The sequence below is a fragment of the Cervus canadensis genome, chromosome 10 (assembly GCF_019320065.1).
Source record: "Cervus canadensis isolate Bull #8, Minnesota chromosome 10, ASM1932006v1, whole genome shotgun sequence".
Classification (NCBI taxonomy): domain Eukaryota; kingdom Metazoa; phylum Chordata; class Mammalia; order Artiodactyla; family Cervidae; genus Cervus; species Cervus canadensis.
Genome location: NC_057395.1, coordinates 8,546,035 through 8,689,111, shown reverse-complemented (window position 1 = coordinate 8,689,111; position 143,077 = coordinate 8,546,035). Strand labels below are relative to the sequence as shown.

The following is a 143,077-nucleotide window of genomic DNA, read 5'->3' as shown; positions in this document are numbered from 1 at the left end:
ACGCAAGGCACTCACTAAGAGCATCCCTGATAACAGAGGGAAGAAAGTTTCTGTCTTGCAAGCCCTCAGCCCGTCTCTCCAGCAGTCCGTGTGCGGAAGTGGGAAGTAGAGGGATGTCCTCCTGCCCCTGCAGTGTGCCGGCTGCTCTCTCACCTGGGGCACTTCTGTGACTGTGTTGTGAGCTCCACCGGCTGCTGCTTCCATTTGTACTTGAATGAACAGTCGACAGACCAACTCTGGTTGTTCAGACTTGGGGATTTGGCATTTTCTCAAGAATGAATGCGACAAGCCGCATCTTCAAGGGGAACAGCTAACACATGTGCATTGCCAAAAAAAAGTCTTGCTTTCAAGTGAAATCCAGACTTTGAAACACTAGTTTCCAGCAGGAGCACGGCAACCCCCGGAGCCTGGATTGCCCAGAAAGGCTTTTAAATACTCCAGTGTTTTCAGCACACGTCTGTGTGAGGCCGTCACACCAGGCTGGACACCCACAGAGCCCCGAGAATCAGCTCTTCTCTCTTAAGCTGGAAACTAAAGGCATTTGCTAAAATGTAAAAGCAGTGCCACTCTTGTCTCTAAATTTTTTTGGGTGGGGGGAGACTACAGTTTTTGAAAAATATGTACTTTGTGTTATCATGTAATGAGATTATTGTTGTTAATGTTTAAATAAACTAAAATTACTAATGTGGTAATTGTAGATAGATAAAACTCACCTAAATACAAGCTTCCTTGGGTCCTCGCTAGTTTTCTGAAGTATGAGGAAGTCCTGAGGCGGAAATCTGTGGGAACCACTGCTTTTAGGAAGCTCCCAGTTAGAGAACATGAGTGGTGGCGACACACACGGACATCGTCCACACCGTGAGTTCTGCTCACAGTGGGGAGCCCAGGAGCCCAGTCTGTGACCCTGTTCCCCAGGCTTTCTCTTATTGTTTGCTCTAGGGATCTAGGACGACGTCAGCACAGAGAAATTTTTTTTTAGCGGACGTTTTTAGTTTCAGATTTAGAAAAAAGTCGAGAAGACAGTTCTTCTCGACAGACAGTTCTTAAACACGCTGCACTCAGCGTCCTCCAGTACTCGGATGATGAGTTTGCCACAGTTAACGTGTCAGTGTGGGCACATTATTATCAACTAAAGTCCACAGTTTATTCAGACTCCCTGGTTCTTACAAATGTCCTTTCCCTGTTCCAGAATCTTACTCAGGTGACGCCACTGCCTTTATTTGTCAGGTCTTCCAGTCTCCTGCTGCCCGTGCTCTGTGGTTTCTCAGGCTTGCCTTGGGCCTGGTGACCTTGAAGGGCACCAGCTAGGCGTCTTGTCACATGCGCCTCTGCTGGCATTTGTCTGGTGGTTACACTGATACTTGGGTCCATACCATCAACCTGATTTACAACTGATGACGTTGTCTTGGCACCCTGGCTGAGCTGGGGTGTGGCAGGTGACTCTACCGTGAAGTGACCCCCCACCCCCACCTCCGGCTCCCCTTTCTACACTGTGTGCCCCAAAAGGAAGTCACGACTTGCAGCCCTCAGTTAAGAACAAGAGTTGGAATAGCCACATAGATTGTTTGGAATTCTTCTGTGAAGGAGATACTGTGTCTTCTCTTCAGTTTATTTATTCATTCATGTATTTGTTTGTATCAGTATGGGCTTGTGGATCTTGATAATTTGGGGATGGCTCACTTAGAACAGGAAACATCAAGATGGTGGAGTGGAGAACCCCATGAGCAGTATGAAAAGGTGAAAAGATAGGACCCTGAAAGATGAGCTCCCCAGGTCGGTAGGTGCCCAGTGTGCTGCCGGAGAAGAGCGGAGAAGTAGCTCCGGGAGGACTGCGGACACTGAACCCAAGTGGAAACAGTGCCAAGTTTTGGGTGTGTCTGGTGGTGGAAGTAAACTCCGACGCCATAAAGAACAACATGCACAGGAACCTGGAGCGTTAGGTCCCTGAATCAAGGTAAATTGGAAGTGGTAAAACAGGAGATGGCAAGAGAAAACATTGACATTTTAGGAATCAGTGAACTAAAATGGACCGGAATGGGCAAATTTAAATTTAGATGACCATTATATCTACTTCCATGGGCAAGAATCCCTTAGAAGAAAGAGAGTAGCCCTCTTGGTCAACAAGAGAGTGTAAAATGCAGTACTTGGGTACAGTCTGAAAAACGACAAAATGATCTCTGTTCGTTTCCAAGGCAAACCATTCAGTATCACAGTAATCCAAGTCTCTGCTCCAACCACTAATGCCAAAGAAGCTAAAGTTGACCGGTTCTATGAAGACCTACAAGACCTTCTAGAACACACCTTTTTATCATAGGGGTGAGTAAAAGTCACTCACTCATGTCCGACTCTTTGTGACCCCATGGAATATACAGTCCATGGAATTCTCCAGGCCAGAATACTAGAGTGGGTAGCCTTTCCCTTCTCCAGGGGATCTCCCCAATCCAGGGATCTAATCCAGGTCTCCTGCATTGCAGGCAGATTCTTTGCCAGCTGAGCCACTAGGGAAGCACAGAAATACTGGCATGGGCTATCCCTTCTCTAGCGGATCTTCCTGACTCAGGAATCAAACCCGGTCACCTGCATTGCAGGCAGATTCTTTACCAACTGAACTTTCAGGGAAGCCTCATCATTGGGGACTGTAATGCAAAGGTAAGAAGTCAAAAGATAACTGGAGTAACCGGAAAGTTTGCCTTGAGTACAAAATGTAGCAGGGCGAAGGCGAACAGAGTTTTGCCAAGAGAATGCACCAGTCATAGCAAACACCCTCTTCCAACAGCACAAGAGACAACTCTACACATGGACATGACCAGATGGTCAATACCAAAATCAGATTGATTGTATTCTTTGCAGGCGAAGATGGAGAAGCTCTATAGATGCTCCATATAGAAAAACCCTATATAGATGGAGAAGCTCTCAGCAAAAATAAGACTGGGAGCTGACTGTGGCTCAGATCATGAGCTCCTATTGCAAAATTCAGACTTAACAGAGTAGGGAAAACCACTAGGCCATTCAGGTATGACCTAAATAAAATCCTTTACGATTATACAGTGGACGTGACAAACAGATTCAAGGGATTGAATCTGATAGAGTACCTGAAGAACTATGGATGGAGGTTCATTGCATTGTACAGGAGGCGGTGCTCAAAACCATCCCTAAGAATAAGAAATGCAAAAAGGCAAAATGGTTGTCTGAGGAGACCTTACACATAGCTGAGAAAAGAAGAGAAGCAAAAGGCAAAGGAAAAAAGGAAACATAAATCCATCTGAATGCAGAGTTCTGAAGAATAGCAAGGAGGAACAAGAAAGCCTAAGTGAACAATGCAAAGAAATAGAGGAAAACAATGGAATGGGAAAGACTAGAGATCTCTTCAAGAAAATTGGCGATAAAGAGGGAACATTTCTTACAAAGATGAGTACAATAAAGAACAGAAATGGTATGGACCTAACAGAAGCAGAAGAGATTAAGAAGAGCAAAAGTACACAGAACTATACAAGAAAGATCTTAATGACCCAGGTAACCATGATGGTGTGATCACTCACCTAGAGCCAGACCTCATGGAGTGCGAAGTCAAGTGGGCCTTAGGAAGCATCACTGCAAACAAAACTAGTGGAGGTGATGGAATTCCAGCTAGGCTGTTTCAAATCCTAAAAGATAATGCTGTGAAAGTGCTGCACTCAGTATGCCAGCAAATTTGGAAAATTCTGCACAGTTGCACTCATTCCTCATGCTAGCAAGGGAATGTTCAAAATCCTGCAAGCAGTATGTGAGCCAAGAACTTCCAGATGTTTAAGCTGGATTTAGAAAAGGCAGAGGAACCAGCGATCAAATTGCCAACATCCTATGATTGTTGGATCATAGAAAAAGCAAGAGAATTACAGAAAAATGTCTGCTTCTGCTTCACTGACTATGCTAAAGCCTTTGACTGTGTGAATCACAATAAATTTGTGGGGAAAATTCTTAAAGAGATGGGAATACCAGACCACCTGACCTGCCTCCTGTGAAATGTTTATGCAGGTCAAGAAGCAAAAGTTAGAACCAGACCTGGAACAACAGACTGGTTCCAAATCGGGAAAGGAGTACATCAAGGCTGTATATTGTCACCCTACTTATTTAACTTACATGCTGAGTACATTGTGAAAAATGCTGGGCTGGCTGAAACACAAGCTAAGATTGCAGGGAGAAATATCAATAACCTCAGATATGCAGATGATATCACCCTTATGGTAGAAAGCGAAGAAGAACTAAAGAGTCCCTTGATGAAAATGAAAGAGGAGAGTGAAAAAGCTGGCTTAAAATTCAACATTCAAAAAACAAAGATTATCGCATCCGATCCCATCACTTCATGGCAACTAGATGGGGAAACAATGGAAACAATGACAGGCTTTATTTTGGGGGGCTCCAGAATCACTGCAAATGGCGACTGCAACCATGAAATTAAAAGACACTTGCTCCTTGGAAGAAAAGCTATGACCAACCTAGGCAGCATGTTGAAAGCAGAAACATTACTTTTCCGGCAAAGGTCCATCTAGTCAAAGCTGTGGTTTTTCCAGTAGTCATGTATGGATGTGAGAGTTCAACCATAAAGAAGCTGAGTGCCGAAGAATTGATGCTTTTGAACTCAGGGGGTGTTCGAGATGACTCTTGAGAGTCTCTTGGACTGCGAGGAGATCAAACCAGTTCATCCTAAAGGAAATCAGCCCTGAATATTCATTGGAAGGACTGATGCTGAAGCTGAAACTCCAATACTTTGGCTACCTGGTGGGAAGAGGTGACTCACTGGAAAAGACCCTGATGCTGGGAAAGATTGAAGGTGGTAGGAGAAGGGGACGACAGAGGACGAGATGGTTAGAAGGTATCACCAACTCAATGGACATGAGTTTGAGCAAACTCCGGGAGACGGTGAAGGACAGGGAAGCCTGGTGTATGCATTCCATGGGGTCGCAAAGAGTCAGACACGAGTGATCAACTCTGAACAAGCACCGCTTAGAATAGTTCTGTAGCAGCAGAGTACTGCTTGTTGAAAATCTCACTCTCCTTCAACTGTGTTCTTGCTGGTCACCCAAATATGTAGTACTTCTTTACCTCAAGTTATAAATGGGTGAGAAAAGGCAGTAAACACCATGAGTTTGGGCAAAAGCACTGACTTTCCAGCTGCAGAGGTCAAGGAATTAGTGCACTGGGTGCTTCTTCGAAGGGTAGGAAATTACTTTGCCACATGCAGTGGGCAGGGAGGGGGCAGGAAATGCTCAGGACTTGGTGATCTTTCTCACGGCTTGTAAAGTAGAGCAATGGTTTTATTTATTTATTTTTCCCCGAGAAACACTGTGCTCGGTGCAGTAAGGAATAGCTGTGGGTAATGCTGTGTGTTGTGACATCCACTTTCATGTCATCTGTGGCCAAGCATTGCAGAAGCCGTGCCTTCCTCAGTGGGGCAGTGGCTTCACATTGGTGTTGAAGGAGCCTCATGGGGCGGGGCCTTGATCTTCTGTGTGTGATTTATGTGATTTATGCTGCTTCTTTAAGTGGTGTTTGGAAAGAATGAGGGATTTGCTTAAAAGGAAAGTCTGCTGCTGGTCTCAGGGAACAAAGGGGCTGAGAGGGTCCTGAGAGTCCACACCCCACGTCCTTCTTCATGGGTTGCTCTTCCTGTTTGTGGCGAGGCACGGGGCTTTATGAAAGTGTGTGGCGGAGGATTCATCCGGCAGAGAGAAGGGGCAAGGGAGGGGGTTGGAGGCCAGGCAGGTGAGATAGGAGGCAGGGGTTTCTGAGTTAATGCTGGGAGCAGCGATAAGAGTGTAGAAAATGTGGTGAAAAGATTGTCAGAGTTTGGATTCAGGGGCAAGAGGTAAAGACAGATAGGTCAGTCTCAGGTTTCAAGATAAGAAAATGCTGTTTTGAAAACTTAGAATAGTGATGTCTGCCTGTGAGGCTCCTGTTCCATGTAAGTGGCTGTGCAGTAGGGAATTTCCAAGGATCCTCTCAAGGTTGGGCGAATCAGGGATGCGCAGTGAGGTTTGGAGAGGCCAGACCTCGGTGGTGACAGCAGTGTGTTCTCATTCTTTGGTGGGTGCTAACACCATCTGTTCTGTTCTTCTCCCAGAGTTTCCGGTTCGGTGTGGAGATAGCCTACGTGGGAGCTACCATCTTGGATGTCTGCAAGCGAGTGAGAAAGAAGACATTGGTTGGAGGCAACCATCAGAGTAAGGCTGCAGTTCCTTGTGTTTGTTACACAGATTAGCTTACCTCGTGGCCTGGATCTGCCCCAGAGTTTGTGCTCTCTCCCTCAAGGTGGCATCCGGGGTGACACGAAGGGGCAGGTGGCTCTTCTGTCCCGCACCAACGCCAACGTGTTTGACGAGGCCGTCCGGGTCACAGAGGGAGAGGTGCCTGCCCGGATTCACTTGATCGGGGTAGGAGTGTGTGTCTGTCCTCAGCTCTCACATGGAAACTTCACCCACACACAGAGCTGATGAAAGTGCCCCACGCACTCAGACTTATCCTGCACGTAGGAGTTGGGGTGACTGTCCCACATCTGCGCTGGGAGATGCTCCCCCCGGCTGTTCAGCTCCAGCGAGTCCTGTAAAGTAAGGCCCAGCAAGGACCACGGACCTTTTCCCCTGCTCTCTAAAAAAAGTGCATGCCCTTCTTGCCTGTATGCACACACAAAAGCTCATTGCATTTATGCTCTGGGTGCAGTTTGAGAGTCGGTTCCAAGAAGCCAGCTCATTTCACAATCCCACCTGTACATCCTCTTTACTTTGTCTTGTTAACAACAGTAACAAAGACAAAAAATGCAAAGATGCCCAAAATTTCACCAGCAAACTTTTTTCAGGGGATTAAATCGTTTGGATTGGACAGAATCATTGATATTTGGACACTTCTGCAGCCAGAGGAAGAACGGAAGAAACGTGAGTACTGCCTGGCCACGTGGTAAGCACAGGCACCCTGGTGTCGAGCGGGATGTGGACAGGAGCACTGCGTTGCTTGTCATCTGCCCTGGAGGAGCCGATGTGCTGCTTCTGGCAGTGGCGCGGTGCCTGAGGCCACCTGTTCTCAGAGGCAGTGACAGCTCTTCCCAGGCTCTGTTCTTGGGAGTCTCGATCTCTCTCTCACCTGCAGCCATCATCCTCACCCTCTTTCTGTTCCGTCTGCCTGACGACCTCGCACATGGTGATTTCCACCTGGGCCCTGTGTGATCGTCTCTAACACTTCCATAGCACGCTTGCTTTTTCATTACTGCATTATTTCAAATCCCCAACAAGCGGGGGTCTCAAGGGCAGGCCTCTTGACCCTGAACTTGATGCACAGGTCACTGTGCTGACTCACCCCGGCGCCCACGGCAGGTCATTGGTGCCGTCAGGCCTGGACCCAGGTCTCCAGCTCTGAGACCACTCATTTGTCTCGTGGTCCGTTAGGAATGTGGAACTGCCACCCCCGAGCATGGCTGTAGCTGTATCTCCCTGACGCACATGCACGTTCCCTCTAGGAAACCTCGTCATTAAAGACAAGTTCATCAGGAGGTGGGCACACAAAGAGGGCTTCAGCGGCTTCAAGCGGTACGTGACCGCGGCTGAGGACAAGGAGCTGGAAGCCAAGATCGCAGTCGTGGAGAAGTACAACATCCGCATTCCAGAGCTGGTGGCAAGGATAGAGCGGTGCCACATAGAGGACTTGGACTTCGCAGGTGAGGACGTGGGACGGAGGCAGCCTCTGGGCCTCTTGCCAGTGTGGACGTCACTGACCGGGGCGACCGCACCAGCCGAGGGGAGCTGGGCTGCCTTCCTCCCGCTCCCCTCTATTTCTGCTCTTCTTCCAGCTGGAAGAAGGGGCTCCTGAGCCCCAGCTCTGCCACCATGTGACCCTGGGCAAGCCCCTGCCCTCCCCTGGGCCTCTGTCCCCTCGTGTGCAGAAAGCAGGTGGCAGGTAGTAGCCATGAGCTCCGGACCGGACTCTGCTGTGTACCCAACCCCTGCAGTGGGTTTCTCATTCCCCTCATCTGTTTACTGTCTCCCTCCTCTTTCTTTTCAAACTGCGGTTCCCTCTCCTGCAGTGCTGCACCCAGGCGAGAAGATGCAGTCAGGGCAGCATACACTTTTCTCCCCTCTCCTGTCTCCCCCTGCCTGCCCCGGGCTGATGGTCGGCTGTGTTTCTGTGCAGAGTACATCTTGGGTACCGTGCACAAGGCCAAGGGCCTGGAGTTCGACACCGTGCACGTCCTGGATGATTTTGTGAAAGTGCCCTGTGCCAAGCACAACCTCGCACAGCTGCCCCACTTCAGAGTCGGTGAGCAGACGGAGTCCTCGCTGTGGGGCTGCCTTGCTTTTTCCGGGATGGTGTGGCCTCTTGGAAGGATCCTCCTAGAACAGAAAGGTCCTCCTGGTCCTAAATTTGTTATTCTTAGACTGGTTTTTAGAAGAACTGAGCTTCCAGGGCCTACCTCCGTCAGGCTTCTCCAAGGGCAGGTGTGCTTATCGCGTCTTGGTTTTTCCCCATCAGACAGAAGCTCTAAATCATAGTTTACCTACCCACCAGGGTGTTTTTTCTGTAATTTTTTTTTTATTAAAGAAGCCTGAGAATCTTAAAAGGCGTCAATATACACTATCATTTGTCTTCTTTTGTATCAGTTTATACTTGAGGCTACCTGTTAAACTCTAAGCATCAGTGCTGTTGATTTGAGGTTTAAGTCTTAGAATGAAACCATTTGATGTCTTCCTATAAACAGATAAAATCTCTCTCTTAGTCATGGAATCAAAATTTGGGTCATAGCCTGCATGGGCGAGCCCCAAATAGAAATACTAAAAATTCCTTATCTCTATCAAATATATTCCTAAAACAAGAGGAAGACATAGTGTTGAACATATATTGCTGTGGAGCGGGGAGACACAGTGGCCATAGAGAGATACCAGCTGCTCTGTCTTGAGGAAGTGAAGTTTATTTAATAATGTAATAGAGTGTGGCCACACGCAGCCCTGAGCACGAGACGATCGCTGTGCCTTACGATTACTGCCGGACTGTTAGTAGTCCTGCTCTCTCATTGGTTGGCGCCGCAGTGGCCCCTCCCACAGGCAGCCAGCTGTCAGGGAGCGACTTTTAGCGGTCCATTCAGCCAGCTGTCAGCAGAGTGGTGGTCATCAGGAGGAGAGTGAGGTAAGAGGCCGAGCCTGGCTTTCTCCCTGGGGCCCTTCAGCTCACCCGGCCCAGGGAACAGGCTGGGGGCCTTGTCCTGCAGGGCTCCAGAGCCTTCACCAGGACTGCACCCTGACTGGGCCCACACCTTGAGGTGGTGACCCGGTCCCTGATCCCCGCCTCTGAGACCTCACGGCCGCGGCTGTCTGCGTGTGTCACGGTCTGTGGGGCCTGCCCCCACCGTACTGGCAGCCTGCGGAGGCAGAGGGCCGTTAGGACCTGGGTGCCCAGCTCCCTCAGCGATGGCAGCTGGTCGGGGTCTGGAGGCCTGGCCCTGAGGGAGCTGCCAGCCGAGATTTGCCTCCTGTCAGCCAGGACCAGACCTTAGAGGGTGACGGTTTTGCCTGGGGACTGTGTCCTTTCTTGTCAGAACAGAGCATATTATTCAGTTGGTGGAGGTTTACAGGACCATCGTTCCCTGACCATGACCTGACCTCAGGAACACAGGCTCTGCCACCAAGATGTTTGCAACAACTCACTCCCCCCTCCCTTCCCTTCCCTAGAAAAGGGCTTTGCTGAGAGTTCTCGGGGAGTTTGGGCTGTTTAGGGCACAAGCCATCCAACTCCTTGCGGGGCCCTGCATTAAACCCTTCTCTGCTCCAAAGTTCAGTGCCGTGGTGTTTGGCCTCATCCTGTGCCCACCCTTCTAAGGCAGATGGCACAGCTCTTCATGTGTTCCCAGACCCCCACCCCTTGAGAAGGGCTTCTATGTGCAGGCAACTGACAGGGCGGAAACCACACGAGCCCATCCAGACTGGCTGAGGGAGAGGGACGGCGTGTGGGGGGAAGAGCATAGCCCCGAGACAGGAGGCTCAGCTGCCCCAAGACCCTTGTGCGGCTGTGGCTGAGGCCTGTCGGTCCAGGGACTTCACCTCCATCAGCCTGATTTCTGCCAGCCTCCTGGTTGCCTTGACGATGCACCAGGCACGTCACTGGTGACCATGCACCAGGTGCTGGGTGACCAGTGAATAAGCCCCCAGGACTTGCCAGAGGCAGCACAAACAGGAACTCAAGGTCCTGTGCCCCTTGTCTTGTAGGGTTTTGTTTGTTTCTGGAGTTGGTGTTTGTAGGAAAGCTTTGTTTATGAAGCCAACAGATCTTTAGGGGTTTTTGCTGGGTGGGTGGGGAGTAGTAAACGTTTAGATGAGAACGTAAACTTTCATAAGCAGGCTGTGTGTTGATATATTTTTTTCCCTTTTCTTTCTTTAGAGTCGTTTTCTGAGGATGAGTGGAATTTACTGTATGTAGCTGTAACTCGTGCCAAAAAGCAGCTCATCATGACCAAATCTCTGGAGAACATTTTGACTTTGGCTGGGGTAAGCACAGACGGTTGTTTGCTGACTCCTGCTTTATAGATAAGCCTGGCATTTCTTAGTCTCTAAACCAGTACCCCAGAGAGTGAAGTAGGAGAGTAAATTTTATGTACAAATAATCTCTATCTGTTGTGTGAGGTTCTGTATGAACTTTGATCTTATGTTTTCTTAGAACCTGCAGCGTGGTTTTCTTGTAGAACCTGTGTTATGGTAGTGGTTAGATCTGTAACAGAAGCATATTATCACTGGCAACTGATAACAGATGGCTTGTAGAGTACTGATACTATTTCACAACATGGGTTACTTGAAGAAATCTGAAACATTTTAATGTTGAGACAATGATATATTGCAGTCCTACATCTGCCTGTGTTTGGAGTCCATGTCTCTGAAACAACGGGGACTTTCTTTCATATCCACAGCCCCCGTTATTGTATCTTATAACATTTATGGTGATTCCATATGACCTCTACCACTCAATCTATAATCATAATTTTATGATTATCTCAGAAATGTCTTTTTACAGCTGATTCATTCAGATCAGGACCCAAACAGACATTTGGTTATTAGGTCTCTTGAAAGTGAAAGTGAAAATTAAGTCGCTCAGTCATGTCTGACTCTTCGCGACCCTGTGGACTATAGCCCACCAGGCTCCTCCATCCATGGGATTCTCCAGGCAAGAATACTGGAGTGGGTTGCCATTTCCTTCTCTAGAGGATCTTCCCGACCCAGGGATCGAACCCAGGTCTCCCGCACTGCAGGCAGACGCTTTAACCTCTGAGCCACCAGGGAAGATCTCTTAAGCTGCTTTATTTAGAGCAGCCCAGGACCCCTCCCTCATCCCTGACGCTTCTGACTTTTTGTGGAAACTGCGTCAGTTGTTCCCCAGAGCGTCCTCTGTTCTGCGTTTGTTCTGCTGTCGCCTGCCATCACGGAAAGTCACCTGAGGGGCATGACTGAGTTGGGGTCTAACTGTGCTGGCAGGAACCCTCCACGGTGCGGGGGCAGCAGGCTTCCCTCTGTGCTGTATCCCGTCAGGAGGCATTGGTTTCCGATTCTCTCCCTCTTACTGATGCTCAAACTGTTCACCTTTTTAGCAGACAGAGCTAGGAAATCCATATTTTTGATACTGATCCTTTCAATTCCAGTTTCTAATTTAAACTTCTTGTTAAATGCAACACAGATACATAAAATAGACATGCAGGTGCAACTAGCAGGAGGTGGGCTGCCCTCTGGCTGTGCTGTTGGGAACTGGTGGCCAATTGCATTTATAATCCTTGTCATTTGTGGTTCTCCAGCCCAGTCCTTTAAGGATTTTTACTTTTTTATACAGTACACACTCTACTTTCTTTTACATTTGAATCTTTTCTCTTACACTGAAAATCTTGGTTCTGAACCGTATTTATTAATTACTTACTTACATTATTCTCTGTGTAAAAGTTTTCAAGTAGTGCCAATATTACTGTTGACAGAATACTGTGTGGAATTAAAGATTTCCTAACAGCTCTCTCTCTCAATATTCCACTGAAGATGTGTAGTCAGAGTACAGTGTTTTGAAGTACCATGCTTGAAATGAGTCTTTTCCCCTCTGTGTGACTGTGTCACCAGTTTAAGCGCAGGTAGACATATTTGTTTATCTGCAGCCCCTACAGGGATTGCTGTCCTTCTTCATTATCTTTTTTGAATGTGTAAAGTTTATGTATTCTGAAATCAGAACTTTGTAACAGGGAAGAACTGTTACAAGAACTCTGAGAAGTCTTGTTCCCTCCCTAGCTCCTGTAGACATTTATCTTCTTCCATCATTGATAGCTAGTTTTTAAAAATTAGTTTTTGATATTTCCTTTTGCAGATATCAACTAATATGTATAGATGTATTTTTTAATTCTTCTTTTCCATGAAATGTAGCATTCTATAATATTCTTACCTCATTTTTTATCAGTTTCTAAAGCTTTTTCTCCTCCTTTTTACAGCTGAGTATTATTCACTGCATCCATCTGACATGATTTATATAGTGCCTCACCCATGGATGTTGGATGTTTTCCAGTCTTTTACTTTTAATACTTTTGCCACCATTCATGATCTTAGGCACAAATCATTTTCTGTTTTAGCTAATACATCTTGGGGATACAATTCTACAGTCAGAATTTGTGGGTAAAGGATAATGAATGTATCACTTTTCTAGGTATTGCCATATTCATCACAGGAATTGTATGTCTTGGAGTCCCACAAGTTTTATGTTAAGAGTCTAGCAGACTTTTTAAAGCTAACTGGAAGCATGTCAGTTGCTCATGCACATATTTTATAGGGAAAATGAGCTTTCTCCAAGGAAAAAAGAACATGGACTCTGGAGAAGTACTTCCTTCTCACTAAGGCTGGTTAGGAGACATCTGTTGGTCCAGGGGCTCCAAGGAGGCCCCGAAAGTATAGCCGTTTGTGTGACCAGATGACTCTTAGTCTGAAGGACCTTGCGTGAGGAAAGGACTTCTGCTTTTTCTCTGTTGTGGCTTATGAATCCATGTGGGAGCATCCTGTTTCAGACATGGTGAAGTCCACCCTGGTCAGCAGTTAGTTGTTCACACACACTGGCGGGAACACAAGCGTCTGTATATTTTCTGTTCTTTCCTGTAGCAGGTAGGCAGACCCTGAAAGACAGAAAAACCATATAAATCAGAACCTTAGACCTGGATTTTGCAAAAAAAAAAAAAAAAAAGTTGGATAAATAGCTAGTTGTAATTTAAAAAAACCCATGAAATCATAATTGTTTTGTCAGCAAGCAGTTTGAGGTCTTTCTGGTGTGCCAGACCCTGGTTACCCTCCTCTGTGGCAGCAGCAGACCAGACCCTGGTCCCTGTTCTCGTGGCATCTCCCATCTGGGAGAGTGCTGGCATTTCTCGGGTGTCCACTATGTGCAGACGACGCACACCTGGCACATGCTATTGTGCATCTTCCTCACAACCGCCAGCTGACCTGGGTGCTGGGTCTGTGCCTTTGGCAGGTAGAGCAGCAGAAGCTCAGAGCCTGCTCACGAGAACAGCCAAGGGCTCGGGGAAATGGGCATGGGCAGGGTTTTGAAGCTCATGGGCTATGAAGAGAACATGCAGATCATTTTTAATGACTCAGAGACAGGTCAGCCTCAGATAAAATCCAAAAGTAGTCCTAAAATATTGTAGCCAATAGTTTCACATGTTTGTCCATTAAACCTTTTTTTTTCAACCAGTCATTTTAGTCAGAATGCAGCTGGACTGGGTCCCGCTGTGTGTGTTCTTTTGGAGCTGGCGTTACGTGCAGGGAAAAGGCAGAGAAACAAGGGAAGCTGCTGTGGTCCCTGCTTTTCTCATCTTGGGACTCATATGATGTCCTAGAGTGTTGGACGTCCAGGTAGAAAATTGCAGAGGCACTGCAGTGACACCCTTGCTTTCTCCTTCCCAGGAATACTTCTTGCAGGCGGAGCTGACGAGTAACGTGCTGAAGACAGGCGTGGTGCGCTGCTGCGTGGGCCAATGCAGCAACGCCATCCCTGTGGACGCCGTGCTCACCATGCGCAAGCTGCCTATCACTTACGTACGTGTCTCGGCCACTGCCTCTGCCCTTGCCAGGGTTTAGCTCAGTCGTCTGAGCTTTGTCACTGGGCAGCCTATCCAGGCCATGGGTGAGGGAGCTGAAGGGGAAGCTTGTCTGATCCTTCCACGAGGAGGTCTAGAGGTGCCCTGTGGACCTCAGTGTCACAGACACTGGACCCCATGGGGCCAAGCCAGGTGGCAGTCTGGGAGGCGGGCTGGTGCAGACGCTCAGGTGAGGACTATTTCCTAGGGGCCCAGCTAGCTTTTTCCTGGCCTTTTCATCTCGTGCCTTAATACGCCCTGGGAACTTGATATAGCAGAGTCTACCTTGGATGCTTTGCTGGGGGAGGTGTGACCTCAGGGCCACACAGCAGGTCTGAAAGCATCAGCGTCTGATGGAGGGGGGGGTCACACTTCTTGGTGGAAAACACTTGTCCTCCAACTGTCCCCCTCCCCTCCTTTCCTTACCCCACCCTGCAGAGCAACAGGAAGGAGAACAAGGGTGGGTACCTGTGCCACTCGTGTGTGGAGCAGCGCATTGGGCCGCTGGCCTTCCTGACCGCCTCCCCCGAGCAGGTGCGCGCCATGGACCGCACAGTGGAGAATGTTGTGCTGCCCCGGCACGAGGCCCTGCTCTTCCTCGTCTTCTGAGCGTGGGCCCTGCTCTCCTCCCACCGGGATGCCCGGGGGGCTCCTGCCCCTGCAGACGCCAGCATGGGGGGCCCCCTCCCTGAGGCCAGCCTTGCTCACAGAGCATTTTCCAAGGATGATGATGGCTGCCAGAGTTGGACCTGCTTTGTCTTCACCCCTGGAGGTAGCCAGACCCTGCCGCCCCTCCTCCACGTCAGCGGGCCAGGAACGTGGGGGATGGTCTTTTGATAAAAAAAAAAAAAAAATTTTATGTATTTAAACTTTTATTACAAGGTCTCAATTAAACAGGCATTGTAGCACTGGCATTCCACCGTGTGAGGCCCCTGCCTTCACCCCCGCTGTTCCTGGACTTTTCTCCGTTTCTCCGCTTACTGTTGTCACAGCTCTGTGACTGTTCACATCACGCGCTGAGCAGAGCAGGAGGCTTTGTGTCCAGGGTGACAACTGGCACATCAGAAGCAAGGTTTTTCATGCTCTGGGGAGTCACGCACATGTGAGACCCAGGGTGCGCCTTGTCATCGTGGGGCTCACAGCCTGAGCAGGGAGGCAGCACGACACATGACAAGGGCAGTGACCCTAGCCAGACGTCTCGCATCCCTGCAGGTAGAACAGAAGACCAGAGCCCGAGAGAGGGGCGAGGCCGGCCAGCCACCACGCGGACACACGCACTGGTTCCTGGTCGGGTGCTGGGGGTGTCAGCGGTAAAGCCGTTCTCACAGGAATGTGGCTGAGCCACACGTGGATCCGGTGTTTTCACACTTTCGCCATGCAGCACATCAGGGATGCAGGCGGCAGGTGGGGCGCTCCCGGAGCTCCCCGGCTCTGGTGTCTGAGCCCAGGCCGCTGAGTGGGGAGCGGATTTCTCGCCCTGTGCGGCGCCCCCCGTCTCTCCCCCATCGGGCCTCTAGTGGAGCTTAGCGAGCCAGCAGGCCGGTGAGGAAAGCAAGGGTGCTGGCGGACGGGGTGGCCGTGTGGAGAGGGTGAGGGCTGCGTTAACATCTGCACGGGGAGGAGGATTCACACGGTGGGCCCTGAGCACAGCTGGGGCGGACGTCCTCACCCCCCTGCCGTGTTCCTGGCCCAGCCTCGCTTGGTGCTCCTGGATCACTCGGAACAAAGCAGCGAGTGGGAGGGGGTGGTTTGGATTTGCCGGGCACAGTGTTCAGAGTCGTTCAGTAGAAGGATTTGGGGAGGGGATGGCTAGGGAGGGGCCCACGAACACATTTTCTGGAAGTCTGGTTTTGCTCACTGGAGAGGAAGGCACTTGGGATTGTTGGAGGAGTAGATACTAGGCCTCCACTGAGCACATGTTGGACAGGCCTGACCATGGGTGTCTGGAATCACATGCAGTCCTGACTCGGAGAGGGCAGTGAGGGGAGTGTGATGCTGTGTGGGGGGTTTGGGGGGGCATCCAGAGCTGGAACCGCACTGCTGCTCTGGGGCCTGAGAGGCGTCCATCAGAGAGGACGGCGGGGGACCACCAGAATGGGTGGGTTTAGTATCGGAGTGAGTGGCTAGCTACCTACTAAAGAAGGAGAGAAACTTTTAGAAAGAAGGAGCAAATTTGTTTGTGGTCATGGTGCCACAGTAAAACATCAGCGTTAGTATTTTGGTACTTATTTAAAAATAATAGGATCCAGGAATTGATACTGGTACTTTATTTTTTAAGTGTTATATAAGAATTTCTAAAATGTCAGTGAAATCAAATAGTTGATGTGTTTGAAATAGAAAACTAATTTTTAAATACACAGTAAAAATAGAAATGTTATTTATTTTAGTTTCTTAAGGAAATCAGTAATCAGTTTATTAAGATAGAAATTCCTATATAAAATTTATAGTTTTGTTAAATATACTTATAAAGTTAATTATATTCTATTTATTTTTATTACAGATTTTTTATTGAAGTATAGTTGATTTGCAATATTATATTAGTTTCAGGCGTACAACATAATAATTTAATATTTTTATAGATTACACTCCATTTAAAGTTATTAAAAATGGTTATATTTCCCTGTGCTGTACAATATATCTTTGTTGCTTATTTACTTTATACATAATAGTTTGCATCTTCTAATCCCACACCCATGTGTATAAGTGTTAAATATCCATTATCATTTTAATATGAGTGGTTAGATGAAAACAATAAAAGTGTTATTCAAAAATATAAACTAAGCACTACATGGAAATGAAAATCTTTTAGATCCTTTATAAAGGTTAGTCTTTAAATCATGGGGCTTCCCTGATTTCATTTAGTTGTGAATGTATTTTTGTGCACATTTTCTGTAGAGATTTGTTTTATTTTTACACCACATAAATTGGGAGAATAAGGAAAATAATTATAAGCTAGTTCCAGATATTTTTCTTTGGTTCATTCATTTTTAAGTAACCCCTTTTCATTGGTAACTTAGATGAGATCTTTTTTCAATTGTTTAAGAATGTGCAGTCTGCTAATACCAAGTTCTAGTTTTTTATTTCAAAGTTAGGATTTCTGATTTGTCTCCATCTTCTTTGATTTTATCATGTGTATAGAGGTTCTGATGCAGAATTACCCATATAAAAACAAATTCTGTTATGTCATATTCCATTTGTTTAGAAGTTATTGGAAATAAAAATTATTCTTGAAATAGAAGTGTTAAAATATCATAGTGCATGTAGATTATGCATTACTTTGTCCTTTCATATAATTATGCTCAAGGTATATTTCAGATTTTGGATTTTTTTAAAAACTAGGTGATAGCATTTGACCAACCTAAAGTATTGGTACAGAGAAATTTTAAAATATCACAGAATATCAGCACCTGAAATTGCAGTCACTAAAGGTATGACCTGTAGGAAATGTTTGGAGAGATGAGACATGTTTGGCTGGGGAGTGTGCAGTAGGAACACACCAGTGAGGGGCCAGGTCACCAAGGGCCCTGCACGTGAAGGAGTTTGGGTGGTGTCCTCAAAAGTTATGAGAAGTCAGTGAGAAGCTGTGAGACATTAGGTTTTCTTTTCAGGAAGAGCATTCCAGTTGTAGATTGGGGGATGTTTTGAGAAGGTCAGCTCAGTTAAGAGGCTCAGAGTTATGATCTCAGCTAGAAATGCCATCTGCTGGGCTGGACCAGCACAGGCGAAGGGGTCCAGTGAGGTGGGGCTGTCCTCTAGTGAGTGGTCCTCAGAGTGTGGCCCCCAGCTGAGCAGTGTCACATCCCCTGGGACCTTGATATAAATGCACATTCTGTTCTTCACCCACATCTGCTGGGTCAGAACTTGTGAGACTGAGGCCAGCAGTTAGTACTCTTTTATTATTATTACTTTTTATTAGGATGTCTTTGCTTTACAGTGCTGTTCGTTTCTGCTCTACAGTAGTGTAAATCAGTTATAATATATATACATGCATCCCCTCTCTTTTGGGTTTCCTTCCCATTTACATCATCATAGAGTATTGAGTACAGTTCCCTGTGCTTAGTTATCAGTTTTATACATAGTACTGTATATACATCCATCCCTATCTCCCAGTTCATCCTATTCCCCTCTTCCCCACTAGGTACCCATATGTTTGTTCTCTGCGTCTGTCTCTTCATTTCTACTTTGCAAATAAATTCATCTGTACCATTTTTCTAGATTCCACATATGAGTGATATTTGTTTTACTCTTTCTGACTTTCTTCATTCTTTATGACAACCTCTAGGTCCATCCCCATCTCTGCAAATGGCACAGTTTTGTTCCTTTTTGCAGCTGAATAATCCATTGTATATATGTACCACATCTTATTTATCCATTCATCTGTTGAGGGACATTTGGTTGATGTTGATGCTTAACAAGCCCTACAAGTGATTCTGACGTGCACTGAGTTCTGAGAACTTCTGCTCTCGGGATTAAAGAGGTCGAATCAGCAGGACTTAGGGCTTCATCGGGGGTAGTAAGTCGCTGGTAGGAATCCCGACAGGACCCCTGGGTTTCTGGCTTGTTTGCAGTGTGGGTGAGGGTACCCTTCATTGGGGCAGAGAACACGGGGTGTAGTAGGTTTGTGTAAAAACAATGATGGACTTGGTTTTGACTTGTCAAGTTTGGGTGCTTATAAGAAACCCAAGTAGGTTTGCTGGTGGGGACATGGGTCTGTAGGTCAGCAGACTGGCATGGACCGGAAGCAGTTTAGAGTTGTCGTGTGTAAGTGGCGGGTGAGGAAGACCAGCATGAGGGTTTCGACGAGCCCACTCCACCATAGTGTCCAGAAAGGAAAGAGCAGAGGAACACCCCAGGCTTGAGCTGAGAAAGGAAGAGCATTCTCTGAAGGAGGCAACAGCCAGTTCCCAAAGATGGAGTTGCTGCTGAATTGAGGAGAGGAAGGGGTTTAAGTGGAAGTGGCTTCAGCGTCCAGCATTGCCCGAACCAGCAGGGGTGGGGAATAAAGTTGCAAAGACAGAGGCGATGTTAGCATGGTCAGTTCAGTGAGGCCAGGAGCTGAATCGTGGGGGCTAACATCAGTGGGGCCTTTAGGTAAATGGACATGATCATGGACCAATCATATGTGTACTTTGGTTGCTTCCTGAAGCTATACTTCAGGGACAGCAAATAGGATGCTTTTTAAAAGGCGTAAACCTGTTCAGACAAAGACAACAGGGAGAAAGTGAGGTTGGGAAGCCGATAAGTGAGTGATGACTGACAGCTCCCCAGGCCCTAGAACTCTGACAGGGGGCGGGACTCGATGGTGCTGGGACCACGGGAATTAGGAGTAAAGGTGGAGCAGGAACAGTGGAAGAGAGTTTGAATAAAAGCCAGTTACATCCTCATGTTCTTGCTGTCCTGTGAAAGTGGGCAACGTCTCCTCCTCAACCCTGGCGGAATCCAGAGCTTTGGTCTCTGGGGAGGATGAAACAGGAGGATCTCCTGAGAGAGACCAGGCATAGCTGAGGACCAGGGCCACGGTGGACACAGGCCATCATCTTCACAAGCTCAGGCAGCTGCAGCAGACAACTTGTAACCTACAGGCTCCAACTCCTCCCAGCTCTGGCAGCCGGGAGTGTGAGGGGAAGGCACCGGCAGTTGTGTTGCCTGTTGAGCACCTGCTTCCTAGTTCACAGCATCTTCTCACTGTGTCCTCACCTGAGGAAGGAGCAGGGAGCTCTCGGGTCTGTTCCCAGCACACTGATCCCATCCTGAGGGCTCCACCCCATGACCTCATCACCCGCAAAGGGCCCATCTCCTGACACCATCCCCTTGGCGGGGATGGGGGCTGGTTAGGAATCAACGTCCTAGTTTTATACACACATGCATGCACATGCTAGATGGGAGAGCAACAACTTCTGTAGGGAGTAGAACCAACTTCAGCCAAAACACCCACAGTGATGCAGATTCCTTGGGTGATGCCACCTGGAGCACCCATCGGCATCAGACTACACAAATGCTCAGGGTTTCAAACAAGTTTTTAGTGCTTGACCCTTAAATAGGAGCAGCAGACCAACCAAATGTGGATCTCCAGCCATCTGAAAAGAGCCTCCAAGACAAAGGTGGGATATCAAAACAAAAGAATCAACTTGAAAGAAATGGTCTGTACAAGGAAAAGAAAAATCTAAATCTCTTAAATATATTCAAAGAATAGGAGAAGATAGTGCATGCATGAGATAACAGGATCGGTTGTGTGTGTGTGTGGGTGTGTGTATTTGGAGACAAAAGGAAATGAAAAACCAATAGAATAGTTGAACGAAATAAGTTGAAAAAATAATACAGGAAGTTGAACAAAAATTAAGATTGAAAGGGGACGCGTGGTCAGAACCACCTTACGAGGTTGAGCATCTCAATGCCAAAGGAGTTTCAGAAAAAACAAGCCGGCAACTTTCATTTTTTAATTATGAAAAATCACCCAGAACTGAATTATGAGTTTCCAGGTTGAAATGCTCAGCAGAAAGCATATGAAGATAGACCTCCAGCGAGCCCTCTGTGGTACAGTTTCAGGAGCACCAGAGAGAGATCCTACAGGCCCTCAGAAGGAAGAGCATCACCTGAGTGCAAAGGTCCAGGGCCAGAAACATCTTCAGGTTATAAATCCGTGCTGAGGAGCTGCACCTCAAAACCCAGTGGAAGGGATTTCCAGCTTAGCATCCCATTCCCAACCAAAGGACCAGTAAAATAAAGGCACTTTTACATGTAAAAATGTCATCCACCATGCTGCCTTCCTCAGGAAGCTGCAGAAAGGCTGAATCCCAGCAAAGCAAAGGGCCAGTCGGGATGAGGAGGACCTTGCCCAGCAAACAGCAAGCCTGATCCGAGACGGGGGGTCCTGGGCAGAATATTTCCGTAGAGGGCAGAGTGTGGGCTGGAGTTGGTGATGCATACAGAGTAATCCAGATTTGCTTTCCTGGAGTCTGGGTGAGGTCTGCTTCCTTTGATGCACACATCAGTATGGAAGAGAATACCCCAGAGTGGGAACTCATTTGAGAAGGAGGGAGGGAGCAGGCAGCCACTGGGGCCTGGTTGTCCAGTATTTACATTGACCTTATCCAGGAAGCAACTTCAATGTTTATGAGCCTGGTAGACACACTTGGGACACTGTACACCTTGTTCAGCTCTCCCGACAAACCTGGGGGAGCAGATGGTGAGGCAGCCTCCAGGGTGATTGATCAGTAGCACACAGCATAGCGCTCAGGTTGAAACAAGTGTGATCTCCAAACCCATGGTGTTTCCACCACCAGCACGTCAACGGTTGGAACTAGAGCTCTTCTGAAAACCCTGATCTGTCAGAAACAAAGCATTGAAGACTTTCAGATGTTCTCAGCCATGGCATTCTTCAAACCAAATTTTACTCCCGATAAATATAGCTGCCATAATCAGAATTCAGGGTAGCAACTAGAATTCCTTCTAAGCTCTCCTCTGGGAAGCCCCCAAGCTGAGCCTCTAAGGGTTCTGGGAACAGGCCAGAGACACTGCAGCCACATGCAGTCCAGGGGGCGCTGGACCTCTTGGAGTTAGAGCAACTCAGGCGCCCTCTGGATCTCAGGTTTCTCAGAGGGGATTCTGAAGATTCCATGTATGGTTTGTAATTAGTGCCTTTGGCTCTCTGCCCGGATACATGAAGAAACAGCCCTGTACAGATAACCAAGTTCATGGTGATGGAGTCCATGAGAAAGGGCCCCCTGGGTAGTGCCTGGGACTTGAGCAGGACCCAAAGATTCTGCTGACTGCAACCAGTCCCTGCACAACCTTCACTCTTCGAGGCTGCTTTTGTTTCAGTTTGTTTGTCTAATAGTCACTGAGCGATCCTCCTGGAGCCAGCTAGGGTCACAGCGACCCCTGGAGCGGGGGAGGGGGTTGTCAGAGAACACGAAGCTGCACAGTTGGTGGGTGTGCCATTCCAGGCCACTCCTGCTCCGTCTCAGGCTGTTAGCAGAGCTCATGCTGTTTTTCTGTCATCTGTAAGGCAGATCACCATTCTAAGTTTTTCCTCCTTCCCTGCTTCTCTGTGATTAGCAATACCTGCTTCTACTACCAAATCATACTGGTGGGATGGCTTCGATTACAAGTAATGGAAACTGCGTCTGTAATAAGGAAAGAAGATGTACTGGAAGAATGTTGGGGGCTCGGAGGGTCACAGGAAGTTGGAGGATTAGGTTAGGAAAGCTGGGAAGAACCGAGGCAGCCTGGCGAGCTAAGACAACGGCAGCGTGACAACCACTTGGTACTTCCAAAGCATTGCTGGTTGCTGCTCCATCAGTTCTGTTGTGTTTGCTCATTCCACACTCGGTGCTTCTCACCAGGTGAGGGCATCTGATGGGCTTCACGTGGGTCTAGGTCTGCACCCTGGTCGGAGCCGAGGAAGGGGATATCAGTGTCTCTGTGTGTGGGCGGGAGGTCTCCAACATGATTCCAGATCACTTTGCCAACAACAGTGCGTTTAATCAAAGCTTTTTCCAGTAGTCACGTGCAGATGTGAGAGTGGGACTATAAAGAAGGCTGAGCCATGAAGAATTGATGCTTTCAAACTGTGGTGCTGGAGAAGACTCTTCAGAGTCCTTTGGTCTGCAAGGAGATCCAGTCAGTCAATCCTAAAGGAAATCAGTCCTGATTATTCATTGAAAGGACTGTTGCTGAAGCTCCAATACTTTGACCACCTGATGAGAAGAGCTGACTCATTAGAAAAGACCCTGATGCTGGGAAAGATTGAGGGCAGTAGGAGGGGACGACAGAGGATGAGGTGGTTGGATGGCATCACCGACTCAATGGACATGAATTTGAGCAAACTCTGGGAGATAGTGAAGGACAGGGAAGCCTGGTATGCTGCAGTCCAAGGGTTTGCAAAGAGTTGGACACGACAGCCACTGAACAACAAGGACAAATTGGAGATGACAGAGCGTCACATCCCAGGTTACTCGGGACCAGAGAAATAGAATGGGTGGGTTCATAGGCCCCTAGGGGAGAAAAGTGTGAACCGCAACTCTTTCATACTTGTAACGCCGTACATCTATAAATTCTGTGAAAATGTCATATGTTGAGTTCCTGATTTGTTCCTGACAGTGTGAGGTGTTGGGGATGCTTTGATTTCAATTGAGCTGGTTTCTTTGCCTTCAAGTCTTATGGGAAAACCAACAAGCGAACCTAAGATTCTCAGCTACGTCCTTGAAATTCTGAGGCCAGAATTGAAGTGGATTGGTCAGTTGGAAACACGTAACCACCCTTAAATGTGCCTTTTTGGTCCCTGTTCTCTTACTTCCTAACATCTAGAAGAGAGTTTATAAAGAGGAAAGTCTTATTTACTGAGATAGTCAAGGTAAAAAAGATGATGGGCAGTTTTCTTTGTGACAAATGTTGTGTAGGACAGGAAATGAGAGCAGGGAAAGATATGAATTATGTAGGTTCATAGCCAGCTGACATCATCTGGGCTCAAGACCTCTAACATCTGTAGAGCTCACAGACCCTTTTGGGTCCTGTGTGCTTTCGCCACTAAAAAAAAAAAAGATAGACTCTTCTCAGTGCCTGGCAGGTGCTGACCCTTATCATTCTCCTCACTCATCCACCCAACACTCCTTTGCATTTATGGAGTACCAAGGATGGAAAGTTGGACCTCAAAGAAAGCTGAGTGCCAAAGAATTGATGCTTTTGAACTGTGGTGTTGAAGAAGACTCTTGAGAGTCCCTTGGACTGCAAGGAGATCCAACCAGTCCATCCTAAAGGAGGTTCCCTTGATTCCTTCCCTCCTCTTTTATCAGCCTACCACATCTCCAAGAGGCTGGGTGGCCCAGAGACTTGCTTTGACCAATGAAATGAAACAGATGTGCCCATAAGATGTGGCAGTCCCCACCCGTAAGGGGCCTGGCTATTTCTTCTTTCACCTGGAAGTGGTCTGGCTGTCCCAAGGCCACCATCTGTGAAGAAGTCCCGGCTAGCCACGTGGAGCATTCATGCAAGGGAGCGCTAGGGCCCCAGACAAGGGAGGTCTTCCCAGACCTTCTAGCTCTGCCCAGCCACTAATGGAACGCAGACAAGTGGACGACGTGCAGAGCAGACCTGTCTGGCTGAGCCCAGTCAGCCCCCAAAGGCAGCAAGCAGTAGTGGTCTGGAGCTGCTGCTGGGGAGGCCCAACACGTGGTGACAGGTTGAAGGAAGCGGCATCACATCAGGTCCACCTGCAGGACACTCCCCACTTGGCTGAGTCGAGGCTTCCGGGTGGGATGGGAGGTGGTGGTTTTGGAGACCTCACAGTTGGCCTGCAGGTGGACCCAGGTGTGAGGGAGTGGGAAGGAGTCCTGATGCAACAGAAAAAGTGCACCAGAGACCCCACATGCCACTCATTTGCCCTTCCAGATAGGTTGTTACGGTCTCCAGGATGACTCCTCATTTCTAGGCACCTTGTGTCCTCCCAGGCCAGCCCCCTGGGATCAGTCACTATCTGCACATAGAAATGGGGGACATGTAGAACTTGAGGTGCATGGAGGTGTTGGACATGGATGGGGAAGTGCCCCCAGGTTACCTCCTTTGGAACTCTGCCTGAGAACCGGCTCTCAGAACATTTTACCTTATTTTGCTTAGGAGTATTTTAAATTAATTTTTTCTTTTTATAACATATGGATTGTGAAGAACTATGGGCTTTGAGAATTTATTAAAGGCATGATTTAAAATGAGCTACGAGAAATCATAGGCATCCATAGGGTCTTAGCCTGAGATACATTGTGTGATCATTCATTCAGTCGTGTCCGACTCTTTGTGACCCCATGGACTGTAGCCCCCCAGGCTCCTCTGTCCATGGGATTTCCGAGGCAAGAACACTGGAGTAGGTTGCCCTTTCCTTCTCCAATGGAATCTTTTAGTTTTTTGATCTAGTATCTGTTAATGACCTTCAGGGCAATGCGTCAGTCTCTGAGAGAATTCAAAGAAGAACACACAGTTCTTTCCAAGATGTTCTCTGCTTGATGGATGCATTCTGGGGCCTTGGTATGTTTTGGCATCATAGAGGTTGTTTAAACCTTTCCCTAGAAGGACTGCACCACCTGGTAAAAGAATTCATTTTATCCCTTGGATAAAAAAAAAAAAAAAAGCCCTGATTGAGTGATTGATTGATCTGTCCCCACCCAAGCCCTCTTGGTCCTTTTTTTTTTTTTTTTCCATTTGTTTTTATTAGTTGGAAGCTAATTACTTTACAATATTGTAGTGGTTTTTGCCATACATTGCCATGAATCAGCCATGGATTTACATGTGTTCCTCTTGGTCCTTTTAGACCTCAACTCCACCCAGCCCTGCGTGCTGCTATGTCTAGATCTAACTTTTGACATATAATTCACCCAGCTTGAACCTGGTTGGTGCTTGGTGGACGGCAGACTTTGTGCTGGACCTGAGCCAGGTGATTCCACAGCATCATATCACTCACTCTCCCCAAGATGATGTGAACTTGAACCATAAATCCATGAGCTAACCCAATGACCCAGCCCTCTTCCATCGCACAGAAACCTTTCAAATCCCTGGCTCCACTGAACATGTGCCTTTTTGTTGATGTTGTTCCTGTTAAATAAGTTTTAAAAATAACAAGGGTCATACACTTAAAAATTCTTGTAAAGAACAAACTGGATCCAGTTAATAAACTCTAGAAACTTAGGGACAAACAGCTGTAGAGAGAAGCAAAAAAGTGTAGATAACCAGGGTATGTAAGGATAACCGGATAACTAAGTGTACGTAAGGCTCAGCTCGAGTGTTAGCAGTGTTTCCTGCTCATTGAAAGAGACAGTGAAAATGGTACATCTCTGAAATCTCCAACACCAGCTATTTAGAATTCCTACCCTTTCTTCCTTCACTCTTTTTTTTTTAAATTAATTAATTTATTTTAATTGGAGGCTAATTACTTTACAATATTGTGGTGGTTTTTTGCCATATATTGACCTGAATCAGCCTTGGGTGTACATGTGTTCCCCATCCTGAAACCCCCCTCCCACCTCCCTCCCCATCCCATCTCTCAGGGTCATCCCAATGCACCGGCCCTGATGAAGGCGTCTAAATTCATGACCTGAAGAAATTCACAAGAAGGAGCACTCTGAGAGCCCCCGCCGCAGGTGAACTGGTTGCTCTGCCCACATTCCACCTCCCCTCCCAGCTACGCTGGCCGTGCGATGGGGCGGCTGACACCTGGTTTACAGTCCCGCCCCTGTACTTGCCCCCATCCCGACTCTGTGCAGACTGCATGAGCAAATGGGCAAGTCACTTCTCTAGGTCTCAGTTTTCCCATCTGTAAAATGAAGAGCTGGGACAAGGCCCATGATTTCATAAACAAACATAAACATCAAAGAAGGAAAGAAAACAACAGAGGGACAGCATGTGCAGCAGACACACACGTGCTTCTCACGTGGAAACGCTACCAGAAATTCTCCAAAGCCACCGTCTGACTCGGCAGCAGGCAAGGCTTTTTTCCTCCTTTCAGAGAGAAAAGCTGACCTCAGTCATGTGGGACTCTGCATTCCTGATCTCCTTTTCTTCTTTGTGGTACATTTCTTATCAGTGATTCTTACAGTGCAATCGTTTTTTTTTATATATATATTGAAAATAGACATTTTATATTGTTTGTACAAGGAACAATTTCAAAATACAAATCTTGTAATATGCAGATATAAAAGACAAGGATATAAATATAAATGCACATCTATAGAAAAACGTCAGCAAGTTAAGTTTTCTTCTTTCTGAATCCTTAAATCTAGAGGATCCACGAGGCACAGTCTCTCCCTGCTCCTTTTCCATGCACGCAGAGCACCTGGCCGAGAGAAGGTTTTACAAGCTGAAACGCTGGTGTCATCCTTGTTAACACCTCCCAATCCGGGAGGAGTCTTGTAGTTCACGTGGAGCCTCGGGTGTGTTTCTTTTCTTTGTGACCTGCAGATTAGGATGAGGAATGGGATTGAATCCCGTGGACAAGCTGTCCTGAATAAATGTCACGATGAAATAAAAGCCCTGATAGGAAACCCTGAGGGCTTCACTCCCTCCCAGGTAACCATTGTCGGCTGGGACTTTGAGAACTGGGCCTTACGCCCAGAGCGGACAGGCAAGGCAGGCAGACAGCGGGCATCTGTCCTGAGCCCAGAGAACCCACTGGTAAGGGTGGTGCTTGAGCTGGGCAGTCGGTAAAATGATGCATGGATGTTTCCTCACCCTCGGGGGCTATCCCCTGGGGCCAACGCCCCAAGTCTTCCCTAGGTCCTCTCTGGCTGGAGAAGAGCTGGGCCTTCACTGAGGCCTCTGCTGGCCTCGGCGTCCCCAGAGCCTCCTAGGCCATGCAGGTGGATTTCCGTGTCCTCCCCTCTGGCATCTGCCCCCGTGGTCATCGGCACACTCTCCATGCTCTCCATCTCAACACCGGGTGGCTGGTGGGCTTGCCTAGAAAGCAGAATAATTGCCAAAGGAGAGATTGTGTCAACAAAGAGTTCCTTTCGGACACTCTGATGGAGAGCACCTAGACTACTTCCACTCACAGGTGGTCTTTAGATCTTATTTTGGCTTTCACCCCTTTGTCCACCAAGTTTTACCAGCACTGTGGGGGCAGCTCCCCCCACCTTGCCAACCCCCTGCCGAAAGGCAGTGGTTCCAGTGTCAGGTGCCATGGGAGGAGTGAGTGATGAGGAGCCTGGCCAAGCCAGCACTGACTGTCCTGATAAAACTAATGTAATGGTTATAAAACTCACTCAGTCATGTCCGACTCTCTGCGACCCCATGGGCTATAGCCTACAGGGCTCCGCTGTCCATTGGATTTTCCAGGCAAGGGTACTGGAGTGGGTTGCCATTTCCTTCTCCAGGGGGTCTTCCTGACCCAGGGATTGAACTGAGGTCTCCCGCGTTGTACGCAGAGACTTTACCATCTGAGCCACCAGGGAAGCCCTGACATTTATTTAGTAAGTGTTAAATACATAATCAGTTTAATTAGTTCTTGAGAAGCCAGGAGTAGGGGATGCAGAGAATCTTAATCCCACGCCTCCCCACCTGTCACTGGGTGAGTGTTTAGGTGCTGAGAATTCGGACCTGTGGATTACACAGTCTGCCTCCTGAGAAGAAGCAATTTTCAGGACACTGTAGAGTCAACACCTGAGCTCCTTGGAGTGAGGCCTAAACTATAAATCAGAACTCTAGGCCAGTTTATAAAAACAATTTTCTAAAACCCAATTTGTTGAATCACTAATCTACCTAATAACCCATTTGCAAATTAATCAGCTTACGGAAAGAATCAGCTCACCACACGGCCAAGTAGCAATGTTTATATCATGTTTACCAGTTCTTAAAGATACATTCATGAGTACTACCATAAATACAGTCAGTATTTTGATATATTCCTTTTAGGAGCATATTTATTGGCCATACTTATCAAATTTACAAATTCTTTTTAAGAACATATTTTTAATGTCTTCTTTAAAAAGATTGTGTATTTATTCTTTTTTAATATCGTCAATGAATATATTCTAATTACATCTCCTAAGAATAATTCTAAATGCATTTTATGTAGAAATTATTTAACTGTAATGGTATTCTTAAAATCCTTTTAAAAGTAATTTTCTATTTCGCAAATATTTTAGCATTTAGGGGGATTTTTTGATGAATTTTTAAGTAAAATATCAGCCTTCTTTTCTTGATTTCTAGACTATGAAGTTTACGGCATTTCTTTTTGGTTAGGGTGATATTAATAACTTTTGAAGATGTGTGTGAATATTTTGATGGCTGTTTTCCATTTTGGCTTTGCAGTGCCATTTCATGGAATATTCATTTTGTCAAAGTTAGGCTCGAAGAATGGTATAATCTTTATATTGATATAATATTTAGGAAGAAATTTTTGTGACTAGTGATTAAAAGTTTAGTTTCAACACACCTGATATGTCTGGAACAGCCATATCACTATGGAATGGTAAAATACTGGCTACCAGCTGATGGAAGTACAGAGTCAAGGCTAATATGCTATTTGAGGCTTTTATGAAGGAATGGTAAAAATGCCTAAAGATTAGAAAAATAAAAGCTGAAATTTCAGCAAGTGGCAGAAACAGTCTTGCCAGCAATGCTGAAATATAGAATTTCTAGTATTAGAAATGCCAAGGCCAACACATATGAGCCTATTTATGGGGACGTGTGTCCGTATTTAACAAGTACATTCAAGAAGAACAATCAGTAAATATATCATACAAGTTGCACGTCCATCAGATCGGTTACTTGGCACATTCTTTCCTTCTGAATTGGCTTTTGGTGAATTGGCCCCATGCCGTCCACTGATTTCTGGCTGCCCGGATTCTGACCAGTGACCTGCAGGCTGCCTTTGGACAGTGAAGGGAAAAGGCCTGACTCAGTGACCACTTGGCCTGGACACTCCTTTTGCCCAGTACAGAGTGGGTGGGAGCACCCACACCTCCAGCCAGGACAGGGTCTTCCTTGGCAAGGGCAGACCTGGGTCATCAGATGCAGCCCTGCTCTTGGGGGAGGAAGCATCCTGTCCAGCGTGGGTCTCCTGTGCTACTCACCTTGACCTCAGGCGGCAACGTACCAGAAGAAACAGCAGGCACGCTACAAAGAGCACGGTGACAGGTATGGTGACGGCTGCTGGAAAGAAAGCAGAATGAGCTGGCATCCTGCTCAAAGTCCCAGTGTTTCCGAGCCTGAAAATCCTGTACAGTTTACGCTTCTGCAGAGAGATCCAGATGTCTTCCCAACCAGCTCACAGTTACTAACAGATCCTGAGATCCACGCTGTTCTGTCTGTTCTACATCAGGGCAGAGAGGACCCTCCTTTCCCACCAACACAGCCACAGTGGTGGTTTGGGAGTTGTTAGGGAGGGTGGGACCTTCATGTGGAAGCAAGAGGGCTGGGCCCAGGGGCAGGTGAAACAGTACTATTTTTAAAACACTTGTATCAATCAGAAGCTCCCAGCAGATTTGGCCAGTTTGCCTTAATATTGTGAAATCTCCCTGCAAAAATCACCAACGTGCCCTGCGTCTAAGATGACAACCTGGGGCTTCCCTGGTGACTCAGAGGTAAAGAATTCACTTGCTAATGCAGGAGACATGGGTTTGATCCTTGGTCTGGGAACATCCCACTTGCTGCAGAGCACCTGAGCCCAAGTACCACAACTACTGAGTCTGTGCTCTAGAGGCCGTCACGACTACTGAAGCCCTCAGGCCCTAGAGCCCATGCTCCATGAGGGGGAAAGCCACTGCAACGAGAAGCCAGAGCACTGCAACTAGAGAAAGGTCCACACAGTAATGAAGATACATCACAGCCAAAAATAAACTAAATTTAAAAAATTTTAAGATGACAACCTGAACAACTGCGGACCCAGGAGTCTCACTGTGGCCCAGGAGGCATATTGAGGCATGTTGAGCTTTTCAGACCTGCGCCTAGACACAGTCACACTCGTGTGTGCAAGGACTTGGCCTTAAACTAGAACTGTCCTCAAAAACAGCTAGAGATAAGATGAGGAAACATACCCAGATTTCTGCAGGATAGGAGAGGAAACGGGCAACATGTAACGGAAACTGGAGAGAAGACCATTCCTTTTGACTCTAATTTCACTTCTAGAAATGTATTCTAAGAAAATGGAAATGCATACACAGGAGTAGTCACTAAAGCACTGTTTAAAATAAATTTTAAAAGGTTAATCTAAATCTCTTATCAGTAGACAGTTAAATGAAATGTGGCATACCCGTACAATGGACTATTATTCAGCTTTTCAAAACTTTGAAATCTACATTTGTTAACACAGAAAGATGTCTACAAAGTCTTAAGTGAAAAATCTGGTTGAGATAAAAATGAATAAAACAATTTCCAGTAAGCCATGTGTGTGTCCATATACACAAAATAGTCTTGACGAATATATGCCAAGTATTAAGTAATTCTCTGGGCTTGTAGATAACTTTATTTTCTTTTTTAAAAAGTTTGCTTTTCCCCCCCACCCCGATCTTTTTGCAATGACGCTCTAATCAGAAGAGACACTAAATTTACAAAAACAAGACTACTTTTATTTACCTAAGTAAATAAAACTTAGAAAAACTTAGAAAAGCTATTCCAAAAGAGGTAAGAGAAAACATGAGAAATTAGTGAACGTTGCTCTTGAGTTTCTAGATTTAACATTAATCATCATTATGACTAAAAGACAAATTTCTTAGCAGAGATGTTGTACCCTCCAGGAAACTATTCCTTCACATTGACTAATCAGGTTGGCATGCATTTACTGTTCACGGAGAGATTTATTGGAAAAGGCGAGCTGATGTTAACTCTAGTTCCACTTTCACAACGCTGCTTCCTGTTTCTTACTGAGAATAGAAGCTGCGACTCAGACTCAAGTGCAAAGAGCGGTCCTGAGCCAATGATATAACAAAGCAATCTAAATTCAGCCCCTGGAACTCAGACACTTGGTACCTTCCCCAGTTACTTCCAGGCAAATGTAGGAAAGAAATTGAAACAAGAATCACCAAATTTAGTGAAGAAATTGAAACCAGAATCGCCAAAAGAATGGATTAATGCATTGACTGCCATGGTTTCCACCCTTTTGTGTTTCCTAGCAGGGTGCATGGGTTGGAGAAAAAGGAAGAGAGATTTGATGAGACAGAGAAGGGAGGAGGATTAGCTTGAGAGAGGAAGGAGAAGAAAGATTGTTGCACAGGAGACCAGAAGGGCCAGGAGCCCCTGCCTTGCCTTCAGCCTATGGTGATGTTGGGTCTACAGTGGAGAAGACAGCCGAGGTGGCTGGTGGACTGTGTTCCATGTGGGTGAAGGAGTCCTCTGTAACCACAGTGAGGTACCTCATGCCAGTCAGAATGGCCACCATCAACAAGTCTACAGGTAATACTAATTTGAAAAGATATGTGCACCCCAGTGTTCATAGCAGCACCATCTTCCAAGTCAAGACATGGAAACGACCCATTGTCCATGAAGAGATGAATGGATAAAGAGGTGGTGTTTACGTACAATGTAATATTGCTCAGCCATTAAAAAGAATGAAATTCTATCATTTGCAGCAGTGTGGATGGGCCTACAGTATATTATGCTCAGTGAAATAGGTCAGAGAAAGAGAAATACTGTATGATATCACTTATATGTGGAATCTAACAAACAATACAAATGAATGTATATGTAAAACAGGAACAGACACAGAGAAAACAAACTTGTGGTTACTTAAGACGGAAGGGAGAGGGGCAAATTAGAGACAGGGGATTAGCAGATATAAACCACCATACATAAAATAGATGAGCAATAAGGGTATACTGTACAGCAGAAGGACTTACAATTATCTTGTAATAGCATGAATGGAGTATAATCTGCAAAAATACTGCACATCTGAAACTAACGTGATGTTGTAAATCAACTATACTTCAGTTTTTTAAAAGTGTTATCTGTGCAGATCCAGGAAATCATCATTTCTTGACAGTCCCTGCAAATTAGCTGTCAGAGGGTAGGGTATCTGACATGCTGTGTGCCTGCATTCGCTGAAGGCAGTTCTGAAATGAGAACGTCAACTCCTTATTCCCTGGCAATGGTTTCTCTTTTGTGTCTTCCTGTACTGAGCACATAGGAAATGCTGGGTTCAGAGTGGGTAATCAATAAATACTTAATTGATGGAATTAAACCATTAATCTTCTGCAAGCTAAAGAACTGGAAAAGGTCAGTTTTCATTCCAATCCCAAAGAAGGGCAATGCCAAAGAATGTTCAAACTACTGCACAATTGCATTCATTTCACATGCTAGCAAGGTAATGCTCAAAATCTTGCAAGCTGGGTTTCAGCAGTACATGAACTGAGAACTTCTAGATGTACAAGTTGGATTTAGAAAAGGCAGAGGAACCAGAGATCTGATTGCCAGCATCCATTGGATCATAGAAAAAGCAAGAGAATTTCAGAACAACATCTACTTCTGCTTTATTGACTACGCCAAAGCCTTTGACCATGTGGATCACAACAAACTGTGAAAAATTCTTAAAGAGATGGAAATACTGGACCACCTTACCTGTCTCCTGAGAAACCTATATGCAGGTCCAGAAGCAACAGTTAGAACCAGACATGGAACAGACTGGTTCCAAATAGGAAAAGGAGCACATCAAGGCTGTATACTGTCACCCTGCTTATTTAACTTATACGCTAAGTACATCATGCAAAATGCTAGGCTGGATGAAGCACAAGCTGGAATCAAGATTGCCAGGAGAAATATCAATAACCTCAGATATGCAGATAGCACCACCCTTATGGCAGAAAGTAAAGAGGAACTAAAGAACCTCTTGATGACGGTGAAAGAGGAAAGTGAAAAAGCTTGCTTAAAACTCACCATTCCAAAAACTAAGATCATGGCATCTGGTCCCATAACTTCGTGGCAAATAGATGGGGAAAAAATGGAAACAGTGACAGGCATTATTTTCTTGGGCCTGACAATTACTGTGGATGGTGACTGCAGCTATGAAATTAAAAAGTGTTGCTCCTTGGAAGAAAAGCTATGACCAACCTAGACAGCATATTGAAAAGCAGAGATATCACTTTGCTGACAAAGTCTTTCTAGTCAAAGCTATGGTTTTTCCAGTAGTCATGTGTGGATGTGAGAACTGGACCATAAAAAAAGCTGAGTGCTGAAGAACTGATGCTTTTGAACTGTGGTGTTGGAGAAGACTCTTCAGAGTCCTTTGGATTGCAAGGAGATCAAACCAGTCAATCCTAAAGGAAATCAACCCTGAATATTCATTGGAAGAATTGATGTTGAAGCTGAAGCTCCAGTACTTTGGCCACCTAATGAGAAGAGTCAACTCATTGGAAAAGACACTGATATTGGGAAAGGTTGAAGGTTGGAGGAGAAGGGGATGACAGAGGATGAGATGGTTGGATAGTGTCACCGATTCAATGGACATGAATTTGAGCAATCTCTAAGAGATAGTGAAGGACAAGGAAGCTTGGCATGCTGCAGTCCATGGGGTCACAAGGAGTTGGACACAACTGAGCGACTGAACTGAACTGCAGCTGAAGGACATGTAAAGTGCCATTTGCTTTTTAATGAGAAATCTGCATGTTGTTGCAGCTTAGGACCACGTCTGGCACAAGATAGGAGCTCAATTTGTATCGTTTGAACAGACAAATGATATGATATAGATAGCTCCCTTTAAAGGCTGAGCATGTAAACTACGGCAGATGTACTTCTGTTCTGAAAGATGAAGGTATAATACAGTCTGAAAGATGAACCCTTCCCCTCGGGTGTACTAAATGGACATGGCAGTGTAAATGCTGTCATAGCTGACATTCTATCCTTTTATTTCACAACCAGGAATCTTCAAAAATAGCCTAGGTAAGGAGCAGAGACAGACATTGGAATAACTGAATAAGGTTATTGATTAAAAAAAAAAAAAAAGGCTGCCAAGTGAGTGCATAGATATAGAAGACAGTGAAATGAGGACCATTTCCCTCAATATATATCATAATGTTAGAGCCCTCAAACTCCAATGAGTATCTTCTCACTCACTTATGCAACATCTACTATTTACCATTTTGCTGCACTAAAAGAGCTACTTTTTAAAAGTTGTGAAAGAGACTTCCCTGGCAGTCCAGGGGTTAAGACTTCCCCTTCCAGTACAAGGGGTGCAGGTTCAATCACTGGTTGGGGGGCTAAGACCCCACATACCTGGGGGCCAAAAACCCAAAACATAAAACAGAAGCAATATTGTAACAAATTCAATAAAGACTTTAAAAATGGTCCACATCAAAAAAAAAATCTTTAAATACATAAAAGTCATGATAATCACTTACATAATTTATTTTAGAACTGATATTGGTAATACCAGTGAACTGATTAAAACATTACATTAATATCTGCTGAGCAACTGCTATGGTAAAGCATTATTTATATCATCTTCCAAAGACGATCAATCAGTGGCTTATCCCTGCAGAAATTGGAGCCCCTACCAATGCCCGAGGTGTCATGAGTGCCTCTGCTTCTTGTACCCAACGGGACACACTCCTAGCTCCCAGATGGCTGGAATTGTGTGTAACAGACATACTTTAGAGAAACTATCCATCACTAAGTGTTTCTAGACCACCCTAGCAGGGTTTTAGTTTTAACTCCTATCTCCTTAGCTGATAAAACTTAAATGGATCTTATTTTCATGTCTTTGCTGATTTGGCCTGTCTTATAGTTAGTGTTAACATGTTTACACTAAGCAGTCTGGAAGAAAAAAATCTTATTCATGCCACATAAAAGATTTAAAGTTTTTTAAATCTCTGTATTTCCACAGTTCCTTGCACAGAACTATCTTTATCTATTGTAGGTGTTCAGTTCATGTTTATTATCTGGCATTTTAGAATAAAGGAGAGAATTTTTGATATTTTAATCCAGTTCAGTTCAGTCGCTCAGTCATGTTTGACTCTTTGCAACCCCAGGAACCACAGCACGCCAGGCCTCCCTGTCCATCACCAACTGCCGGAGTCTACCCAAACCCATGACCATCGAGTCGGTGATGCCATCCAACCATCTCATCCTCTGTTGTCCCTTTCTCCTCCTGCCCTCAATCTTTCCCAGCATCAGGGTCTTTTCAAATGAGTCAGCTTTTCGCATCAGGTGGCCAAAATATTGGAGTTTCAGCTTCAGCATCAGTCCTTCCAATGAACACCCAGGACTGAGCTTTAGAATGGACTGGTTGGATCTCCTTGCAGTCCAAGGGACTCTCAAGAGTCTTCTCCAACACAACAGTTCAAAAGCATCAATTCTTCGGCACTCAGCTTTCTTTATAGTCCAACTCTCACATCCATACATGACCACTAGAAAAACCATAGCCTTGACTAGACGGACCTTTGTTGACAAAGCAATGTTTCTGCTTTTTAATATGCTGTCTAGGTTGGTCATAACTTTCCTTCCAAGGAGTGTCTTTTAATCTAGTGAAAAGTCATAAACTGGAAAAAAGTACAGATTAGCTCTCATAATAAAATAGTTTGCAAATCCACATTGGAAAAAAATGGCCCTGAAATTTTATAGGATTTTTTCTTTCAGATATACTTGTACATGGGCTTCCCAGGTGGCTCAGTGGTAAAGAATCCACCTGCCAATGCAGGAGATACAAGAGACTGGGGGTTCAGTCTCTGGGTTGGGAAGATCCTGTGGAGGAGGAAATGGCAACCCAGTCCAGTATTCTTGCCTGGGAAATCTCATGGACAGAGGAGCCTGGTGGGCTACTGTCCATGGGGTCACAAAAGTCAGACATGGCCTAGTGACTAAACCAGCACCACCACCATACTTGCACATATGCAAAGTGATACAAGGTTTTCCAATTAGTCCTCCTTTGTTATGTAGCCCAAGAATCTAAGGAACCCCAAGGCCCAGTAGGGGTTTTGGCTAGATAAATTGTGTCAAACCCATATAATAGAATATCCTGAGCTGTTGGAAAGAATGAGGTGGTTTTTTTATCTATTGATATGAAAAAATTTCCAAGATATACCATTAGGTGAAGACAAGGTGCAGAATAGTGAAAATAGTATGCTTAACTATATCATGTATCTTCTACATGCTATTTATAGATTGACTCTCTCTGAAGGATACCCTGAAATCTGGTAGCAGGAGTTCCTGCCTGCCTGCAAGGGGACTTTCAGTCAGAGATGGGCTTTTTACCTACAGCCTTTTGTAACTTTTAATTGTTAAGCCCTGGGAGAATATTAACAGTTCAAGAAAATGACTTAAAAAATGTAAAAGTCTGTAGAAAAATTAATGTAATACATGACACAAGGAGAAAAATTTGGTCAGCTCTCTTATTTATTGGCCACCTCTTAAATGATAAACATACTTTTGTTTCAACATCATTGTCATTAAATGCCACAGTTTTTCCATGAAAACACTCTCCAGAGAGCCTTTTAAAAATATCTTGCATTGGCATATGTTTCCATCGTTCCTAAAACCATTCTAATCAATTAAATGCAGAAACGACCAAAGCCACTTGGTTTTTTCCCAGAATACACTTGATGCAGATAAAATATGACTACAAAAACTTGAATCATTCTCTAGCTGGGAAATGTGTGAATAGAAATTAGAAATTAATTTTTGCCTGCATTGAAATTATAGTGTTTTTTTTTCCTCATTGAAAACTTGCATTTCTCCTTGCTTCTGTTTCCTTGCATTTCTCCCTGCTTCTGTTTCCTCCCCTCTCCTTTTTCCTATCTCTCTTCCCTTACTCTTTTTCTTTCATTCTTGCAAGCACTTTTCCATTTTCCTCCTTATACTCTCTAGGACTTTCTCTCTCTCCCAGCCTTAAAGTCATGTGTCTTCTGTAAAGATGCCTTTTATACCAAGAACACGAACTTCTTGCTGTTGAGTATATAGTGCTAACTCCCTGTGAAAGATAAATGCGTCTCATGGCAGAAAATCATTTAATGATGTTATTTGGTTTTCCAGTGGGTCCTGAGTGACAGTCTAGCCCCCACTTAGTAGGCCTGAACAGCTGCACGAGGGGGCCCTGGGATGCACCAACCCTGGCTTCTGTACCAATCGCCTGACAGTGAGAACCCACCAACATTAAGATAAATAGCCAACCTAGAATTCTGCACACACTGTAAACAGCGCAGTCATGTAACCCATCTACACGGAGACCCTTCTGAGAGTGAAAGGGGCAGCTGTTGGTGACCACGCTGGACGAGCAGGCATAGTCAGGACCGACCAGCACCTCGGCACTGAGATCCCCTGAACACAGACACCACCACTTGATGCAGATAAAATATAATTACAAAGGACCAAGGAGAATACTCACCGGTCACAACTCTGGGATTGTACTGATATGCACCTGCAGGGAAGAGAGTACAGCTCAGTTATTGCCATGGTCCTGAAGGCACTAATTTCTCTAAGCAGGAGAACTCCTGGACGGTTTGGCGCTCATCTTAAAGCCCTGAGAGATTCACAACCGGCAAAATCAGACTCACTTTAGCACCGAACCAGGATCATTTGTTTCCATGCTGAGCCATGCTTAGGAATCAGAGGCGCATTTACAGAACATGCAGATTACCCAGCGAGCGTGCCCCCATCCCTCGCACCGTGATTCCAGACGGCAGAAAGCTTCCTCCTCCCGTGTCAGGAGGAGGCAGATCTTAGTCAGATTCGCAGCAAAGGCTTTGCCATGCAGCTTAATATGGGGGGAGACAGTTCTCTTCCGGCTGAAGCAGGGTGGAGCATAGAACACAGGCTGGAGGGAGAAGGCTGTGGCAGAGAGCAGGAGGCAGAGGGTCACACAGTCGTCCCGATTTTGGATTGAATGGTGTGATGGGATCGGCCTACTCTGGATCTGCGTCCGCGTCTCAGAAGCAGCCCCCGGGAGCTGCACTCTCCTCCAGCAGGCAAAGCCAGCACTAACCGGGCGTGTCCTGCAAGGCCGGGTGTGTGTGTTCCGGAGCCTTGGCTGCTGTCTGAGCTGGGACGTAGGTGGTCTCCTTACTGACTACCCCTGTGGTTCCCACAGGAGAAGCTGTGGATGGCAACCTGGAGCCTGGTCCAGTAGCTGGCCTTGTGGCCACTTTGGTGTCTGACTTGGAAGTAAGATCTGGCTCTGCAGGGGAGTGCAAGACATGGACAATGAAAACATTGAGAACAGTGTCTTTTCTCAGCTGCAGAAGAGAATGGACCAACACCTTCTCCCGTGAGCCCACCCCGGCCAGTCCTCTCCCAGAAAACTCCTCCACAGCTCTGGGGGAAGAGCCCTTGAGTGGGTGACATCTTCGTCCGTTCTGAATGGCCAAGAGGCTTTTATGGGCACTAGCGGATTTATGACTATTTATCATGGGCCACATAAGCTAACGATCTCAAAGATCTGAGTAGAATCAGGCACTGGAGAAGTGGTTACCAGGAGATCCAGCTCAGACAAACAAGTGGAACTGAGGATTTCCCTGGTTGTCCATAGGACAAGTATCCACCTGCCAATGCAGCGAAGAGGTGGTTCGACCCCTAGTCTGGGAAGATCCCTCATGCTGTGGAGCAACGAAGCCAGTGTACCACAACTGCTGAGGCTGTGCTCCAGAGCCCACCAGCCTCAACTACTGAACCCACGCTCTGCAATAAGAGAAGCCACGGCAGTGAGAAGCCTGAGCACTGCAACTAGAGAGAGCCCTCGCACAGCGACAAAAAACCAGTGCAACCAAAAAATAAATGAACAAAAATAATTAAGAAGAGTGGAACGGTACTTGCCAAAGACATCAGGATGCTAATTTTGGTTTACTTTTTTCATACTGGCACAAAACTTTTGAAATAAGGGGAACCTGGGATTCAGCCCATCTGACCTTTAGAAAGTGGACCTGAGAGATGTGTCTTGGCTCAGCGCCCATCTCTGGGAGGAGGCTGAGCCACCTGCCATGCGTTGAGGTCCTTGACCTCCCATCCCTCACTGGCCAGCAGCTGCCACAACCCGTAGGGTGCAGTAGCACAACCCTGCTGTTCTGTTTCCGTGGTGAGTGGGTCTTCCAGTGTGATAATACAGTCCTGATGAGCCCAGCCCTGGAGCAGAAGCTGTGATCACACATCCTGGGCTATCCGGCCCCCTGTTAGAGCCTCTGCCCCACGCTCTCCCAGGCCCGTGCGCCAGAGGAGTCATCATGCCCTTTCACCCTCTGTCAGCACCTCGTAGGGCCCAGGCGCTCTGCAGACCATGCTCCCCCTGACCCGGGGCAGGCCCATGAGATGCCCCTGGCCCCAGCACCCACCCTGGAGGTTACGCTCACACTGGAGATTTCCCTGCGCGGCTGAAATCTGCCAAATGCTTGGGGCACGAAAGCCAGGCTGAGGGAGGTCCCTCGAGCCAGCTGTGACTTGGGTCAAAGAGGTTGTGGGAACCCCAGCCTCTTCCTTCCATTTGTCATCAGCTCAGTAACTGGGAGGAAACCCTTACTCCACCCCGCCACCTTCCCTTCAGCGATGGTTCTCAGCCGTGTCCCCCTGAGGGTCCCAGGAGAGCTTCTGGAACTCCAGTAACTAGGCGCTCCCCAGACCACCCAGAGTTCCAGAAGATACAGTGAGCATCCTCACTTAAGAACTGGATCTCGAGGGAGGCGGCCCGAGAAACGCTGTCAACCACCGTGGGATGGCTGCGCCTAGAGGGAAAGGAGGAGACGGGGCCAGGAGAAGCCTGGCCCTGAGGCTTCCCTGATGGCTCAGTGGTAAAGAAGCCACCTGCCGACGCAGGAGACGCAGGTTTGATCCCCAGCCCAGGAAGCTCCCACATGCTGCAGGGCAACTAAACCGAGATGCCACAACTAGTGAGTCAGCGCGCTAGAGCCCTGGAGCCACAACTCCTGATCCACGAGCTGCAACTTCTGAAGCCTGGGTGCCTGGAGCCTGTGCTGCCGCAGCAAGAGAAGCCACAGCAATGAGAAACCCATGCACCACAACTCGAGCATAGCCCTTGCTCGCCGCAGCTAGAGAAAAGCCTAAGCATCAACAAAGACCCAGCACAGCCAAAATAAATGAAAAATAAATAAAAACCTCACACTGGGTAACGGGCCACAGAGAATCAGGGGTCAAGAGAGGGTGTCAGAAGACACAGGGCAAGTCTTCCCAGGATATTTTGCATCCAAGAGCTCAGATTTTCTTAACAGAGCAGAGGAAACCAAGGTAGAGTTTGCCTAAGACTCGGTCAAAATGCAGAACCCTGGCAGCTTTGTGCAAGTGTCTGTACCAAAACAACCATGGGTAGGGTTGTTGGGAGATGGTATGCCTCGGTCTCTCCCAGTTCTGCACATCTTGCCAGCGGAGGCGCCATCTTTTCCAGGATGCTTAGATGGCCTTGGCAGGTGGAGACAGTACCTCCCCCTGGAGCACAGGGCAGATGTGTTCACACCAACAGTAAAACAACAGGCTTCTGCTCAGGCTCCCTCCTCTCCAGGGATGTCCGCCACCCACACAGGCACCCGCTTAGGCCTGTTTAAGGCACGTGGGGACGAGGGACTTGATGAAATCTGCCAGTGGCCCTGCTGCCTGCAGTACCAAGTAAGAGAGTCCTCCGTCTCCGATCCAGGAGGGTCGGGTTTTCTGCCAGTGCCCATGAGGCCCAGGAAGGCTGATATGCAAGGTGGGCAGGACCTCAGCCCCCTGTTCCCCACCCCCCTCATTCTTGAAGCTATGCATCTGAAACGAGGTGTGATCCGGCCTAGTAAGAGTGGATTTTAAACCATTGTGAATTGTGCACCCGTGAAGCCTGGCTGTCAGGCAACTTTGGTTGAAAAGAGACAATGAAGCTAATGTCAACTCTTATCCTTGACGTGAATAAGGGGTGTTTGCGGTGGAACCCCGGCAGTGGCCCACGGATCTGCAGGCTCTCTGTGGACCCAGGGCAGCCGGGAATGGGGGTCCTGAGAGGGTCTGCGGCATTCCTACCTTTTCCGGAGGGGGTGGGGCTCTCTGGCTCTGGGGTCAACCCTGTCGGCGCTGCTGTGGAGGGTGGCCTTTGGTGACTCAGGGAGGGGTCTCCTAGAGAGAGGATAACCACACGGCATTTATGATCCCGAGGGCGGAAGCTGGGGTGGCTTCAGGACTGGATGTAGATAAAAGAATAATAATAAGTGTATAATTTAAATAAACAATATGTTTATAATTTAAAGTGGACACATTTGGCCACCCAGGCCTAGCCAGACACACAGGAGATAAACAGCTGTTGGTCCGCAGTTCGCAGAGCAAACAGACTGCACAAGTTCAGTGGCAAGTGTCTTGTCTTTGGCTACAATGATGGCAATGATATCAACTCAGCTTTTTAATGCTGGCTTTTCCATGAGAAAACAAACGATTACTCAATGGATTGTTTTTGGCACAGGTTGCTGGGGATCATGGAAGGAGTGGTTAGTAGTAAAAGGTGGGGCTTTGGGGGCTAAGACTTAAAGGTTCCCCCAGTCTTCGGTTCTAAACCTCTATGATTCTAGGCTCACCCCCATCTTTCATTCCCCCTACCCCACCCTGCAACCCACCCTGTTCAGTTCAACATCCTTGATTCATTCACCCAGAGGAACTGGAACATTGAGGAAATGCCCGCTTTCTCTACAGTAGGAAGCCCTGAATTTTGCCCCTGGACTACAGTTCCAGTGGGTCCCCGGGCTAGACTGAGGAAGACAGCTGTGCTCTCCCCAAAGTTACTGCTCAGACCTGGCCTCACCCAGCCCGTTCCCATGGTCCCAACGGTCCATGCGGTGGGCACCCTGTTCCCAGCCCAGCGATGCCTCTGCTACAAGCAGAAGGCTTGTCTGGCCTCTGAGCCCTTGCACGGTGGCCACGCGGTGGCGGGACAGGGGCACAGGGTGATCTCAACACTACAGATTCAATAGGAAGACTGGCTTTTCAAGGAGTCCTCCCGCCATGAATCTGCTCTTGAACAACCCTGTTTGTCTGCTTTCCCCGGAGAGAAGCTGAGACTGTCCACAAATGTTACGTGAGATCGTATCCCACCTGGACACACACCATGTGTTCAGTAACTATTTAACTCATCCTTCTCTTGGAAGGCTATGCTCCTTCCTTCTCTAGAGTACAGGGCTTAGTCTTCCTGAAAATAACACTGCTGGCTTCCACTCTAAGATTCTTTGACTTCTCCCGGCATGGTTTTCCAGCTGTGGATTTTTTTTCTCTTTAAAGGTGGGGCAGTTCCATAGATGTCTCCTCATTCTTGGTCTGGAGCTCCGGCTGGATCCCAGATGATGTCTGGACCAGGAGGTCTCTGCTCCATGGGTCTCTCCACTTCTCTCAGGGCAGGTGCCAACAGGAGGAAGGGCAGTGATTTCCCTGTGGGCTGTCCCCTGGGGAGGAATCGGGCAGCCCGCCAGGGAGCAAGGTGCTGTGAGCAAACATCTCTGTCTGTAGCCCAGTTCTTGCTTCTGTGATCTAAAGCACTGATGGTAATAATAGTTAATATTTACCAGAGTTTGTTTACTCCTCTTACAACCCCCCATGTTGAAAGGCCCTGATGAATCAGGCCCATTTTCTTGATGAGGAACCAAGAGATCCAAGACATTGAGGCCCTTGCCCAAGGTCTCATGGATGGTTATGTGGCAGAGTCAGGATTTGAACCCAGAACTGTGTGACCCCCAGAGCCCACATAGTTCCCCCTCTTTGAGGTGTGTTTAGAGGCGCATTGGTTTATTTAGCCTCAGTCCTCAACCCAGACGTCTAGGCTCCCTCATCAGCTGCCCGTACTGCGGTCTGCTCTCTGCGTGGCCGTGGCAAAAGGGGTGGAGGGACAGTGCTGGGACGGCCACTTACTGATGCACTTGAGGTTGGGAGTGGTCCAGTGGGCGACTTTCGCGGTCTCGTTAAACACACACTGGGTCAGGCTGGAGGTCCCAGCTTTACGCTTGAAGCCAGAATTACAAACATACCGCTCCCTGGAGTTGATGCTGTAATTCTTGACCCGGATGTCTGCATGCTCCACAGATGTGGGAGTCGGGCAGGTGATGCCTACAAAAGTGTAGACGAGAGGGAACATGTGAGCAGATTGCAGCTTGCTCTGCGGGAGGCTCGGGTGGAAGTCAGTCACTTTAAACCTGAGGGACCCTAGGGATCCACCCCCAGATTCAAGCATGTGGAAGATGCCGAGTAAGGGCGCCCACCGTCTGGAAGTGGTCCAGGATCTTGCTTTAAGAGCCAGCCATTGAGCATCATTCGAGCCTCGGGGGCCATCAGTGGAGACCCCTCTCCCTGCCCTCCACCCCCGTTAGTCTCCAGCCTCCATATCTCTCAAACATATCCACCTCTGTCTCTCTCTACCCTGCCTCTCTTGCCTGAACAGCAAAAGGCTCCAGGTTGCTACCTTTAACAAACCTTTAATCCATTTGCACAAGGCAGATGGCATCATCTTCATTTTTTAAATAGTTTATGTATTTATTTCTTTGGCTGCACCGGGTCTTAGTTGTGGCATTCAGGATCTTTAGTTGTGGCATGTGAGATCTTTAGTTGCTGTATGTGGGATCTACTTCCCCAACCAGGGATGAAACCCGCCCCCCCCCCCACCCCCCGCATTGGGAATGTGGAGTCTTAACCACTGGACCACCAGGAAGTCCCCAGCAGCATCTTTATAAATGCATATTTGATGACTTCACTCTTTCCTGGTTGCCCACTGCCATCTTTCCTAAGCTGAGTTTAATGTCACTTCCTTAGGAAAGCCCTCCCTCACCCCTACAGTCCCCTGAGTCCCAGAGTTCTGTGCCCTTTTCCTCTATAGTGGGGTCCATCCACAGCTGTATTTAAGACACAGAGCCTTGAGGAAGGCTCTGCTGTTCCCGTCTGCCGCTCCAGCTATTCTTGCCCCTGGCCACACTAGCCTTTGACCCCTCACCACCCCCCATGCCTTCACCATGCCCCTCTGCCTCCCCCCACCCCACCCTTCCTAGCTTAGTTCAATGCCACTTCCTCGGGAAAGCCCTCCCTCACAAGGGTCCTCAGTTCTTACAAGGTGAGGACCCAGCCAGGTTACCACCTTTCCTCCAAAGTGGCCTCCTCTAAGACTGAGTCCCACTCAAAGCCAGGAAGAGTCTATTGCAGCTCAAGTTTCAAAGCAAGATTTTCCTGTAGCCACTTGAAACAACTGTATGATTTCTTAATGCTCTTTTCCTTATCAATTCAGTACATGATTAGGTTTTCTTGTGCATGGAAGAGACGGGAGAACTCATTTCTGAGGGCAAGCCTTGCATGTGTGAGGCAGTCGAGGCAGCTGAGGGTGGGCTATGCTGGAGGCAAAGTCCCACGGAGAGAAATTCCTCAATAGCATTTGCCATTGTCCTGGAGGCTCCCTTCTCAGTTACTGAAGGGTGTGTCTATGTGGAGTGGCTCGTTGGTTGGGTGCCTGGCTGCCCACAGCTGCCTGGGGAGCTGACTTCTGGGTTCCGGGTTAGGAAATGAGAAATGAGTAAGTCTCCACTGAGCCCCTGGAGCATCAGGAGGCAAGAGAAGGGAGTGAAGTAATCTTTCTGCCAGGGAGGGACTCTGAGGGGAAGACTGAATGTAGCGCCAGTTGGATTCACAGACTGGAGGAGGAAGGCACCTTAACTGCCCCTGTGCCAGGGGTCAGCAAACTAGGGCCCAAGGGCCAAATCCAGCCTGCCATATACTTTTGCCAATAAAGTTTTATTAGCACACAGCCTTGCTCATTCATTTATGAAGATAGAGGCTTTCACTCTGCAACAGCAGGACCGAATTGTTGCAACAGAGATCTAAATTATTTACTTCCTGGCCCCTTTCAGGAACAGCCTGCCCCAGGCTGTGTAGCCTTGAAACAAACCACTGCCCTTGTTACTTCAGTGCATAAATAACTTTCTTTTTTTTTTCCCAGCTGAGTGAGTCAACACAGAACTAATGCAGTCCTCTGAGTAACTGAAGTTGACAAAAGTAATATTGCCTTGCCAAAAAAGAAAAACCTCCCCACATGGCAAAACTCCATGTAAGTCAGAAGACAAATGACCAAACTGGAAAAAAAAACAAACTGCATTTTCTATCACATAGGGTTAACTTCTCTCATGTCAAGAGCTCCTGAAAGTCAATCAAAACACTTCCAATCCCAAGGAAAAATAGGAAAAGAGTATAAACAGGAACTTGACAGAAAAGGAAATACAAATGTTTTTAACTATATTTAAAAAATACTCAACCTCAGTCATAATGAAGGAAATGTAAAATAAAACTACCTAAGACAGTGATTTCAGTTCCCAAGTTGGAACAGAGCCAGGAGTTGGTTACTACACCATTACTTGCATGTTGCTTATACCAGCCCCAAGGGAGACATACTTGCAATCTAAATACCCATGCATTTTGATCCTGCAATTCTGTTCTCAGGGATTTTATTTTACAGCTATATCTGCATTCCTGTGAAACGTTATTACAACACTTATGCACATACCCTTGAACTCAGCAGTTCCACCTCTAGGATTTGCCTTCCTGGTGTATTTATGAAGTGAGTGTGTACAACGTTATCCATTATAATAGCCAGTAAATTGCCCTGTATGTCGTCAGTAGGAGAATAAATAAATTACAACAGAGATTATAGCACCACTGTACCATGAAGTCCTACCCAGCTCTTTACAATAGAAATTAGAAAAAAAAAAAAAGAAAGTTGTTTATGCACTGAAGTGGAGAGATTTCCAGGATAAACTGTTAGGTTTGGAAGAAAAGGAACAGAGCACTGTATATTATACACTACCCTCAGTGAGAAATGAAGCAACACATTGATCCAGTTTTTTGTTTATACATAAAATCTGCAGAAGTATACACAAGAAACGATTCGCACTGGAGGTGAGGTAGCTGAGAGGTAAGATTGCTGCCTTTTCACGCTTTCTGGATTTTTTTTTTTCATTTGTTTTTTTGCTTTCTGGATTTTTAATGGTGCAAATGCTTTACCCATTAAAAATGCTTCTGAAATGTTTTGTAATTCTGTTTCCTCTGCTGATGTTTACACAGGGTTGTTTTTTTTTTTTTTCACGATATATGCTGGAGTAACAATCAAAATAGCTAGCAACCAGACAGTGGCCTGATTCAGACAGCAAACAATCAGAATAGCTGCTGGCATTAACCTGGACCTGGTGGGGTGACCACAGGCCACAAATCAAAAGCCATACCAATGATGAGGACTGGCAGAATATCAGTCATGTAGATATACTATATACTGTTTTAAATATATGAAATACTTCATAATAAAAAAGTAGGGGATGGGATTTAAAAATATCCCACCACAGGAAGTCAGAAACCACAGGACAAAACGTGTTCATTGCTTTTACTGTAACACCATGCCGCCTCTGCGTGGAGCCCTAGCTTTCTGCTTTCCTGCCTGACCCTCTGCCCAGGGCTTGCCCATCTTCTCCTTCAGAAAGCGCTCTCTGGGTTTCCACACTCCCCGGCTGCTAGCCTAGGTGCAGATGTCAGAGAATCACTGCCAGAATCAGTGGGACACGTACTCAACCTCTCAGGGTCACCACTTCCTGAACCCCTTCTGCCACATCCTGCTGGCTAGGAGGGCCTCTTTAGATATCAAATCAGAGGGAGCCAGTTCCAAATTCAGAGTGTGGTTGGAACAGTCTACGGTCAAGTGCTCAGCAGTCTGCAGACAGGCCAGCCCACCCCTGGGTCAGCTGTCAGACCCTCCCCTCCTGCTTCAGGGTGTATTGCCAAGGTGTCAGCATCCTCATACCTGAACACACCTGAGCACACCTGAGTCCAGTGGGTCAGTCACTCCAGGCTTTACTTTGGTCTTCCTAGTCTCAGAAGGGAAAATAGCTTGTTTGATTTTCATTCTTAATCCAACCCTGACTCTTCTTTTAAAACCCCATCAACATCTAATATTAGATTTTTAAAATATTTATGTACTTATTTAGGGTGCACTGGGTCTCAGTTACCACATATAGCATCTAGTTCCCCAATCAAGGAGCATGAAGCCTTAGCCATTGGACCACAAGAGAGGTCCCTAATATTACATTTTAAAAACTCTAATATCCAGCTTGCTGTCCTTTGTCACTCCATCCTGATGCTGACAATGCTGTCTTTACTTACAGTGATTCTATAGTGGACACAGCATTTTCATCCCCTTTTCAATGAGATCATAAGATAATCATTATTTTAATGTATCAGTTTTCTAAAAAGAATTTTTTTTTTCCTATTAACTTGTGTGAAAAGAGTTCATGGGAGAAGCGATCTGGCTGTTTAGGCATACTTCCTTCCTCCTCCTCTCTCTCCATCTGAAGTCTGGGTTGCATCTTGCTCATCTGAATCCCTTCCCAAACATTTTTATTTGCCTTGTAGTCCTCAAGTTCAGCTCCATCCTCTGATTCCAATTTCAAATCATGTTTTGAATCTCTTGATCTTTCCTTGGTCACCTTTTTTTTTTTTGGTCTTCACTGTTTCTATGTTGTTTTCAGATTTGAGATTGTGTGTCAGCAAATTGTCCTACATCTTCTAAATCTGGAAATCCTTTCCTCCATTTAGGCAGTGGATTTCAGCTTTGAGTGTTTGTGGCACTCTGAAATAAAACATTTGCCCTGTCACTCGAGGGGATTTAAAAAGTTGAGGCCATGGCAACCGTGTCAGTAAGAGCCACAAAGAATCACTGCTACAGTGTAAGGACACCGAGCTAGTATGTCATTCTGCAGAGCTGCCTGCTATGTGGGTGGGACAGTTCATTGCATGTATAAGTACCTAAATTTATGGCATATGTAATAATTCTAAGTTTTGGGCAGGCCTCAGTAAATAGGCAGTCTTCTCCATGGTGGTCTGACTTCACCTTAGATGCGTAGTTAATCTGTGACACAGTAAAGATGTGTGTGAGCGCCCTGGCAGGACGGAAGGAGCGTTCCTGCTCCTTGGCACTTGGGGGATGGCTGCCCTTGCAGCTCCCGCTGTCACTCATCTGCGGCCCCCACGGGTGGCAGAGCAGCTCCTCCAGCCCTGTGACCCTTTGCTGCAGCTTCTCCCGCCTTTGGGCCAGGTGTGCCCAGCTCCAGGATGAGGAGCGCCCCTTGTGGAAGCTGGAGTCTCACAGGGAAGATGAAGGACCCACATGGGTTCCAGCTCTGCCTCTCAGCTCCCACGTGGCTCTTGCTTCCCCCTGTTTTATGTCCATCTTCCCACCGGACCATGACCTGGAGGCTCCAGCTTCAGACGCAGAAAGGACAGCTTATCTAGATGGTAACCGGCTCCCACAGCAGCAGGAGGTGGTTCTGTTCCTCTTAGATTCTTTGGACCACAGTCCTGACCAACACAGTCTCAAAGTATCTTCCCACAGTTGGTTACTAGTTACAATGGGGAAAATGGTAACTACATTGCTTCCCACAATTGGTTACTAGTTACAACAGGGAAAATGGTAACTACCTCAAAAAAAGCTGACAACTGCCACCTGAACCAAGTGATCAGACATCACAGGGACTTCCCCCTGGTGGTCTAGTGGCTATGACACTGCGTCCCCAGTGCAGGGGGCCTAGGTTCGATCCCTGGTCAGGGAACTACATCCTGCATGCTGCAACTAACGATCCCACATGCTGCATGTGGGAACTACATCCTGCATGCTGCAGCTAAAGATCCCACATGCTGCATGTGGGAACTACACCCTGCATGCCGCAACTAAAGATCCCACATGCTGCATGTGGGAACTACATCCTGCATGCTGCAACTAAGACCTGGTGTGGTCAAATAAATAAATTAAATATTAGATAAAAAGAAGTAATATCACCAACATGGGGTTATAATAGCTGTCATATGCCTCCTGACCTGATTCACTGCTAAGGACACAGGATCACATCTGTGGTCTCCCTCCCCCAAATCCATAAGCTGAATCTAACCATGAGGAAACATTCAGAATGTTCCAGACTGAAAGAGGCCAAAGAGATATGATAACTAAATGTTACACGTGGTCCTAGATTAGATCCAGAATTAGGAAGAAAACAGCTAAAAGGACATTAATGGGACAACTGATAAAATTTGAAAAAATGGACCTCGTATTAGATAATATTATTATGCCAAGATTAAATGTCCTAATTTTGATAGTTGTACTGTGATCTGGTAAGAGTGTTGTGTTTTAGGAAGGTATGTAAGAAAATGTGTTCTTAGGAAATATACATTGAAATATCTAGGCATAAATATTTCAAGCATAATGTGGCAAACAGTTTAGATGCTTCAGAAGAAGATGTACATGTAATATAAATATGCAAATGTACATATATTTAGAGAGAGGGGGAAACAGTAACTAAAATGGTGGTCCAGTGGTCAGGAATCTGCTTTGCAGTGCAGGGGACATGGGTTTGATCCCTGGTTGGGGAACTAAGATCCCACATGCCACAGAGCATCTAAGTCCATGTGCCACAAGTTGAGAGTCTGCACCACAATCTCGCATGACGCAACTAAGACCCGACAAACCATAGAAATAAATTAAAAAAAAAGAAAATTGGGCAAAATGTAAACAGTTGGCAAAGCTGGGTACAAGGTATTCAGAAGGTCTTTGTACTGTCTTTACAACTTCCTGGTGAGTTTGAGGTGGTATTGGAATAAATAAAGGTTAAAAAATAAGTACGCATCCAAATAAAAATTAGCTGAGTGGTGCCTGGGGCCCTTTCCTTGAGATTTCCTCTTGAAGGAAACTCTACGGGCCCTCTACAGCTCAGACCACGATTACCTTTTGGTCAGGAAAATCTTTGATTATTTCCCTCACTGTGATTTTCATGGTGCTGACTGCCCCTCGTTACCTGTCCTCTCTTCACACCTTTTAACGCTTCTTCCTCATTTCCCCGGGGCCAGTAGTGGTGCTTCCACTCTTTCTACACTTGGTCTTTTTTTTTTTTTTTTTAAATATTTATTTATTTTGCTGCTCTGGGTCTTTTTAAAAATTTGATTATGTTATTTTTTTATTCTTGGCTGTGCTGGGTCTTTGCTGCTGCATGGGCTTTTCTCTAGTTGTGGTGAGCCGGGGCTCCTCTAGGTGCGGTGCTGGGCTTCTGATTGCCGTGGCCTTTCTTGTTGCTCTAGGGCCCGAGAGCTTCAGTAGTTGCGGCTCTAGAGCACAAACTCAGTCGTTGTGGCACACAGGCTTAGCTGCTCTGCAGCATATGGGATCTCCCCGGAACAGGGATCGAAACCAAGTCTCTGGCATGGGCAGGCAGATTCTTTACCACTGAGCTACCAGGGAAGCCCTGCTCCGGGTCTTACCTGCAGCATGTGGGATCTTTTAGTTGCAGCTCGCAGGCTATAGCCAAGAGTTCTACATTGTCCCCGATGGGAGTGTTCGCCTCCATCAGGGCCGCACTGGAGGTCTTTCTCTGCCTCACCAACTGCTCTTTACTGCCTTTACCCTCCTCTTCTACCATCCTTGTCAGCACGTCTCAGATGTGCACCAGAACCGTCTGGAGGGCCTGTGACAACACAGGGTACTGCACCCTCTTCTTGGAACTCCTGAGTTAGCAGGTCCTGGGCAGGAGCCACGCATCTCACTTCCTAACCCTAACCCTAACAAGCTCCAGGTGATGACGATGCTGCCGGCCCAGGGACCATGCCCTCTGCTATTTAAAGGTGCAGAAGAGCCTCGGCACCACAGCAAGTTACCTTTCAGCATGGAAACTGCTTGTTCATACTTTTTCAGGTCCTGGTCTTGGTTCTATCAGGGAGGATTTCTTTTACAGGTTCTTCCGGCTGTGCTTTTCTGAATTTCTGTTCTAATCCTTTTTCATTGGATCTAATTCTCCCCCACCTCCAGCTCAAAAATGTTCTGTTGGTGTGTTTGTGTGTGTCAAGCTTGACAGTACCACACCACAAAATCTTAAATTAAATCTCAGATTTTTGCTACCAAAATCCTAAATCTGTACCTGTGGGGCTTTGCTATTTATGAACAGAGCTGGGGAAGTATTTAGAGGTGGAGGGGTGGGTTGAGTGGAGAGGGACGACCATAAAACTCAACCCTGGAAACATTTGACCATGACCAGCACAGATAGTCCCATAAAAACGCTAGACTCTGTTCTATGATAAAGTGTTCCTTCCTACTGTGGGAGCCTGAATGGACCTTGGACCTTTGGACCTCTCAGGGTACATTACTGATGGCTGGACGGTCTCTCCAGTCCCAGAGGAGTAATTCCAGAGAATACAGCAGACGGGAGAGGGCTTAGCAAAGACGGGATTTAGTCGGCAAGAGAGTGTTTAGCTGGTTTCCTTCTTTATGCCAGGTCTGGTCTCTGGAGCTGACACCATTGTGGTCTTGGCCTTGGGAGAGTCTGTAATGTCAGAGTCAAGTGCTGAGCCTCTCTGCCAGAGGTTGTTCTGAAACCTTAGCAGGGGGGAGACTCAGAACCCCTGCCTCACCCCAAACACCATACATACAGTGACTCTCAGGACCAGTCCATTTCCTCGGAATTGCAAAGGCAAAGTGCTCAAAGCTGTACCTGTCTTTTTGTGACCAGCATATTTCAGTTAAAGGGCTTCCCTGGTGGCTCAGATGGTAAAGAATCTGCCTGCAGTGCAGGAGACCTGGGTTTGATCCCTAGATGGGGAAGATCCCTTGGAGGAGGGCATGGCAACCCATTCCAGTATTCTTGCCTGGAGAATTCCATGGACAGAGGAGCCTGGTGGGCTACAGTCCATGGTATCACAAAGAGTCAGACATGACTGAGTGACTAACACACTATTTCATTTAGCATAATCAATATTGTAGCATATTTCAAAACCTCCTTCCTGTTTAATGCTAAATATTGCACTGTATGTATAGACCACATTTTGATTGTTATTCATCTGCTGATGGACACTTGTGTTGCTTCCACGATTTACTTACTGTGAGTAATGCTGCTATGATCATAGGTGCACAAATATCTCTTTAAGACCCTACTTTCTTATCTTCGTTCCTCTGTATATAACGTATCTTTATTCTTTGATCATGATTTTCTCTTTCTCCGTATTTTTCAGCAGTCTGAATATGATGTGTCTAGCATGAGATTGGGGCTTCCCTGGTAGCTCAGACAGTAAAGCGTCTGCCTGCAATTCAGGAGACCTGGGTTCAATCCCCGGGTCGGGAAGATCCCCTGGAGAAGGAAATGGCAATCCACTCCAGTACTCTTGTCTGGGAAATTCCACAGATGGAGGAGCCTGGTAGGCTACAGTTCACGGGATCGCAAAGAGTCGGATGTGACTGAGCAACTTCACTGAGCATGAGATTATTTCAAGGGGGTGGCATTCATCCTGCTTGGTGTTCTCTCAGCTTCCTGGATCTGTAATTGAATATCTTTTATAAATTTGGAGAAATTCTCAACTATTATCTCTTCAAATATTTCTTCTGCTCTATTCTCTTTTGTTTCTGGAGTTCTGATTACACATATATTAAACCACTTCCTACTGTACCACAGCTCTTGGATATTCTGTTCTGTGTCTTTGTTTTCCCGCTCATTTTTGCTCTTTGTGTTGCTGTTAGAGTAATTTGTACTGACCTATCTTCAAGTTTTGGAGAAGGCAATGGCACCCCACTCCAGTACTCTTGCCTGGAAAAATCCCATGGATGGAGGAGCCTGGTAGGCTACAGTCCATGGGGTTGCAAAGAGTCGGACACGACTGAGCGACTTCACTTTCACTTTTCTTTATATTCAAGTTTACTGATTCTATTCTTGGCTGTGTCAAGTGCTCTGATAAGCTTGTCAAAGGTTTGCTTCATTTCTATTGTTTTTAAATTTTTTCTAACATTACCATTTGAGACTTTCTCATGATTTCCATTTCTCAGCTGAAATTCCCCCTTTACTCATGAATGCTATCTTTTCCATCTGAGCCTTTAACAAATTAATGATATTGAGCTAGCGAAAAGTTTCCTTTGTTTTTTTTTTCCAAAAGATGGCTCTCATAGAGCTTAGCTGTCTTTAACTTCATTGGAAACAATTTTGTTAGATTGTATTGTGACAACTCATATCAGCATACATTTTTAAAAACTTATCAAAATTGGTGAATTTGTATGTAGCCATTTTAATATTGAAGACGGAAGAAAAAAGCAACATTTTTGGCATATCGTGCATTATTATTTCAGGAAAGGTAAAAGCACAACTGCAATGCAGAAAAATATTTGTGCAGTATGGAGACCATGCTGTGACTAATCGAACATGTCAAAAGTGGTTTGCAAAGTTTCATGCTGGAGATTTCTTACTGGATGATGCTCCATGATTGAGCAGACCAGTTGAAGTTGATAGTAATCAAATTGAGACATTAATTGAGAACAATCAATTAATTGTTATATCATGTAGGCGACTGCCAACATACTGAAAATATCCAAACCAAGGGTTGAATATCCCGTGCACCAGGTTGTTTATATTCATCGCTTTGATGTTTGGGTTCCACAAAGTTAAGCAAAAAAAAAACCAAAACCTTCTTGACTGTATTTCCACATGCGACTCTCCACTTAAATGTAATCCCTTCCATTTTTAAAACACATTGTGACAAGTGATGAAAAGTGGACACTGTAGAATAATGCAGAATGGAAAAGATAGTGGGCCAGGTGAAATGAACCACCACCAACCACACCAAAGGCCAGTCTTCATCCAAAGAAAGTGAAGCTGTGTATATGGTGGGATTGGAAGGGAGTCCTATATTATGAACTCCTTCTGGAAAACCAAACGATTAATTCCAACAAACACTGCTCCCAATTAGACCAACAGAAAGCAACACTCAGCAAAAAGCGTCCAGAATTAGTCAACAGAAAATGTATACACATCAGGATAACGCAAGATCACTGTTTCTTTAACACCCAGGCCAAAAACTGTTGCAGCTTGACTGGAAAGTTCTGATTCATCTGCCATATACACCAGACACTGCACCTTTAGATGTCCATTTATTTCAGTCTTTACAAATTAATGGGAAAACTTTCAATTCCCTGGAAGACTGACTGTATAAGGCACTTGGAACAGTTGTTTGCTCAAAAGATACAAAGTTTTGGGAAGATGGAATTATGAAATTGCCTGAAAAAAAATGGCAGAAGGTAGTGGAACAAAACAGTGAATACGTTGCTGAACAAAGTTCTTGGTAAAAAAAAAAAAAAAGAAAGAAAGAAAAAAAAAAAGAAAGTTCTTGGTGACAATGAAAAATGTGTCTTTTATTTTTACTTAAAAAACTGAAGGAACTTTTTGGCCAACCCAACAGTTTCTTTAATTTCCAGTCTGATAGTTTCAATTTCTGGGTCATTGGTGAGTCTTGCTTATTGCTTTCGATCCCTGGGTCGGGAAGATCCCCTGGAGGAGGAAATGGCAACCCAGTCCAGTATTCTTGCCTGGAAAATCCCATGGATGGAGGAGCCTGGTAGGCTATAGTCCACGGGGTCCCAAAGAGTCGGACACGACTGAGCAACTTCACTTTCACTTCATAGTGGGACTTTTCTGTTGTTGCGACATACAGACATACAGTATGTTGAGACATATTTTTTTGTATGTCTCAATTTTTGATTGAATGCTTAATCATAGTTGTAGAACTGAGATAAACAGTATTTACGCCTGAAAGTGTGAACACTTCTAATGCTTAACTGATGACGTGGGGAAGGTTGAGTCAGTCAAGGCAGTTGTTGAATTGGATTTAGATTTTGTTGTTGCTACGGTTACCTTCAGAATATCATTGGCTTCAAATTCCCCCAGTTTTTTTTTAGCGGGGGGTGGGGAAGGGCGGCGCAGGGCGGGGACCGTGCTGGGTCTTGGCTGCACTGAGCAGGGTCTCCTCTCTCATTGCTGTGTGCAGGCTTCTCACTGCAGTGGCGTCTCTTGTTGCAGAGCATGGCTCCAGGGCACACACAGGTTTCAGTAGTTGCTGCTCCAGGCTCAAGAGCCAGGCTCAGTAGTTGTGGCACACACTCTTAGTTGCTCTGTGGCACGTGGGACATTCCTGCGCAGGGATCGAACCTCTGTCTCCTGCATTGGCAGGTGAATTCTTTACCACTGTGCCACCAGGGAAGCCCTCTTTTAGTCTTTTCTTGTGCTTAGGGTGGATTTGAGTAAACTCTGGGAGAAAACGGAGGGCAGGGATCCTGGCGTGCTGCAATCCATGGGGCTGCAAACAGTCAGACACGACATAGTGACTGAGCAGCAACAAGTGCTTCGAGTGGGGGATGGAGTGGGGAGGTTTTTCTCAGTGTTCCTGCTCCACCTTCATCTTGTGTCCTTTTCAGTTTATCTAAACCGCAGGGGTTATCTCTCCACACTCCTGCCCACCCCGCCCTGGGCAGTTGACGGCTGCGCTTGTGACTTGGCGTTTGCTTGCTTGGATGGGGTGGGGTCCGGGGAAGCTGACTCTTGTCCGGGTCCAGCCTCAGTCTTAGGCAGGCCCGTTGTGCCTGGCGCTCAGGCTTGCAGCTTTCAGTCGCATTGCTTTTTCCTTTCATGGCAGCCAACCACACCCTTGTTATCTTTAACAGGTTTTGTTCTTGAAAAAGCTTCCACCCCCTCCTCCAGCAGCAGCAGTAGTGGGCCTCCAGTGGTGTTGGTATAGGATCTGTACCCAGGACCAAGTATATGTGGGGTTATTTAGGGACTTGACATTCTGTTCCATTGATGTATTTGTCTATTTGTTCATCTAGACACCCAATACCTTGCTGTCTTGATTATTGTAGCTTTATTGTTGAAGTCAGGTAGTGTAAATCCTCTGACTTTGTTAATCATTTTCAAAGTTGACTTTGGTCCTTTACTGGGTTATCGAATCAGTATATCAATTTCTAACTGGAAAAAAAAAAGCCTGCTGAAAGTTTGATTGGAATTGCATTAAATTTATAGATCAAGTTGGTGAAGAACTGACATCTTAATAGCACTGAGTCTTCTCAATACCCCCAAACACAGTCTTTCTTGATTTATTTAAGTCTTCAGTAATTTATCTCAGAAATGTTTTCTAGTTTTCAGTGTGTCAATTTTGTACACCTTTTGTCAATGTGTCCCTAAGTACTTCACATTTTTACTACAACACAAATGACATTGTGTTTATTTCAGTTTCTAATTGTTGCTCATATTTTGTATATTGACCTTTGTAAATTGATTGTGTACTCTGCAACTTTGCTCAACTTATTCCATTAGCATTTTTGTAGATTCCATGGGATTTTCTACACAGATGGTCCCATAGAAATTTCATGATTCCCTTTCATTTACCGTGTTGTCTTACTAACTGTAACGCTTTGCTGTATTATTGTAGTGTTTGCTTTCAGATCTGTAGTATATGTCTTTACCTCATCACAGCTCACCCACAGGTGAAATCATACTACTTCACATGTATAGAATAAGAACCTTGAACAATACACTCTCTTTCTCTCCATCCAGCCTTTTGCTATTCTGTCAAATGTTTTGCTTCTACTTATAAACACCACAATATATTATTATTATTTTTACTTTAAACAGCTGATTACATATTTTATTGGCTACAGATTTTAATAGATGTTTTCTATGTCTTATTCATCATTTCTGGGTGTTTTGTTTCAGGCAAAATTTTTCGGAATGTCTACTTTGTCATTTTACTGAAAAAGGAAGTCTACTTTCCATTGTGAACAGTGTGCATGTGTCTGTGCATGCTTAGTCTCTCAATTGCGTCAAACTCTTTGCAACGCCATGGACTGTAGCCCGCCAGGCTCCGGTGTCCATGGGATTTCCCAGGCAAGGATACTGGAGTAGGTTGCCATTCCCGTCTCCAGGGGATCTTCCCAACCCAGGGATCGAACCTGTGTCTCCTACATTGCAGGCGGATTCTTTACCACTGAGCCACCTGGGCAGCCAATCAACCACATATTGGCAAGTAACTCACTTTACAAAGCTAGACTCACACAATTGCAGTGGAGGTAACACATTTGATTGTGTCAATAATCTTCATCTCAGAAGCCTTAGTCACACCTTTTGATACTTCAATTATAATTTCTCTTCTCATAACATTGTTCTCTAGATGGTCAGTGAAGCAAATCTCACCTTGTTTCCAACACTGTAAGCTCCTGAATACAGTTCTCTGGTACTTATTACAGGAGCTAAGCCCAGTGTGTGATGGGTGTTTTCTGAAGTTAGTTTTTAGCTCATGAATCTACAGAATGGAATGGATGAAGTAATGGAAATGGGAGAAAATGTAAGATTCTTGGATTTTCAAAACTCTTGAGTAGGCAAAAAATATACATAACAAGTCCTAACGATTGTTTAAATGAAGTCACCAAAATATTTGTGTAGGGCCACACCTCTTTCTACTTCCCATAACCTGTGAATCAGACTTTTTTCTAACATGAGTAAGTGACCCTGGCCTACTCTCGAAACCAGAGTTCAAGGGTAGCAGGCTCCTCCCATTCTGTAAGAAAAGTCAGAATCCATTTCAGTATTTTCTGTCTCTTATTCTGCTGTTCAAACACCTACAGCAAGCTGACTGTGGTGGGAGACCAAGATGTATAGGATATGATCTCTGCCCTCGGGCTCACTGTGACACTGATGTAGCCAATGCATAAAAGCCTTTCTGTGTTTTCAGTAATCCATTTTCCCTCATTATTCTGGAAGCGCCAGCCAAGCCAACACACATTTTCCTCTTGGCACTCAGTGTGAGTACCCACTATACCCAGGTCATGCCTTTAACTCATCAACTCTCTTCTCTCAAGCTCGTTAACTGAGCCTCCCCGTCTACCTTTTGTGTGGTAGGTGGACTCATCACCATTCAAGTCCTTAAATTATGACTTCTGAAAGCTTGGGAGACTTGAGTAGCTGTAGGTTGAAGGACAAACAAAAGGGAAAGAATGAAATACATTCTATACTCAAAGGACTCAGGAGGAAATCTGCACCCCTCAGCCTTACCAACACTGCCTTGGTTCAGGGTTTCATCACCACTTACCGGAACTATTGCAAAAGCCTCCAGCTTAGCTTCCTGCCTCCAGACCCTCTTGCCTGCAATCTTTTGAAATGTATTCTCCACACTCTTGACAAGAGTAACCCTTTCACCACGTGCGTGAATGCTAAATCGCTTTAGTTATGTCCAACTCTTTGTGACCCCATGGACTGTAGCCCGCCAGGCTCCTCTCTCCATGGGATTTCCCAGGCAAGAATGCTGGATTGGGTTGCCATACTCTCTTCTAGGGGATATTCCTGACCCAAGGATCAAACCTGGGTCTCCCACATTGCAGGCGGAATCTTTACCGTCTGAGCCACTAGAGAAGTCCAACTTTTCCACCATACAGCTCCAGTTAACATCCCCCTGGACCCAGCCCTTAATTACCTCCCCACTATGCAGAAGAAAATCATCTTTCCAAGTAGAAACATTCAAATAACATTGATCATGTTTAATAAGTAACATGGATATGACTCCAAGAGTATGTACTAGGGGACTTTGTACATGTATTTACTTAGCTACGTGCTATTTGGTAAAATCAGTTTGGTAGAAGTGATCTAGCCCAATACAAGTTAGCTGGAGTGATGATTCTATTGAAAAAGAATATCCTCAAATGTTTCTGCCATTTAAAAAGACTTTGAGGGCTTTCCCCTTGCCTTATTTGTTCTATATAGCTAATTTTCATCCAACTTTTTTTACTCTATGATGTTTAGAATATCAGAGATTTTGAAACAACCTGAATATCCATCCTTTGGCAGGTAACAGAAGCCTACCAACAACTCTAACAATAAGGAACTATTTAAATAAGTCATAGAGGATTATAAAATATATGTATATAATGCACAGTTATATGCAGTGACTTTATAGAGCCCAATTTTGAGCAATCTACAAAATTTAGAAAGCCACAAAAACATTGCCAAACAAGATTGGTTGTAATTAAAGATGAATTAGAAAAAACTCAAAAATTCTAGCTCCTTTTTGTGTTACTTCTTTTGTAGTTTTACTTTTTTCCTTTCACTACAAAAGCAATGCAAATTACATCAGAAAGACAAGAAAAGGCAGACAACTACACAGACACAGATGCACACACACACGACGTATCATCTCTCGACTCTAGATCTTTAGTAAAGGCTGAATCATACAATGCATACTATTTGAAAGCAACCCCATTATTTATGCAATCCTCCACTGTTGGAAATTCAGGTTATTTCAACAAATCCCATATTTTGTACATTTAAGTTTGTATCACTTTTTTGCTATCAGTAACTGCACAAAGCAAAAATGAGATAAAAATGATATAAGTTTTTAGCAAAACTCCCCAGATGTCTGAAAAATGGCTTAATAATTTAAAAAATGTTTAAAGACATAAGTTGTACAACCACCCTTAAGCACACCAGCACCCTGCGTAACAAAACCCAGGCTGGTGAGCAGGGATATTCATCTTCAAACAAATCATCGTCGTCTCCAGCTGCTTTGGGCAAATCACCTGAAGCCTCACAGGTTACGAGCGTCTTTAAGAAGCTGCCTGGCCAAGATGATGCGTTCCCCCTCCAGATCAGGCCTCCTGAACCAGGACAGATGACAGCAACACGCTTTGTCTATTAGCACTGAAAACTAGCGGGAACAGATCTGAAACTATCATGTACCCACCTAGTCGTAAGGAAGGAGCTGCTCAGTATAATTCCTGACCAGAATCACACTGCCAAGTAGCAAATCTAATCATCTGTGTCCACTTCCCTTCTCAGTTCACTTAAAAACACCAGGGACCCTCTGTTCTCTTAGCTATTCATCCATTTTTACACCAGGAGAACGGCTACCCAGGTGGCATTAGAGGTAAAGAACCCGCCTGCCAATGCAGACCTGGGTTTGATCCCTGGAGGAGGGCATGGCAGTCCACTCCAATATTCTTGCCTGGAAAACCCCACAGACAGAGGAGCCTGATGTGCTACAATCCAAGGGGTCGCAGAGAGTAGAACACAAGGGAAGCACTTAGCATGCACACTGTCCTGATTACTGCAACTTTAAAAGTCTTAAAATCAGAAGTGCTGATCCTCCAGCTCAGCTGTCTTTCAAAGCTGTTTGATTGTACTAGGTCTTTTGAATTTCCCATCTCGATTTTGCAACCAGTATGTCAATTTCTATAAGAAAGCCTGCTGGAATTTTTATTTGGGGAGAACTGATACCTTAGCAGTATTGATTTGTCCAGTCCATGAACATGATACACCTCCATTTGTTTAGATCTTCTTTAATTTCTCTCAGCAGTGCTTTGTGGTTTTTAGTGTACAGTCTTTCTCACTTTTTTTTTTGTCAGAGTTATCCCTAACTTTCTGATGATATTGCAAATGATATTGCTTATTTAAAAAATTCAGTTTCCAATTACTCATTGGTAATGTATAGAAATATAATTGATTTTCATGTAGTGATGTTTTGTCTACAGCAACCAATATATACAAACAGCTGATGCTCAAGACAGGTGTAAGAGCAATTCAGCAGAGATCATCTTTTCAACAAATGGTGCTGGAAAAATTGGATAGCCATATTTGCATGGAAAATCAAACAAATACAGAATTTTCAATCCATATTTCACATTATATGAAAAATTAATTCAAAATGAATCACAGACATCAATAAAACCTAAACTATAAAACTTCTAGAAGTAAACATAGAAGAAACCTTTGTAACCTTGACTTAAGCAAATATTTCTTAGATATGACACTAAAAGCACAATACAAAAGAACAAATTAATAAGCTGAACTTCATCAAAATTAAAAATGTCTTCTCTTCATCAAAGACTGTTATAAAAATGAAGAAAGAAGTCACAGACTCTGAAAGCTGTTTTTGCAAATCACATATCAGATAAAGGACTTATACCCATAAAATATAAAGAAGTCTCAAAACTCAATAATAATTCAATAACTCAATTTTTTAAAAGGCAGGATGCTTAACTAGACACTTTACCAAAAGAAGACAGATTGATGGCAAAGAAGCACAAGAAGAGATGCTCAATATCATTAATTATTAGGAAAATGCAAGTTAAAACTATGAAAGACAACTACACATCTACTAGAATGGGAACGATTAAAGAGAAAGACTGATCACACACACACAATTGTTTTCTTTTGGTAACTATGTGAGCTGATGATGAATGTGTGAATCTTATTGCGGTAATCATTTCACAATATACACACATATCAGATCATCACTTTGTACACCTTGTGTGTGTGGTCAGTTGCTTAGTTGTTCCAACTCTGTGACCTCACGCACTGTACCCACCAGGCTCCTCTGTCCATGGGATTCTCCAGGCAAGAATGCTGGAGTGGGTAGCCATGCCCTCCTCCAAGGGATCTTTCTGACCCAGGGGTCAAACCTGTGTCTCCCGCGTCTCCTGCATTGGCAGGTGGGTTGTTTATCACTGTGCCAACTGGGAAGCCCTTTGTACCGTTTAAACTTGCACAATATTATATATCAATTACATATACCTCAATAAAACTGGAAAATAATCTAAAAGTTAACAAAAAAAAGACTGGCCAACAAGGATGGAGAGGAAGTAGAATTCTTACCCACTGCTGGCGAGAATGTAAACAAGTACAATTACTTTAGAAAACAGATTGGCTGTTACTTTAAACAGTAAGCATACACATGTCATGTGATACAGCCATTCGCTCCTAGCCATTTTCTCCAACCCAAGTGAAATGAAAACATCTGTCCACACAAAAACCTATATGTAAATGTTCATAACAGTTTTATATTTAATAGTCAAAACCAGAAACAACCCCCAAAACATCCAGCAACAAAGAGGATGGATAAAAAACTACAATATCCGTGCATTAGAACAGTTAGTAATAAAGAAGAATGGACTGCTTGATACAAGTTACAAGGCTGGAGAATTCTCAGGATAATTATTATGAGTGAAAGGAATACAGGACATGAGGAAGCTTCTGAGAGTGATGATTATATTTACTCTTCTTATGGTGGTGAAGGTTTTGTGACGTCACGTTTACCTCTAAACTTATCAAATTGTGCACTTTATATGTGCACTGTTTATTATCTGTCAACCTACCCCCAAGACAGCTGTTTAGGAAAAATTAAGAATCATCAGGAGCTAAGAGATGGAAGCCGTGCCTCTGTGAGGTCAAAGAGCTGCTGGAGCTGAGGAGCTTCAGGGAACTTGCCTGCAGCCTGCTCAGCCCTGGGAGGTACACAGCTCTCCGTTTAGCTGGGTTCTGACTTAAGGCTGCATTTCACTTTCACATTGTCCAGTAGACTTGACCCCCAGGGCTCTCCCCGGGGTCATGCAGGACACTGGTTAGGCAGGTGGGAGGAACTGACCACATCACTCACATAACTGGGATTCTCAGATATGGGGGGAAATCCAAACATAGTCTCAGGAAAAGAAAATGTCAGGAAAGCCAGAAGAGCCAGGGGATTCTCAGCAGGCCAGCCGGCCACCACTGTGGATGGATCCTCAAATGGAGGACAGGCAGACTGACCCGGCTGGACCTAAGTGATGAGAAGTGTTGCCTTAAACACACAAGTGCACAGACAGATCACAGCATTACTATCCTTTGGAGAGTCCATGGATGGCCCCCAAAACTATATGCAGGTTTTGATAAGTTTGTGCATTCGTGTGTTTTTCAGAGGAGAAGGTTTGTAGCTTTCATCAGACCCTCGCAGCTCTGTGACTGGAAAATGGTTAAGGGGCGCCAATGCGGATAAACGCGGACACATCCCTGCTTTCTCCTCCCTCTTGTCCAGCTCCTGGGACGAAAGCCCACCACTGGCAGGACACTCATTCGAGTCTGCCCAGTGAGTTGACAGCTGTGTGTCTAAAGTTCCTCCTGAACACGCTCACACCCAGCCATCCTTCGACTTCATTTTTCCCGGTTTGCCTGGGAGCGCGGGGTCCGGGCTGCGGCCCCCACCCCCGCGCGCCCTCGGGGTTTCCTAACGCTGAGACTTCCCGGCGGTTGTCAGGCCCCCAGGTGTGGAACCTGCCCGACACGTTTTCTCTCCTCTGGGACGCACGCGGCCCGTACCCGTCCTACCGCCGCTCACCGGTACAACCTGCTTTGGTCGGGGGGAGGGACCCCGCGGGGACTGCCGGCTGTTGAACGCTCTGCCTGCTTTCCTCCCGGGGTTCACGCATTTCTCGAAATCGCTGTAAAGCTCCCAACTGGAGCCCGTGCGGCACACCCCGGCTTTTTCCCTTTGCCTCGGAAATTGGGGAAAACGTAGAATGAAAAGCCCGGAGACTCGCTGCCTGCCTTGAGTGGCCAGGCGAGCGGGGCCCGTGGCCCGTGGTCCCCGCGTCCCTCCACGTGTCCCCGGCGCGCGGGGCGCACCCTCGTGCTGGGGGCCGCCTGGCGCCCGGCCGCCCGCCTCCCTGCCCGCCCGCCAGCCGCGCGCGCCCTACCCGGCGTGGCCGGCGATCCGAGCAGCAGCAGCAGCAGCAGCAGCCCCAGCGCGGGGAGGGCGCCGGCCCCGCGGCCCCGGAGCCGCCCGGACATGGCCGGACTTCGGCCGCGCCCCCGCCGGCCGCCTCCCGCGCTCGCCCCGGCCGGGACGCCCGGCGGCCGGCGCGCTAAGATGCCCACGGCCTGGGGGAGGCGGCGGGCGCAGCTCCGGGACCGGCCGCCCAGCGAGCGGCATTCGCTTTCGCTTTTGCTTTAGCCCCCGAGGGCTGGAGAGAGGTGAGAAGCGATGACAGTTCCGTGACTCAGCATCCCCGCCCCCTCCCCTGGAAAAAACCCCGGCGGCGCCGTGACCCCCGCGGCGCCGCCCGATCCCCGCAGCGCCGCCGGCCGCGCCGGAACGGGGACCCGGACTGTGCCCCGCGGAGGCCCGGAGTCCTCGCCGGCTGTGCCCTCCAGCCCCTGGAGACCCCAGCGGTTCATTCCGTCCCATGTCCCCGCGCAGAGGGAGTGGGAGAAGCCGCCTCATTCCCGTAAACACGGCCGGTGGGCCTCACACCTGGCTTCAGCTCCACTCGGTCACCTCCCTGGCTTGTCTGCGTCTGTCGCTCTGACTTAGACGGCCTGGACCGCGGGCTGCCGGCGAACGAGTGGCTCCGCGCCCCGCCGGTCCGGGCCTGTGACGCTGGGTGGCAGCTGGGGTGTCGCCCGGCGCGGCTGACTCGGTCACCTGCCCTGTGCCCTCAGGCCCAGACCTGGCGCGCAGCCCGGGCGCCTGACCGACCGTTCCCCTACTCCCGGCACTGCCACTGGCGCTTCTTACTCTTGCTGCATCTTTCCTCCCAAGAACATTTCAGCTATTTAAAGAGGGCTCGGGAGAGAGGACCGACCGTGGTTCCCCTCTGTGCCTTATTCCTGCGTTAGAGGAATTCGCCTAGCCCTCCATCCTGCGGCTGGGCAAGCAGCTTGCTTTCTTGATTAAGCTGGACAGTACTGAGAAGCAGGTGCTATGAGAAAGTTCCCGATGCACGATCGAAAATCCCATTTGGGAAGTGAAATGAGGCCGAGGCGGGGTCTCTGGCCTGGGCCTCCCTCCATTCTCCAAGCACTAACATCCTGAATAACTCGGCACAGTAAACTGTCACTAATGCCAACGGCCAGTCCTTACTCAGGTTTGGCCCGTTTTCCATGCCGCAGGGGAGGGTGTGTACTCAGTTCTAGGCAGTCTTGTCCTGTGTGAAGATGTCTGTGCCCCCCACTGTCAAGATGGGGAGCACTTGTCACCAGCACCCTCTCCCTGAGCTCTGGCCACTGTCGAGATTTTCTCCAATCTCTGTGACCTTGTCATTCGAAGGATGGTGTGTAAGTGGAATCATACAGTTCGTAACCACTAGGGGTCCGGTCTTCTCCCCTGAGATCCATTCACATTGCTGTGTGTCAGTACTTTGTTACTTTCAGTGAGCAATGCTGATGGTTTCCTTTTTAAAACGTGTGAGGCTCCGCCATCCACACCCAGGCAACCCTGTGCTTTTGGGTCTGTGTTAGTTGGCTAGGGCTGCCTTAACAGAGTTTCAAGAACTAGGTGCTTGATTACAGCAGAAAGTGATTCTCTGATGTTCTGGAGGCCAGGAGTCCCAGATCCAGGTGTCCCTGGGGCCTAGCTCTCTGGGAAGATGCTGGGGGGGGACCGTCCTACCCACCTCTTCTAGCTTCTGGAGTTCCTGAGTTTGTCAGCGCATCACTGCAGTTACTCCATTTGTGCCTTCACCTTGCCTTCCCTCTGTGCCCATCTCTGCCCAAATTTCTCCTTCTTCTACTGACACCAGTCGTAATGGATTAGGAAGTACCCTAATCCTAAGGACCTCGTTTTCTCTTGATGACCTCTTTTCAAAGTGGTGACATGCTGAGTCACTGGGAGTTAGGACTTCAGCATATGTTTCCAGGATGACACATTTCCACCTAAACAAGAGGGTGTCTTTTTATTTTTAAAATTTGTTTTACTTATTTTTTTAATTTTTGGCTGCACCGAGTCTTCGTTGCTGAATGGGCTTTCTCTAGGGATGGCGAGCGGGGGCATCTCTTTAGTTCCAGTGTGCAGGCTTCTCATTGTGGGGGTTTTGTAGTTTCTGCCCCCGGGCTCCAGATTGCGGGCTCAGTAGTTGTGGCTCCCATGGGACGTGTGATTGAACCGGTGTTCCCTGCATTGGCAGGTGGCTTCTTACCCACTGAATCAGTAGGGAAGCCCCCATGGTATCTTTACGTCTGAGAACAAAGTCCAAGACCTGTTTTTCAGGCCAAAGGGAGTGAACAGCTGGGTCCCTGAGTTATCCACACCTCGAGGGTGACTCATGTAGGAGTTTGTCCCGGGGCCTTCAAATCAGAGGCCCTTAGAGAACTGGGGAACTCGGTCGTCAGCCACCACTCAGAGCACAGCTGGGGCTGAGGACAAAGCTGTGGTGTTGGGAAAGGTGATTCCTGGTAGCAGGGTCTTCAGCCATAGCCTTTCCTCTGGAGGGGTAGACAGTGGACCCTCAGGACAGAAGGGTAACAGATCACATAAGGTCACCCAGAAGAGGAGGCCGTGGATCAAGGCTAATGGATTATTCTCCACCCTCCTCCTCCTCCTCTGCCTCATTCTTGCTTTAAAATCTTAATTTAAAAAAAAATATTTGGCTGCATCAGGTCCTAGTTGCAGTATGTAGGATCTTCGATCTTTATTGTGACATGTGGGATCTGTTAATAGTTCCCTAACCAAGGATTGAACCTGGGGCCCCTGCATTGGGAGCTCAGAGTTTTAGCCACTGGACCACCAGGAAAGTCCCAAGAATCTTAAAATTTTAAAGTAAACAGTAATTCATATAACAGTAAATTCACCACTTTATTTATTTATCCAGATGTGTCTGACTCTGTGTGACCCTGTGGATTGCAGCCCACAGGCTCCTCTGTCCGTGGGATTCTCCAGGCAAGAATGGGTTGGGGTGGAGTGGGTTGCCATGCCTTCCTCCAGGGGATCTTCCAGACCCAGGGATCAAACCCACGTCTCTTATATCTCCTGCATTGGCAGGCATGTTCTTTACCACTAGCGCCACCTGGGAAGCCCATGACACTGTATAATCATCACCAATAGTGAATTCCAGAACACTTCCATCATCCCAGAAAGAAACCCAGGGCATGTCGGAGTTACTCCCAGTTCTTCCTCTCTTTAGTCACTGCTAACCTCGCATCTTTCTTTTCCTACAGATATGCCTATTCTGAATCTTTCACATAAATGGAATCATACAGTATGTCCTTCTGTGTCTGGTAACTTTCACTCAGCATAACTTTTTCAAGGTTCATCCATGTTGTAAGGCGCATCAGTACTTTATTCATTTTTTTGGCTACATATTATTCCATTAACTAGATATTCCACATTTTGTTTATTCATAAGCCAGCACACGGATATTTGAGCTGTTTCTACCTTTTGGCTGTTAGGAATAATGGTGCTGTGAACATTCATGTACAAGCCTTTGGGTGAATCTATGTCTTCAGTTCCCTTGGATGTGCGGCTAGGAGCAGAATTGTTGGGTCGCATGGACACACTCAGATTCTTGAAGGATAGCACAAAGACGTGGGAGCCACTTAAGAACCAGGCATGACTGGTCCCCAGACTGGGGGTGGTCATTCCACTGCTCACCAAAGGATAGCATCCTTGACTTGGGAGATGCTGACTTAGCAGCTAAGGCGAGGGAAATCTGTCGGGATCGGTGTACGGGCATGTAGCAGGAGAGAGCCCAGGGAAACCAAGGTGGCAAACTGTGATACAGGGACCGAAAGAAAACAAGTCCATGCACAGAAGAGCCTTTCTGAAGAGCAGAAAGACAAACGCTGGCTGTGACAGGAAGGACTTGCTTCTCAATCTTCAGAATATAAAAAATACCACATTTTCTATTTTTGTAAATCTTCATATCAGGCCCCAAGCTTCCGTTTGCCAGGATCAACAAAAATTCGATACGACTCCCTCCCATCACCCCTGTACCCCTCCAAAAGCAATGGCTCTCTTCCCTTCCCATGGGTTTTTTCAGGAAAACTGGAGGGGAGGCCTGCCACCTCTGACTTCTTGGTTATTTCTGGATAGTCGTTGTCCAGACCCAGGCTCCAGCCTCTGGTTTCAGCAAGCCTCTCTGACCCCTTCTGGCGATTCCACCTCCTTTCCCCTTAATACACCATTTTGTGCAGCCTCACGGGCAGTCTCAGCAGATTCTCTCAATTAGCTGAGGTCCTTGCCCAGAAGAGTCATATGTGGGTCCACCTCCCTGGTACCCAGCCATCAATCAGACAAGTAAACATCAAACAGTCTGTAAACTGCATCCCTGGGAGAGCCCAGATTCTGGAACACAAAAGCCTATCCACTCTCAGGGAAAATCACCCCTTAGTTTCTTCCCTGTCTTCAGTAGCAGAAATCTCCAAGCGACCAATCCATTCCTTTCATTTACTTGTTTCATTTTCTTTTTGGCTGCATCAGGTCACTGCTGCAGCACACAGAATCTTCATTGCGGCACATAGGCTCCTCTCTAGTGGCAATGCTCGGGCTTAGTTGCCCCTGGAGTGTGGGATTTTAGTTCCTTGACCAAGGATCGAACCTAGGCCTCCTGCATTGGAGGTCAGATTCTTAACCACTGGACTGCTAGAGAAGTCCCCCAATCCATTTCTTGATATCACAATTATATTCATTTGTAGCCTCATAGCCATACTTGAATCACTTTGGTAGTTGAAAAATGGAGTGATGAAATGGACTTTGAATTTTAAAGATTTAAACATGTCAGAGGAGAGTGTGCTTAACAATTCTTAACAGCTTCTTCTTTTTTTTTTTTTTTGACTCAACATTGTTTTGGATCTTTTAATTGAGGTGACAAGACTTACAGCAAGTTTCATTTGTAAAATGTTTTATTTTTACTTCTGTCTACCCTGCAGAGTGCTCACCACCAAAAATTTATTTTCCCTCCATCACCATACAGCTGATCCCATTTATCCATTTTACCCTCCACTACCCCTTCCCCTCTGGTAACCCCTATTCTGTTCTCTGTATCTGCATGTTCATTTTTGTTTGATTTGTCTTGGAGCTTTTACTTTTTAATTGACTTTGAACCACATTCTCTCCAGTTCTGCACGCGTGGTAATAATAAGATCCACATCATAGGGTGGTCGTGAAAATCAAATGAATAAATAAAACCATTTTGTGTGCCCCACATATAACAAATACTCGATAAGTGTTACCTATGTGACATACAAAGTGTAATATATAATGCATTGTCCTTTGTAAACTACCCTAGATGATTGTAAAGAAAGTTATCAGCTAGAAAGGTTAAGTACAAGTTAGGGGTGGGAAAGGGGTTGGGAGAAATATTATCTATGACACTAAGTCGAGCCATCTGCCGAGGTGGGGGCCAGACAGCCGGAGGAGCCCAGCGGGTGTAACAGAGGAAGAACACGCAGGCAGTGATCTGAAGGAGGCAGCACCCGCCACCCTCGTGGGGTCAGCAGGGAGCTTTCTCAGCATCCCAGCTCCAGCTTTGGGGAAGTAAAACCCATGGGGTCCTCTTGATTGAAGGCAAAGTTTCAGTGCATCCACACAAAGGAGGCAGAGTCAAGGATTTATCATCACTTACGGATCCCAGAAGCAAGGAGGGGGACACAACTGACTCCAGGAGAGAGAATTCTCCATCCCAGGCTGCAGTGAGCGGGAGGTAGAGAGGAGGGGAGCAGCATCTATTACTCATGAAGTCCTTGGGCGGAGGTCACTAATTTTTCACAGGCTTACCTGTAAGCAGTAACTTGAAAAGGCGCCCCAAGAATAGCGAAGTGGGAACTTAGAGTGGCATCCTCCATTTGAGTCTTTATCCGGATGTCCAGACTGGGTGTGAGGAGGATTATCACAGCATATGATATCTCAGCAGCAACTCAGAAAGACAAAGTTGTTTTTCTCAGAACATTTTTTTTTCCCTCTCTCATCACATCAAAGTCTCAAGAAGATGGACAGTGAGGCACCATGAACAGATGGTGAGGATAGAAACCCCACCCTGGGTGAAGTCCCAACAGCTGGGACCAATCTTCCTGTTTCTGCCGTCACTTCCTACAGCAAGATTACACAGCCAACTAAGATGCCGAACTCATGAAGCAAACCACCCCGAGCTGAATAGGCTTGGTGTTTCATTTTCAGTTACACCAGGAGAAGCCCCTCCTGTCCCTCACCTACCCAAGGGCCCAACGTGGCCAGTTACCCTGAGGCTTCTTCCTTAATTTTCACAAATACACCTGTCCCTCTTCTCTGCCCCTCATCCTGTCTCTTCTTCTTCCCTTGGCTCATCTCCCAATGAGGAGGCTTGAAGACGAGGACCAGCTTCGTGAGCCTCCTGCTCTCTCCATTGTTTTTTGGTTCATCCCTGAATAGCTTAGGATAAAACCAAGGAAGAAAGTGACAGAACCTCAGGGTTTTAAAAATGCAAACTCATGACTTACCCCAGAATCTCAAACCCAAATAAATGCCCACAATGGCCAGAGAGCAGGGTTGGTGGGCATGAGAGGAAGTGAGCTGAAAGCTCTTGCAGGCTTTGTAAGCCGTGTGTGTCCAACATATTGGTCCTTGTGTGATAACTCCTGGTTTGAAAACAGTAATTGTTTTAGAAAAAAATCGAGACACCATGCAAGCCCAAGAAAACCCATTTATAGGCTTTGCAACATCTAATATATAGTAATCTTTTTATTCAGACAACCACTCAGCTTCCTCCAGCATGCTAAAAATCAGAAATACTACTTTATTGAAATGAGTTCAATTCACACATTTAAAAATCTTGTGTCTATGACCAACCACAGATTGCAGGGTAGCCACAAACCTTCAATTTGTGAAAGAAGATGCATTATCTGCAAAACACAATAAAAATGAAGTGCAACAACTCAGTAAATTTACTAAAGGCATTTAATTGTACTTGAAAATTGAGGGAATTTTTTGGTATGTAAATTATACCTCAATAAAATTATCTACAGAGGTAAAAAAAAAAGTGCAATACATTGAGGGCTGCTGTAAGTGCCTGATAGAAGAACATGCATGCCCATTTATGGGTATAAATAGTCCTTGCTTCAGTCTCTACTATTCTCATACACAGAAAATTTAACATTCAATCCAAATAGCAAGCTATCCCCCACCCAAAAAACAAGATGATGTGAGATAAAACAGTCAACAGAACCAGACACAGAGGTGGTGCAGATGTGGAACTATCAAAAACTTTAAAAATAACTGTAACTAATGTATTAAAAGGGCATAGTGGGAAAAGTGAACTCTAGGTAAGAGTTAAATCAAAATTCTGAACATGAACATTATTTTTACGGGCTAAACTTCCCCCCAAATTCATCTGTTGTAGCCCTAACCCCCCAGTGTGACTGTATTAGGAGATAAGGCCTGCCCTAGCAGACTAATGAAACCATGACATGAGATATGAAGAATTCCTCAACAGGCTTGTTAGCAGAGAAAAAAAAAACCAATGAGCTTGAGGAAAAGTCACTAGAAATGATCCACACTGAAACATTAGGTGTGGAAAGGGAGGACGAGAAATAACAGCATCCTCGAGGCACAGGATAGTACAAAATAGTCTTACATACCTGTTAATGAGCCCTCGAAGGGTGAAACAGAAGAAGATGGAAGAAGAGATAAAAGGCTGAGATTTTCCCAAAGTGCATGAAAAACTACAAACTCCAGATATAGGAAGCTGAAAGCACCCTGATCAAGATAAATACCAATAAAAACAAATAGCATGTCATTGTCAAACTGCTGAAAATCAGTGATATAGGGAAAACCTTAAAGTCAGCCAGAAGGAAATAATGAAATGATCCATAAGGAAAATTCTGCATTCTGAAGACTTCATATCAGGTCCTGTGTGAACTGGAAGAGGACGGAGGGACTTGGTTAAGAAGCTAAAAGAAGGGACTTACCGCGCGGTCCAGTGGTCAGAACTCCAAGCTTCCACTGCAGGGGGCACAGGTTCAATCCCTGGTTGGGGAACTAAGGTCCTACAAGACATTGAGTGTGGAAGGAAAAAAAAGAAAAAAGAAAGAACAAAACTGTACTTGCAGTTTATCTATTCTCCAATATCCTTTTCTCTAAGGATCCCAGCACGTGGTTTGTCACTATAATATGGCTGAGACACCTCTAGGGAGAGGAACCATTGGAGAAGAGGTAAGGAAAAGCCTGCCAACCCCGGAGGTGTAGTTTTGGGGAGCAGAGATGGCCATCTGATTCCCTACAGGTAAAGTGAGCAGACATCTGCCCTCACAGGACCCAGGTGGCAGAAGCATTCTAGCGTGTGGCAATAATTTCTCTCTAAAAATCTTACATATATAATTTTTTTAATATCAAAATGAAATATTATTTTAGGAACACAGACATTATGAAAAAAAGCCCTCTGTATTTCTCTTCTCCCAGTCTCCATCCATTCTGAAATGTGTGACAATAATTTCTGACTCTAAATCTCTGACCTGCCAGGTACATTGCGTTCCACCTCGCCCACTCCACTCCGTCCCTCCATCCGCTTCAGTCAGCTCACAGGTCAGTTATTAACTCGGTCCAAGTTTCATCCCCCTCTTCCTTGGACAGGGGATGTCTCTCTTCGATTTCTGCCCCAGTGTCTCCAGGTGCTGAGGGAGGGTTTCCCTGCTCCAGTCCCAGCAGTTCCGGAGGTGCCCTCAGGTCCCTGCAGGAGATCCGCTGATATCCTGAGCTTCAACTCCCTCCCTGCACCCAGGCTCCTTCCTCGCTGAGGCCTGAAGAGTGAGCGGTCACTGTCTGCGGTGCACCGGGCACCTGGGGACGTTTGGATTCTGTTCGGGCCTCCTTTGCCCCAGGGGAGCTCAGAACTTGGGCCATCTCTGGCAGCTCTCTGGCTTTCCCCACTTCTAGGGGCGCAGGATTCGTGTCCTGGCTGCCCCTCCCAAAACAGTCAGACTCCCCCAGGCTCTTTGTTTTTTTTTTAAACAGCTTTGTTGATGTTCTTTGACATATAAAAATTACATACACTTAAGATGTTTGATACACGTATACATCATGAAAAGATCACCAGGATCTTTACCATCCCCTTTACCGTCCCCTGTCCCTGGTTCCTCCGGTGTCTCAATTTAACGGTGCCTGTGTCAGAACCTCCCACCCGCCCCAGAGCCAGGATGGTGGGCTCTGAGCGCGCCCCTCCCCTGCCCTCTCCTCTTCCCCGTGGGCTGGGGAGGCGATGGGCATAGGGAAGGAAACCAGCTCTCCCGGTTGTCCCAAGATCCCCCTCCTTTCTTGTCCCACGCCATTGGTGGAGTTTCCTTGAACTAGATTAGCATCTGGTGACTTTGTTTTCATGAGTTCCCGGTGTAGGTGGTTGCGGGGGTGCAGAACACAGTCTAGTCCTTTCATTTCTAACACAGTCAAAACGTCCTCCTTTATGTATGATCCTATCATACCAGCTATGAAGCTGTCTGTCTGGTTTCCCCTAGAGAGTGGTGCTCCATATTTGTAAAATGAATACACGGGAAGCTGAAACTCCAGAGGCCCTAGAAGAGGTTTCAGTGCTGGGGTCCTGATCTCTGTGGACTGGATGTCCCGCTCCCCTGAGTTCACCAGTAAAATCCACCCCTCTCTGGGCATGCCTGCTGAACCTCTAGGGACAGTAAGCAGGAGTCCATTTGCAGTTGTGGAGGCCTGGGCCCTGGGGACAAGCCCAGGGAGGAAGAGAGGACAGGCTGGTGCCTGTCTGAGGCTGTCCGGTGGTCTGGCCCCTTGGCCGTGGATGAGAACCTGAAAAGCTATTTAGGCATGAGCTGAGAATGCGGGGTTCACAGAGACTCCAGGTGAGATTCCAGGGCGCACGGAACTTGCTTTAGTGCAAATGCAGTCCTGACAGCCAGATCCTGGGGATTCCCAAAGATGTCTGACAGAGAGGGTGTGTGTGCGAATGCTGTGGGTGTGTGCGGGGTTGAAGTCCGACACTAGCAGATGGAGCAAGAACAAGGCATTATGGTTTATCCCCAACAGCCTGGCCTCATCTGAACCTGTAGGCTGGTGAGGCCAGAAGACATTTCATTCAGATGCCAGTCTCCCCTCGAACCCCCCAAACCCTGCCATCCCACCAGGAACTTCAAACAGAGGTGAACTTTTTAGAAAGCATTTTATTGGAGGGGGTTAATATTTGAAACATACAGTTGGGTAGGTTTTGACATAGATGCAACTGTAAACCCACAGTCACACAAAAGCCCTTTGTAACCCTTACCCTGCCCCTCCCTGCCCATCTTCCATGTCTCCACTTAACATATATAATCTTTCTTCTAGCTTTTTAAAAGTCTTTTAAAACTAATTTAATAATTAATTTTGACTCTGCTGGGTGTTTGCCGCTGCAGTTGGATTTTTCTCTAGCTGCGTGTGGCGAGCAGGAGCTACTTTAGTTGCAGTGCGCCGGCTTCTCACTGCAGCGCCTTCTGTTGCCAAGTGCAGGCTCCAGGCGCACAGGCTTTAGTTGCTCTCTGACATGTGAAATCTTCCCGGATCAGGGATCCAACCCATGTCCCCTGCACTGGCAGGCAGATTCCTAGCCAGTGGACCACCAGGGAAGTCCTTCTTTAGCTTTTTTAAACAGATGGAATGCAGTTGCTGTTACCGTTTTAATGGGTCACCTGCTTTGGTTTTGATCGACTGACCTTCACTCATTGTGAGTCATGAACTCCTGCTGGTTTGCATGGCCCGTACATCCAGACTGGTTTGTGGATTTTATCTTGTTCGCTGCTGGATGTTTTTCTGCATTCCTGTAAACATTCTCGAGCTTAGTTCCAGGGTGCAATGAAATGCGTGGATACGCTTTGATCCTTTTGGATCTCGCTTTTAAGGTGTGTCAGGAAGGATTTGCACAGCTTGTAGCCTGGGGGGTTGTTATTCCCCAATGCTGAGGTGTGGCCCCTCTGAGCGCTCTACCCAGTGCCTCATGAGTTACGGAATCCGGAGAGCTTTAGGCTGGCTGGTGGGAGCGGGCACTGTCTGTGACCTCTCGCGTGCTGGGTATTGTCCCCCAGGTCTCCAAGCTGGTGGGAGTGGGCACTGCCCGTGACCTCTCGCGTGCTGGGTATTGTCCCCCAGGTCTCCAAGCTGGTGGGAGCGGGCACTGCCAGTGACCTCTCGTGTGCAGAGTCTTGTCCCCCTGGTCTCAGGCTGGTGGGAGCGGCACTGCCCGTGACCTCTCGTGTGCTGGGCGTTGCTCTCCCCCCAGTCCCTCAGGTGGCCCTTTTCCTGGCCTGAGCAGTTTCCTCACACACAGCTGCTGATGGCCGGCACTCTCGTGAGGTGAAGGGCACTAGCGCAGTCGCTCCAGAACCCGCGGGTCTCCGGGTCCTTCACTGCTGCTCTCTCCGGGGTCCTCCTCCCTGTGAACCGTGAGGCCCAGCTCTCTCAGACCCTCAGCTGCATCTCCAAACCAGGAATTCTGCTGTGTCTCCTCCCCACGCCTGGCCTGAAACATAAGACATAAGCTGAGCCAGCGTAGGCTCTCCTGTCTGTTTTTCACCCCTCAGGGATCGGTATCCTTCACTGCAGCACATCCAATGTCTTGAAAACCATTGTCAGAGCTTCCCTGGTGGTCCAGTGGTTAAGACTTTGCCTTCCAGTGCAGTGGGTGCAGGTTCGATCCCACATGCCTCAGGGACAAAAAACAGAAACAAGAGAAGCAATATGATAACAAATTCAATAAAGACTTCAAAATGGTCCACATTTTTTTTTTTAAAGTCTTAAAAAAATCTTGTTATCTCATTTTATTTTCTCCCATTTTTGGTTGTTTCAGGCATGAGGGTAAATTCAGTTTCTATTTCTCCATCTTGGCCTGAAATGAAGCCTAAGCAGTTTATTTAATGTAAGAATCTGGTTGCATTAAATAAACTAAAGGAGCAAAATGGGAGAAGTTTTATTTCAGGAAGCAAAGTGTTAGTCACTTAGTCTGTCATGTCCGACTCTTTGCAACCCCATGGACTGTAGCCCACCAGGCTCCTCTTTCATGGAATTCTCCAGGCAAGGATACTCGAGTGGATTGCCATTCCCTTCTCCAGGGGATCTTCCTGACCCAGGGATTGAACCCAGGTCTCCTGCTTTGCAGGCAGATTCTTTAAGGTCTGAGCCACTCCAGGGAAGCAATCAGGAAGCAAAGCCTGGAGGAACACAGGGAAGAGGTGGGGTTACATGAGCAGACTTTCGGCTGATTCTGAAGGAAACTGTTGCTGCTGTTGAAATAAGTGCTGCTGTAACTGCAAAACCATTTTGGAGCCTGTAATAGCAGTCAACCACTGCTGTCTGTACCGGGGCTGCCAGAGGCTGCTGGAGCCCACAGCCATCTCTTGCTGATGGAAAGGCCACGAGAAGCCAAATGGAAGGATTATGGCTTCTCTTTCTTCATCGGCCTCCCAAACTCTTCTTTGGACTTCCCGATGGCCACTTAGCCCACAGCCAAAGCAGGAGCAAGTGGGAAGTTGCAAAGACACAGCCCCTGACAGTAGAGACCCAGGCGTGCAAGGACAGGAAGTCATCACCTATCTGCGGCTGCATCTTTTACTCCCTGCTGATCACTGGTGTTTACCTTCTCAGTTAATCAATGGCTGTGAAGCATCTACTCCACTGAAGATCTCAGATAGTTTATAGCTTCTCATATTGGGGTCTATTCTTTCAAGGTCTTCTGAAGGACTTAAGCCAGATTCTCTCTTCCGACTCTACTAATGGAAATTAGTAGCCATCCATCTTGCCTGACTGCTTGAAGGTAGTTCTTAGCCTATTTTTTTTCCAGATGGAATACTCTGTTATCCTACCCTCATAGCATTAGGATAACTCATGTAAGTAGGATAACTTATTGTAGAAAGAAAAAGACGTACATTTTGCGCTGCACTCTTTCGCAGGAGGAATGGAGTAACAAGGGGATTGGCTCTGCAAATCTCAGCCCTCCCTCTTTCTGATTCCTAGCTTAGCCAAAAAGGACCATCTGCCTGGAATATTCCCACGTGAGCCCACATTTTTGGAAAGCCTTCAGGGACACTTCAGACTAACTACAGTCATTCTCTGAAGATGAGTAAGGAAGTAGTCAAATTAGTACAGAGTCTCAATGCTGTTTCCTTGGATGTGCTTGTTTACCTCCTGGAGGGAGAAATTTTTTAGATAATATTTATGAACAGCAAACATGTACTTACTTGAAAGTCTGTTTAAATATTGCATGCTCATTCTTGTCTCATTTTCCACTGAAAATATTTGGATACTGATAAGACGACCATATAAGCCAAATTTGGGGGAGAGGCATGTCTGTCTCTGATACTGGTAGGGGTGGATGTTATGGGGGTGTTGATATAGCTATTCTAACAAGGGCAGAAGTCATAGGGTCCTAAAAGGGAGAGTATCCCTTTCTTTCTTTTTGGTAGTTAAAACTGTTATGAGGGCTTTCCAGGTGGCTCAGTGGTAAAGAATCTGCCTGCCAATGCAGGAGATGTGAGAGAAACTGTTATAAATGTTACATCTGCACTTTATTTTTATTTTTAAAATATTTTGTTTTATATTTGAGCATAATTGATTAATTGTTGCATGCGTTTCAGGTGTATAGAAAGTAATTCAGTTATACATATACATGTATCCTTTTTCAAACTCTTTTCCCATTTAAGTTGTTACAGAGTACTGTGTAGAGTTCCCTATGCTATGTAGTAGGTCCTTGTTGGTGATCGATTTTATATACAGTAGTGTGAACATGTCCCTTCCAAACTCCCAATCTGCCCCCAGGGGAGGGTATTTCTGTCTCACATCCAGCACAAGTATAAGCAGTCCCGGCATGGCCCTGCCATGTCAGACATCCTGGCTCCTTCGGTTTTATTTCAGTTTTGATCCCACTCCTGGTGGGACTCCCACCACCAAGGCTACCTGCCGGCCAGTGGAGAAGGTGAAGGAGGGGCAGGACACACCCATCGTCTTCAAGGGCACATCCTAGAGACTGCTTGCTTTACTACACTCGTGTCTCCTGGGGCAGAACTTAGTCACGGGACCCACTGAACTGCAAGGGAGGCCGGCAAATGTAATCCTCAGCTGGGGGAGGACAGTGTCCCACTAAAACCCGGGGCTAAGGGAAGGATGGATTTAGGGAGTCACACAGCAATCTCTGTTAGAATGACTTATTTTCCACAGTTGTTTTAAATTCCCAATGTGGTAATTCCAGCATCTCTGCCATGTCAGTATTTGGTTCTGATGCTGGCTCTGTCTCTTCACACTGTATTTGCTGCCTTTTAACTTGCCTTGTAGTTTTTATTTATTTATTTTTTTGCCCCACTGCTTGGCTTGCGGGATCTTAATTCCCTGACCAGGGATCGAACCGGGGTCCTTGACAGTGAAAACATTGAGTCTTAACTACTGAACCACCCGGGAATTCCCTAGCATACTTGTACTTTTTTGTTGAGAGCTGGATATGATGTCCCAGGTAACAGGAGCTGAGGTAAGTAGGCCTTTGTGTTAAGCTTTGAATGTCCGTGTAGGAATTAGGCTGTTTAATGCTTACAGTACCTGGGGTGTCAGAGGGTGAAACTGCCTGTGGTATAGCTTTTCCCCCCTGGTTTTTCCTGGGTTTTCTCTGGGTCTCCCTTCAGATTTTTTCTTACATAGGGTCTGAGACATGCCGGTCTTTGGGCTGTTTTGATGTTGTTTAGGCACTCAGTCATGTCTGCATGCTGTATGTAGCCCACCAGACTCCTCTGTCCATGGAGATTCTCCAGGCAAGAATACTGGAATGGGTAGCCATTCCCTTCTCCAGGGGATCTTCCCTACTGTCTCTTACAGTCCTGCATTGGCAGGCAGGTTCTTTACCACTGCGTCACCTGGGAAGACTTACCACCCCATCCCCGTTAGGTAATCACTCTTGCCAGCCCTGGTAAGCACTAGTTTGCTTCAGTCTCTTTGGACCTGCCTCTTCCGGACATTTTGTATAAAAGGAATCATATGACATTTGACATATGATTTTTGTCATATGACAAAAAGGAAACATGTGACATTTTATGTCTGGCCTCCTTCACATAGTGTCATGTTCTTTAGGCTCATCTACATGGCAGCCATTTTGAAGACCTCGTTCCTTTCTGTGACCGGGTCGTATTGCCGCGTGTGGAAAGACCACGGCTTGCTTACCTGCTCATCCACTGGTGGGCATTCGGGTTGCTTCCATCTCTGGACTGTTTGGCTGTGACGCTGTTATAAATAGTCATATACCAGTTTCTGTGTGGACAAGGGTTTTCTTCACCCCTGGGTAACATACCCAGGAGTGGAATTGCTGAGCCATGTGGTCATTCCATGTTTAACTTTTTCAGAAACTACTACCACAGTGGCTGTACCATTTTACATTCGCACCAGCAATGTATGAGGGTTCCTATTTCTTCATATTCTTGTCAACATTTGTTATTTCTTTTCTTTTCTCCTTAAAGTCATCTTATTGGGTATAACCATCTCACTGTGGTTTTGATTTGCATTTCTGTTTTAAAAATGTTTATTGAAATATAGTTGATTTACAATGTTCTGTTATTTTCAAGTATATATATATATATAAATGTTAATTTTTTACATTCTCTTCCTTTATAGGTTATTATAAGATTTTTGAGTTCTCTGCGCCATACAGTAGGTCCTTGTTAATTATCTATTTTTCTATATAGTAGTATTTATATGTTAATCCCTAACTCCTAATTTATCCCTCCCCACTTCCCCTTTGGTAACCATACGTTTGTTTTCTATGTCTATTATAGAAAACAATATGTCAAAACATACTGTTTTGTTAATAAGATCACTTGTATCTTTTTAGACTCCACGTATGAGTGATATCGTACAATATTTGTCTCTCTCAGTCTGACTTACTTCACTTAGTATGATCATCTCTAGGTCTACCCATGTTGCTGAAAATGGCATTATGTCATTATTTTTATGGCTGAGTAATATTCCATTGCACACAGGTGTGTGCATGCGCATGTGTGTGTACACATATACACCTGATTTGCCTTGCTGAAAGGACCAGTGATAATGTGTTTGTTAACGGTCTGTCAGAACGACCTCTGTATGTTATTAAAAGTATTGAAGGCTCCCAAAACTTTTTGTTTATACAGTTACATCTAGTGATACTTACCATACTTATATGCTAAAACCAAGAAATTTTAAAAATATTATTTATCAATTCTTCCATAAACAATAGTAATAAACTCATTATATGTTAACACGAGAGCAATGACATCATTGCACATTATGTAGCTTCCGGAAAACTCCACCATGCACTTGTAAGGGAGTGAGAGTGGAAAAGGCAAATCACATCTTACTCACAGTTGACCCTTGAACAACCCAGGAGTTGGGAGCAATGACCCTCTGTGCAGTAAAAAATCCACATGTTATAGTTGGTTCCTCATACCCATGGTTTCTACATATCCCTGGTTCTGCATCTACAGATTCAACCAATCTTGGATTGAATAGCCCTGCAGGATTTACTGTGGACAAAAATCCACATGTAAGCAGACCTGCATGGTTCAAACCCAAGCTCTTCAAGAGTCACCTGTATTATGAAAAAATTTTGATCTCACAGACTTCTCTCCCCCAGAATGAATAATGATAATCCAGTTTTACTCAAGTCAGATAAATAAGGTTAAAAACATATATTTTTTTCTGGTCTGAAATTCCAGGTCTTAACCTTAGTTTCCCAGAAAACATACATGTTGGGGAATGCTGACAATGGAATCTGATTGTACTTGGTTGGTCACAGAAAGGACAGAAAACCACTTTTTAACCTAGATATAGACCTGCTGACACCTGCACATTTTCTGGTAATACTTCCCTGCCCTCTCAGAAATGAAAACTGGCTGATTTAAATTTTTCATTGATCTCCTTCATCATGTGATTTCGTTCAGCCAGGACATCTGTCAACTGGTTGAGAATTGATATCTTGGGCAAGAGTCTGAACTTGCACGGAAATCTCGGCCCCCAAAGTTGGCTTTTCCATTGGGGGTTGAGGGTTGGCTGGTGTGGAGAAGTGTAAACCCTGTGGTTCTCAAAGTGTGGTCCCCGGACTAGCATCGTCAGCATCACCTGTAACCTGTTAGACATGTGGATTCTCGGGCCCCACCCCAGACCTGCTGACTCAGAAACTTTGAAGACGGGCCCAGGCTTCCGGGTCTCACCAAGGTCTCCAGGCAATTTTAATTTGCTCACAGTGTGAGGGTCACTGATGTGACCTCGTCCATAATGACATGCGCTCCCCTGCCCCCATCCTTCTTTCTTTCTTTCCTCCCATAAACATTGAATGTACTGCTCCCTTACCAGTGTTTTTATGACACCTCTTTGCAAATGTACACGTTTGCACACTGTGTGTCCGCCTGTAAACATCAAATTTGTGGCAGCCGAGAGCATCATTTATAGCAATCCCAGAGAAAACGCTCTTAGAACAGCCAGTCACAAACAGCTGAAGCTACATGTCAAGGATAACCCACTACCTGGGACCCAGCTTCTCCCCCTTCTCCCAGCATTAACTCCAGTGAAATCCCTTCAAACTCTGAAGCTTGACAGTTCCATGGGTTTGCTTGCTGTCTTCTGCAGTCACCTAAAGACTGCTCCCCCAGGGAATCTGTTCTTTAGAAACTCGAACTGGAAGATTCAGTAGAGGGGGCTAGCTTGGAGGACTGGGCTAAGGTCAAAAGTCTTCATTTGGGGGGCATATGAGCAGGAGAGTGGGCTGGTCAACCAGAGGCTGGGAAAGGACTTATGTGGATGCAGAGAGCGTGTGTGTCTATTTACATCAGTGCTAGGGCTTCCCTTGGGATTTCTAACCTGGGAAGTTGGGATGCTCTTAGCATGAAGCTACTCTTCTTTATACTCTACATGGTGTGGAGAAAGCTCCATGCTATTTGTGGTCTGGTGAACACATATACATGAAAACAGGACCAAGAGTTCTGGTTGTCCTTCTCCATTCCTCCAGCAACCTTGGACTTGCTGCCTAGACACAGGTCAACCTCAAGGGTTGATGCTACAGAATTGGCTTCACGATGCGGTTGCAGTTGCCCGGTGTTCTGCTATGTGACTTCAGAGCTTTCCAGAGCCCACCGGATCAGGAGATGCCTCTTGGATGAGTGTTTAGCTTCTTTGATTTTGATTGTGATCCATGACATCTGTGGGCTGTTCTTGACTTCTTCCGGCCCTTGGTTTTCTAGATTGTCCTTCTGTTCTTCTTCCTGTGGTGATACAAGTCATAGTCATGGGTGGAATGCTGCACCAAAATCAATATGGTCTCAATAAACTGATGTGTGTTGAGCATCCCACAAAAGCCCCACTGACCTGCTAACTTTAAGTCCCACCTCAGGATACCCTGACCATCCCACTTGCTGATCATCCCTCTAGAGGTCAAGACCAGCAGCCTCGTGGTCCTCATGGTGACGTGATCCAGTCATTGTGCAGCCTGTGGGGCTGAAAGTGAGCCCAAGGCCTGGCCGGTTACAGGTGGGGGAGCTGGTGGGTCTTGGGGAGGGGCTGAAAGATAGGCTGTGCTCACTGGGTGCACATCCTCACTTTGCATTTTGTCCTAGTGGGTGGTGATGACAGTCCCCGGGGAAGGGGTAACTGCATCATCTCGAGTCAACCCTCCTCCTTCACACTCATTTCCAATCAGCCACCAGACTCTGCTAACCTGACTCCTTTATGTATCTCTCCATTCTTTTCCTCTGCTTTAGCGGATGCCCCCGACCTGGTCCATGCTCTCCTCATCCCCTGGGTGGATTTATTCTAGCACAACATATCAGACTGCCACCACTATTACCACCCTAAATCCAGCCTTTCTGGTGGCCAGACCATTCAAATGCCGATGCTACCGTTTATCGCATAAGCCCGCTTCTGTGGCTGCTGTTGCCCTCAGGATGGGACTGGGTTCCCCGTCTGGCCTGATCTTCCAGGACGTGGTCTCCGGCCATCACACACTGGGGCACTGCGACCACCGCCCTGTGCGCTTTACCCCTCAGTGCTGAGAACTGCCAGACCCTCGCAGACAGCCTCCTGCCCCTCAGGATGCTTCCCTTCTCCTCCTGTCCTTCTGCCTTGCAGCTGCTCCTGCTGTTCTTCACCTGTCTGCCGGCATCGGCTCTGAAAGCCTGTTGGGCACCCCCATCTATGTTGACGTGTGTCCTTTCTCTCCTCATTCTCTGCAGCACCTCAATCTTAGGCTTTCATAAATGGCATTTCAAGTCTCTCTCTTTTTTATTTTCTTTTCTCCTTGACTGGTCTATAAGCTCCTGAGAGCAGGGGCCCTTCTTAATCATCCTGAGGCCCTTACCAAGTGCCTGGTACACAGGAGTTGGTCTCTGAGTCCTTTTAAACTTGAGAGATAATTGGCAATGAACGCTGTGCAAGGTTAAGGTGTAGCATGTTGACTTGATATATTTATGTGTTGTGACATAATGACCACCTTGCCGTTAAGCTAACACTTCCATCACATCGCGTGGTTGTCATATCTTTTTTGGTGGTGAGAATATTCAAGAGTTAGTCTCTTAGCAACTCTAAAGTGTGTGGATACACTGCTGTTGATTGTAGTCACCTAAGCTACTGCGTCAGATTCCCCAGAACTTGGCCATCTTCTAATTGCAAGTATGTGCCCTTTGACCCACATCTACACAGGAGCTATTCTATAAAACTTTTTGGAAGTGGAAGACAATAGCTGCAGAAAAGGAAAAATAATAGCTCAGCTAGCTGTGCTAAGGGGATTTCCTGAATTGAAAACTGCTAGCTTCTAGCCAGCACTGTGCTGTAAGAACTTTCTGTGAAGACGGAAGTGTCTCGTATCTGTGTTGTCCAACAAGGTGGCCACGTGTGGCTATCAAACACCTGAAATGTGGCTACTGCCACGTGTAGACTGAACTTTTAATCATATTTAATTTATTTAAGTTTAAACGGAAGTATGTGCACGTGGCTAGTGGCAACCCTGTCAAACAGCTGTCAGCAGCATCTGGTTACCTCCTACCTGGCTAAGAGCTCCCATGGGGTGAGGCTGCAGGAACTGGCATGCAGGCAAATGCTTAACAACCAGCTCTCGGAAACAGTCTGCTCACCTCCATGGTGTAAAAATCCCCACCAAACCCAGTGTCAATACGTCCTGGATACAGAGCTGGGGAGAGAAGTACAATGTAAAATCATCATCTAGGCAGTATTTCCTCAACACAGGTACACAGATGCAAACAACCCTGAGAATAGAGTAGTCCACTGCACTAAAATAATTAGAAAGTGATTAATTTTTAATATTTATTGACTTTGTACTATTTAACTTATTTAATTGTAAGCTTATATACTTTAGTTTTTAACAATGGCTAAACTTAAAAGCAGATCGCGAAACTCCAAAGCACCTAATTTTTGGCTTTCAGGAGGCTTTGTAAGCCAGCTCCCTCTCATCACCAGCTCCTAGCTCAGTTCAGTCACTCAGTCGTGTCTGACTCTTTGCGACCCCATGGACTGCAGCACACCAGCCTTCCCTGTCTATCACCAACTCCCAGAGCCTACTCAAACTCATGTCTATTGCCTTGGTGATGCCATCCAACCATCTCATCCTCTGTTGTCCCCTTTTCCTCCCACCTTCAATCTTTCCCAGCATCAGAGTCTTCAAATGAGTCAGTTCTTTGCATCAGGTGGTCAAGGTAGTTGAGTTTCAGCTTCAGCATCAGTCCTTTCAATGAATATTCAGGACTGATTTCCTTTAGTATGGACTGGTTGGATCTCCTTGCAGTCCAAGGGACTCTCAAGAGTCTTCTCCAACACCACAGTTCAAAAGCATCAACTCTTTGCCACTCAGCTTTCTTTACAGTCCAACTCTCACATCCATACATGAGTACTGGAAAAACCATAGCCTTGACTAGATGGACCTTTGTTGGCAAAGTAATGTCTCTGCTTTTTAATATGCTATCTAGGTTGGTCATAGCTTTCCTTCCAAGGAGTAAGCATTTTTTAATTTCACGGCTGCAGTCATCATCACAGTGATTTTGGAACCCAAAAAAATAAAGTCTGTCACTGTTTGCATTGTTTCCCCATCTATTTGCCAGGAAGTGATGGGACCGGCTGCCATGATCTTATTTTTCTGAATACTGCTGCTGCTGCTAAGTTTTTTCAGTTATGTTCGACTCTGTGCGACCCCATAGACGGCAGCCCTCTAGGCTCCTCGTCCCTGGGGTTCTCCAGGCAAGAATACTGGAGTGGGTTGCCATTTCCTTCTCCCAATTGCTAAAAAAAAAAAAAAAAAAAAAAGTAATATTTCCTTTGGCCACAAGAGGGCACTCTCAGATGACATTGGATTTTAGGAAGGATTTTGGTGGCTCTTTCGGTAAAGAATCTGACTGAAATGCAGGAGACCTGGGTTTGATCCCTGGGTCAGAAAGATCTCCTGAAGTAGGGACTGGCAACCCACTCCAGTGTTCTTGCCTGGAGAATCCCATGGACAGAGGAGCCTGGCGGGCTACAGTCCACGGGGTCGCAAAGAGTGGAACGCGACTGAGTGAGTAACACTTGGAACAGCTCTCTGGGTCAGTCTGTGGTGTCTGCTCCCGTCTCCCGGAAGACTGCAGTTCTGGGTATCTGCGGGACTCACACAGTGTCAGGCAGTTATTTGTTTCACAGCTACTCACCATCTCCGCCGCCAGGTGAGGCAGCTCAGGAGGAGGACACTGGCGAGCAGGAGAATGCAGCCGGCCACTGTGGACAGAGAAGCAGGTCAGGGAGGCGGTCCCCGGGACTGAGAGAGCCCCCTCCCGAGTGTCTGTCAGGGAGGTGGTCCCCGGGGCTGAGAGAGCCCCCTTCCCGAGTGTCTGTCAGGGAGGCGTCCCCGGGACTGAGACAGCCCCCTCCCGAGTGTCTGTCAGGGAGGCAGTCCCCGGGACTGAGAGAGCCCCCTCAACTGAGAGAGCCCCCTTGACTGAGAGAGCCTCCGTCCGAGTGTCTGTCAGGGAGGCGTCCCCGGGGCTGAGAGAGCCCCCTCCCGAGTGTCTGTCAGGGAGGCGTCCCCGGGACTGAGACAGCCCCCTCCCGAGTGTCTGTCAGGGAGGCGGTCCCCGGGACTGAGAGAGTCCCCTCAACTGAGAGAGCCCCCTTGACTGAGAGAGCCTCCCCCCGAGTGTCTGTCAGGGAGGCGTCCCCGGGGCTGAGAGAGCCCCCTTCCGAGTGTCTGTCAGGGAGGCGGTCTCCGGGACTGAGAGAGCCCCCTCGACTGAGAGAGCCCCCTCCCGAGTGTCTGTCAGGGAGGTGTCCCCGGGGCTGAGAGAGTCCCCTCCTGAGTGTCTGTCAGGGAGGCGTCCCCGGGGCTGAGAGAGTCCCCTCCTGAGTGTCTGTCAGGGAGGCGGTCCCCGGGACTGAGAGAGCCCCCTCCCGAGTGTCTGTCAGGGAGGTGGTCCCCGGGGCTGAGAGAGCCCCTTCCCGAGTATCGGTCCCTCCAGCTCTCCACACCCAGCTCAGTGCTTCCGGGGAGGTGAGCCGGGCAGTCTCTGCCACCCCTTTTCAGAATGCAGCCCCCTCCCGGCCAGGCTTCCCTGGAGGCTCCAGGACCCGGGCCTGGGGGTATGGTCGGGAAGGGCCCCAGCCCTTCCCGGGGGCTCGCCTCCTTCTCGGGAGCAGCTGACAGGCACCCTCTTCAGAGAGGGTCAGAGGCCCAGCCTCAGTTAAACAGATCTTGAGTGAGGCCCACAAGGGGTAAATGAAATGTTGAAATATCAAGATGAATATAAAGGTAAATGATAAGCAGCTAGCATCTCCTGAAAGTGTCCCTGTTTCCCATATACTCTTTCCCTGGAGCTGGCGGTTATCCATCCAGCTGTCCATCTGTCTGTCTTAGACCTGCCTCAAAGCCTGTTTTTCTCCCTCCATCCGCCCCGTAAGATATAATTGACCTGTAACCTTGTATAATTTTAAGGTGTACACTTACTTATTGCAAAATATTTTGTAATTACTATTTCTTTTTTGTGCCAAGAACATTGAAGAGTTACTCTTAGCAACTTTCAAGTCCGCAACACAGCATCATTGGCTGTAATCCTCACACCCTGACCATCCCTAGACCAACTCCTCTGCTGACGAAGTCCGTGCCCTTTGACACTGGTCTTCTCTTTGCCTCATCCCCAGGCCCGGTTACCAGCAGTCTACTCTACGAGCTCCGTTTTGGTGTTTTTGGTTCTTTTTTCCCCCTCAGAGCCTGTTTTTGCCTCCCTCCAGAAGGCACCTGGAGTGGTCTTGGCATGTTTTTTTCTCTCCCCCACTGGGCACGCCACCTCCCCCCACACACATCCAGGTGCTGGGTGTTTGTCCTCTGGGAGCTGGCCGGGAGGCCCTGGTTGAGGCTGGTTGGAGACCTCACTGCTGACTCACCACAGCCGTGCCTGTGACTTTGAGTCGTGTTATGCTCTGGATTCGTCTTTGAGTTTTATGCACATCGTAGAGTGTAAAGAGTTAATTTAGACTAACTCACTGAGCAGCTCACCACCCACCAAGCAAATGTGTCGGTATGGTTGGGTGACTACCCACCTGCGATCTGATACTCAGTGGTAAATATGAATGTATCCAACGTTGCAACCTCTTCTGTGGGCTTCTGGAAATCTGTGCAAAAGAGAGGGGGAGGTGCTTGTGGATGCTGGCTGTGGGACTGCCTGGGGCTGCGAGAGTCCAGGCGGCTGGAGACCTATGAGAGGCCAGGGGAGCCCTGGCCCAACTTCTGAACGTTTTGTTCTTCTGCCTCGAGCTGGCGCCCTCTAACTTGCTTCTCCTCTGACACTGGCGACGCTGGTTGTGTTTGAGGCCTGGGAGGTCATGTGCGGGTGTGTGCCCATCTCTAGCACCAGGGGGCAGCTCCCAGGCCAGCTCTTCCCTCTCATGCCTCACAGTTTAATAGCCAAGCTTTTATCTTCCAAGAAATGCCAGCCATACCTGTGGTCCCTGCCGTCCTGGTTGTTAAGAAAGGTCCACTCCCAGGGGGAGCTTCCGTGCTCTCCCAAGGCTCTATGTCATCTGGAGGAGAGAAGAAGGATGCTTGTGGGGCAGAAGGTGGGGAGTGGGGGTCTGGGGTCTCCCACCCACCCCCTCCACCTCCTCAGCTGACCCTAGACATGGTAGCTAAGGTGTGTCTCGGCTCTGTAGTCCCCATCAGGGTCAAGTGAAGTGGCTCAGTGTGACCCCAGCAGAGCGGGAGGAGGGAACTGTGACCCTGACTCTGGCTCTCTTTGGAGCTCTTTCTCCCCAAGCTTCCTACTCAGCTCTGGTTTCCATTTGCAGCTTGGAATTGGGTCATCATAATACAAATTCCATCAAAACATTAAGCAAAGTGTGTGCGTGCTAAGTCGCTTCAGTCATGTCCAACTCTTTGCGACCCTATGGGCTGCAGCCCATCAGGCTCCTCTGTCCATGGGATTCTCCAGACAAGAATCCTGGAGCGGGTTGCCATTTCCTTCTCCAGGGGATCTTCCCAATGCAGGGATCAAACCTCTTAAGTCTCCTGCATTGGCAGGTGAGTTCTTTACCACTAGCTTCACCTGGGAAGCCTATTAAAGTAGATATGCACTAAAGGAGAGCTTTTCTCTGTGACAGGTTCACCATTGCTCAGACATGCCCGGTGGGCAGCGTGACTCTCAGGGTGCAGGCTATGGGAAAGAAACTCAGCACTCCCCCGACAAAAGATCCAAGAGGGAGGTGGGGGGCCTGGGCAATGTGGGCAAGCAAAGAAACCACTGGAAGTTAGGGCCCAATGAGGGGACTTTTGATTGTAGATATGGTAATATGATTTCAGGACGAAAATAGCAGAAGACCTCAACGTAGGTGGGTTGTCCGTGAGTGTGAATGAGCATACGTGTGTGTGCATGTGTGTCTGTGCTTGAAAAGTCCCTGCCCTGCATGTCTGCACTTTGGCAAAGCTCAAGTGGAACTCACACAAGAGGGGAGGGTGGCTTTCTCTTGGTATAGCAGGAGAACAGATTTACATTACGTGTCAGCAAGTTGGAAATGTATGCAGGGCAGGTGGACTTTCCCTTTTGAATGAGGAAGTCTTGGTAGCTTAGAGGCAGAGGGGGAATTTCAGGATCAGCTAGAAATGGGAGCGGCACCATGTGGGGGCGGGGGGCCCCTCTGGAAGACACCTGTCTTCCTCTTTCAGATCCTGCTCTTTATCCCCATCAGGAAATGGGGGACCCCAGGGTGTGGAGACCTTACAGTTTATCTCATCTGTTTTCTAGAGAGAGAACAACCCGAGGCCCCAGGAAAGGAAGTGGCTCACCCTAGACCACTTAGCGGGTGGATCAGGGATTCCAGCCTGGTCCACCTCAGGGAAGCCACGAGGCGGTGGACCCTGGGGTGGGGGGCACCTCTGTACCTGGAACCTGACCGTTCGCCCCTTCACTTATGCACTTGAGCCTGGGCCTGGTCCACTTTATCTCCCCGTTGATCAACGTGCAGGTGCTTTCAGCAGAACCAGTCTGTAGGGCCCTGAATCCCTGGGCGCACTGGTAATGAACTGTCTGCCCCAGGATGAAATGATAGACTCTCTTTAAAGGTTCACGTTCATGTTCCCATGGTGGCGGCTCCTTGCAGTGACCTGGACGAGGGAAGGGAATTCCAGAGGCAAGTAGAGGAGATGCTGTGAGTCCAGGCTGCCTCTTCCTAGAGACCAGACCACAGTCCTGCTTCTTTTCTTTGGCCCCCTCCTCCTTCCCCCCCTGCCTCCGCCGCCCCACTTTCTTCCAGTAAGTACTGGTAACATCTATTTGTCAGGGCCTTTGCTAGGTACTTTGTGAAAGGAACGAAGACCCAGTCCCCCTCCCCTGCAGTGAGCAGACAGTGGATCAGGGAGGGGAGCCTCTGCAGGGAGAACGTGGGGAGCATGACCCTTGAGACACAGGTGCTTGCTCTGGGAACGCAGAGAAATGAGCTTCTGCTGACAGGGAGAGATTTGCTAAGTGGACAGGTGTTCGAACAGTGGTCTCAGCTTAGGGTTAAGGGCAGGTTCCAGCTTGTCTGGGCTGAGGAGATGTGGAGACCACCTAGATCTCGACTGCTAAGTGAGGAAGCACATCTAAAGTGGTCATCTTGGGGCCACGGAGAAGTACTCGGGACAAATCCAAAGATGGGATGAGGGAAGCACCAAGATGATCTTAGAGGAATGGAGCCCGGTCCCTGATCAAGCCATGCCTGAAGCTGGCCCTTTTAAGGCCTCTGAAAATTCCCATGTCCAGTAACTTTCCCCTCACCCAACTAAAACCCAAGTCTGGCTGACCTTTAACCCCACAGATTATGTTCTGTTCTGATTTAATCCCCTCCCCTGCCCCGCAAATCTGGACACACGGAACCACAGATCCTTCTAAGCCCAGAACTGTGAAGCTGTGTTTATGCTCTGACCTTCCACAACCCCAAAGATCCAACATAACCCCTCGCACTGCCCTCCATGACCCTCTGCGGCAGGAGGACCAGTGGTCCCATCCCAAGGGGTCTGCTCAGTACAGTGTCTTGCAGTTCATGCTTGAATATGTGTTTAAGTCTCAGAATCAAATTGCCTTTCCAGTCAGTAAAATTCATAACTGTCCAGACTCGTTGGAATTGGATTTGCTTCTTTCAAAACCTCCAAATTAAGACAGTCTGCGCAGCACCCCTTAGCCAGAGGCAGCTGGTTATCTCTTGAGTAAGGAGAGTAAACACTGACTTCTTGAGAAAACTTTCAGTAATTGTGGAATATGGGAGGGGAGAAGCAGAGGAAAACAATGAACGTGTTCTGAAACCTCACTCCAGAACAAAGTCACAGTGACAAGGACAGGAAACAGCATATTGCAGCAGGTTCCCCAGATTAGTCATTGTATTTTTATTTTTTTTTAATTAATAAAAGCTGATAATAAATTCAAAGTAGCTTAAATAATCATGCCAAGACCCCTGGTCTAATTCAGGAAACCCTTATTTCAGTCCCATTTTGTGAGTTGTGCCATGTCTTTAATTGTCTCTGCATCTCAATTCCATCAGTAAATTGAAGGAATATTTCCTGGTCCTTGACTCACTGGGTTCTGAGGTTGGAATGAGATTATATACAAAGTCGTAAAGTTCTTTGTAAAGTTGTACAATTAGCGTAGGGGCACAGGGTATTGTAAGGTCAGCTGGGCCCCCTAAAGCTCAGGTTTCCCTAACGGGCTCCTTTCTTCCTGATGTCAAGGCTGACTTCCTCCTTATTAATTTTGGAAAGTCGGGGCAGCAGCTGGGTGACATGGCACAGGCTCTTCCACAGCCCATTAGCCCAAGTTTTGTCTGCAGCTTCCAGAAGCCGGTGTGGCCACACCCACCTCAGAACACTGTCCTGTTAGAAATAAACGTCTGGAAGTAGATTACTTGGCTCACGGTTCAGTGTCTCTTCCTTAAGGGAAACATAGAGCATCTTTTGAGGCCAAGGAACACTGCCGACTCAGATTGGTATTGTCTGGCCACTGTGCTTGGAGCAGTTAGCCCCCAAAATGCTATTTGAAAGAAAGTGAGTTGAGTGGAGTTGAATTGAGCTCGCTGGGGCCAGTTCCCAAGCCTGGAGGAAGCCCAGAGCCCAGGCCGGCTGCTGGAAGAGAGGCTCGAGATGCTGAGCAGACAGCCTGCCACCACCGCGCCGCAGCGCCGGTCCCCAGGACGTCCTCGGGAGAGAGGACCACAGGCCGGACTCTCCTCCTCGGGGGCGCACTGCATGTGTCTGTGAGAGAGCAGGTTCGCTCCTACCTGGAAGGTCAGCTTGCTCCGGGGGCTGCGTTTGGCTCTGCACGTCTGTGGGTTTTCTTTCATTCTGTTCTTTGGGTCCAGGAGTGACTTGTTTTACTGGGTTCTTGGCAGGGGCTAGAGAATATGGAGGGAATGAAGACGATAACATCATAGGTGTTTAAAAGAGAAAACTCTCAAAAAGAACATCTTTCTAGGGCCTGTAACGTGCCAGGCAATATCGGGGGATGCAGAGGTTATAAAAATGAGCCCCACATACCCTGTCCTTGGGGGGCTGTCAGAGGGCCTGTTCATGGGCAGCAGAGCACCAGCCCACCAGGCAGTCTTCCTGTATGTGATGATAGTAGCCTACAATGTGTCTCCGAAGGACCCGAGCTTTTCTGGTGGAATGGTTTGTGTTTGTGTGTCTCCCCCAAAGGGGCCCCGTTCTGGCCATCAGCTTGTCAACACCATGCATGGAGGTGAGTGTGGTGGCCAGAGGAGCAATCTCAGTCACTCCTGTTTGCCGAAGGCAGGTCATTTAAGAGTCAGTTCAGTTCAGTCGCTCAGTCATGTCCAACTCTTTGCAACCCCATGAATCGCAGCACGCCAGGCCTCCCTGTCCATCACCAACTCCCGGAGTTCACCCAAACTCATGTCCATCGAGTCGGTGATGCCATCCAGCCATCTCATCCTCTGTCGTCCCCTTCTCCTCCTGCCCCCAATCCCTCCCTGCATCAGGGTATTTTCCAATGAGTCAACTCTTTGCATGAGGTGGCCAAAGTACTGGAGTTTCAGCTTCAGCATCAGTCCTTCCAATGAACACCCAGGACTGATCTACTTTAGGATGGACTGGTTGGGTCTCCTTGCAGTCCAAGGGACTCACAAGAGTCTTCTCCAACACCACAGTTCAAAAGCATCAATTTTTCGGTGCTCAGCTTTCTTCACAGTTCAACTCTCACATCCATACATGACTACTGGAAAAACCATAGCCTTGACCAGACGACTTTTGTTGGCTAAGAGTCAGAGGGCATCCTAAAGAATGGCAATGTGTGCAGTCTCAGAAAAGACAGAATGGTCTCTGCTTCCAAGGCAAACCATTCAATGTCACAGTAATCCAAGTCTATGCCCTAACCACTAATGCTGAATAAGCTGAAATCGAACAGTTCTATGATGACCTACAAGACCTTCTAGAACTAACATCAAAAAAAGATGTCCTTTTCATCACAGGGGACTGAAATGCAAAAGTAGGAAGTCAAGAGACACTTGGAGTAACAGGCAAGTTTGGCCTTGGAGTACAAAATGAAGCAGGGCAAAGGTGAACAGAGTTTTGCCAAGAGAAACACTGTCATAGAAAACACCCTCTTCCAACAACCCAAGAGACAACTCTACATGTAGACATCACCAGATGGTCAATACCAAAATCAGATTGATTCTGTTCTTTGCGGGTGAAGATGGAGAAGCTCTATTCCGTCAGCAAAAACAAGACCAGGAGCTGAATGTGGCTCAGATCATCAACTCCTTATTGCAAAATTGAGACTTAAATTGAAGAAACAAGGAAAACCACTAGACCATTCAAGTATGACCTAAATCAAATCCCATTTCCCTGGTGGCTCAGATGGTAAAGCGTCTGCCTACAATTCGGGAAACCCAGGTTCAATCCCTGGGTCGGGAAGATCCTCTGGAGAAGGAGATAGCAACCCACTCCAGTACTCTTGCCTGGAAAATCCCATGGATGGAGGACTGTGGTAGGCTACAGTCCATGGGGTTGCAAAGAGTTGGACATGACTGAGCGACTTCACTTTCACTTTCTATGATTATACAGTGGAAGTGAGAAATAGATTCAAGGGATTAAATCTAATAGGCAGAGTGCCTGAAGAACTATGGATGGAAGTTTGTGACACTGTATAGAAGGCAGTTACCAAAACCATCCCCAAGAAGAAATGCAAAAAGGCAAAATGGTTGTCTGAGGAGGCTTTACAAATAGCTGAGAAAAGAAGTGAAAGGAAGGGAGAAAAGGAAAGATATACCCATTTGAATGCAGAGTTCCAACGAATAGCAGGGAGAGATAAGAAAGTCTGTCTAAGTGATTAATGCAAAAAAATAGAGGAAAACCATAGAATGGACATGTTTAGAGATCTCTTCAAGAAAATTAGAGAAACCAAGGGAACTTTTCATGCAAAGATAAGCACAATAAAGGACAGAAATGGTATGGACCTAACAGAAGCAGAAGATATTAAGAAGAGGTGGCAAGAATACACAGAAGAACTATACAAAAAAGATCTTCATGACCCAGACAACCACGATGATGTGATCACTCAACTAGAACAGAGATCCTGGAATGTGAAGTCAAGTGGGCCTTAGGAAGCATCACTATGAACAAAGCCAGTGGAGGTGATAGAATTCCAGCTGAACTACTTCAAATCCTGAAAGATGTTGCTGCTAAAGTGCTGCAGTCAATATGCTAGCAAATTTGGAAAACTCAGCTGTGGCCACAGGACTCAAAAAGGTCAGTTTTCATTTCAATCCCAAAGAAAAGCAATGCCAAAGAGTGTTCAAACTACCACACAACTGCACTCATTTCACACACTAGCAAAGTAATGCTGAAAATTCTCCAAGCTAGGCTTCAACAGTACAGTAACCAAGAACTTCCAGATGTTCAAGCTGTATTTAGAAAAGGCAGAGGAACCAGAGATCAAATTGCCAACATCCTATGATTGTTGGATCATAGAAAAAGCAAGAGAATTCCAGACAAACATCTACTTCTGCTTTATTGACTACACTAAAACCTTTGACTGTGTGGATCACAACAAACTGGACAATTCTTAAAGAGATGGGAATACCAGACCACCTTACCTGCCTCCTGAGAAATCTGTATGCAGGTCAAGAAGCAACAGTTAGAACCAGACATGGAACAATCGACTGGTTCTAAATTGGGAAAGGAATATGTCAAGAGTGTATATTGTCACACTGCTTATTTAACTTATATGCAGAGTACATCATGCGAAATGCTGGGCTGGATGAAGCACAAGCTGGAATCAGAATTGCTGGGAGAAATATCAATAACCTCAGATATGCAGATGACACCACTCTTACAGCAGAAAGTGAAGAACTAAAGAGCCTCATGATGAAAATGAAAGAAGAGAGTGAAAAAATTGGCTTAAAACTCAACATTCAGAAAATTAAGATCATGGCATCTGTTCCCATCACTTCATGGCAAATAGATGGGGAAACAATGGAAACAGTGGCAGACTTTATTTTGGGGGGCTCCAAAATCACTGCAGATGGTGACTGCAGCCATGAAATGAAAATACGCTTGCTCCTTGGAAGAAAAGCTATGACCAACCTAGACAGCATATTAAAAAGCAGAGACGTTACTTTACCAACAAAGGTCCGTCTAGTCAAAGCTATGGTTTTTCCAGTGGCCATGTATGGATGTGAGAGTTGGACCATACAGAAAACTGAGTGCCAAAGAACTAATGCTTTTGAACTATGGTATTAGAGAAGACTCTTGAGAGTCCCTTGGACTGCAAGGAGATCAAACCAGTCAATCTTCAAGGAAATCAGTCCTGAATATTCATTGGAAAGACTGTTGCTAAAGCTGAAACTCCAATACTTTGGCCACCTGATGTAAAGAGCTGACTCATTTGAAGAGACCCTGATGCTGGGAAAGATTGAGGGCAGGAAGAGAAGGGGACAACAGAGGATAAGGTGGTTGGCTGGCATCACTAACTTGATGGACATGAATTTGAGTAGGCTCTGGGAGTTGGGAAAGGACAGGGAAGCCTGGCCCGCTGCAAACCACGGGGTTGCAAAGAGTTGGACACGACTGAGCGACTGGACTGAACTGAAGAATAGCAGTGGTGCAGCTGCTATGGAGAACAGCTCTGTTCCCAGGCTATGTTCACATCATTATGAACTATGATTATTTTCAGTTGTTTAGTAATTATTAGTGTAATGCCTGCCCCCCCACACCCTCTTAAAGTGTGGTTTCCTTGAGGGCTTGGTGTGGCAGAGTCTAGGTCCACCCAAATCTCTACAAACGACCCAATTTCATCCCTTTTTATGGCCGAGTAATATTCCATTGTATATACGTAGCACATCTTCTTTATTCATTCCTCTCTCAATGGACATTTAGGTTGCTTCCATGTCCTGGCTATTGTAAATAGTGCTGCAATGAACACTGAGGTGCATGTGTCTTTCTGAATCATGGAAAAGCAGTACAGATGAACCTATGTGCAGGGCAGGAATAGAGATGCAGATGCAGAGAATGGACATGTGGACCAGCAAGGGAAGGGGAGGATGGGATGAACTGAGAGAGCAGCATTGACATATATATACTACTGTGTGTGAAACAGCTAGTAGGGAGCTGCTGTACCGCACAGGGAGCTCGACTCGGTGCTCTGTGGTGACCTAGAGGGGTGGGAGGGAGGCTCAGGAGGGAGGGGATATATGTACACTTGTAGCTGATTCACTTTCTTATCCAACAGAAACTAACAACATTGTAAACGAATTCTACCCGCCCCCCCAGCCCCCAAGGAAAGTTGGGGGGAGCCCTGCCTCCCTCTTTGCTACAGTTTTCTCCTTCCCTCGGGGTTACCAGTGGAAACTCTTACAGATGCTGTTGCAGAGGCATCTGTTTTCCCAGGCAGAGTGGCTGGAGTTCCCCGCACAGCGCATGACGACCGACACTCTGCGGAAGCCTGTCTTGCAGTCGCAGTTTATCATGGTGCCCACCTTGTACCTGAGGACCTTGAACATGGCGTTTCTGAGACTCGGAGGGTCATCGTGACAAACCTCTGCCAAGACAAAAAGGCACCTTAGTCATCCAGGAGCTTCCAAACACAGGCACAGACAACCATCAAAATGATCTAATCCCACATTTCTTCCCCTGATTTAAGGGATTGGCATGTACCCCACTTTTTCCTGGAAAGACACTCAGGCTGTTGAAGGTTCTTCAGAAACCTTCAGATCAGAGATGGTTCAAAATTTAACTTCAGCCAAGTTCTTCTCCAAGCTACAGTGTCTTTCAAACTAAATGAGTAGAAACAACTGGGGTTTTATTCTGATGACTCCCACCGAGCAAGCATAGTTTCTTCACAAGGAACATGAGGAAAGGCTTCCCTGGTGGCTCAGCTGGTAAAGAATCCTCCTGTAATGCGGGAAACCTGGGTTCGATCCTGGGGTTGGGAAGATCCCCTGGAGAAGGGAAAGGCTACCCACTCCAGTATTCTGGCCTGGAGAATTCCATGGCCTGGAGAATTCCATGTGCATGGGGTCACAAAGAGTCGGACACGACTGAGCAAATTTCATTTCACTAACACGAGGAAAGGCGGGGAGCCGGGGAAGCCACACGGATTTAACTGAGGGATGAAATGTGTCTGTTGAGAAATCCTTTCTTGGGGGAGAAATATTTGTAAAGTGTTTACTCAGTGTGTGGTGAGTAGGAAATGTGTTTCTCACCCATCTACCCACCTCTGAGTTTTCCAAATTTCTTCTCACGCCACAAAACCTGACCCTCCCGTGGCCCAAAAACGCATCACTGGTTCCCCACTAAAGACACTTGAAGAAGTGGCCGAACACCCAACTATCACGGGGTGGGAAACGTGCTGGTCTCATCAGAACAGGGATTCCACTGTGTGTCTCTAGACACGTTGCCCTGCTTCAAGAGATGAGATTTTTCAGGAAAAAGTCATAGGCCGTGTGGAGGAAGTGAACAGGATGGCACAGAAAGTGGGAGAGAGTGAGGCGGCCAGGCTGCCTGCAGCTGGCCTCACCACCCAGCAGAAGGGCATCAGTTCTGGGCAGGTGGCCGTACCTGCGGCCGGCAGAGGACCAGCTGCCAGTTGTGTGTCAATCACTCAGCATGGAGTGGAGCTTCTCTGAGCCCTCACACTCTGCCCAGCCACTCATCGTCCTGGAGACCACCCCATCCTCATCCAGGATGCAGGACCCTCCCAACACCCCCAAGAGGATGAGGAGAATGTGAACAGCTTGCCCCACCTCTAACCCAGAAGGGACTAAACAACAGCAATTTGAATGGCCGAGTGGGCCAGCAGTTGAGAGGAACCTGTGACATAATGTGCATGCGTACATGCTGAGTCACTTCAGTCATCTCTGACTCTTTGTGAGTCTATGGACTGTAGCCTGCCAGGCTCCTCTGTCCATGGAATTCCCCAGGCAAGAACACTGGAGTGGGTTGCCATGCCCTCCTCCAGGGAATCTTCCCGACTCAGGGATCGCACCCGAGTCTCTTAATGTCTCCTGCTTTGGCAGGTGGGTTCTTTACCATTAGCGCCACCTGGGAACCCCGTCACTTAATTAAATTCTGGTCACTGTAATAATCATAAGGCAAGAAATGCAGTGTGGTGGAAAAGGAAGGAAGCTGGGTCTCTAAATTGTAGCTCCACCAGCTTACTAGCCACACAGTTTTATTGCAGCTACTTATCTAAGACACGGCTTCCTTTTCTGTAAAATTTGTATAATAATTATTATTTTACTGATTTGTTTTAAAATTATGTGAAATAACATATCGAGGTAACTTGCAGAGCACCCAGCACATAATAGTCCTAGAATAGATGCTAGTTCAGCTCCTTTTTTCTCTGTCCAGAAAAAGCAATCTTGGATGTCCCTCAGTAAATGAGTGGACAAATAAACTGTGGTAAATTCAGACAGTGGAATGTTATTCAGAGCTAAAAAGAAATGAGCTATCAAGCCAGAGAAGACAGAGGAAACATTAATGCATATTACTAAGTGAAAGATGACAATCTTAAAATAAAACACATCGTATGATTCTAACTATAAGACATTCTAGAAAAGGAAAAACTATGAAGGTAGTAAAAAGGAAAAATCAGTGGTTGCTAAGGGTTAGGGAGGCTGGAGATATGAATATTCGGAGCATGGAGGATTTTTAGGGCAGTGAAATTTCTCTGTATGATACCATAATGATGGATACAATAAATAAGTGGGTAAAGATTGTTCAAGTCACTTCTCCAAAGAAGATATCTGATTATCAGCAATCAGTTGAAAAGGTGCTCAAGACAACATTAGACATCACAGAAAAACAAATCAGAAGCCACGTTGAAAGAGTCCATTAGAATGGGTAAAATAGATACAAGACTGACAATACCAAATGTTGCCAGGGAGCGACTGTAACTTGCTGACATTACTGGTGGGAGTGAAAATAACGCTGCTACTTTGGAAAATTCAAAGTTTCTAAAAATGAAGTTAAACATATACCTGCCCTACGATCCGACCATCCCACTCCTGGGTATTTATCCAGCAGGAGTGAGATCTTGTGTCTATGAAAACACTTAAACATTTATAGTAGCTTTAAGTAATCTCAAAAACATTATGTTGAACAAAAGAAGATAAAACAACACAAAAGAAGATAAAACAACACACACGCACATTGATTCCACTTCTATAAAGTTCAAGAAAAGACAAAACTAGTATACAGAAAGAAATTAAGCCAGGGTTTGTGTGTGGTGGGCAGGGCTGGCTGCAACGAATCAATGGGTAATGAAAATGAAATGATAATGGACTCATCACAGTTCAGGCACACAAAAGTGGAGTCAGGGGCCATGGAAGACCTGCTCCCAGACACTTCCCTGCACCACCAAGAACTTGAATTTTCTCTGAATTGCACCAAACTTAAGGACACCACCAACCGTTTTCAAAACAATAGCTGCCAGCAGCTGCAAACTGAGGGTCTCAAGGTCCCCCCTTGAAACTGTGCAGCCTTTTCAGATGTCAACCAATTGGTACTCAGCAAGCACCCTTAGGCTTGCCAGCTCCAACTATAATTCTTGGTAAACAAGTCCTGCTGTCACTAACTGTAACCTTGGTTTTCCCTTTATAAGCCTCCCTTATTTTATTGTTGGGGGTGGAGTGGGGGAGACAGTTCAAGGGCTTCTTTGCTTAGTTTTTATTGGAGTCTAGTTGCACTACAATATTGTGTTAGTTTCTATTGTACAGCATGATGAATCAGGCAGAGATGTACATAGATCCCCTCTTTTTTGGACTTCCTTCCCAGTTAGGTCACCACAGAGCATAGAGTAGAGCTCCCTGTTATATAGTAGGTTCTCATTAGTTACCTATTTATACAGAGTATAAATAGTGTCAGTCCCAGTCTCCCAATTCTCACCACCCTTGCCCTGTCCCCCTTGCTCAAGGGCTTCTCTGGGGTATCCCTAACAAACCCCAAATAAACACCTTTCTATTTCAATCAGACCTCCATTTCTGAAATTTTTGGTTAATGGCCAAAATTCATCAAAATTGTACACTGCAGATCTGTGCATTTCACTGCAAGTAATTTTACTTCCAAAAAATCAGTAAGAAGTATACAGAGCAACTCTCACGATTATTCACTAGCACAAAGAATCAAGGATTGACCTCAGATGCATTCAGAATCTGACAACTCAATCACAAACCAAAAAAGTTTCCAAATACAGAAATTGGAAAAGAACAAGGCAAATTGCCCTTGGGACAACTTGGTGTCCTTAAAAACTATTTACGTGGTGATATGCTTTTTTAAATTAGGCCCTGGAAATTTCCGGGATCATCATAAATTAGCCTGAGCATCGAGGAGGTCATGTGGGGACAAGGGAAAGTCAGAACTTCTTACTCCCACGGACTTGCTTTTTATCAAAGCAATTTTCCTGGAATCTAGAAGCAATGAAACTTCCCTGATCTATAACTAAGAACTAGTAAAGAACTTGACTATAACCCTTTGCCCTGGAACCATGCAAAGACTGATCCAGATGTCATCTGAAGAAGGTGGGGTAGGAGGGTGTTCAGCAAAGGCAGACAGAGGGTGGGGTGTTCTTTTTAATAGGATTAAATCTGGGATTTTTTTTTAAAGTCCTTCTCAGAGAGGTCATAAAAGAAACAGCAGTACAACATCTTAAAAGGAAAAAAAAAGAATGGAAAATGCCTCTTCTCTCCTGAAATCTTGCAGAGGAGTGAGTGAGTGAAAGTTGCTCAGTAATGTCCGACTCTTTGCAAACCCGTGGACTGTAACCCGCCAGGCTCCTCTGTCCATGGACTTCTCCAGGCAAGAACACTGGAGTGGGTAGCCATTTCCTTCTCCAGGGGATCTTCCTGACCCAGGGGTCAAAACCCAGGCCTCCTGCATTGCAGGCAGATTCTTTATGATCTGAGCCACCAGGGAAGCAGAGGCATGTTGAAGGACAATTCTGTTTGTGTGACTCAGCAAAATGTCTTTACATCCCCTTTCCTCGTATTATCCTTATGAATTTTCTTCCCACATAGCATGGCAGCTGCCCTCATTCCCTAGTTTTACTCTAAAATTTTCAGAGTTCAGCAAAGGGGCTTTTTCCGCCTTTACTCTTGTACCCACACTTCCAAATCTATTTCCTGTTTCCACCAGAGGCTCTGCCTTTCTAACAGAAATCTTTCTCTGCTCTCCACTCTGCCCATTTCCCCAACTCAGGAGGCAAACACAGAAAAAGTTTTTGCAAGTGGGAAGGGAACTGTTTTTCTCTCTGTCTTTTTAAAGCATCGATACATTTCTAAATTGGATGTTATCTTCTCTTCAGAGAGGATTGAAAGTGTGTGCTGCTTCTGGAGTGGAGAAGAACTGTGTACATTCCTAGTCTGGTGCTGGGACTTAGGGTGAATGCTCAGAGCTCGGACTGGGGGCCCAGGCGGGGTCCTACCAGGGGCTCAGAGGAACACTGATATGGTCTTGCCACCTCCGACCTTTCGTGTGGGCAGAGGCAGAAAGAGAGCCAGTGATTATCATTAATCCTGCAAACCCCAAGAGCTTCCACTCTCAGAGAGTTAAAATTGAGCTCTTCTGATGTCGAAAGTGTTTCCTGTCTCATTTCGGATTTTAGCTGAGACAGGTAATTGGAAAGACACAGGCGGGACCCCACGCACGTGTCCCTCCGCCCTGCACCCACCCCACCTCCATCCACACTGGCCCGGGTGCACCTCCCCTTGGGATATTTGTAGGTGTGTGGCCTCCGGGAATTCCCTGTTCAACTGAAGTGCAAGAATCCGTGCACTTTCAGCGTCTCCAGCTGACACTGGCGGCAGTCACTGAGGGCTGCCTTGCTCTGGGCTGTGTCACCATGCAGGTCTGGGAGGAAGGTGGACAAGGGTGGGGGCCCCTGGGCCACTCCCTGCTTCTGGTCTCCGTTGTTTTGTTTACCCTCCAGTGGATTGCTGGAGCCTCACCTCCTCCATCTCACCATGCCCATGCCGGGGGAGAGAGAGTGCTGAGGCATCCGCTGGATGCACTGCAACAGACTAAGAATCCAGACCAGCCGTTCTGTCTCCCAGGCGTCTGTTCTGTCCTTTCTTGCCTCTCCCTCTTCTTCTCTCTCTCTCTTTTTTTTTTTTTTAAAGATTTATCTATTTACTTTTGGCTGTGCAGGGTCTTGATTGCTTTGCGTGGACTTTTCTCTAAATGTGGCAAGTTGGATGCCCAGGCTTCTCACTGTGGTGGCATTGCTTAATGCAGAGCGCGGGCTCTAGGCACACAGGCTTCAGTAGCTGTGGCTCACCAGCTCTAGCGCAGGCGCTCAGTAGTTGTGGCGAACAGGCTTGGTTGCTCTGCAGCAGGTGGGATCTTTCCGGACCAGGGGTTGAACCCGTGTCCCTTGAATTGGCAGGCAAATTCTTATCCACTGGGCCACCAGGGAGGTCCTGCTCTCTCCATTTGAACGTTAGACCAAACCATCAACCATCTGGTGCTGTTTCCAGAAGGACAGCTCCTACTGCTTGGGTTTCTAATAAAAGATGAGAAACTTGGTGATGCAGGGCAGTCCCTTCTCTTCCTCTACGCAGCCGGTCACCCAGTCGGAGTGACAAGAGCTGCAGACTGGGGCTTCCTAATTGGAGTTGGGATCCTGATACCCTTTCTCTCGTTTGGCGTATGCTCTCAATGCCACTCCCCCCAACATAAAGCTATCCTTTGTGTTTGCCATTTTGTTTTTAGAAGAGAATAGAACTAAGATGTGGGCTTCCCCGGTGACTCAGTAGTAAAGTGCCAATGCAGGAGACGTGGGTTCAATCCCTGGGTTGGGAAGATGCCCTGGAGAAAGAAATGGCAACCCACTCCAGTATTCTTGCCTGGAAAGTCCCATGGATAGAGGAGCCTGGGGGGCTGTAGTCCTTGGGGTCCCCAAGAGTTGGACATGATTTAATGACTAGCCAATGGCAACAACAAAGAACTAAGATGAGTTTTGGGCTGAGGTGTTTTTGTGTCCCTTGAGTTAACCAGAAATACCAACACCTGGAGGGAAGTCGTTCCTTTGAGCGGGAAGTCTGATTCTCTAGAGCTGGGAGGACTCTGCTTCACTTGTGTGCAGCAGAGCCTCTCACTCTTTGACATGCAGACATGTGGCCTGCGGGGGGCTTGTTGAAATGAAAGGGTGAGTGCATTTAGCAGTGGCTGCCCCCTCCCCGGGGGCCCGCCTCCCCCAGGGGCCCATCAGCAGGGTCCTTGGGCACTGCTAAAGCTGCTTCTGGAGCACTTTGTTCCCAGGAAAAGCATCTGAGAGGGTGCACTGAGAACTCCCTTGGCTGGAGGAAAGGTGGATGGGTGAAAACAGTTGTGGATTAGGTGAGTGTTTTTTTTTTATTCTTTTCTGATGTTGCTGAAAACAAAAGAGCACGCATATGGCCCCTGTGGCCTGTGTGAGTAACATGAAAGACAAGGAAAGGGAAGGGGCTTCGAAAGGATGTGGACAAGGTCTGAGATAAGAGTCTTCACCCTGCGAGTAAATCAAGGTCAAGTTATGTTTGCCCGAACAGCCAGGCCAGCTCTGAGTGCCTGGCTTCATCTGTGTGCCCATCTGCCTGGCCATCCATATGCTAGAGACTGAGGGTAGACATCAGAATAGCTCACTAAGCACAGAAACTTCTAGGTGACGGTTTACTGCACTTTACACATGGGACATAGGAGCCATTAAAGTTTGGGGCACTGGATGAAGAAATGGTGTGGTTCTTGACCTTAAAATACTCATCTGTGTCAAATCTAAGAAGAACCCCGAGATTTGTTGCTGTTGTTCAATCGCTGAGTCATCTCCAACTCTTTGTGACCCCGTGGACTGCAGCACGCCAGGCTTCCCTGTCCTTCACCATCTCCCAGAGTTTGCTCAAGCTCATGTCCATTGAGTCAGTGATGCCCTCCAACCATCTCATCCTCTGTCACTCCCTTCTCCTCCTGCCCTCAGTCTTTCCCTGAGGAGGGCACCTCATCGGGACACCTGATGGTGGCCAAAGTATTGGAGCTTCAGCTTCAGCCTCAGTCCTTCCAATGAATATTCAGAGATTTATCTAAATGTAAGAGACAGTCTCCAAATTCCTTGGGGAGCCCACCCAGCAGTCTGAGCCTCAGTAAAAGCAGGTATTTCGGGTGCAAACTAAAATATTACAGGACATGTTTACCATTAATCTCAATAGGATCCCAGGGTCTGAGAGCTGGGAGAGACTCCAGTGATAATTAAGGTTAACCTGCCCTTTTGTTGATTGAGGAAATAGGCCTCGTTCCATTAGACGAATAGCTGCAAACCTGGGACACGACAGAGCCCCTACATCCGGTTCAGTGCTTCCCCATTGCTAGCGTCAGGAACGAGTGTGCTTGTCACCAGCGGTGGAAGCTCCTCTAGCTGGAGGCAGGGCTCTGCCTCTACTATCTGGGTCACTGGGAAGTGTTTGTGAAGTGTTGTGGTTGAATTCAGATCATTATCTTTGAAAAATTCAGAGCTCACGTCCTCCATTTGGGGCTATTTATATAACAGTAGCTGTGACATCTGAGCCCCGCCTGTGGCTGCTCCTTCATAGAGATTACCTTCCAAGCTCACTGCAACCCTCAAAGGGAGAGATTGTCACCCCACCTTACACGTCAGAGAACTGAGGTTCAGAGAGGTTCAGTCAGTTGCCTGAAGTCACACAGCTCAAGGCGATGGGACCAGAATCACAGGAAATCCTACTATTACTGCCTTCATGCCTACCTTTTTTTTGAAGGAATGACTTTTTTTTTTTTTTTTTTACAATAGAGAATCTGCTTGCAATATAGGAGACATGAATTCAATTCCTGGGTTGGGAAGATTTCCCTGGGGAAGAAAATGGCAACCCACCCTAATATTCTTACCTGGAGAATGGACAGAGGAGCCTGGCGGGCTACAGTCCAAGGGGTTGCAAAGAGTCTTATATAACTGAGCGACTCACACTATTTCTTTTTTTTTTTTTTTAATATCTATTTTTGTCTGTGCCTGGTTTTCATTGCTGCTCAGGCTTTCTCTGGCTATGGTGGGTGGGGGCTGCTCTTTAGCAATGCCCAGGCTTCTCTTGTTGCGAAGCACAGGCTCTAGGACACAGACTTCAGTAGTTGCAGTTTCCCAGCTCTAGATCACAGGCTCAGTAGTTGCGGAGAATGGGCTTAGCTGCTCCGCGGCACGTGGGATCTTTCTGGACCAGGGATTGAACCCTTGTCTCCTGCACTGGCTGGAGGATTCTTTATCACTGAGCCACCAAAGAAGCCCCCTCATGCCTACCTTTTAAAAAAGATCTCATTTTTACTTTCAGGAAATAATTTCAAATAGCAAACTTAAATGTGTCGGAAGAAGCAGGGATGAAGAAGACAGCATGTGGAGAGAAGGTTTGCATGGACCCCAGGTCACCACAAAAACACAGAGGGTGACGCAGTTGGTTTCTCTGTAGGAGTGAGATTCAAAGTGTTGAACAAGCAGGATACAGGGGGTCAGGAACCAATGTGAGGGGTGCCAGTGTAAGGGTGAGGCCAGCGTCCCACAGCCCCCATCTGCCACACGGTAACCCTTCAGCTGCTGACGTGTGGGAGGAGCCAGGGGAAGGAGTGCAGATGGATCATTTGAGAAGTTCAAAGAGCGGATATTGACCAACAAACTTGGACATATTTCAATTCTTTAAACAACCAATATGACAAAGGCAGTGATTCTCAAACCTTTTGGTGTTAGACCTCTTTACGCTTTCAAAAATTACTGAGGGCCCCACCCCAAAGCTTTTGTTTTTGTAGATTATATCCATCATTGTTTGCCATCTTAGACATTAATACTGGGAGAGTTTAAGAGTACATGTCTATAATTCGTCTTAAAGTAACAATGACAAGCTTTCACAAATATGCCCTGATTGGATCCTGACAACTACACCATGAAGAAGATATTATCATGATTCCTACCATTTTACAAATGAGACACTGAGGCACAGTGAAGTTTGGAGAATTGCCCGAGATTGCCCAGCAAGGTCGCCTGGCTAGAGGACCCTCAGTGATGAGGCGAGAGGCTTGTCTGGGCTTCTGAGCGGAGGTCTTGGCAAGGATGCTGTGCTGCCCCGTCCAGACGCACACCTCTAGCCCTGAGCTCAAGTCACCTTCACCTTCCCATCTGACCATCCTCTGGTGCTCCAGCGGTGCTCAAAACCTACTATTTCCTCTTCTACTTAACTTGCCATTGGGGTTTTAGTCAACACAATCGGATGAAAGAACACGTAGCAGCCTAAATACTAGAAAGAAAAGAAGTGGAGCTATCTGTACTTGCACATATTATGATAGTGTGTCCAGTAAACCCAAAAGAAGCAATGGCGGTAGTGATAAAATAATGAAATGATTTTAAAAGATAGCAAACGATCTGTGTGTGTGTTCCAGCTGCTCAGTCGTGTCCGACTCTTTGTGACCCCGTGGACTATAGCCTGCCAGGCTCCTCTGTCTATGGGGTTCTCCAGGCAAGAGTACTGGAGTGAATTGCCATCGACAGTGATACTGAAAAAGCGTGACATGGAGTGAGGAGGAGAGAAGCACTTTTTGGGATACTGTTTGGATAACGCCAGCTCAGGCATGCGGAAAGATGGATTGTAAAGGGAACTATGTGCAGAAAGGTAGATTGCAAATGAATTAGGTTGAGTGAAAAAAAAGCCAGTTTCAAAGGTTACATATCATGTGATTCCATTTGTCTCTTAGTCTTAAAATGACAAAATCATAGAGATGGAGAGTGGCTCAGTGTCTGCCAGGGGTCAGGGAGGATGGTGGCCTGTGGCCATGGTCACAATAAGGCAGGGGAGGGATCTTGGGATGGGAACTTTTGTGTACATTGGCTCTGCTCATGGTCACAGAAATCTACACATGTGGGAAAGTCACATGGAAATAAAGACATGCGTGCATGAATGAGAGCATGTAAGATTGCTGAGGTCTGAGCAAGACTGATAGATTGCAGCGAGGTCAACTTCCTGGCTGTGATACCATGCTATAATTGTAGGGAGGACGGAATGAAGGCTGTACTGGATCTCTTGATATTGTTATTTACAACTGCATGAAAATCTATAATTATCTCAAAAAGTTAAAGACAAACACGCACTCAAACAATCCTCTGTTCTTCTTCTTGTCCCTGTTTCTTTTAAGGGCCCGCTCATGCCTGTGAGGCAACTCTTCAGTCCCCTTCAGGTCCCCTCAACTTTGCCATCGGGTACAATCCCTTCCCAGGAGTCGTTGCTTGGACCTCTGCAGAATCCTGGCGGACGCCACCCCCTCCATCTCCTGTACCGTCCACCCTCGCCTCCAGCCCTCCCGACTGCAGACCTGCTAGAGCAGTAGCATCTTATCCTTTCCTTCCACCTCCCATCTTTCCCTGCTTCCAATATGTGTTTTCAAATGTCACCAGTTTTGCGCAGTGGCAGTACCGTAGCCAATGAGGTTTATCTGAGCTAGCTGAGAAGGAAAAAGGACCATCAAGTCAGGGACTTGACTGGCTGTCTACTAGTTTAGATTCCTCCTTACAATGCCAGAGTTAGATCCCTGGTCAGGGAACTAAGATCCCACATGCCGTGGGACAGCTGGGCCCTCGAGGAGCAACCAAGCCCGTGCGCCTCAGCTAGAGAGTCTGTGTGCTGCAACGGAAGATCCCGCATGACGCAACTAAGACCCAACACAGTCAAATACATAAATATCTTTTAAAAATTAAAAAGCATTGAGAAGTCAAGCATCCTAGCATCCCAGAGCACAGAGTGACTGTACTAGTGCCGTAGCCAACGGCCACAGCTGTGGATCTCTCCAGCTCCGTGATCGACCTCCGGGTACCACAGCCACCCTCCTTCTTTCTCCTTTGATTCAGGAAGTGGGTTTCTTAAGCACCAGACTCGGCTTTTGACAGGAGGGATTGACAACATTTCTTTTCTTTACTTCGGGAATCAAGTCTGCCAGTCAAACCACAGTTGGCAGATTCCTCAGCGCCATTAAGGAGCGTGTGACCTTAGGGGTTTCTTGGACGCTCCAGGTCACTGCCTTTGCCAGGCTGATCCGTCCTCTGGGTCTCCTGGCATGGTGTCCCTGATGGGGAAGCCTTCCCAGCCTGTGAGTCAGGTCAGGAGGAAGGCTGGCCTCAGCTTTGCCGTGTTTGGAGGAGGAACAGTGGTTCACCTGGCAGAGAGAATGTCAGGCTCAGGGGACTGTGCGTGTCTGCTTAGTTTCTTCAGTCGTATTTGACTCTCTGCGACCCCGTGGATTGTAGCCAGGCTCCTCTGTCCCTGGGATTCTCCAGGTAAGAATACTGGAGTGGGCTGCCATGGCCTTCTCCAGGGGATCTTCCCAACCCAGGGATCAAACCCACTTCTCTTATGTCTCCTGCGTTGGCAGGTGTGTTCTTTACCACTAGTGCCACCTGGGGACTTTAAGGGGAATGTTTTCTGGAGAGCGAATGGCAAGAGCTTGAACGACAGAGATGCGTCCATGGAATTAATGTAAGCGGAAGATTTCAATATCTGCCCCCCAGGTCTTGATGTTGCTATTATTATCTCTGGAGCAGAGTTGTTTTTAGGACCAAATGATAAGATATGTAAGCTTTGTGAGCTGGAAAAAAATATCTAAAATGTTAGTAACTTAAAGCTTTGTTGTATCAGAACAAGGAAATGGAGATTCTTTTGATCTTATCTTCTAAGAACTATTTGTGGAAAAAAAAAAAAGAACTATTTGTGGGAATTCTGGATCTGTTTCCTTCCTCTCACCTGCATTCACAATGGCCTTCACATCTAGTAAAGTACGGTCAGCTTCCTGATCACTGCCCACTGACTTACCACTGTCGAGTTTCAAAACTTCTGGTTATTTCTGGTTGCTGTTGGCCGTCCATGTCACCTACTGTTTATTTAAACTATTTCCTCAATGCAGGCAGCGATAGGCCCTGAATGAATGCTTGAGAGTGTTAGCAATCACATCGATAATGTGGTCCTTTAATTCATTCAGTCAACACAGATCCATCTTCACTCAACATAAGTGCCGAGGCGTGCACGCTCAGTCACTCAGTCATGTCCAACTCTTTGCAACCCCATGGACTGTAGCCCATCAGGCTCCTCTGTCCATGGGATTCTCCAGGCAAGAAATACTGGAGTGGGTTGCCATTTCCTTATCCAGGGCATCTTCCTGACCCAGGGATTGAACCTACGTCTCTTATTGTCTCCTGCATTGCAGGTAGACAATTCTTTACCACTACACCACCTGAGAATCCCCCACATGCTGAGGGAAACGTGGCAAAACCAAGTTTAGGGTCACGGGGCTGTGGGCTGGGGGTGGGAGTGGGGTTAAGGCAGGTTAAAGGCATCAAAGAAAAGGTTGCCTGACTCCCCAGGTGGGAATAAGAGGGGGCGCTGTGTGCTCTTTGGGGGTGGGGGGGACTCAGTGGCTTGTTCTATGGTACTAAGCATCCTTCGCTCGTAAGTTCTGTATCTGACCCACAGTTTCTGACACCTGGCTGGGCCTCTCAGACCTAAGAGTCAGAGTTTCCACAACTCAAGAATGAGAACATATTCTGCCTTAATCAACACTTGTTACCAAGAAAAACGGGGGGATGCGTGGGAAAAGAGTTATTTTCTCTTTATGTTAGAAGTGAAGAAAGGAGACTGAGAACCAGCAGCATTCCTGTCCCTAAGTCAAAGCCATCGCATTTGGGGGTCTCCAGTGCTCCTGTGAATGAACTGTTGAGGGTGGTGGTTTTGTCCCTGGGAGGCTTAGCTGATAACAAGCTTCTGTATGTGAAAGAGTTAACCACACATTTACCGCAGAATGTCAACCCCATGAAAATTAAAATGTTGTCAGATAAGAAAAACAAGGTGTGTAGAAATATACCCATATTCTTTCTCTGAAATCGAAAATCAGTTTTCCTTCAAACCTTTGAAACCTGTTTCTTGGGACGAAATAATGGTTTCAACAGAAATGTGCTATGTTGGTGAATCCCACCTGCCATCTTCCCCAAGGGGAGCCTTCGGAGAATTTAGACCATGGAGTCGTGGAGATTTTCAACTCTGTAGCCACAGAGTTTCCACTATTCTAAAGAATGCCAGGTGCATAGGTGCAATGCCAGGTAGAAACTCAAGACCCAAAGGGAAACACAGGAAAGAAGAAAACAGAAAAAAGTCACAGGAGAACATGGAGGCATCTCGAAGGAAGAGTCACTCGTCAGAACCCACACCCCATTCAGGTGTCGTGCAGGGGCCGGCCGTGCCAATATGGGCCCCGAGTGTGCCAGGCACCCCAAATCCATGTGTCCTGGGAAGATGAGGGTCAGGTTTGCCAGTAGCCACTCCCACCTCCCGGGGTACCTCCCATACCCATCACTCTGGGCACGCTTCTTCCTGCCTGCTCTCAAGAATACACTCAGTTTCAAACAAGTGTTTGGATTCACATTCATATGAAGAAACCTTCCTGCCTGGTGCAATGGTATCAGGAAGTGGGGCATTGGGTGACTTGAGGCCATGAGGTTGGAACCTCAGAGGTGGGTCTGGGTCCCCTAGGAGAGACACGAGAAATCCTCTGGGGGGAAACCATAGCCCTCCCCCAAACCCCATCACGCCGGCCCCCCGTCTCAGATATCAGCCCCTAGGAATAAAGTGAGGGGTGAGCTGTGCTGTTCTAAGGCCCCCAGGCCATGGTATTCTGCTAGGACAGCCTGCTCGGACGAAGACATCACTGTGCGTCTAGGATGGCGACCAGCCTTTCCATGGAGAACGTCAATCCCACTACGGAAATGGAGGCCACAGGCCAGCTGGAGGTAAGGTCCTGATTCGGGTTCCGAGGTTCTTGGTGCTTTGGAGGCAGTCCTGATCTGCTTGTCTACTGTGATTGGCCTAAGATGGGTTCAGTGTAGACCAACAACAGCCTGAATGTGTTCCCCAAATCCACACATCAGTAGGTGAGGCCCCACAGAGAAGAGGGGGGATGAGGCTGTGTCCGAGTGAGCTGATGATAGGGGTGGCCACACAGGATCGGGAGGAGGTTTTTAAGATTGCTGCGTAAACAAGGCCCGGAGCCCTCTCCAGTACTCCAGGAACTGGCCTCAGAAAGGCAGCCTCAACTGAAAGGCTTTTGATGAGTTTACTCTGTGGGCTCAGCCTGGGCTGTCCCCCACTAGGCTGGCACTGAAGAAACAGGCTCCAAGATCCCCAGAAAGTGAAGTGAAAGTGTTGGTCGCTCTGACTCTCTGTGAGGCCATGGACTGTAGCCCACAAAATTCCTCTGTCCACGGAATTTTCCAGGCAAGAATACTGGCATGGGTTGCCAGTTCCCTTCTCCAGGGGATCTTCCCATCCCAGGGATCGAACCTGCATCTCCTGCATTGGGAGGCAGGTTCTTCACTGTCTGAGCCAAGTTCCCCAGAGCACCTTTTAAAGTATCAGCTCTAGGGGCTTCCTGGTCCAGTGGCTAAGACTCCAAAATGCCAGTGCAGAGGGTCCAGGTTTAATCCCTGGGCAGGGAGGTGGATCCCACAAGTCACAAATAAGAGTTCGCATGCGGCAACTAAGACCCAGTACAGCCAAATAAATAAATAAAAATATCTAAAAATCCACGCCATTCCTGCCTTCCCTAAATTCGTAGGTAGCACTCGCAATTGTGGTCTCTGATCAAAGCCACAGGTGAGCATTGTTCCTTTCAAGGGACACCCGCCTTAGGAGCTTTGACCACAGGTGATGAATTTGTAAGGGGTTTTCATGTTGGGCTTCCTCTTATTGAATTTAAATCCAAGGTGGCAGCATTTTCCAAGGACATGGGAACTAGGACCTGTTTACCATGATTCATGGGGAATTGCTTTGTGCTGAAAAGAACAGATGGGAGCCGTCAAGGATGTAGTCATTGCAGCATGAACTACACAGAGTTCCTCCCGTGGTGTGAGCGATACCTTCAGTCCCGCTGGTGAACGGACGGGACGCAGTAGGGGAGCGGGCTGGCTGGCGAGGAGCCTGAACGGGTGGAAGGGATGGCGTTTCACCCTGCTCTGGGGTGTTTATTAGCCACAGAATGTCAGGACTGAAAGGGACTTAGAGAGCCTCTCTGCCATCTCCTTGGATGCACAGAGAAAGTGCCCGCTCTGTCCAAGACGTGGCAGTCACCGTGTGCTGGCCACTGATCCAGGCACACAGCTGGCTCTCCCTGGTCCCCACGGCCACCTCTGTAGTCGGCTGGTATGAACATTCATGACAATTAATATGACGACTATTTTATAGTCCATTATTATAAGCAAGACATTGAATATAGAATAAAGTGAGATACACAGAATGCTAGTGTTATTGATACAGCTGTAAATAAGAATCATGTCAGTGATTAATTACTGGAAGGCCGTCCCTACCGGCTCCGTGTTATACACAATGCAGTGAGCTGGCAGCGTCAGGGTCCTGCCCAGAGTCACACAGCCAGTTCCAGGAGGCCAGGATCCGCAGCCTCAAGGGGGAGGCGCCCGTGATCGCGTGCGCCCACCTTTCCTCCCTGTGTCTCAGCTACTTCCTGCCCCTGTGGCCACAGGTAGCCTCTGGCCTCCTTCCGCCCTGTCCCCCATGTGTCCTGTGAGGCAGGAAGGCTGTCTCAGGCACCTCAGGCTGGGGCTTGGGGGGCTGGAGCTTGGAGAGTGGAGAGTGGGTACTAATATGCTGAGATGGTTCAGACTGGACTCCCCAGGGATTGGGCCTTTGTAAGGAGAGTGGGGCCAGCGAAGCGAAAGGAGCCGGGATTCTGGGCAGGTTCCCTGGGCAGCTGGAGGTGGTGATGGTGGCATCTTTCATTAAAACTGGAGATAACAGAGGACAAGCAGGCCAGGGGGCGGTGAGGGTGCCCAGCGCTGGCTGTACTAAACTTGGGAAGCATGTGGGAAAGCCCCGTGGAGAGGTGCTCTGGCTCTCAGCCGTGCAGATTGCAGGCCCAGCAAGCGATGTTTACTGAGCACCTACTGTATGCTGTTTACCTTAGGCAGGCTGCCTTGTCCCACAGCAGCTGAGGCCGCTGGAGGCTTGAAGGACCGGCCCACCCCCGGCTCTCCCCCAGGTCACTCAGCACCCTCAGGGGCTGCACCCCTTCCCCCATGCCACCTGCCAACAGTCATACACAGATAACAGGGCTGATGCCCTGAAGCCCAGATGGCCCCCATCCCTGCAGCCGCTCTGTAGCGCTGGCTCCTCCCCAGCTACAGTCCATGCTCCTGCACTTGGCCCGGCTCCACGACCAGCTCACAGCTCTGCCCCGCAGGTGCTCCCCAACCTGGAGGACCATGCTGTGTCCTCTGTCATTAACTCGATCGAGACTTCGCTTCCCCCTTCCTGCCTTCTGCCTGTCCTGCAGGACCCCTCCTTGTCGCTTTGCTCTGGGAAGCCTCCTTGCCCCTTTCCTCTGGGGTTGGGCATGCCTCTGCCTTCCCGGACCACCTGTGCTCGCCACACCTGTCCATCAGCTGTCCCCACCCTGCTAGTGCTGGCAGAGAATGGTGCCCAGTGATGGTTTTACAGGAAAACAGGATTACACAAGTTCAAGCCAGGTTCTGAATCCAAGCCCTGTGGAATCCCAAGTTCCTGAGCCCTTTCTACTCTCCCCAGATGCTTCCCAGCTGGGAAGAATTCCAAGTAGGCAGATGAGATGTGGTAGATTATAAAAGGGGAGGTGTCCCTAGGTGCCAGGCTTTGAAATCATAGGTGAGGAAGCCATGTTTGCAGAACAGGAGCCCTGCCGGCTGGAGTGGCTGGAGCTGCGGGAGGTCCGACGTGCAGAGGACGTTCAGATGGACCAGGTCAGAAAAAATATGAGATGCCGGGCAGAGGACTCATGCCCCACAGGCGGCGGGGGAACAACGTGAGGTCTTTGTTCAGGGAAGAGGCATTGTGAATGTTGATTTCAGAGGAATTAATTTGGGAGTGGATCAAAGAGTGACTTAAAATAAGAGACAGAAAACTTCCCTAGGAAGCCCAGGGGAATTGATGAGACCAGTTAACTGCCTTCTTCCTCTGTACAAGGATGGAGCAGGTAGCCTGGCTCCGTCACTCTCTGGGGTGTGTGAATGACTGCCTAACAACTTCAGTTTCCTCGTCTGTAAAATGGGAATGATTCCAGTGGTACCTGACTCGCAGGGTTGTTGTGAGACTTCGGTAAGATCACAGGTGTAGAAGGTACAGCCGGGTGCCTGGTGGGCCCACAGCTCCTCTCCCAAGAGGAAGAGGAGGAGCAGGAGGGTGGGAGTCCCTCTGCAGGAGCCCACTGCAAACTCAGGCTAGAGGAGTGAGACAGGAAGCCCTGGGAGAGGGAAAGTGAAACTTGATGGCCTGGCGAGTGAAAGGCGTTGAAAGTCAAAAGTGAAATAAAGGGCCTGTTAGCACATCTGAGCCGAAAACGCTCACCTTTGCGGTCCCCCGCACTCCCCTGGGTGTCAGCAGGATGTCAGCGGAAACTGCCCTCGTATCTGAAAAGGTGGTGGGGTTTGTAACTTTTTTTGGTAGTTGTTTGTTTTGCTTTCCACTTGAAATAAGGAGTTTTCTCTTCACGAAGATCCTTTTATTCTATATCAGACGCTGAGCAGAGGTGTCACTACCGCAGGGGCCGGAAACAGATACCACACTCAGCTGGGTCTGCAGGCGTTACTGGTTTCACCCGCTGGGGAAGCCGCCAGCCTGCCGCAGCCAGGACGGCGCCCGCAGCACAGCCTCCCCGAAACTCCCGGGAAACTCACAGGGCCCTGGGCAGGAAGAAGCTGACGTCAGCCCAGGCCGCGGGGATTTCAAGCAAGACTTGTAAAAACGCCTCCTCTGCCCTTTAACTGTGTCACGGTCTTTCTCTGAGGAGATAGACCAATTCACTCACTTGGGGACCAATTCACTCCAATTTCATTTCATGAAACTATGTGTATATAGTTATACACAAATATATGTACACATTGTATATATGTGTATATATATATATATCCGCACACACACACATATATGTACGTGTCTATATCGTGTGTATATACATATATGTATATGCAGAGTGTATATACGTATATTTGTGTATATGTATGTATAGATATGGGCTTCCCCAGGTGGCTCAGTGGTAAAGACTCCGCCTGCCAATGCAGGAGATATGGGTTTAATCCCTGAGTCAGGAAGATCCCCTGGAGAAGAAAATAGCAACCCACTCCAGGACTCTTGCCAGGAGAATTCCATGGACAGAGGAGCCTGGGGGACTACAGTCCATGGGGTTGCAAAAGAGTCAGTCACAACTTAGCAACTAAACAAACATATATATATATGTATATATATATATATATCTAGACACATATATGTACATAAACACACACATACATATATATCCATAGCACATATATGTATGTACATACACATGTACGCTATATATAGCAAGTGTATACATTCACAGCATGTGTATACAACCTGTATATATCAGGTTGGCCAAAAAATTCATTCAGATTTTTCTGAAAGATGTTACAGAAAAACACAAACTTTTTTACAAACCCAATATGTATATATGTGTATGTGTGCATATATATATATATGTATGCATATATATACATATATAGTTTAAAAAAACACTGTTCCTTTTAAGTACCTAGCATGACCAGACTGACTGGGTTCCCTTCATGCCTGTCTTGGGGAGGCAGGTCCTTCCTGGGTGTTTGAAATTGGGGAGTGGCTCACACACTGGTGAGGAGGTGCCACATGTCAGCCTCACGTGTTATTGGTGTTTCTACAACACCTGTGGGCTGTGGGAGCCATCTGTTTCTCCTTTAAGGAATATAACTGCTCCCACCAAAAATGTTCCTATTTTCTTGGTCAGGGAGTTTCTTGAGCAAAGGAAAGCTTCCGCACATTTTCTGACTATGCTGTTCTAAATTTAAAATCCATGGTGTTTGATTTCAATAGCTTTAGTAATTAGTAATGACAGAGCAATGCTTTCAGCCCTTGTTTCTGTCCCAGGTGTTAGGACAGTGAGGCAGTTCTTGAGTGACAATGTCCAGGGGCTTGCGTAAGAACAAATGCCTGTCTGTGTGGCCATCCACTCTTTCTTTGTATTTGCATTCTGAGACTCAGCTAGGTTGGCATTATCTGTGTGATATATTTTTCTCCTGCTGGATGGTGGGTTCCTGGAGACCCAGGGCTGGGTTGCACCCACCTCCTGACGCTATATATGACACACAGTATTTGCTTAATAAATGTTCGCCAAGTGAATGAATGAACAAAGGAATGACCGTTCCCAGCCACCCTCCCGCGTCCCCCTTCCCCCTGCCACACCTGTCCTCTGTGTCTGGCTCAGTGGTAATGTTTTCACTCCAGAGAACTTCACAGCAGAGTGAACTCCCTCCATCATGCCTTGGACGCACACCTACCCTCACCTTTGTTTTCTTACTGCTGAGGCTACAGAAAGCAGGGAGGCTTCTGAAGGAGGTATCTATTTTGGGCCCAAACAGAAGAGTGGGTGATTCTGTGGGCAGAGATTCCTGAACATGGTGGTGTTGACTCATGCCTGAAGGTGCTCAGAATTTCCTTGCTTCGTGGGCGGCTGGGGCAGACGTGGCTTGACTCGAGTGCTTTCTTTGAAGCCCAGTCAAATGCAGGAAAGACACCCCGAGCTACTGTTTGGCGGGTAGGAGGAGGGGGAGAGCAGGATTTAGAGAATTTAAACTCAGGGACTCGGCAGGCCTGGAAAGGCCAGCCCCTCGAGCAGACGGCAGGCAGTTACTGGACGTCTGGCGTTGGATGCGGTCGGAACAGGCTTTTCATTTATCGACAACCACAGGGGCAGTGGGGCCTACTCAGAGCAGACTTTCAAAAGGTGAAAATAATCTTCTTTATTAACAGCAGTTTACGAGAATCATCAAGAATTCAGGCCCTGCATGGATCCAGCCTGGCTCCCATCTGGCACCCCCCCACCCCCGGTTGTATCCCATGTGATAACTGATTCACCTCTGTGAGCCTAAGTTTACTCGGCACGAAAGGGGGTTGAGAACAAGGTGGACCTGATTTTGAGGATTAACAGAGGCAACACAATGTTTTCATGTAGTGCCTGTGAGAGAGCTGTAAATATGAGCTCTTCTCGTTATCATTCGTGTTTCAAACGTTTCTTGGGGACTTTCCTGGGGGTCAGGGGTTAGAACTTGGTGCTTTTACTGCCTGGACCCAAGTTCAGTCCCTGTTTGGGGGACTAAGATTCCACAAGCCTTTGTAGTGCAGCACCCTCCAAAAGTGTTTCCTGGCACAAGGCTGAAGGCAAAATAAGCCTCAAAGGGAAAAGTGGGTGCTGGGATCAGGGTTTGTGTGGGGCCTGCCCCAACCAGCCAGCCATTCTGCAGCTCACAGCCTCTCCCACCTTCCTCATCTCTCTCTCTCCCGAGGGCCTCCTGGAGTCCAGTGAGCTTGCCATGCTCTTTAGGGTAAAGGGACCCATCACCTCCTTAGCACTGACTTTGTGTTCTTTAAAAACCTGCTTCTCTTTCTTCTTCTTTGCGGAAAGAAGCTTTTCACACTTCCTAGTCTCCTGATCCACCCGGCCCTTTCGTTGTGTCTAGAGTTGGGGGTGGGGAAGGGGGTAGGTAGAGGCCTGACTCCACTGGCCTGCGCCGGCCACCCCACCCATTCTCAGTGGCCTTCTGGTCACCCCGCCCGGGGCATCCACACTTTGGTGCCTTAAAGTTTCTGCTGCCTGAAATCCCCCTGGGTCCCTGGCCCTGGGCTGGGTGCTGCAGGCACCATGGCTGATGGAAAGCCAGGTGGACAGGATGGGTTAGGGGCAGACGGTCACTTGGGCAGTTGGGATGGAAGCCCTGGCCAGACAGAGGTCGGGGCAAAATTTGAATGTGGGGAAATAAGACCCTGGACTTCTTGACTGTTACCCAGAGGTGTCATGAGGTCCTAGTGATGCTGACTTGGTGGCCCATTGTGGGAGTGCAGACTCCAGACCCCATCAATGTGTGTTACTAGAGGATCAAGTGAGAGGGAGAGAACCCAGATCGCTCTTATCAGAGCAGAAGTACAGTTTTTACAGGATCACTAGGCATTTGAGCTTCATTTTGTTCAACAAGCAACCAACATGGAGTAGGAAATATTTGACACGTGGGGCGTTTGTTTCTTTGCCCTCACGAACGCCTCAGTTTTCAGTTTGTTGCTCAAGGAGCATGACTCACGTGTACACCTTTAGCCACCTTGTTAGGAGACACCACCCCTCAGCCGGCTCCTGAGATTCACAAGCGCAAACTCAGAGCCACCTCCTCCAAGAAAGCTTTCTGAATGCCCCGGGAAGCACCTCTGGATGCCATGGTGTCTTCAACTCTGCCACCTTCCACACTGAGATGTTCAATCTTGTGTCTTTCCCAGAGTGCTTTTCCCATTTTAGTTGCACGTTCTGTGTGGGGTGGACACAACACCTGTTTCTTCTCTCCTGTGACGGCCTTGCTACTCAAAATGGGGTTCAGGCACCAGGCACTCGGATCTCATGGAGGAGCTTGTTTGAACCAGAATCTCCTCCCTCACCCCAGATATCCTGAATCAGAACCTGTCTCACAACAAGCCCCCTGCCTCACCAGTACGACAGATGATCTGTAATACATTGAACTTTGGGAAGTACTATGCTAGGGCATCTATTCCCAGTGAATAGGAATAAAACAATGGACTCGGACCAACCATGGAATCACTGTTCTGTGGATTTCAATCCTAACTGCATCTTGAATCATTTGAGAAGCTTAAAAATGATAATAGCCTTAGTTCCAGTTCTAATCCCCAGAGAGTCTGACCTAACTGGCCTTGGGTGGGACTTGGACATCATTTGTGAAAGTTTCCCAGATGCACACTTAACGTGCAATTTGTGCCAGAAACCACTGCTCTAAATACATTTCCCAGTTGGACTCGTGTTTTTTCACTGATGGAAGCGAATCCCAGAGTAAGCTCCAAACAAGTCAAAAGCCGGAAAATTCCTGAGTAATCTTAGAGCGGAAAATACCTAAAAGACCCAGAGATGATTCTAGTATTATTTTCCCCAAAATGGGTGACTTATTTGAAAGCCTGGGGAAAAAGGGGATTCAGTGACGGCTGTTGAGTCATTGGCAAATACTGCTGCCTCCCTCGGCAAGTCCTCAAGGCGGGAGTTGCTCAGCAGATGTTTTATCTCCAGTCTTAGGCCAGGAGCAGTTTGAGAGCAAAGACCTTTTCCATTTCAGTAATCCTAATGCAAGGATAGATTGATGGATGGATGGATGATGGCTAGATAGATGAAAGAAAGGAAAGATGGATGAACGGAGAGATGGATGGATGGAAGGAAGGAAGAAGGGAAAGATGGATGATGGATGGATGGTTGCATTGAAGGAAGGATGGATGGATGGATGGAAAGTGGATGGATGGATGTCACTGAGAGTTGATGTGAAGACGTATGGGGAATATTGTACTGGAATTTGAGAGGCCTGGATTCTAGTCCTAGATTTCCACTTCTCTTGCTTGCCTGGTGTCTTTGGTTTTTCCTTGGCACCCTTTCCTTCCAATCTTGTCTAGGCACCCAGGTCTTAGGTTACTTTTGCCAAGCCAGCTACATTTCCCTTACTAGTGAGGGTAACTTCCTGTGTCTCATTTTCTGTGCTCAGAGTATGGTTATTCAGATACTAAAGAACCTGACCGGAGGTCTTACCTGGAGACCCTGGTTGACAGGGAGGTTATAACCCCAAATATTACTCTCAAAATTTTGTGCATAAGAAAGTTTTTCTAAGGAAACAAATAGCAGCACTCACCAAATTTGCTCAAGGACGCACTACTCAAGAAAGATGGAGCTAGATAGAGTGTTTCTATCACATTGTTCTTCCTGTTGGGAGTTTCAGGATGTGTATAGGAGTAATAAATGATGTCCATCTTTATGTGGTAAGGTCATCTCTGGGCTGTTTCCCACCACCACCTCCCCACCCACCTGCACCTGCCCCGGATAATACTTAGGACAGCAGCTGACTGCACCTAAGGAGAACTTCCTGAAGAAATTACTAGAAGAGGTAGCAAAAGAGGCGGATGAGAGTGCTCATTAGTGGCCTCCAATCTTTCCTCCCCTGATAGGGGGATGAAGAGCAACAGATAGGAGGGTCGTAGGAAGTTTAGAAACCCCCTGTGTCTTCAGGGGGTTCTCTGGTGGCTCAGATGGTGAAAGAATCCACCTGAAATGCAGGAAATGTGGGTTTGATCCCTGAGTCAGGAAGATCCCCTGGAGGAGGGCATGGCACCCACTCCAGTGTTTTTGCCTGGAGAATCCCATGGACAGAGGAGCCTGGTGGACTGCAGTCCCCGGGGTCACAGAGTCGGACACGACTGAGCAGCTAACAACACTGTAACTTCAGAGGGCGCGGCTGGGCTGCAGTGCCGCGCACTGTTAGCCTGGAGACAGGAATCCTAGGTCCTGAGTCCAAAGTGCTCAGAGGCCATCCCTCCAGCCCCCCCTGCCCGGCTCCTCACACCACTTGACCAATGTTCTTCTAGGCTCTGCTCAGATACCTCTCGAGGAAGGGCGTCCAGGCCTCTCTGGGGAGGAAGGGTGGAGGAGCCCTTTCCTCTGACTGTTGAGCTCCTGGACGCTCACCAGACATGAGTAAACCCCTGGCCCAGGTTTTACCTCCTCAGTGCCAACCTCCCCCGCAAGCATCCACTCGCTTCCTACTCAAGTCTCCTTCCTTCTCTGTTTCTCGTTGCCACCCAAAGTCTAGGACAGGGAGCAGACGAGGAACGAAAGCCAAGAATCGCTCGGAAGGCCAAGGACCCATGGGTACACAGTTGGGTGCCCTGACTTGCGAAAAATATGAATGTCATCACATATGCATACATTCATTTTCTCAGAGGAGAAGTTAAAAAACAGGGATTGGAGGGACTTCCCTGGTGGCCCAGTAGCTACGACTGCGTGCTCCCCACGCTGGGGGCCCAGGTTCCCTCCCAGGTCAGGGACTAAGCTCCCACGTGCCTCAGGTAACCATCTCACATGCTGCAGCTAAGACTTCACAGGCCACAACTAAAGACGCCACAGGCCTCAGCACAGATCAAAGAGCCCACGTGCGGCAACTAAGACCCGGTGCAACTGAATACATAAATAAAAATCAGTATTAACAGAAACAGAGACTGGAGTGGAGCAGAGAAGAACCAAAATTCTGCCCTGACTGTCTTCCTGGCCAGTGCACGTGCCCCTCTGAGGCTCCCCCGAAGTGGTTAGAAAGCCTCAATTTAACTGCTTTCAAGAATGCAGGGCTTATAGCTTTTTGAAGCGATTGACTGAATGAAGATCCTCTTTCCTCTCCTCCCAGGGAATGGCCTGGGATGAAGAGAAGAGAAATAGGTTTCCACTCACGTAAGCCCTCCCCTACGAGAAGCAAGGAAATCAACTGAGGGCAAAAAGGCCCCAAGAGCAAATAGCAGAAGCCTCCCCGGCAGGGAGCGATGTTACAGCCGTCACCCTTCCTGAAGCCGTGGTCCTGGTCTGAGCACAGGGCGGAACCTCCCAGAGGCTGGAAATAACCGTGATGACACGTCAGCCTTGGCACTTGGGCCTCTGAAGGCCTCTCAACCCGGACCCTGCTGTATATGTCTTCGGTTTGGAAACTTTTTCATCTGAAAGTACCCCAGCTTGCAAAGGCCTTTTGACAGGGCTTATTTTATTTCCTGTTCAGAATTCTTGACATAGAGCAAGAGAACCAGAAGTAAGCCTCAGGATCAGCCCCATCAACCTTCTCATTTTACAGAGAAACTGAGGCCCACGGAGATCCAGCAATTTGCCCCCAAATCACACCCTTCACCCCCCTGCAAAATTCAGCTTCCTCCTAACATTTCTCTGCCCTGACCTCAAGGGATATGGCCCCACTTCCCAAAGGAACTCCTGTTTCTTTTTCAGGTTTCTACTGGTCATCAGGCGGTGAGGGGGGCAGGGAATGAGTGAGGGCTGGGGTTGAGGGCTAGCCTGACTTGAGGGTGACTATCGCTCTGATGAGAATGACCTCAGCAAGAGGTGATACAGGTGCCTCTAGACCACTCAAGGCTTTGCTCAAAGAAGCTAAGAACTCTTCTCTTTGCCCATCAGCCGTTCTTTATAGCAGCTGACTGTCAGCGAAGCCAGCTCTTTCTGGTGCCTCGATGCTCTCCGATCTCAAAAGGAGCAGATGTAAACAGCACTGCCTATTTCAGAAATGCTGTTTTTAAAGAAACTAGCAACTGTTTTATGAGGTACTCCCTAAGTTGACCAAATCCATATATATCTATATGTACCTATATCTATGTGTGTATATATATACACACACACACACACACACAAAGGGTAATGATCTATCTATCTATATACACTAATTCCTCTAAAGCATATCTTAAAGATAAGGAACATATGGTAATAACACTTTGGGATCTAGAGAAACCGAATGATTGAATGTGAAGGGTTAAGCGTTTGTGTTTTAATGACAAATGTGAAGATGGAAATTCCAGTGTGGGCAGTCATCTTTACAAGAAGGGATAATTAGACGAAAATATCATCTTCATGGGTTTCCGCACTGTGTGTGTGTTTTTGAGTCTAGGGCATGCAGATTTGATCACAGAATTCCTAGAATGAAAGAAAGATGATGAAGGTACAGATAAACTCTCAGAATTTCCACAGTGCTGAGAAAGGCACCATCAATAACGTGCCTGTTGGCAACATCAGGAGAATTCTCTTTTCAACCACATCCCAGGACCCAGTAATACAGAGACTAAAAACACCCACGTTGACCAACACACTCCCCATCAGCCCTCACAGTTTTAAATGGTGGCTTTGGAAATTTTCAGAATGAAAATCAGCCTTATGAATCAGCTAGAAATTGCTTCTGTTGACAGTCTGATTGATTTTGTTAGTGACCTCTCCCTTCCTAGGAATAAGATTTGTTTATTTTAAGACTGGGCTCCTCTGGGAGGAAAAAGTCTGAGAGGAGATTATTTCTGACCCTGGAGAGGTTCCTAAGCCACGCGTGGATCCCAGAAATTCAGCCCTTGTCATTCTCTTTGGCTGCCGAGTCCTTACTGGTCTCTGGAAAAGGCCATTTCATGCCCTGTCTGCTCACCTACTTTCTCTATGGAGTCACCTCCAGAGAGCTTGGGCCCTGTCCACAGTGAACAGAAAGAGCACTCAGCGGAAAGAATCGGGTTTGAGTCCCGGCTGTGTCACTGCCTCGTGGCCCCTGAGTCTAGGGGTCTTCTTTGTCTCAGGGGGGGTTGGTGACATCCACTTTGCAGAGGGACTGTGAAGGAGGAATGAAGACATGTGTCTGGCCTATACAACGTACTTTTTGCTCAGTTACTCAGCTGTGTCCAATTCTTTGGGACCCCGCGGACTGTAGCCCGCCAGGCTCCTCTGTCCATGAGATTCTCCAGGCAAGAATACTGGAGTGGGTTGCCATTTCCTCCTCTGGGGATCTTTCCAACCCAGGGACCGAACTCACCGTCTCTTGTGTCTCCTGCATTGGCAGACTGATTCTTTACCACTGCTCCACCTGGGAAGCACTCCCCCGTAAGGCACCCTATAAATGGTAAATTTTACTTTCTCATGGTCTTTGATTGACTCCCAAATGAAATTTAAAATCCTCAACTTGGGGTCATCCAGTTTTAACCCCCAGGAGCCCCATATCTCCACCCGAGGCTGGGGGCTTTTCCTGGAGCTCTGCCCCGTCTCTGCGCGTGTGGTCCTCTCTGCCTGGAATCCCCATGGAGGGAAGTTTACTGACCCCTCAGGGCGCCTTGTGCTGCTGCCTTCGTGAAGCCTTCCCACATGGCCCCCTGCTCCCGTAGCTCTTGTCCCATCCCACCCATATTGCGGTCATAACTCTCTTTCCCTCACCAGGTGATACCCCTTTTAAGGTGAGGCTACGTTTTGTTCACGTTTGTATCTCCTGTGCTGTTGAAAAGGGAAACAAGAGGCATTGGATAGATTTTTGAAGATGTGAGTGTATGAAAGAGCACTGCTATCAGGCCAATCTCATCCTCAGATAAGTCACCAACTCCTGGCAGTAGCATGCACTTACTCGAAATGTGCTCCCGAGAGATGAGGCCAGTCAACTGTAAAGACTTCTCTGTTCCCTTGGCCTGCCTCTCACTGTGCAAAGACCCGGCGGAGACAGAAGTCACATTATAAGTCTTCCTAAAATCATGCCCACTTTTCACTTTAAAGAAGATTCTACCCCTGGGTCAGTTCATAGCCCAGAGACTGATCACTTCCCCTCAACAGGCCAAAAAGACCACGTATGCATCATTGTGTCTCACTTCTTAACACATCTTTCTGTGGACACTTAGCCTTATTATCTGTCTAGAAAGGAAGGATATGAAATTATAGATACTGATATGTTTTCCTGCATAAGCAAGGGAGGACATTATTAGAAAATTCACATGCTATTAGGAAGGAGGTTTGAGGCTGAAATTGGTGGTTTCTTATTTCTTAAAAAAAAAAAAAAACAACCAGAAACTGACAATATCCTTCTGAAAGGATGAATGAAATGCAAAACTTTCATATATGTACACATACACACATATATATACATGCATGTAGACACATAAGAAGACAAGAAGAATTAATGTTCTCAAAGTGATATGCTTATATTTTTTTAAAAAAACTTCTATAAAGTTGCACATATAAGCGGCTTCCTAGGTATCGTTTCCCTAGGCAGTAAAACACAAAGTACATATCCTTGAAGGTTAACTTTTCTGAGATCCCAAATGATCCCAGTGCTTCATATATGAGTCACTGACATCTCAGGCACATTCGCCTGGTCATAGAGAGATTTCTAGCAGATTTTTAGTATTATCCTTACAGCCAGTGGATGCAGTGGAAAACTAAATTCATTGGAAAATAAAATCTCTTGAGGAATCTGCTCATTAATAGCTGGTTAACAGTCAAATATCATACCACTATGTTCTTCCCAGAATCAGCTGTCAAAGACCTTGAGTGACAAGAACTCCCCATTCCGAGTTGTCTTTGTAAGTCAGTGATGATAGAGGCAAAGAATGGGGCCCCGGTGGGCCACCGACACAGAGGCAGAACCCAGGATCCCGTCCCCTCCCTGTACTTTCCACTTAGATGCCCCTCGGATTATGTGATTGGGAAGAGTCTACATCCTTAGCCTTCCCAGGACTCCAAAGGCACCAGCGACCCCTTACCTGTCACGCAGCCAGGTACCACGATGAATATGAAGAACCTCCACATCAGCAAGCTTGGCTCCATCCTCCTGGCCCCTGGGACCACTGCCGACGCCGGGGCCGGGAAGAGAAAGTGCTGCTCTGCTGAATGCCGGGTTTCCTTTCAGACTCTTGTTGGCATCACACCAGGGGGCTGGGGAATGAAGGGTGAGTCCTCTCAGGTTGTCATCCTTGCTGGTCTGTCAACCTCTAGGGCAGTCAATGCTTGCTCTGTATAAGTATTAGCCTGGGTTGTTCAGCCAGGAAATTGTGCGTACCACTCTCTTCTCTAGTCTCAAATATAGGAAGTGGTTTTAACCAGGTTTTTTTTTTTTCTTTCTCAAGTTCAGTTGCTGGGAGGTGTGGGCTGGGGTTGGTGAGAAGGATTGGGGTTCGTTTATGAATCCTTTCTTCGGCTTACCCCTGAAAAGGACAGGGAGATTCCCACTGCCGTTAAAGCAGGGTGAGCAAGCGCTTCTTGGCAGTGGTCTCATCTAGAGTTTCATAAGCTGATGTCACCGTGAAACTGAGGTCCCGGACTCATAGCTCCCTGGGGAGTTGGCAGGTGCCACTCGAGATGGAGGGGGGCAAGGTCATGCCAAGCAGTCTTGGCCCTAGATGGGAATTTCCTAAAGTTGTCTGACCACAGAGCCCTTTAAGAAGTCCACCGGGTCTCCGGGTGGGGTCTCCAATACTCAGATAATTGAAGAGGAAGCAGCAGGCTGTCCCATGCTCAGAACTCCTGAATGTTCTCCCAAGACTTACAATAAGCACTAGCTGTAATTCTCTCACCATGATGCCCTGGGTCCTGAATATGAGTTGTCATTTTATAAGCTATTTTGCCACCAGGTGTGTTTTTCTCAAAAGTGGATTTTGGTTTTCAACGTTGGACTTTTTTTTTTTTTCCCCAGAAAATTGAATCTTGCTTTCCTATTTAACGATCAGAGCTATCTTCTGATTTTCACAGAATAGTTGACTATGTTTCGCCCTCTAGAAATTCATGTCATCATGTATTTATAGTAAAATAAAATTTAAAAAATATTAGCAAGTAAGCAAAAATATTGACAAAAGGAAGACTATCCAGGCATGCCAAAACAGGTCATAGTTCCAGTATGTTATTGATAATTTCTAAGAATATTCTGACATTCTCTAAGAAGGACAATTACTGGGACTTCCCTGGCTAAGACTTCACCTTCCAATGCAGAGGGTGCAGGTTCAATCACTGGTTGGGGAGCTAGGATCCCATATGCCCCAGGACCAAAATCCCAAAACATGAAACAGAAGCAACATTGTAACAAATTCAATAAAGACTTTTAAAAAAGGTGTGTGTGTCTTAGTAGCTCAGTCCTGTCTGACTCTTTGCGACCCCATGGACTGTACTCTCTAGGCGCCTCCTTCTGTGGAATTCTCCAGGCAAGAATACTGGAGTGGGTTGCCATTCATTTCTCCAGGGGATCTTCTGAACCCAGAGGTCAAACCCGGGTCTCCCTCATTGCAGGCAGATTCTTTACCATCTGAGCCACCAGGGAAGAAGAAAGAAAGAAAGAAAAAGAAAGGAAGGAAAGAAGGAGGGAGGGAGAGAAGGAAGAAAAGCAATTACAATCTCTGAAAAGAGCCTTGTGCATGAGTGTGTGAGTGCTCAGTCCTGTCCAACTCTGTGACCCCAGGGACTGTAGCCTTCCAGGCTCCTCTGTCCCTGGAATTTTCCAGGCAAGACTACTGGAGTGGGTAGCCATTTCCTTCTCTAGGGAATCCTCCCAATCCAGGCAGGGATCAAACCCACGTCTTTTGCATTTCCTGCGTTGGCAGGCAGATTCTTTACCACTGAGCCACAACCACCTGCAGGTGAACTAAAAGTGGTTTCCAGACTAAGTACCAGAGTTTACAGAGAAAAGCGTGAACTGCTCTCTTTCTGGGAATGCAATACTTGTCAGAATGTGGCAGGATCGTCGTAGGATTCCAGGACAGGCTTACGCTCACTGCTGGAAACAGTCTCAGCCCGCTGAATGTGAGCAGCAGTTCCTGTTGTCTGCAGGGCTGCCCCAGTTATTAAGCTGGAGATTTTTCCTGGCTACAGGTATCAAAGTATAATTTTACAAACACAGAAAAATTTGAAATATAATACAAATAACATCCCCAGAGTAGCTGCCAATGTGATATTTAGGGCTGAATTATTCAGAAAATGAGGTAGCAGAGAATGGTTAGTACCCAGCATTCAAGAGTAAAGCAATGAAAGGAAAATGAGACCAAAATGTGAAATCTAGCCAAGCTCAGTGAGCACGTATATCATGAAGAAGCAAACAAGCCAGAATGACCTCCACGCTTTTTAAAATTTATTTATTAATTTGGCTGTGCCAGGTCTTAACTGTGGCACATAGGACCTTCCATCATCATTGCAACATACAGGATCTTTAGTTTGGCATGTGGGATCAGGAATTGGGCCTGGACCCCCTGAATTGGGAGTGTGGAGTCTTAGCCACTGGACTGCCAGAGAAGTCCTGACATACAAGATTTTAAGGTATTTCATATTTTTTAAACTCTAGAGGGTCTTTGGAAGTAATATTTCTTCTTGGAAAGTAACAATTACCTTAAGTTTACTAGTACCTTCAGCTTTATATCAGTTTTCTTTCTTCTGTGAATTTAAAATTAAATTTAATGATGTTTATTTATAAAATTTTTGAGGACCAAGGAAATATTAACCAGGACCTAAAAGATATACTTGGACTGAAGTAGGTAGACAATATTAATTTCACAGATAGATTCACTGTTATATAAAATAATCAAAATTTGAATTGTAATTTTAAAAATTTTATTGGCACATAGTTAACTTATAATGTTGTGTTTAGTTTCAGCTGTTCAGCAAAGTAAGTCAGTTACACATGTATCTATTCGTTTTCATATTCTTTTCCATTGTGGTTTATCACAGGATATAAAATATAGTTCCCTGTGCAATACAGTAGGACCTTGTTGCTTATCCACCCTATACATATTAGTTTACATCTAATTCAGAGCTCCCAACCCTTCCCTCCCCCTTAAAAACCACAAGGCTGTTCTCTATGTCTGTGAACTTATTTCTGTTTTATAGATAGGTTTATTTGTGTCATATTTTAGTGAGTTGTAAGTTTTTATTTGCTTTACAACAGAACTTCCCTCAACCCCTTCTCATAATTACTAGAAAAGTTAAATCCATTTTATTTTATTAGCAACAAAATAAGAAAGTAACAGCAAAATAGTTAAATATCTTTAATTTTATCTTGTTTATTATTTAAAATGATGTATAAACTGTGAAAACAAAAATAGTGAAATGGGGCTTTTTTTTAATAATGTAAAAGCTTTATTTCACCCCACAATTAGCAAATGGGTTTTATTTTAGTTCAACTAGAAGTTTTCTTCCTACAGTTGCCTGGTTGGGGGGTCTTTTTAATCAAATAACTGTGTTTTTTACGAGTGGTGTTACTGAATTAGAGCCTCGAAGCAAAGCCACATTTTATATTCTGCTCCACACTGGAATGTGGAGCACTGCTCCTACCTTAGGGAAAAGGTAGGAAGTAGAAATTGCTCACTGCTCCCAAAACACATCAGGTGGTTTACCTTGGGATGCACACTTCTCCATTTGTAAGAAATCTCCGGTTGGAAATTTTCATTTTCACTTTGAAATGTTAGGATGTGTTGTTTAAGCCAATCCAAGTTGGAAAACCATGAAAGATTCTTTTTAAGTCAGTCTTCTTGGGACAACCATGTAAAACTCTTTTAGTCACAGAGCTTAGTTAACATGATACACATGTGGGGATTCACTAAACTGAATAATATCATAAACACATGATGAAATTATGGACAGGGACCAGAGAGCAATAAGTTGACAACTGCATCATGACTGTTGTCATGGAGACGACCTGTCGTGGTAGGGTGGAAACAGCCAGCAGGTCCCCCAGGCCACCCTTCCCTTCTTCTTGGGTGAATGATCGGAGCACATTCCCTAGCCCCCTGGAGCTAAGTGTGGTTCTGCGGTGGTGTTCTTGGCAAGAAACGGTAGCAGAAGTGGCCTTTAGTGCCCCTGCTTGGATTCCCTTCTTTCCCTTCATTCCATGTCTAGAATGCAGTGACCAGAGTCATCCTGCAAGTTGAGTGCTCCCCCTGGGTTCCTGAATGCCCAGGAGCACAGCTACGCATGACGGGGAACGTGTACCTTGAATTGTCATTTAGGAAACCAGTAGATTTTCTGGTATATAAGTCACATTCTTGTTGGGTTTTTGTTACAGCAACTTAGCTTACCCTGACTAATACCACTGGTTCCCATAGACGGATCAAACATCATATGCCCCTGGATCAGTGACTTCCCTTGGGGGCGGCAGGTTTGCTTAGGGAGAACTCAACCACTCTCAAATCCCATAAGAATTGCCATAATAGTCTCAATCTGACTCATTATAAAAGGAAAAAAAATCCCAGCATTTTGTGAGCTTCTAACCAAAAATGTTTCCCCTTACTCTTTCAAAATGTGGGACTCTAAACATTAAATCTAGGTAAATGATTCAATTATTTGACCTGTTATTTAATCGAGATTTCTTCCTAATAATATCTTAATGTTTCACACAAACACACCTTGACCTTCGAACCGAGACGTTGGTGAAGTTCTTTCAAGTAGCTAAGCGGCGCCTAGTCCACTAGTAAAGCAGCAGAAAAACAAATGTCTCGAAGTACTTAATGGATTGTGTTGATAAAATATCTACATTCATATGAGTAAAAGTCACAAAGTTTACAGAATTTTTCTGACAAAATAAGGGGACCAGCTCCTGGCGCTAAGATGGACTCATAAAAGACAAATAACTTGGTCAAGTTTTACAGCTTGCACTGAGCTGAACTTTCAGTCTTAGTCTCCTGACCTTAACAGCCCTGGAGGAGGCAGAGATAGGAGAAGAGGGCAGACCCATTTTGTCGTGAATTGTGTAAATATTGTACCGAGACTCCATAGAGCAAAACTGCTCCCCACAGTGGATTCACGATTGAGAAGGAAAGACACTTGACTATCACTTTCTAATCCTCAGACCCTGGGTTGAATTTCATTTTATCTGCCTTCGCTCATCAAGGTCGTTTTAAGACTTGCATGTTCTCTAAGTGGCATGTAGCCTGAGCAACAGGATGTTTGCCCAAGTTGTCGGCTAGGAATTTGGAGTTTGCTGTGTCCAGTTCAAGCTGATGTGGTTAAGACTGGATGGAACCAATGACCCTTCAACTGGGCAGACATGAGTGTCTGTGTGGTGACCTTTTGCAGGTAACTTAGTCACTTCTGCACAGAAAGATAATCATGGCACCTTTTTCCAATCGTCTTTCCCCACACTCCCCATGCCTCAAACCATCCTGCTTCTTCAGTCTTTATCCCAGAAATACTCCAGCCCCTTGACGTCGGGGAGTCGGACTTGCGATTTGCTTTTCTGTCTCCTCACATGGCTGCCTTGTGAATAACCCTTCTCTGCATCAAACCACAGTGTCCTAGCAATTTGTCTTGCTGTGTTGAGTAAGATGAACCTGGTTTGGTAACAGACTGACACTATCACACCACTTGCTTTGCTGTATTATCACCCACTCTTTTTTTTTTCTTTTTTAACTTTTGAACGTTTTCTTTTGCATTGAGGTGTAGCTACTTAACAATGTTCTGATAGTTTCAGGTGAGCAGCAAAGGGACTCAGCCATACACACACATGTACCCATTCTCCTCCAAGCCCCCTCCCATCCAGGCTGCCACATAACATTTAGCAGAGTTCCATGTGCCATACAACAGATCCTTGTTGGTTATCCATTAACAGTGTCCATCCCAAACTCCCTAACTATCCCTTTCCCCTCATCCTTTCCCCCGGCAACCATAAGTCCGTTCTCTAAGTCTGCGAGTCTCTTTCTGTTTTGTAAGTTTATTTGGATCATGTCATTTCAGATTCCACATATACAGGATGTCATGTGATATTTCTCCTTCTCTGTCTGACTTACCTCACTCAGTAAGACACTCTCTAGGTCCGTCCATGTTGCTGCAAATGGCATTAATTCATTGTTTTTAATGGCTGAGTAATATTCTGTGGTACATACGTACCACATCTCCTTTATCCATTCCTCTGTTGATGGACATTTAGGTTGCTTGCATGTCTTAGCTGTTGTAAACAGTGCTGTAATGAACATTGGGGTGCATATATACTTTTGAATCATGTTTTTCTCCATCTGCCCAGGAGTGGGATTGCAGGGTCATATGGTGCCTCTATTATTAGCTTTTAAGGACCCTCCACACTGTTCTCCACAGTGGCTGTACCAATTTACTTTCCTGCCAACAGTGTAGGAGGGTTCCCTTCTCTCCACACCCTCTCCAACATTTATTGTTTGTGAATTTTTTTGATGATAGCCATTCTGGCTGTTGTGAGGTGATATCTCACTATAGTTTTGATGTGCATTTCTCTAATAATGAGTGATGTTGAGCACCTTTTCATGTGCCTCTTGGCCATCTGTATGTCTTCTTTGGAGAAATGTCTTTTTAGGTCTTGTGCCCATTTTTTGAGTGGGTTGTTTGTTTTGATACTGTTAAGTGTCATGAACTAATTGTAAATTTTGGAGACTAGTCACTTATTGGTCACATCATTTGCAGATATTTCCTCTGAATGTGTGGGTTGTCATCATTCTGTTTATTGTTTCCTTTGCTATGCAAAAGCTTTTGAGTTTAAGTAGGTCCCGTTTATTCATTTTTGTTTTTATTTCCATTACTCTGAGAGACGGTGTCGTCCCCACCTTCATATGCTTTTTCTTCCTCTAGTCTGGTGGTTAATCTTTGTTTTGGGGGGATGTGGTTACGCTTTTGAGAATTTGATAGAATCTCTAATTTCTTCCCTTGGAAAAAAATGTACATCAACACATCCCCAGGAAGTTAAGAGTCCATTTCAGAAGAGTCTCCATCACTTTGAGGACTTAGATGAAAAGATTTTCATGCCAAGTTACGGGCCTCTGGGCAGCTGAATTCACATGACCCAACCCAGAGTGTGACACATGGGTATTCAACATGGGTATCTTATAGGTATTCTTATACCTATAAGAATACAACTGGCATCTATTCAAGCAACTTCAGACACATTCCTCATGAGCACACATTGAAGGTTTGTTTCAAGCCTACTGCCAGGAGATCATTTCCAATCAGTCCAGGTCAAAGATTTCCTTCCTGGTAGAGATTCTTTTTGGAAGAAAAGGTGGGTAGATGATACAGACAGATTATGTTCAAGAAAGGAAAGTTTGGTTAAAGGTAACTAAGTTCCTCCCAGGAGAAGTGGTCAACTGTTCAAGTTGAATCTCAATTTTTCAGGAAGTTGCTCAATTCTGTTATCAGAAACACTTGGTACTTCCCAGAAGAGACCATTCATTGCATCAGACAACACATTTCTAACCCAGACTGCATTTTCTGAGGTTTGTGACAATTGTGTAGCAGTAAAAAGTGATAAATACTAGTGATAATGATAAGAGACATAGAAGTTCAGGAAGAGAAAAATTCAGGAAGACTGATACGATCAGGAATGTCTAAGAACTGTGCTTGAAGGAGGAATGGTAGGTGGATACTGGGGTAAGAAGGTGTGGTCTATGGTTGAATAGAAATAGAGGTAGGTAGACAGAGGACGGGCTTCTCTGGTGGTTCAGATGGTAAAGAATCTGCCTGCAATGTGGGAGACCTGGGTTCGATCCCTGCATTGGGAAGATCCCCTAGAGAACAGAATGGGATCCACTCCAGTATTCTTGCCTGAGGAATTCCATGGACAGAGGAATCTGGCGGGCTATAGTCCATGGGGTTGCAAAGAGTTGGACATGACTGAGCAACTAACACAGAACAACACAGACGAGGGGGTGGGAGCCAAGGGTTGAAATGTCAGTTGGATTTAGATTGAGATGGACCTCAAAGGACAGAATGAGATGTGCGGACTTCAGCCACTGATGAAGTCTAAACAGAGGGGACATGATTCAAGTGACATCATAGTTGGCCTGAGCCGGTGCAGCGGAGAGTAAAGGTACAGGGGAGGCTAGAGGGACAGAGATCCTGAGATGCTCTTCAGGCAGGAAATAACAGGACCCAAATGAGGGGATGATGCAAATTGGAATTGCATAAGGGTTGCTGTCAGCATAGAAGACAAAAGAAAAATGCAGCTTGTAATACCTGGTATTTGGAGGCAAGAGGTAGGGGATGGACATTGTGAACTTTGGCAGAAGTGAAATTCATTGATTTGAGTTTCACCTTTTCCTTCCCTTGAGTATTCCCAGGTGAAGATGCTAATAACGTGAAATGAAGAGACCAGTAGGAAGTGGGGCAGCAGGGGAGAAGGTGGAAGATGTTTAAACCCGGGTGCGTGAGGCTGAGGTTAGGTGAGTGGCAGAAAGGTGGGTTAATGCAGGGGTTCCCAACCTCCAGGATCTAGTACCTGATGGTCAGAGGTGGAGCCGATATAATAACAAGGAAATAAAGTGCACGATAAATGTAATGCACTTCAGTCATCCCCAAACCACCTCCCTCCGGCCAGTCCGTGGAAAAATTGCATTCCTTGAAAACAGTCCTGGGTGCCAAAAAGGTTGAGGACTGCTGGATTAATAGGTAGGAGTTAGTTGTTCACTTGTGGTTGTTCTGTCATTCTTGCTCTCTTGTTTGGTCCTAAAGACACAAACTTTGCCTTGTCATTTATCATCCAGACTATCCTAAGCCTTGGCTCTCCCATCTTTCCCTACACCCCTTATAATGAACAACTTACAACAAACTGCTTCTATTTATCAGAATCTAGATTGGGGAGAGAGGGTAAAGGAGCCAGCAGGCAAAAGAGGAAGAGATGGTGAGAAATCAATCCTCTTCTTTTACTTTTCCCTCACTTACCATTATGGCTTGTCAAAGTCATTTCAACAGTGCCCCTAGTCCCAAGTTGCACAGCTTCTCCTATGAAAGGCAGACAAAAGAAGTGGATCATGAAAGATTGAATGCAGAAATAAGAGGATGAAGTAAGAGAAAGGGTAGGACAAGGAAGAGAGAGATAAGAAAGAAGTGACTGCAGTGAGACCATGCGTCCCACCGGGGGATGCTGACCCCTGATCACTGGAGTTGCTGTCTCCCGCAGATGAAAGGTTGCTAGGGTGAGCTTTTTACTGAGTCCACCTATCACTGTTTTCAGGTATTAAAATGCCAGTTCTCTAAGGTGTGCTTGCAAAATGGGCATGAGTATGTGCATTAGAGAAGCGAAGGCCCAGAAAAAGTGCTCCATTAAAAAAAAAAAATGCTGGACAAAGAGGAAGTAGGGCTGAGAGAAGGTGGCAGAGAAGGGATTGGGATAGAGTGAAAAATTAAGGGGAATTTAAAATCGTTGGAAGATTTTTGCAATTTGCTTTGCAATGTTAACCCTTTCCCCCAGCATTCTATGGAAATCAGGATTCTGGTGCCCGTTTCTTGCTTATGCCTTTTGGAGTTGTTTTTGCTTGGAGAATGGGTGCAGATGCTGAGCACAGCTTTCTCCAACAGATTGGGACAAGAGAGACAGCTGTTTAGCTCAGAACTTCATGATTTCTCTCCGATCTTTCCTGCCTCTGCTTTTTTTTTTTTTTTTAAACCATTTTATTTTTTTCGAGTATCTTCAAGGGAAGTTCAAGAAAGAGAAAAAGTGAGACTTGAATAAGAATGATTTCACCTTTGTCAAGTCCTCCGTCAACAGAAGTTGACAGCACCTACAGTTAAACATGCACTGTGCTAGGACCCTGGGAGACCCAAGAAATGGGGGCACGGCCCTGCTCAGGGGATGTTCAGGGTCTCCTCAAAGGGGAAAGAGGGGCGCCCTCCACGAGGGGAATGACTTGAGTTGCAGGGAGTCTCAGCCACCAGGGCTACCCTGCCTCACCCAGCCACACCACATAAAAGCAGCCTTGCTCTCTCATCTTGTACCTCTTCTCTCTAGCAGAGCGATGTGCTGAGCTGTGGTCTCAGAGTCAGAATCCAAGAGAAGAGAAGCTTTGCTCTCCCGGGTAGAGGCAGTGTGATGACCAGAGGTGGTGCAGGGAGCCTGTTGTTTTTATGGCGGATGTGGGTTTCCCTGGTGGTGCGAGTGGTAAAGAACCCACCTGCCAGTGGCAATGAGACATAAAAGATTTGGGTTCGACCCCTGGGTCAGGAAGACCCCCTGGGGGAGGAAATGGCAACCCACTCCAGTATTCTTCCCTGGGAAATCCCATGGACAGAGAAGCCTGGGGGGCTGCAGACTATGGGGTCTCACAGTCAGACACGACTGAGTGACTGAGCACACACGTGCCTTATCCAGTTAAAAAAACAGGTGGTTTTCCCAGGCCTGTGGTGTGGTGTCCCAGGTCTTTCTGCCTTTTACCTGTTAGTTATGGACTTGAACTCTCCAGTAGAGGTCCCCCAATTTACTCTTTCCTGTAGTTCATGCACTCTGGGGAGTATTCTTCAGTATAATTCAATTCAATGAGGATGGGGAGATACAAAAGGAAATTTACAAGGGCTCCTGCTCTCAAAAAGCCCACAGTCAAATCATGGGGGTTGGGGATCAGAAAAGCCCCAGCTAACTGCAGACACATCTGTCAGCTTGATAATCCCCCAAACAGTGAATCAATCCATGCAAGAGAGGCTGCAGCGTGGAGGTCTTTAATCCACGCCTGTTAGACAGTGGATGGTATCTGCCATGGCTGATACCTGCTGTCGCTGACATAACAGTACCTCAGATTTCGCCCCAGTTGTTACTTTGAAAACAGTCTTATTTCTCTCAAACTCGTGTTGAGAAAATTCTGCTGCAAATTCTACGAAATCTACAGGTGCATCCTGTTATTGAGACACTGAGTTGAATTTCTGCAGGTTGTAATTTCCACCAGATTTCACTAGTCGAAGGGTACCGTGGAGAAAACAAACTCCACTATGCATCAAATACTCTCCCCGGTTCACACGTCTGGTATTCAAGGAGCAGTGGATTGCCATGCCCATAAAATACTGGGAGTGAGCAGCTGGTTTGCATGAACCAAAAACCAAGTCCTCCATCTCGAATGGGTAAAAAGGGACTTTGCTGTCATTTTGCAGCTTATGAGGACTTTTCCAGTGGGATTCCACCAAGTTTGTCAAAAAGTGAGGTTCCTTTTCTCCCTTTCTGTTTGAGAGCAGGATGTGTTTGCTATATGGATTTCAGTAAAAGCCCCCTCACCTCTTCCATTGTAGCTGTAGTTCAGGGATGGATAATAATGCGTTTTCTCTCTCAAGCCAGTGATGATCAATTACCAATAGTTGCCTGGAGCAGATTCTGGGCTGCATCTGGGCTCAGGGGCTGGGGGTGTTCGGAGGGTGCATAGACCTGTATCATTTTTTTGTCTAGACCTTTACCTAGATTCCCACGTGGGCTTTCCTGGCTCAGATGTGTATCTCACTCCTTAACAATTCTCACTCATTAGATTCGGCTTAACTTTTCTAAAGAACATTGTAATTTTTTCTCTTCTTTTATCCAAAACTTAGAATCTTAGGAATGTCTCTAATGTCCTTGAAATTAAGCCCAAGTTCCTTTGCCTGGCACTCAGGGTCCTTTATAATCTGCCCTAGCCTATCTTTTCAACATAAATTCTCCACCTCTCTCTTTCATGACTGGAGAAGGCAATGGCACCCCACTCCAGTACTCTTGCCTGGAAAATCCCATGGACAGAGGAGCCTGGTAGGCGGCAGTCCATGGGGTCACTACAAGTCGGACACGACTGAGTGACTTCACTTTCACTTTTCACTTTCATGCATTGGAGAAGGACATGGCAACCCACTCTAGTATTCTTGCTTGGAGAACCCCAGGGACAGGGGAGCCTGGTGAGCTGCCGTCTATGGGGTCGCACAGAGTTGGACACGACTGAAGCGACTTAGCAGCAGCAGCTCTTTCATAACAGCTCTGCTACAGAAAAAAACAAATAAGAGAAAACAAAAGTCATCAACTTTTCACTAATCCCCCTAGGTTCTCTCTGCCAGCTCTTCAAGGCCAAATCTAAGTCACTCTTTAAGATCCAGTTCAGATGCTTCCTCCTAAAGGGAATCTCACCTAATCTCTCCTCCTTGTGCCTCAGTAAAACCAATGATAATCACTAACAGTGATGAAATGTGTGCAACAGGGCAGGCCCTGTGCTAAGCATGCCATATGTATCATCTCCCCAGCCTCTCGTAAAAATGGATGAGGTCAGTGTAACCATCACAATTTCCATTTTACAAACGAAGACACTGAATCTCTTTGAGGTTGTGAAACGCCCACACTCCCCGTTACCTGGGGGTGGAGACCTGTCTGGGTCCCCAGGTCTACCTGCCACATCCCCTCACTCTCAGGACACTTCCCAACTTCTAACTGTGTCCTGGGTCTTTGGAGACACATCTGATCATTCCTACTAGACTCCACGTGTCTTAGAGGCAGGAAGTGCCTCTACGTCCCCTATTATTCCCCGTGCAGTGCCTGGCACAGAACAGACAGTAAGAGTCTGCTGAATGAGTGATCACATGGGGAGCCCATTCCGAGCTCTGCTTTTGAGAGACGAGTCATATGCTGTCAGTCTTCACCAGTTTTCAGTAGGCTCTTATTTTATGGAATTGGGTTTCAGGAGAAGTCATTTGATGGTGGCAATTCTGCGTCTACGCATACACCGAGTTTGGTTTGTACTCAAACCTGCCCTGTCAAGAGGCAGGATGGTCAGGATTTTCAGCCAAGAATCCAGACACCTGGCTGCAGTCAGCCAGCTGGGGTGAGGAGCTGAGAGTGTCCTTTCAGGCTCCGGACTCACCTCTTCTTAAAAGAGCAGTTGAGCCCCCAGGAACTGAGCTGAGGAGCCTCGTCTTCTGAGTAAGGGGCCAGGACGGGGGTGGGGGGTGAGGAGGGAAGAGAATAACATTCCCCTCGCTTGAGATTCTGAGCAGCTGTGATCCTCTGTTAAAAGCTCCCACTTTGCCCCACCATTCATTCTGGAAACCTCTAGTTTCAGAGCTTGAGAAAACAAAATGAAACAAAGCAAAAATAAAAAACAAAAAAGAAGCAGGGACTTTTGGGGGTCATGAGGCCAGAATATTATTTCATAATAGGCAAAAATTTTTTTATGACACCTGGAGGATGAAAATAGAACAAAGGAACTCATTTGAAGACTCTAGAAGTGACATTAGCAAGCGGTTAGATTCATGGAATCCAAATATCTGTTTCATCAGTCGTGGCCAGATGGGGTATTAACAATACCTCGAATTGATGAAATTATTTCTTTCTTAGAACTTCTAAACTTTTTGAGTAACCTCATATTTATCCTCCCGAAACTACTGTGATGTATTCTGTTTCTTGTTTGAGAAATTACGAGATTGAGATCTGTTGAGACTAGATTGATTTCATCCAGGGTGGAGACAGGACTAATTTCTAATTTACTCACCTATCTTTTTTTTTTTTTTTTTCTGAAAAACAAAAACAAAAAAAAAAACCCTATCTTGCTTATTGATGGCATATTTCCCACCTTGGTGACTTGCCTGTTTTATGCAAAGCAGGGAATTCTTCATTTTCTGCTGAGCTCATTTATGAGCTCATTTGCTGTTACCACTGCTAGTTTATTGAGTATCTACTGTTTGCCCACTCCAGTATTCTTGCCTGGAGAATTCCTGTGGATGGAGGTGCCTGGCGAGCTATAGTCCATTGGGTCGCAAAGACCGACTGAGTGACTTTGGGCTTCCCTGGTGGCTCAGTCGGTAAAGAATCTGCCTGCAGTACAGGAGACCTGGTTTCGATCCCTTGGTTGGGAAGATCCCCTGAAGAAGGAAACGGCAAACCACTCTAGTATCCTTGCCTGGAAAATGCCATGGACCGAAGAGGCTGGTAGGCTGCAGTCCATGAGATCACAAAGAGTCGGGCGTGACTGAGCGGCTAACACTTGCACAATTTTACTTTATACACTATTTACTTATACTGTTTGCCAGGCACACTGAGCCAGCTATGATATTTAGCAAGGACAAAACAGACAAAATCCTTGCCATTGTTATGGTGCTTAAGTCCTAGTGAGGCAGACAGACAATAAGCGAATAAAGAAAGGAAAACCAACAGTGTAATGTTCCATTGTTTTACAAAGAAAAACAATGCAGGTGAGTAAAGCTGGCCTGGGGAGGGGACGCAGAGGATGCTTCTAAAGGTCAGGGTGCATAAAAGCCCTGCAGGGACTTCCCTGGAGGTCCAGTGGTTGAGGCTCTGCTTCCACTGCAGAGGGTTCAGGTTCCATCCCTGGTCAGGGAACTAAGATCCCACACACACGAAGCATGGGCAAAAAACTTTAAAAAAGGTTTTAAAAGCCCCTCAAAGTTGTAGACACTTGGCCAGAGGCCTGGGTGAAGTGAGAGAACAAAGCGTGTAACTGTGAACTCCAAATTGGCGCTTGCCAAGAGCATTTGCCAGCAACTGAACAAAAACGGTAGCGTCTGCTCTCTGCCTCTGCGGAGACCGTACCCTGGCTCATGCAGGATCCTGTGCTGTGGACCTCCAACACCCAGCGTGGGAGCTCAGGGTGGAGTGAGGCACTCTGTGCTCCAGGGAATCCGGTAGAACAGATCTTCATAGTTAGATGTTTTCAGAACTGATTTCATGATCCCAGTCCTCGCATCTCTTCACCTCTAGAAAAGCACTGAAGTCCTTTCACGGTGACAGCAGCGCCTCATGACTAGCAGTAAACCTCTTGTAAAGTAAGCAACGGATGGCATTAAACTCCCCCTTCACCAAATTCTTATCTATTGACCCTCCCCAACTGCCTCTTTGGAGCAGTGTCTCAGAGATATATCTGAGGTGCTATCTCCCGGGCTTCAGTCCTCATTTTGCCCCCAGTAAAATTGAACTTGCAGTTGTAACATTGTGCATCTTTTTAGTTGACATAACAATTGGCGGGGGCGGGGAGGGGGGGAGTTGGGGATGAGCTCACCACCTAGGAACAGAAAACAGAAAACATCTCCAGGACTGTGTGGTGGATGAGCCAGAAGACACAGGTGAGATGCATCTGGAGATGTTCAGAAGGGTGGCTGGTTTCAGTGTCTGTAGACACAGGGCAGGAGTTGACAATTTTATTCTGATTTGACTGGAAGCCAAGGGAAGGCTGCATGTCCACTGAGGACTGTCTGAGCCCCGCCATGGGCTGTGGCTCTGTTCCAGGCTGCATGCATGCTAACTCACTTTGGTCGTGTCCGACTCTTTGCAACCCCGTGGACTGTAGCCTTCCAGATTCCTCCATCCATGGGATTTCCCAGACAAGAATACTAGAGTGGGTTTCCATTTCCTTCTCCAGGGGATCTTCCCAACCCAGGGATCCAACCCATGTCTCCTGGGGCTCTTGCCTTGACAGGCAGATTTTTTTTTACCACTGAGCCACCTGGGAAGCCCATACATCACACCACTGGCCAAAAAAAGTCGCATGGCCCAGAAAGATGCCAGTGGGTGGGGAGGCATTGCAACTCGCAAGAAAGAGCACCAGCAGGGATGCAGAAGCTCCAACAAGAAGGGGGGCGTGTTTCTGTTCTCAGTCTGTCTAGCCACAGCTTTAGTTACTTTGATCTCTTATGAATCTACATTCAGCCCAAATTTTCCCTGCCAGCTACAGAGTGATAATTCATCAGACTGTCTCGGAGAAACTTACTCCGGTGCCTGCCACCTCTCAAAGGTAACATCTCCCAAACTGAACTTACCATCTTTCCCCGCAGTGGTTCTCCCAGACCCCCTGGCTCCTTCAGGGTCCCTCCATCCAGTCAGCCATCCAGCCTGGAAACTGGGGCTCTTGGGCTCTTCCGTTTCCTCCCCTGCTTCCTCCACCTCCAGCTGATGGTCAAGTCCTTTGGATTTTAACTCTTTTACATTCATCATCTCTTTTTCCCACTCATAGGATTTATCGCATGTCCTCAGCATCCCTCTCCTTGACCCTGTCTTAACCTGCAGCATCTGTACAATCACCTAACATACACATCCGATTGTATCATGTTCTCTGTTTCGTGGAAGTCAATTTCAGAATCCTGGCCAGAGCCTGTGATGCATTTGTAAATAGCCTCTTCTTTCCACACTCCTCTGAACAGCTAGCTATGCCAACTAGCTATTCCCCAAACTGTGTCAGGCCACACTTCATACCTCCTCAGCTTTTTTCAAGCTCTTCTGCCCAGAAAAGTCCCTCCACTCCTCATCTGTCAAAATCAGCCCATCTTTCTCCTTTTTTTTTTTTTTTTTTGGGAGCAAATAATTTTTATTTTTTACAAATACACCAAAGAATCATGCAATGCTGCCAGCATTGGATGCAATCCTGGGCCACAAGTCTGCACATTCCTTTGCAACTGGTCCTGTGATGGCAGAACCTTTCATCTCGCCTTTATTGTTTACTATGACCCCTGCATTATCTTCAAAATAAAGAAACACACCATCTTTTCTCCGGTATGACTTTCGTTGTCGAATTACCACCGCTGGATGTACCTTCTTTCTGAGCTCTGGTTTTCCTTTCTTGACTGTGGCCATCACCATGTCACCCACACCAGCAGCAGAAAGTCTATTCAATCGTCCCTTGATCCCCTTTACAGAGATGATATACAGATTTTTGGCTCCTGTGTTGTCAGCACAGTTGATCACCTCCAACCGGAAGACCTAAGGAAATCCGGAATTTCGCACCAGAGGACCCACCACGTCCTCGCTTCGACATCTTGAAGGCCGGAAAGTCTCCTTTTTTTTTAAAGTGAGTTTTTATGACCCTCATCCCCAAGTACACCATTCTTTTCTGCACCCGGTATGAATGTGATCATCGACAAAGCATTTTGGATGATGATGTGTGAGATAAGTCAGATAAGTGACTTATCTCAGTGAGATAAGTGGCTGGTCCTGCCTCAAGTTTTCATGGGGGGAGGGTCTCCAGCTGGAGTAAGCATTTGGCTTCTTCTCCCACCCCAACTTCCTCCTCTCCATGGAGAACTGACATCCACCTGACCTCTGTTCCTCAGTTGGGTAGAGCTTATCTACTGAAACTTCCAGAGCACTCGAGGTTCGCTCTTGTTTTCTTCCATTAACATTCCCCAAGGCAGCAGTCTTAGGAAGTGGGTCTAATCTGCCACAACCTTAAGCTAGAAATCCTTTTCCCTATATTAAACGAAATCCCTCTATCAAGATAGAATTGGTGAGAATTCCCTGGTGGTGCAGCGGTTAAAACTCTGACCTTCCAACTTAGGGAGTGCAGTTTCGATTCCTAGTTGTGGAAGTTTAAGATCCCACATGCCGTGAGGCAACTAAGCCTGTGGGCCAGCGCTAGAGAAGCCCAAGGGCCTCAATGAAGACTCAGCACAGCCAGAAAATTAAAAACAAATAATTTTTTTAAAAGATCTAATTGGCACATACATTGTGTAGGTTTAAGGTGTGCTGATTTGATACACGAATATATTGCAAAACCATCACAACAGTTGCATTAGCTAACACCCCCGATCACGTCTCATAGTTATTATTTCTTTCTTTGTGGGAAGAACATTTTAAAATTTACTCACTTAGCAACTTTCAAGGATATGATGAAGCGCTCTTAACCGTAATTACCATCCTGCTCATCAGATTCCCAGAACTTATTCAACTTCTGACCGGAAGTTTGTACCCTCTGACCAATTTCTTCCCATTTTTCCCACCACCCCCCTGCCCCTGGTAAACACCACTCTGCTGTTTCTCGCTTCAGTTTTTTTAGATGTCACATGTCACTAAGATTACATTGTATTTGTCTTTCTCTGTCTGACTTATCTCACTTACCATAATGCCCTCAAGTTTCATCCATGTTGTCACCAACGTCAGGAGGAGAAGCCAGCAGTCTTACACAGTAGGTCTGGTCTGCAGACCACTCTCCGTGGGTGGACTCTCGGGAGCCCAAGGTCTGTCTAGATTTGGGTAATAAATGTAAAGCCACGTTCTCCAACCCTTATGTCAGTAATAATGCTGGTATTCTGATTCCTTGTACATCCCTTTGTTGTTTTTTTTTTTTTTTTTAAGTTTTTAGGATTAACTGTAAACCAAGGAGGGAAAGAGAAGATTATAAGGTAATTATCTATAGATTGTCTAAAACTTCAACAACTCCCTTCTAGATGGAAATTTCCTTGAGATTTTATTCTTATTTGAATCC

At 46.7% G+C, this 143,077-nt stretch overlaps 3 protein-coding genes and 1 pseudogene across 14 annotated transcripts in view; 1 reads left to right on the top strand and 3 right to left on the bottom strand.

Moving 5' to 3' along the window:
• The window catches only part of FBH1 (F-box DNA helicase 1), a 38,150-nt gene extending 23,138 nt beyond the window's left edge, over window positions 1–15,012 (top strand). For 4 of the 5 annotated variants that reach the window (XM_043479229.1, XM_043479231.1, XM_043479227.1 and 1 more), the window contains 8 exons: window positions 6,101–6,200; window positions 6,289–6,410; window positions 6,833–6,908; window positions 7,487–7,684; window positions 8,158–8,283; window positions 10,396–10,502; window positions 13,926–14,057; window positions 14,537–15,012. In XM_043479229.1, coding sequence (XP_043335164.1) covers window positions 6,101–6,200; window positions 6,289–6,410; window positions 6,833–6,908; window positions 7,487–7,684; window positions 8,158–8,283; window positions 10,396–10,502; window positions 13,926–14,057; window positions 14,537–14,707 — 1,032 coding nt within the window. In that variant the 3' untranslated portion in view covers window positions 14,708–15,012. The remainder of the gene's footprint in view (window positions 1–6,100; window positions 6,201–6,288; window positions 6,411–6,832; window positions 6,909–7,486; window positions 7,685–8,157; window positions 8,284–10,395; window positions 10,503–13,925; window positions 14,058–14,536) is intronic. The other variant, XM_043479228.1, reaches the window with a different exon arrangement.
• Window positions 15,013–26,678: 11,666 nt separating this feature from the next.
• IL15RA (interleukin 15 receptor subunit alpha) lies at window positions 26,679–64,055 on the bottom strand. Of its 7 annotated transcripts, XM_043479868.1 has the most exons (8): window positions 63,801–64,055; window positions 43,358–43,552; window positions 41,492–41,584; window positions 38,484–38,675; window positions 37,887–37,919; window positions 29,653–29,731; window positions 27,311–27,535; window positions 26,679–27,034 (listed from the first exon to the last, which is right to left on the bottom strand). In XM_043479868.1, exons 1-7 carry the CDS (start codon window positions 63,892–63,894, stop codon window positions 27,352–27,354), a joined length of 870 nt encoding a protein of 289 aa, XP_043335803.1. In that variant the 5' UTR covers window positions 63,895–64,055; the 3' UTR covers window positions 26,679–27,034; window positions 27,311–27,351. The 7 variants fall into 7 exon arrangements, with proteins under 7 accessions (XP_043335803.1, XP_043335802.1, XP_043335804.1 ...); XM_043479867.1 differs by having other exon boundaries at window positions 26,679–27,535; XM_043479869.1 differs by having other exon boundaries at window positions 26,679–27,535; window positions 29,653–29,728; window positions 63,801–64,054.
• Window positions 64,056–79,323: 15,268 nt separating this feature from the next.
• On the bottom strand, window positions 79,324–125,433 carry IL2RA (interleukin 2 receptor subunit alpha). The gene is made up of 8 exons (XM_043479222.1): window positions 124,931–125,433; window positions 96,142–96,324; window positions 91,550–91,663; window positions 89,184–89,405; window positions 87,749–87,829; window positions 87,350–87,421; window positions 85,468–85,534; window positions 79,324–82,044 (listed from the first exon to the last, which is right to left on the bottom strand). Exons 1-8 carry the CDS (start codon window positions 124,992–124,994, stop codon window positions 82,020–82,022), a joined length of 828 nt encoding a protein of 275 aa, XP_043335157.1. The 5' UTR covers window positions 124,995–125,433; the 3' UTR covers window positions 79,324–82,019.
• A 15,715-nt stretch (window positions 125,434–141,148) lies between these two features.
• Window positions 141,149–141,641, bottom strand: LOC122448161 (annotated as a pseudogene). Its single transcript, XR_006271528.1, has one exon. The product of XR_006271528.1 is annotated as a 60S ribosomal protein L23-like (transcript).
• Window positions 141,642–143,077: the final 1,436 nt, after the last annotated feature.

Coding starts and splice junctions, on each gene's coding strand:
- IL2RA (XM_043479222.1), bottom strand. CDS start 124,994: ATGGAGCCAAGCTTGCTGATGTGGAGGTTCTTCATATTCATCGTGGTA. Junction 87,422..87,748: donor CAGGACGGCAGGGACCACAG/GTATGGCTGGCA, acceptor TCTTTTGCACAG/ATTTCCAGAAGCCCACAGAA. Junction 82,045..85,467: donor CTCACCTGGCGGCGGAGATG/GTGAGTAGCTGT, acceptor GTATCACCACAG/GAAGAAGAACAGAAGGACAA.
- IL15RA (XM_043479867.1), bottom strand. CDS start 63,894: ATGTCCGGGCGGCTCCGGGGCCGCGGGGCCGGCGCCCTCCCCGCGCTG. Junction 43,553..63,800: donor CGGATCGCCGGCCACGCCGG/GTAGGGCGCGCG, acceptor ACACTTTTGTAG/GCATCACCTGCCCGACTCCC. Junction 37,920..38,483: donor GGCCTTGCAGGACACGCCCG/GTTAGTGCTGGC, acceptor TCTTCCCTGCAG/GTGCATATCAGTACAATCCC.